This window comes from Mobula birostris, chromosome 8 (assembly GCF_030028105.1).
Source record: "Mobula birostris isolate sMobBir1 chromosome 8, sMobBir1.hap1, whole genome shotgun sequence".
NCBI classification, from domain to species: domain Eukaryota; kingdom Metazoa; phylum Chordata; class Chondrichthyes; order Myliobatiformes; family Myliobatidae; genus Mobula; species Mobula birostris.
Window position 1 is genome coordinate 121,857,701 of NC_092377.1, and position 144,179 is coordinate 122,001,879.

A 144,179-nucleotide genomic window follows, 5' to 3' on the forward strand; every position below is an offset into this window, starting at 1 on the left:
GAGATGAAAGTGGGGAAGCAGAAGAAAAGGGAAAGAGGAGGGGAAAACTTAGCAGAAGGATAAATTAATGTTCATACCATCAGGTTGGAGGCTACCAGGATATGTTATGAGGTGTTATCGCTCCAACTTGAGAGTGACCTCATTGTGGAAGTAGAGGAGGCCATGTATGGACATGTCAAAATGTAATGTGCCAAGAACGTTATCCTGGTAAGTGGGTGGTCTTGAAGTTTGGGATGTCTGTGTCATGTGCCCTTTTGTCATTATAGATATGTTTAATCTCACAAGGTGGAAATTCACATTATTTTATCCATGTGCCAAGAATTTAATCCTAACGAGTGTGAGGTCTTGCAACTTGGGCAGCTATATAGAGGTAGGACACATAAAGGGAATGGTGGGGCAGATGGAAACATTGATGAAGCGAGAGATCTCAGACACTAAGTCAGTAGTTCCCTGGAAGTGGCAATATAGGTAGATAAGGTGGTGAACAACAGTGGACACAGATCACAGAACACAGAATACAAAACACAAAACACAGAATGCAGAATAGCATGATACTTAAACCAGTCTCTTTGGAACACAAAGTTGTGCCAAATTAATTAAACCTATCAGTTGTGTAACTAAACAATCCACTTCTTCTGATGTAATATCCATACCCCATCATTCTCTGCACATCCATCCTGTTTAAGAATCTCTTAAATGCCTCTATTGAATCCGTCTCTGCCACCACCCCTGGCAGCACATTCCAAGCACCCATTATTCTCGATGTAAAAAAGTTATATCCTGCACATCTTCCTTTAACCTTACCCCTTCTCATCTTAAATGGATGTCCAGTGGTATCAGACATTTCCATCCTGAGGTAAAAAGATACTGACTGTCTCCTCTATCCATGACTCGCAAAATCTTATGAACATCCATCAGCATCCACCGCTCCAGCGAAAGCAACCCAATTATGCCACCCTCTCCTTATAGCCCTCGCCCTCTCATCCAGGTGAACCTCTTCTGCTTATCTCAGCTTAAGCTCATCATCTCTATTAGGACATTAGCCACTGATAGCATCTCTCCAGAGTCCTCTGTCCTGGGTCACTCTTTCATGTTGTTCCAGGTGTAGCACATCTTCTGCTTCCTCTCCAAGGGTTGAGATCTTTGGAGCTTCTGTTGGCATTTCTGTAGCTCTGGGTTGTTATGGGATGGGATTGCGAGCCACATGCTCATCCCTCTCCTTTCACAGCCAGACATGGCGGAGTTGAACACCTTCTGCACACTCTCCAAAATCCCTGTATGGTTCTGATAATTTGATATGATTTACTGCACCCTCTCCAAAATCACTTTATGCTTCTGCTAATGGGCAACCAGAATTTAATGCAGATGCAGTCTATGTAGGGATTTATAAAGTTGCAATGTAACTTCCTGACTCTTGAATGCATTGGACTAATACATTTAAGTGCACAATTTGCCTTCATTACTGTCTTATTGACCTGTGCAGCTAATTTCAGGGAGCGATGAACTTTGACCTCAATATCCCTCTGAATGTGGGCCATTTTATGGCTGCCAACAAGGAAGTGAGCAGAGTGTTAGCTCTGTGGTCTGTACTCTGCTGTAAGCTTATCAGCAGCCCCGTTATGGTTACAGGTACATTTCCCCTAACACTCGAGGAAACTCCCAATTCCTGGCACTAACCATTCCTTCCCCATCATCAATCCTTTTTGACAGATAGTCAAAACAATTACTGTTGCCTAGTGAGGTTACTGAGCAAGCTAGAGACTTAGGATCAGTGCAACTTAGGCATGTTACTTCCCACCCACACTCAATAATATCTCTTCTCATTGTTAACAATTGGGAGGTAATACAGGAGCCTCAAGACACAAATTCAATGATTCAGGAATAGCTTCTTCCCCTCTGCCATCAGATTTCTGAACTCACGAACACCAAATTGCTGGTAGATAACTTGTTCTTTTCACTCATCATTTTACATATTTGTTGTAGTAATTCCTTACATTTTGCCACAAAACAACAGATTTCATGACTTTTGTCAGTGATTCAGACTATTCCCATAAAGGAATTACCAGAACTACACACAATACTCCGTGCAGCCTAACCATCATTTTCTATGGCTGCGTCATGACTTCTTGACTCTTATACTCAATGACCTGACTGCTGAATGAAGCACATCATAGGCCTTCCTTATGACCTTGTCTACTTATGAAGCTCATTTTAGGGAGCTGTAGACTTGGACCCACAGATCTCTCTAATCAGTGCTGCCATTTACTGTGTCTTTACCCACTTGCATTCGACTTCCCAAAATGCAGCATCTCACATTAAACCCAATCTTCCATTTCTCCACCCTCCTCTGCAACTCATCTACATCCCACTGTATCCTTTGACAGCCCTCTATGCTGGCCAAAAATCCATGAACTGTGACTTCCTAACACACTCATCTACATTTGCATCCAAGTCATTGATATAGAGAGGGTCCAAAGGACGTTTATGAGAATGATCCCAAGAATGGAAGGATTAATGTATGAAGAGCGTTTGATGGCTCTGGGCCTGTACTCACTAGAGTTTATAAAATTGAGAGAAATTTTATTGAAACCCATTAAATACTGAAAGGCCTAGGTAGAGTGGATTTGGAGAGAATGCTTCCAATATTGGAGAAATCTAGAACCAGTGGGGTCAGACTCAGAATATGAGGATATCCCCTTTGAACAGAGATAAGGAGGGTTTCTTTTTAGCCAGAGGGTGCTGAATCTATGGAATTCATTTCCACAGATGGCTGTGGAGGCCAAGCCATTGGCTGTACTCTGGATATACTAAAAGTGAAGGAAGGTTCCTGATTTGTCAGGATGTTTAAAGGTTACATGGATAGGGCAGGAGAATGCTGTTTACAGAGAGAATAATTTAGACATGATTAAATGGTGGTGCAGACCTGAAGGGCTGAATAGACTAATTCTGTGCATATCTATGTGTATATTATATAAAATGTAATACATGACATTTATATTTGGTACATATAAAAATACACACACACACACACACACACACACACACACACTTATTTATTTATTTATTTATTTATTTATTTACAGACAATACTGATCCTTGAGAAAAGCGACAGGTCACAGACCTCCAGCCAAAAAAAAGTCCACTGTCATGACCCCCTCTCTCTTCTGTGGGCATGCTTGTTCTGAATCCAAACAGCCAAGCCAGAGTAGTCTCACACATGTTAACCTAATGGATCAGCCTGGCCTTTGAGACCTTGTTGAATGCCCTCACCATGACATTGTTGAGGGAATCGGACAATTAAGTGTGAATAAAGAGCGCCATTTTGAATGGGGGCCTTGCCGCAAGGGGTCGGTGTTGAGACAGCATCTTTTTCACATTATATGCCAATGACTTGGATAATGTCATTGCTGGCTTTGTGGCCAAGTTTTCAACAATATGAAGATAGGTAGAGGGGCAGGTAGTGTTGAGAAAGCAGGGAGGATGCAGAAGGGCTTAGATAGATTGTGAGAGTGAATAAAGATGCAGCAAATGGAATATAGTGCAGGGAAGTGTATGGTCACGCACTTCAGTAGAAGGAATGCAAGGCCGAATGACCTAATTCTCCTCCCGTGTCTTATGGGTATTATGGTATAATTAGTCTGAAGGCCTCCCAGCCAGCTGTAGTTTTGCTTGATGAATTGCTTTGTCTCTGAATGAGTTCCTGCTTCTTTTTTTCTACAGGGTGCCGAGTGAAGAGGAGAAGCTGTGGAGAAGTCATTGAAGCAGCACAGGAAACGGGGACTGGAAGCTGGGGAACAGTGTGTATTTATAATCCTAGCGGTTCTGCGCTTGGCTGCCCAGTATGCAACGTGGCCAGCTTGCTCTCCATCTCCTGCTCTCAAGTGATACCCTGACATTTGGGGCCCCAACATTTCATGACCATTAGATTTCTAAATGGACAATGAACCCATGTGCACTACCTCACTATTTTGCTTGCTTGTTTTGTTCTCTTTTTGCACTACTTATTACTGTTGTTTTTATATATAATTCTTCACAATAAAACATACTTCATGACATACGCCAGTGCTATTAAACCTGATTCTGATTCACAAGCTGCTGCGGAGGCTTGCAAACACAATTGGTTCATCACAGGCATAAGCCTCCCCCGATCGATGACATCTTCAAGAGCCTGAGCCTTGAGAAGGCAGCATCCATCATTAAAGTCCTTCACCACATGGGCATGCCTTCTTTGTATTACTACCATCAGGGAGGAGGTAGAAGAGCCTGAAGAATCACACTCAACATTTTAGGAACAGCCTCTTTCCTTCCACCATCAGAGTTCCGAATGGTCAGAGAATCAATGAACACTGCCACCTTCTTCCTTTTTCTCACTTCAGTTTATTTAATTTTTATAATTTACCTGAATTAAGTTTATGTCCTTGCACTGTTCTGCTGCAACAAAACACATTAATGATAGACTTGATTCTGACTCTGATGTTGTCTGCAGTAACGTATAGCCTGCAGGAGGATCTCAGTGGGCTGAGCAGTGTCTATGGGGGTGGGGGGCGGGGTAGATAGCTGCTCGATGCTTTGGGTCTAGAACTTGTACCAGCATTCATTTATTTCCCAATGTTAACAGTGTGCAGTGTGTGTGTGTCTGTGTGTTCAAAATAAGAATCAGAATCAGGTTTAATATCATAAGACCATATGATATAGGAGCAAAATGAGGCCATTTGGCCCATTGAGTCTGCTCTGCATTTTTGTTATGGATGATCCATCTCCTCTTCAGACCCAATCTCCTGTCATCTTCCTGTATCCCTTCATACCCCAACTAATCAAGACTCAATCAACCTCTGCCTTAAATATACCCAATGATCTGGCCTTCACAGTCACTTGTGGCAATGAATACCAAAGATTCACCACTTTATGGTTAAAAAAATTCTTCCTCATCTCCCTTCTAAAAGGATGCCCCTCTATTCTGAGGCTATGGTCTTAGACTCCCGAATCATAGGAAACCTCCTCTCCACATTGACTCTGTCAATGCTTTTCAACATTCGATAGTTTTCAAGCAGATCACCCTCATTCTTCTGAATTTCAGTGAGTACAGTGCCAGAGCCATCAAATGCTCTTCAAATGACTAGCGTTTCAATCCCAGAATCACTGGCATATGTCATGAGTTTTGTTGTTTTGTGGCAGCAGCACTTTGCAATTTATAATAATAAAGAAACTATAAATTACAAGAAGAAATGTATGCTAAGTAGCTAGTGCAAATAGACAACAAAAAAAAGTGAGGTCATATTCATGGGTTCAATGTCCATTCAGAAATCTGATGGCAGATGGGAAGAAGCTGTTCCGGAAATGTTGACTGTGTCTCTTCAGGCTCCTGTACCTCCTCCTTTAATGTAAGTTTATTATCGAAGTACATGCACATGTTTTACCATATTGCTCCTTGAGGTTTATATGCTTGAAGGCATTAAGATGAAAATAAAGAAATGCAATAGAATTTTACAAAAGAAACTACTCATAACCAGACAAAGGTTTAGAAAACACCAATGCGCAAGGGATTAACTGTGCAAATAGAATAAAATATTTCAGAGAGTTAGAGTTGAAAAGAGTCCTTGAAAATGAGTCTGTAGGTAATAGAATCATTTTAGAGTTGAAGTGAATTATATAATCAGATCTATGTGTGCAACTGTTCAATGAATCATCATTAATTGTAGTATAGTTGATTCTGTATTTTTCTGGAAGTTTCTCTGTAGCCTGCGTTATATCACTGAACCTGAATATTTCATAGGCTTACTCTTGGCACTGCAATTTCATTTATCTCACTAGTGAGATATTTTTTAGTGTAAGCTGACCACACATTCATTGTTCTTTATCTTTTATTTGTTCTCTTTCGCTTTTTTCACTCTCCTTCACAATAGAGGGAGTTGGTTACCAACACCTAATAAAAATACAATTACAGTAATCATGTATCTTCCTTGACTTCTGAAGGACCTCTGGATCAATATCATTTCGATCTAACATAACCTGCTTTAAGGTCTGGCAGAGATGCTGCTTCCCATCACGAAAGACCTGGGTTTGATCCCGACCTCTGGTGCTCTTTGTGTGGAGAGGGTGAGCCTCATTGATAATCAACTCTGGTGCCCCTCACTGCTCTGCTCTCTCTACATCCATGACAGTGTGGCTATGCATAGCTCAAGTGCCATTTGTAAATTTGCTAATGACACAACTATTGTTAGGCAGGATTTCAGATGATGGCGAGAGGTGTACAGCATCAATAGGTTGGCTGGTGTTGTAGCAACAACCTTGCCCCCAGCATCAGCAAGAATTTATTGTGAAGTTCAGAAAGAGTAAGATGAGGACACATACAGCAGTCTTCATCGAACAATCTATAATGGAAAGGGTGAGCATTTTCAAGTTTCTGCGTGCCAACATCTCTGAGGATCTCTGTTGGACCCAGCATATCAATGCAGTGACAAAGAAGACATGACAGCAGCTATATTTCATTGGGAGTTTGAGGAGATTTGGTACGTCACCAAAGACACTTCCGAATTTCTACTGATGTACTGTGGAGAGCATTCTAACTGGCTGCAACACCAACTGGTATGGGGGTCACCGCGCAGGATCGAAAGAAGCTGCAGAAAGTTGTAAACTCAGTCAGCTCTATCATTGGCTCTAGCCTCCCCAGCATCCAGGACATCTTTAAGGAGCAATGCCTCGGAAAGGCGCCATCCATCATTAAGGACCTCCATCACCCAGGGCATAACTTCCTCTCATTGATACGTCAGGGAAGTGGTATCAGAGCCTGAAGCCACACACTCAGTGATTCAGGAATAACTTCTACCCCTCTGCCATCAGATTTCTGAATGGACATTGAACCCATGAACACAACATTACTCCATTTTTTTCTCTTTTTGCACTATTTATTAAACTTTTTTTATTTTTTTATTATGCATTGCAATGTATTGTTGCATAACCACATATGCCAATGATATTAAACCTGATTCTAATTCTGATTCTGGGTTTCTATGTTGTAGGAAACTAACAGGGTTTTTTGATTAAATCCAGTGATACCATGCTCCCGTGCTGGCCGTCTCCTAGCGCTAGGCATGGGAGTGGGGGAAGGGGGCGTGTTAACTGGGGAGTCACTAGGAGATAAATTAGTCCAGATGTGAAAAGTGCAGAAATCAGCTGGAATAATGCTTGCTTGTGGATCTACTCTCTTCCCAGATTCATACAGTTCTGCATGCGAAGCCAGCCTCTCCGCCCATTGTGCCTCTGCTAACTATTACACTTATCCATACTAATCCAATTTCTCCGCATCCCCCCGTGCCCTCTGCATATGTTAAATGCCCCTGAACAGAATGGCACATAACGTTCTAAATTGATTTTACATTTTTTCAGAAAAGCAATTAAAGTTGTTGACTCAGCCATGAGCAGTTCCAATCTCAGCTGTGAAAAGAGTAGCATTGGACATGTGGCTAGCAGCCCCATCCGATAAAAAAAAGGGACACCAACAGAGGCTTCAAAGACCTCATCTTTGGGACAAGAATGATTCACTAAGAAGATGGTGTAAACTTGAAAGACTTGCCCAGGACAGAGGACTTTGGTGAGCTGTTGTCTGCAGCCTAGTACGATTGATGGGCTTAAGAAGAAGAAATAGTAGAGTTTTCGGGAAACGATTTATATTGTACCCTAATCTCTCCTCTAAAGTACATCCCACTATCTGGGTGAAGTGACTATGAAGACCATTTTTCCTCATGCCAAACACTCTCTATTCAATGAATCCAGTTTTAAAGCCATTACAGACATATTTCTTGGAGAAGATGTAGAGCACAGTCAAATTAAGATCAATCGGGGCAAAACGCGGTCAGAAAGAACATAGCATGGTGATTGTTGAAACATTAAAGCTCTTTAATAACTTGATTCAGTACAGATTGGTTAATTGGCTGATGTCTGTTGAAATATATATATATTACATTTATAGCAAACATTTTGGAACAGATTACACTTCACTTTGCCTTAAATTTATGTCAATCCTGGTTTATTACACTGCTTCAACAGTTAAATATCAGTTAATTAATACTCGTTTGAATCATCTGTTTCCACATCAGATTTAAATTTTTAATAAAACATTATCTATTTCTGGACACAAGCACAAGGAAATCTGCAGATGCTGGAAATTCAAGCCACACACACAAAATGCTGATGGAACGCAGCAGGCCCGAAACATCGAGTGTACTTATTCCAATAGATGCTGCCTGGCCTGCTGTGTTCCACCAGCATTTTGTGTGTGTTGCTTCTATTTCTGGAGCTGCTTTTTAAGGGTAACTTTGGTCAATTCAGAAACAGGATCTGCAGGGTCTACTTTTGAGAAAAAGATGTGGTTGTTCTAATTTTATAGACCTCATTGCTATTGTAAGTAGGTCTTTAATGGGCTTGCTTACACATAGCAACAAGTTGGAGTTTTGCAAGTATGTACAGTGGACACCGGGGTTCGATTTCATCCTCCAGAATTTTTTGAGTGAAATTCACACATTTCCACTCCCAAACATCCCAACACCCACTGCCCGATGCCCCACCATCCATCCCTGAGTGATCTAGTTTCCTTCCATGTGCTGGTTGGTTAACAATTGTACCTTACGATCCAGGAAGGACAATAAGCTACAAAAAGACCACAAAAGTGAGTTGGTGTCTGAAGAGACATATGCATCATGGATTACTGAAAGCAGAGCCGATCAAACTGATAGTGAGCTGAAGAGCCTCCTTAAGCATGACGGTAAGTGGAATTGCGAGGAGCTGAACAGCAACAAGGGGCATGTGAAATTTCACCAAACTTGTCCGGTTTGGAATCATTTGCAAAGCAACCCCATTTTTTGGGGGAAAGAATTATATTTTTTTCTCTCATAGTTGAAGTTTCGGGACTGTACAGCCCCTTGGACGGGGGAAAGAACCAAGTTCACTCACAGAGCAAGGGAAAGCCCAAGTGAGATTGCCTATCTAGAACATCTAGAGAGAATGGGAAGTGCCAATGAAATTCATACAAAGTGTCAACAGTTAGTGCACTCAGATAAATAAAAATAAACTTCTGAAGTTTCAATCATGCACCATTCATCACATTCCCTCCCCATCAATCCCCTCCCACTCCCTTCATACATGAATAAAAAAATATATGTCTTGAATTTCCACACGGAGTAGTGGTACCATATCAACAGGCAAAAGGCACTGACATGAGTTCGGAAGGACAGAGGCAAGTTAGAGGCACAGCAAGATCCCACAAACTGGAACAAGGTGAGTATGAGTAAGGTGGTGCAGATCACCTCATTGCTTCAAGGGGGTTTGGGCAGGTGTTCGCAAGGACAGTTGAGGCAACAGACCCTACTTCTTCCTCGGCACATTGGAAGCAGCTGGAGAAAGCAGACACTCACCGAGGGGCAATTGGAGGTGTGGGGAGACCAGACACAAGGGAGGTGAAGGGTGGAGGAATGGGGGGTGGTGGTGGAAGATCCAGCTGCTCTCTGATGTGTGTTCATTGGTAGTAATGTGTGAGAATGCACATTCCGCGGTGTGGCTACATTACCTAGGTGGGAGGTTTCATGATCCTGTCGGGCCAGGAATTGTGGAATGTTGAATTCCAAGGATCTGAGGCGAGCATTGCATGGTTGCTGAGGGACAAAGCTGCAATCACGTGCCTCCCTCACGTCATGACGATCCCTGCTGAACTGGACTGGTCGACCGTGCAGGCGTCAAGCCCCCCCCGCCTGCCCAACCCCTTTCCCAGTGGGCCTTGAAGAAAGAGAAACAAAACTCAAGGAGAAATCACATGCTTGTGGCATGGGAAGTAGATAACATAGGCAGTTCTCAGTGCATTTTGGGGAAAGTTTTCTCTGATTAGTGGAGGGAAATCATCGGTACTTCACTTCAGCATAGTCTGTCCTGTTGTCAATCACGGGTTCGTTGGTAGGCTTGGCACCTGCATTAATGATATTGGGCCTGGTGTAAATCACATATCCGTCTTTCGCCTGCAATACAAAGGAAAAGGAGGGTAAGGTGGGCACAGTGCACTGGCTTCTTCAGCTACGCCGCGAGCAACTTCACTGTAGATGATGCAGCCCATGTCAGCCAACTATAGAGACAATGAACTTGATTTCAATTGACTTGACTATCTGAACTTCCATAATGACTTGTAGTTGGGGGTAGATAATGTGGTGAATGTGGATTGCATAGACTAACCCCACCCAGGAAGGTGGGGAGTGGTCCATCACACTCCTGGCCTGTGGATTGGTGGAGAAGTGAAGTTGCCAATCTTGAAATGATCAGAAATAGAGTCACAGAGCAGTACAGCACAGACACATACCCTTCAGCCCATCAAGTCCATGATGACTGTGGTGTCCAACCAACTAGTTCCAATTTTCTGCGTTTTGTCCATATCCCTCTAAGACACACCCCTCCATGTCCCTGTCCAAGGGCTTATTAAATTATACTATTCTACCAGCATCAAACACACTCTCTGGCAATCCGTTCTGTATTCTTACCATCCTTTGCATGATAAAGTTGCCTCTCCCCTCCATTGGGGAAAAGACTGTGATCATCCAATTACCTAGGCCCCTTATAATTTTAAACACCTCTCTAAGGTTGCTCCTTGTTCTCCTACAATTCAAGGAATGAAGACAACCTGTCCAACCTCACCCTCGTCCTGGCAACATCTTGTAAATCTTTTCCAAATTCTTTCTACTTTAACCATGTCTTCTATAACAGCAAGATTAAAACTGTACACAGTACTCCTAATTTGTGGCCACACCTAAGACTTATATAACAGGAAAACAATGTGCCAAACTGAAGTACCCTGACTAATGGAAGACAACACACAATCAGACATGGGCTGTTTAGTGGACAATGCCTTCAGTGGGCAGTGACCATGTCCCACAGGAGGGAGTCTTTTCACCTCCCTTTGGCACTCAGTAACGTTGCCATCATTCTATTCCCCATTCTCAACATCCTATGGATCACTGCTGACTGGGTACTCAACTGGAACAGTCACAAAAATAGTTACAGGGGCAAGCCAGAGGCTAAGGATCCCATGGAGAGTGACTCACCCCCTGACATGCCAATGTCTTTCTCCTGTCCACAGGTCAGGTGTGTGACAGGACACACTCCTGTCTTCCCTAAAATGAAGTTAGTTCATGTCCACCGCAACATCACATCTCCCAAACTGGGTGACTTTTAATGCATAATCTCAATATTCGCTACATTACATATCCCCCATTTACATGTCAGCAGTTTGGTGGGACACTTACCCCTTGCCTAGGTGGATTAGTCCATGCACGCCACATCTACCATATTACCTTTCTCCTCTGAACAATATATGAGTGGGGAATTTGGTGGAATACTACCTCTTTGCCAGGGTGGAGTTCGTCCATGCACTTCACATCTGCCTTATTTTCCATACCTCCAAGGCTTGGGTTAGAAGTGTGACGGGACACTCTCCACTCCCATGTGTGAGGGCAGCTTCCAACAACTTGAGAAGCTTGCCTCTGCCCAGGACAATGCAGTCTGCTTGATTTGCATTACCCACTCTCCGTAAACATCCTCTCCTTCCAGGACCACCACGCAGTGTCCGCAGTGTTCTCTGTCTAAAGAATGTGCCAGGGTTACTCACCTTGGAAAGACAGCTGAGCTCTAACTCCTGCACACTTCCTAGTAAAACAGAAAAGACTTCTGGAAAGGAAGGTAACTCACCCCCACCTCTCCAATTAGGTTGAGGCAATAAACATTGGCCTGTGGTTCTGTGTTGCTGTAAGTCAGGCATCAGCCATCTGTGACTGAACAACGTGCAGCTGGTGCTTATAACAGGAAGTTCTGGTTGGATCAGGCAGAAGGAACCTCACGAGACAATGTTGCTTACACACATCATGCAGAACCACGGTTTCATGAAGTGTCTCTTGGGGGTTGGGGTGGGGGAGGAAAAAACTGCTGTATGAAATGAATATTACGAGAATGTAAAAGCGTATGTCCTGCCCTCACTGAAACAAAATTCTCAATATTTTGCAAACAGGAGAAAATCTGCAGATGCTGGAAGTCAAAAGCAACACAAACAAAATGCTGGAGGAACTCAGCTGGTCAGGTAGCTTCTATGGAAAAGATAAACAGTCAATGTTTCAGGCTGAGAACCTTCTTCAGGACGTGATATTTTGAATTATACAATTAAATATATAAACCACAAAAGCTAGATGAAAAACTATACCAACTTGCATGCAGATTCGTAATTCCTTGAAATTGGAATCACAGGATAATGCCTGAAATAGAGCTATTTGCACATTGGCATTTATAATCCAGGGCATAGAGTGCAGGAGTTGGGATATAACGGTGAAGTTGTATAAGACTTTGCTGAGGCTGAATTTGGAGTATGGTGTGAATTTCTATTCACATGCCACTGGAAAGATGTCAAAGAAGCCAATAAAAAGAGGGCAGAGAAAATTTACACATTACGTTGCCAGGACTTGAGGACCTGCATTATATGAAAAGGTTGAAGAGGTTTAGACTTTATTCCTGGAGTGTAGGAAAATGTCAGGAGATCTTATCAAGGTATACAGTACTAGACGAGTACAGATAGGCTGAATGTATGTAGGTTTTTTTCCCCCTCAGATTGGGTGAGACTAGGTTTAGGTTGAATGTTGAAATATCTTAAGGGGAACCTGAAGGGGAACTTGCAAATGTGGAATGAGCTGTCAGAGGAAGAGTTGGATGCAGGTTCAATTGCAGAACTTAAGAAAAGTTTGGATAGGTGCATAGATGAGAGGGGTATGGAGGAGTATGGTCTGGGTACAGGCAGATGGAACGAAGCAGAAAACTACATGGCATGTGTAAGGTAGGCCAAATAGCTTGTTTCTTTGAGATCCCAGGGTAGCCCACTGAGGGAAAATGGGGCTCACCATTTACTCTGGATGGTGGGTTATGCTGTCGAGAGAGGGCATTTGATTCTCACCATTCCAAACCAACTGGAGTCAATGTGGGGAAGCTGCTGATAGTGGGAGGGAATCCTTGAGGTCAGACCCAGCAATGGTGAAGGAACAGCTGATAGATTTCTGTATGGGGACTGCAGAGGATTACCCCAGGGGTGTACCCTGCCCTATGCTGCCCTTCCCCTCTGGCCATGAGAACTGGGGTATTGAGGTTCTGGGGATTGCTGTTGGAGTAAACTACAGCTGGTAATCACAGTCTGTTATACGGATAGTGTGCACTATAGCCACTGTTTAACAGTGGTGGAGCAAAGGGGGGATTTATAGATGGGCTGCTAATTCAGTGGGCTGTCTCAAGATGTTGCTGAGCTTCTTGACAGATGCTGGAGCTGCACTCACCCAGAGAATTGGGAAGTGTCCCATCATATCTCTAAACTTTCAATAGTAATAGTAATAGCATCCGTTAGTCTCGTGAGACCATGGATTTGTGCCTTGGAAGGTTTCCAGGGTGCAGGCCTGGGCAAGGTTGTATGGAAGACAGGCAGTTGCCCATGCTGCAAGTCTCCCCCCTCCACGCCACCGATGTTGTCCAAGGGAAGGGCACTAGGACCGATACAGCTTGGCACCAGTTTTGTCGCAGAGCAATGTGTGGTTAAGTGCCTTGCTCAAGGACGCAACACGTTGCCTCAGCCAAGGCTTGAACTAGCGACCTTCAGATCACTAGACCGATGCCTTATCCACTTAGCCACGCACCAACACACGCCAAACTTTCGATAGGGGACAAGTAATGTGGTGGGTATAGACTAACTCCACAGAGGAAAGTGGGGAATGTCTCATCACTCTGCTGACTAATCCCCTGTAAACAGGGGTAAGGACTGGTGGAGTCAGAATGTGAGTTTCTCTCCATGGGATCAACAGACCCTGACTTAATCCTGTAGCTATGGCCAGGGTCTGAAGAGTTTCTCATTAGAGTGATCAGCTCCCCCTACACTCCATTGTTGGACTCGGTAATGGGAACCCTACTGAGTGTCAGGGGGAGCTGGTTAGGCTGTCATCTGCTGAAAATGATCACCTCCTTCTACTTGTGTGGAGTGATCAGAATGGGGTCTGAGTCTCACCAAAACTAGTGTGCCAGGTTTTGGATGAGAGGATACAAAGGGGACCTGATAGGCAAATTTATCTCACAGAAGGTGATGGATGTATGGAACAGGCTATGAGATGAAGTGGTAGAAATGGCTATAATTACAATATTTAATATACATTTTTGGACAGGAGAATGGTCAGGAAAGGTTTAGAGGGATAAGGGCCAAATGTGAGCAAATGGGAACAGCTCAGGTGGACAACTTGGCTGGCACAGGCAAGTTGGGCTGCAGGACCTGTTCCTGTCCTGTGATTTCAGAGCCAGAAGAGAAGAGTTTCAGAACAATGGGCTGTCTGCTTGAGGTTCATTTGGGGTTGTTCGTTCCAGGACGGGAATGCATACCCTAAATACTCCCCTCTCCACTGATTGCTGTAGGGGCAGGCTCACTGAGCACATTCCAGGTGGACAAAGTAGGACCTATGTCCCTAGAAGGAGTGAACAGCTGCAATGAACAGCTCCATCTGGGAGGTGCAGATCCACAATGTTTTCTTCTGAATGCATGCCTGGGATTAGAGATGCTGGTTGTTTACAGAGCAGTTCTAAAGGAACAAAACATTTTCGTTGGGGGAGGGTGAGATTTAAAGGGGATCTGAGGGGCTGTGTTTTCACCCGCTTGGTCTGCCCTCTGCCATGGTGGGATTTACATGTTACAGAACCATAATACATTGAAGTATAATTAGGCCAATCAGCCCATTGATCTGCTCCGTTATTCAATCATGGCTGATTTATCTTCTCTTTCAACCCTATCCTCCTGCTTTCTCCCTAAAATGTCGACACACCAATGATCAAGTACCTATCATGTGTGGCAATGAACTTTGCAAATATGCCAACCTGAAGCTAAAGCAATTCCCTCTCATCTCTGTTCTAAATGGGCATCCTTGGTCAGCAACGCCCCCAGTATAGGGAACATCCTCTCCACATTCATTCTATCTAGGACTTTCAATATTCAAACGTTTCAATGATGACCCCTCTCATTCTTCTAAACTCAAGTGCATACGGGTCTTGAGCCATCAAATGTGCCTCATACATTAACCCTTTCATTCCCAGGATCATTTTTGTGAACATCCTCTGGATCCTCCAAAGCCAGTATATCCTTTCTTAGATATGGAGCCCAAAATAACTTACAAAACTCCAAATGGAGTATGACCAATACCTTAGCATTACATCCTTGCTTTTAGACCTCTCGAAATGAAAGCTAACTTATCCAGATCAACACCCACAAAACGCTGGAGAAACTCAGCAGGTCAGGCAGCATCTATGGAAAAGAATAACCTCTCAACGTTTCAGTTTGAGACCTTGAGTTGCTTTGTACTTCCAGCATCTGCAGACTTACTCGTGTTTGTAATTTAACCAGTTATCAATTTCCCTAAGGCTGAGTGGGTTTCCCCCCACATCTCAACGACCAATTCACCGCGCTAAAGCGCACCCCCTCCATATGTAAATGAGGGACAAACCAAGAGCAGCACGCCTGCCAGAGAGGACAGCGTGTTTGACAGAAATGTGAGAGAGGATGTGAGCCGGAGTATTTAACAACGTGCTGGAGGAACTCAGCATCAAGGCCGGGGTCAGCACAGCCGGGTTGGACCGACTTGCCTCGCTTGACATTTTAGTAATCAATTGAGCTGCGTTGGTGGCCATGTCAGGCTTACATAGAGAAGTGAGCAGCTGCTCAGGCAGCCGTTGTTTTCCTTTTGTTTAAACTGCAATTTATTTTTGTTGCTGGAGGTGATACAACTCAGGGGCAGGACTGGGATTTGAAACTACTCTCTGGAGAGTGGAGACTCTCAGCACCAACTCCCCCTCTCTCCCTTCAGTGCATCTGTTGGTCACAGCAGTTTCTACTCTATTTCCCATCAGATATCCATGTTGTCCAGCTTATTTAAGGCATCTGTTAGTCTTGCGAGACCATGGATCTGTGCCTGGAAAGTCTTCACTCTCCAGGGCGCAGGCCTGGGCAAGGTTGTATGGAAGAACAGCAGTTACCCATGCTGCAAGTCTCCCCTCTCCACGACACCAATGTTGTCCAAGGGAAGGGCATTAGGACCCATATAGCTTGGCACCAGTGTTGTCGCAGAGCAATGTGTGATTAAGTGCCTTGCTCAAGGACTCAACACGTTGCCTCGGCTGGGACTCGAACTCATGACCTTCAGGTCGCTAGTCCAATGCCATTACCACTTGGCCATGTGCCCACCAGCTTAGATATATATATATCCACACCCACACCCCCTACCCAGCTCCCCCCACATACACATGTGCACACACACACACATTGCACACACACACACGCACACCTGCAAACACACACAGAGCTGTGATTACTCATCTGTTGCCACTACGTATCATTTAAAAAAAATGTTCTCTGTCTGTGTGAGGAATCTGGTTTACAATCTTCCCACTCTGCGTGAGTCTTTCCACTCTCCTGCCCCAGAGCTTTTTAGTAGTCAGAAAGTATTACAACATGGACAAGGGAAAACCTGCAGATGCTGGAAATCCAAGAAACACACACAAAATGATGGAGGAACTCAGCAGGCCGGGCAGTATCTATGGAAAAAATACACTTGACTTCTCGGGCTGAAACCCTTCAGCAAGGCAACATGGAAACAAGTCCTTCAGCCCAACTCATTCATACCGATCTGATCTAGTTCATTTGCCTCAGTTTGGCCCATGTCCCTTCCTACCACAACCCTGTCCAACAGTAGTAACTGTACCAATTCCTGACACAGCTTGTTCCACAGACTCATCACCCTCTGTGTGAGAACAAAGTTATCTTTAAACTTCTTCCTCTCACTTCAATCATATGCTTTCTAATTTTAGATTTCGCCCCTGGAGAATACACTGTGACTATCCACACTACCTATCATGCTCATGGCTTTACACTTTTGAAATGTTTTAACATGATTGTCCATTTGGAGGGAGTTTCCAAGTAAATTGTTATTTAAAATAAGATCTGCACAGCTGCTGAAAATCTGACGTTCAAACAGAAATTTGAGGAAACAAGGCCCGTGCAAGAGAACCAGCTATTGTTCTTGGGTCATGTTCTTGGGTCTTGGGTTCTTTGGGGGTCCTGGACCCGAAATGCAGACTGTGTGTCTCTCCACAGCTGATGCCTGACACAGTGTGTTCCCAGTTATTCTTGTCTGTTCCCTGGAAGAAAAGACACTCGGAAACAAAGCAGTGACAACAGAGCAGAGATAAATGTGGTCTGCAGTGGCGCAGCTGCAGAAACCTGGGAATGATCCCGATCTCCTCCTTCTCTGTCTCTCTCCGGGCATTTGTGCAGCCAATCCATAAAGGGTTAATACGGCTACTGTAGATCTAATTGCTGTAGATTGTATAATCTCCTTCCTTTGTAGTAACAAAAATTGGAACTGAACAAACTAGTTTGGTTAACAAACACTTCCTGAATTCCAACGAACTCTTAATTCTAAGAACAAGAAGGGAAAAAACATCCCAGAATTTCAGCTTTTGACATACTTAGATACATATTGTCAGATTAGAAATCCTGCCCAAAGCCTTGTTTTATAGTCCAAACAACACCTGATGTCAAGGAAACTGCAGAAGAAATACTCGGCTCTTCTAACCTCCCCCACCATTCAATAGGATCTGCCCTAGGTTCTCCTGTCCCAGTTCCCCGTCATCCTTGATCCTTTGCCAAACCACTCCCCGACAATTCAAGCGTTAATCTCCCCCTGTTTAAGTTTTACGCCAGTGACCTGCCCTCCAGGGCAGAGAATTTCGAAATACTGAAACCTCTAACGAAAGTTCCGACCCGCACCAGGTTCAATCTTGCGATTTTGTCCCTTCTACAAATATTTACGATGATTGAAGAAAAACATCTCCACATCTGTACAGCCAAATCCCCCCGAGGATATTAAATGTTTCATTAAGGGTGTCAGGGTGGTAGGCCATAACAGAGATGGGGAGGGTGATTGGGACCAGAGAAGGTTACAGAGACAGAGAGACAGTGAAGGAATAGCAATTGAGGGATACAGAGACAGAGTGGATGTAAAGGCCAGAGGAGTTTACAGAGACAGTGAAGGTAAGACAAGAGGAGGTTACACATGAGGAGGGTGTAGAGATTGAAGGGGATTTACAGAGGGAAGGGAGTAGAGGCTTGTGTGATTGCAGAGAAAGAGAAGGGCATAGTGGCTAGAGGGTACTATAGAGACAGGGAGGCAAGTAGGGCTTGCAGACTGTTACAGAAACAGGGAAGGGTTAAGGACTGGATGAGGTTACAGATAGTGGGATGTAGTGGCAGGAGGGATTTATGGGGACAGGGAGGAGTGTAAGGGTAGGAGAGATTTACAGACAGGGATCAGTGCAGGGGCTCAAGGGAGGAGTTTACAGAGACATAGAGGGGTTTTGGGGGCAGGAGAGATCATACAGATGGAGGAGTGTGGGGACCAGAGCTTTGCAGAGAGGGTGTGAAGAGACTGGTTGGGGCTACAGAGAAGGAGGGGTTTTGAGGCTGAAATTTCAGACACAGGGTAAGTATTCATCATTTTGTATTTTTCCTCATTTTCCAACATTCTGGAGTTGTTTTATTTTCACACTAACTAACATGATTATATTAACGGTTACAGCTGTGAAGCACAGTTCAATCTTTGCAGAATTTGACTGTGAAATTTGGAGATGGTGTTTAGAGATTGTATGGAACTGAAATGGTAATTGGAAAAGCAGAGAGGTTGAATCTAAGAGTTGAGACGTTCTGTTGTATCTGTGTAAAACTTTGGTCAGGTCACACCTGATGAAGATTTATAGGAAGGGTGTTGAGGCATTGGAGAGGGTGTATAAGTGGTTCACCACACTGTTCCCTAGATTACAGGACCATGTGAGTTGAGGAGAGGTCAAACAAACTTGTCTTGTTTTCACTGGGGCTCTGGAAGTTGAGAGGAGTTCTGATAGAGCAGGGGTTCTTAACCTGGTGTTCCCTGACAACATGGTTAATGGTAGAGGTCCATGGCATAAAAAAACATTGGAAACCCCTACGGTAGAGGTTTATAATATTATGAGATATATAGATAGGATAGACAGAATCATTTTCCCAGAGTAGAAATGTCAAATAATAGAGGGCATAGTTTTAAGAGGAAAAGGGAGACATTTAAAGGAGATTTGTGACCTATTAGTATTCACATCTTCTGTGCTGAAGTGCGTTAAGAGGTTGCTCTTTCCTATGTAAGGATCTGGACCTCACTGCAATCTGCCTACCACCATAATAGTTCTACAATGGATGCAATTTCACTGGCTCTCCACTTGGCCTTGGATGAACTAGACAACAGCAATACCTCCATCGGCTGCTGCTTATCCATTACAGCGCAGAATTCAACACCATCATCCCATCAGTACTAAGCAACGTGCTTCAGAACGTGGACCTCTATACAACCCTTGGTACCTGGATCCTTGATTTGCCCAACAGCAGACCAGTCAGGCTGGATTAGAAATAGCATACACACCAGTCCTCAATGAAGAAGCAGCAATGGAAAAGTGAGCAGCTTCAAGTTCTTTAGTGTCAACATCTCCGAGGATCTATCATTGGATAAACATATTGATGCAATTACAAAGAATGCACGGCGGCGGCACTATTTCATTGGAGTTTGAGAAGGTATGTTACCAATGACTCAAGAAAATTTCTATAAATGTGCCATGGAGAGTATTCTAACTGTTTGCATCACCATATGGTGTGAAGGGTTGGAAACTCAGCCAGCTTCATCATCAAGGACATCTTCAAAAGGCAATGCTTCAAGGAGGCAGTATACATCATTAAGGACCATCACCATTGAGGGCATGTCCTCTTCACATTGTTATCTTTAGGGAAAAGTTACAGGAATGTGAAGACATATACTCTGTACCCTACAAACAACTTCTTCCACTCTACCATCTAAATTCTGAATGGTCCATGAACACATTAACACTTTCTCACTTCTTGCGATGTTTTTGCACTATTTATTCATTCTATGTTCCTTGTTGTAACATGTAGAAACTTCTATTTTATTGCCCTGTATTGCTGCCACAAAACAACAAATTTCATGACATATGACAGTGATGATAAACCTGATTCTGATTCTGAACTGGAGCCGGGCACTCAGTTCTGGTTGCCAATGTCTGGAAGGTTGAGGGAGGAGCAGAGAGGTTCAGTAATTTGGGGTAAGCAGCACGGACTCTGGTGATAAGGGAGCTTAGCTGCTTTTTATAGAAACATAGAAAATAGGTGCAGGAGTAGGCCATTTGGCCCTTCGAGCCTGCACCGCCATTCAGTATGATAATGGCTGATCATCCAACTCAGAACCCTGTACCAGCCTTCCCTCCATACCCCCGATCCCTTTTATAATATCAGTAGGTGTTGATAGATTACACGGAGAGCATATTTTCTCCTGTGGAACAATTCTCAGCTGGGAATAGTCACCAGGAAAACCATTTCTGAGGAATATTTTCATAAAAGAGTGGTGGGGATTGTTTCTTATTTTTAAGGGGATGGCGTTATCGGCAAGGCTGGTATTTATCACCCCTCCCTTAACCATCCCTCATTTAGAAGTTCATGGTGGGCGCCCTCCTCAAACAGCCACGCTGGGGAAGGTTCCAGGATTTGGATTGGCATAGTGACGGCATGGCAAATAGTTTTCCGAGTGAGGGAGAGAGAGGGTGGTGCTGTTCGTCCTTTCCCTTGCTGCCCTTCTCCTTCAGGGCAGGAGAGGTGAGGGTGGGGGTTCAGTAGGGGCTAGCAGAACTGCCCGGTTGTGTAAGCACGGGGCATTCCGTAGACGGTGCATGCTGCTGCAGTCACTGTGTGCTGGTAGAAGGAGGAAGGGGAGTTGAATGTTCCAACCGCTCTCAATTGCTCTGTAGTAGTGTCAAACACTATACATTTTGCAAACAATAGATAAGAGAAATGGGAAATTGTGGTAATAACTTTATCATATTTCTTCAGCCTTCAATCAAAAATCATATTGCAAAACCCAGTTTCTCACTCTCCCCCACAGACTTGCTCATGGTGGACAGAATGCAGGCAGTTTTACACATCAAATTTAATAATAGCAACAGACACAATTCTTGAGAACTCAGCAGACCAAACAGCGTCTATGGAAAAAAGTACAGTTGATGCTTCAGGCCAAGCCCCATCATCAGGACTATTTTCCATGGGACTACAGCATCTTTTTCCATCAGGGTGGAGACTGTTCCAAGTATAAAAATTACACCACAACCAAACTCTTTTCAACCCATCCTCAAGCATTGAATCATTTCCATAGGACTGTGATAAATATTACACCATAGGCCACACAGCCCATCATCCAGCAACATTCCTGTAACCTGTTCTTCTTCACATGCAGATTCATTCCTCTCTCCCTCTCCAAGGTGGCCAGTCCATCTAATGACTTGATTAAGTCTACCCGTCTGCATATCTCTGGGTGAGGGGGAAGGTGAAAGGAAATTAGAGCAACCATGGGAAAATACACATAGGTTTGGGGGAAAGCGTACAAACCCAGACACACACACACACACACACACACACACACACACACACACACACAACCTGATGTTGGGATTCAGGAGCTGCCACATTGGACGACTGTGAACATTATTACAGAAGCAACAAGCTCAAACATGTTATTGCTTCTGAAGGATTAAATGTTACTAGGGAACTTGGTGACAGTAATTGAGTGATGCGAATTCAAACGCCCCCCAGGATCATTGTAAAATGTCAATTCACTTCCTTAAATAATCTGAGATTTGTTTGTACAAATGCTCAGCGCTCAGCAGCAGTAACACACACAAAATAATTGAAGAACTCAGCAAGTCCAGCAGCATCTATGGAAGGTCAATATTCCAGGTTGAGATTCTTCACCAAGACTTGAAAGGAAAGGAACAAGAGCCAGAATAAGAACATAAGTGGAGGGAAGGAATTCAAACTGGAAGGCCAGTAATGGTGATTCCAGCATCAAACGGATTGTTGTTCAAACCTGAGAAAATCTGCAGATGCTGGAATTCCAAGGAAATGCATAAAATGTTGAAGGAACTCAGCAGGTCAGGCAACATCAATGGAAAGGAATAGACAGTCAACATTTTAGGCTGAAACCCTTCATCAGGACTGGAAAAAAGGCTGAAAAGTCAGAGGAAGAAGGTGGGTGGAGAGGAAGAAGAAACACAAAGTGAAATAGGGAGAGGGGGAAGGGTTGAAGTAAAGAGCTGGGAAATTGCAATGACAAGTTCCGGGGAAGGATACGTGGCTGTGGTAGCAAGTGTGGGTGAGCATATATTCAACCATGTGCTCACCCAGACCTGCTAGAACAGCCAGGTATCCTTCCTGATAACATGTCTTTGCAAGTTCCCAGTTCTTTCCTTCACCACCCTCCCCCTCTCCCAGTTTCATCTTTCACCTAACATACAGTTCTTCTTCCGCCCATCCCCCCACCTTCTGACTCTTTCTCATCTTTTATTTCAGTCCTGATGAAGGGTCTCAGCCCTAAACATTGTTTATTCGTGTCCATAGTTGCTGTCTGACCTGAAGTTCCTTCAGCATTCTGTGTGTGTTGCCTTATTGTTCAAACCCAGCTGGTGATCAGTACCCAAAGCTGGTCTGGCCTTTATGAAACTACATGGTGGCTAATGCTTGAATGATCCAACAGGCAAATGAGCATTACAATCATTGCAACGGTTCCAGAAAGCGGCTGGGGAAAGGGGCACAGAAAATCAAAATAGAAGACATTTACAAGAATAAACTGTGCAATGCCTCTTCACAATCTAATGAAAGGGAGACGGTGAAGACCTTGCCTGTCTCTCTGTGGAGTCCCACAATTTAACCTGGGGCCAAACAAAGTGTTTAGTTGCCTTGCTCCATACAGTTGGCAGAGGTTGTGGGGTCTGGGAGGAGATATTCTATATTTCGGTGATTAACTGCATTACTTGCTGGACGTTTCACACTTCAGTCACTTAGTGTTGCAGATACTAATCCTGCTCTCCCTCCCTCCCCCACTGCCAGTCTGGCACTGATTACCACTGCTTCCTGTTTCCTTCCAGTTTGTTTTACCCGACATGAGGTAGAACCAGAACTTGCTTTATAAGCCACAGCAATCAATGAACCTTATTACAACTAATGCGGGACAAAGTGGTTGGCAAAGCATAACAGGCAGGAATGCAAGAGGAAGATTGTAGGAGGAAGAGAAGGCCACTCAGCCCCTCTAACCCATTCCACTATTCATCATGATCAGGGCTGTTCTACTACTACTACTACGTCAACTCAGGCCTAAGGGGCCAGCATCAGGCATGATGATGGACTCTCCACTTCTCCCTCTCCCTCATCAGGGCTGTAGTGGGCCTCAACCCCGAACTTTATATATACACGAGTATATAATATATACTCATTACTGCAGTTTATAGTTTTTATTATGCATTGCAATGTACTACTACTGCAAAACAATAACATTTCATGACATATGCCAGTGATATTAAACCTGATTCTGACTCTGATTCTTTCTAAATTCCACCCCTTAGTGATCCATCCTTCTCTTCCCTCTGGAGCAGTGAATTCCAAAGATTTCCCTACCCCCTGCCAGAAGTTCCCACCCACATCAGTGTGAAGTGAGTACCCCTATCACCCATATACACTCCAGTAACACTGTCGCCTGGTTCAAGATTCTCTCACTGAAGGAAATATCTCCACATCCCCTGTCCTGTGCCCTCAGGGTCTGAGATGTGTGAATAAGGTCATTCCTTGTCCTTTTCACACCCCATGGGATACAATCCAACCTCTCCCAATAAGACAACACTCTCACCCCAGGAATTAACCAGTATCTCCTTTCTTCAATAATGGAAAAACATCTGTAAATGATACTGCAGTTGTGACTTCACCAGAACCCAGCGCAGTTGGAACCAGTCTTTGCTATTTTAAAATGTAATTTGCAGTCTTAGCCGCTTGTTAGACCTGCCTTTAGCTTTTTGTTAACATAACTACGTTAGAATGCCTAGATCCCACCTGTATTTCAATCGCTTGTGGTCTCTCTCCACTGAAATTATAATTTCTTTTTGGTTCCTCTTATGGCTTCACACTTTCCTACATTAAACTCCATTTGCCAGGTGCACCCTCACTTACTGAAACTACCTAGAGCCCTATTCATCAGACACAGCAGCACAGAACGAAGCACTCTGACCCACCTAGTCATAGCTGCACTACTACTCTGCCTCGTCCCATGGACCAAAGTTCTCCATATCCCTTCCATCCATGTAACTATCAAAAATGTTGATATCAAACCCACATCCACCATTTCCACTGGCAGCTTGCACTACACTCTCATCACTCTCTGTGTGAAGAGATTCCCCCTCAAGTTCCCTTAAACATTTTATGTTTCACCCTTAATCCATGACCTTTAGTTTTAGTTTCACTCCAGTTGAGTGTTAAAAGCCTGTTTACATTTACATTATTTAAATCCCCCATAATTTAGAATACTGTTATCAAATCTTCCTTCATTCTATACGCTCTAAGGAATGAAGTCATGACCTGTTTTAACCTTTTCTTTAATCTCAGGTGCTCAATTCCTGACATCATCCTTGTAAATCCTTGTAAATTTTCTCTGTACTTTCAATCTTATTGTTATCTTTCTTAGCTGGGTGACAAAAACAGCACATAAAACTCTGATTTAGGCCCCAGCAAAGTCTTATACAACTTCAGCATTGTTGTATCTTTAATATTTGAGTAATATTCTAAATATATTGTTTGATTGAGCATTCTGGTTTGTTTAAATAATTTGTTACAGTTTATATGAAAAAGTATGTGAATGGCATAGATCAGCACACCACCGCATTATATGTGTTCACCTTGCTTGAAGTAAAGACAAACTTAGACACATTCTCCTGGGCTCCTGCTTTTTGCTTTCAATTAGTTTTATGTTTTAGAGTTCCAAAACCTAACAGTGGTGACAAGGAAATTTTAAGTGAACCCATGTTGACTGCTATCTGTTGAAGCACTAGAAAGAAAAGGAACACAGCATGTCGTTTCAGGAAGGGACTGACGTAAGTGAGTTTAAAAAGAATGACAGATAAAGGTCAAATTCACAGGTTACTAAACAATGAGTACTTGGTAAAAATAACCATAAATTAAAGAAAATGTTTAGATTTCTACAAATTAGTCATTTTATTAACCCTTTAATACCAAACTTTCCTGAGATGCCCAAAAAAAACGTTGTGGACTTGTTTCTTTGTATAAATTCATTGGGTAAAGGTTCAATATCTACTATTCGTGATAAGTTAACGACCTTTGATAAAATTAGAACTAAGAATTAGAATTAAGAATTAGAATGGGACCATGATTTAAATATTTCTCTGTCCGACGAAGTTTAGCATTCAATTCTTAAGCCAGTTAACTCAACCTCTTTATGTGCTCAACACTGTCTTTTGCAGTTCTATGTTGTACATAGGGCTCATGTCTAAAACTAAATTATCGCAGTTCTATCTTGATATTAGTCCCTTTTGTGACAAGTGTAAAGGGGGCGAGGCTTCTCTTATCCATATGTATTGGGCTTGGCCTAGTTTGGAGAAATTTTGGAGAGAAGTCTTTTTAATTTTATGCCATATTCTCAATTGCTACTTAGAACCTAACCCTTTGATTGCTCTTTTTGTTACCTTGGGTGAAGTTGACATGCATTTGAGTCTGACTAAATGGAGAACATTATCCTTTGCCTCTCTTTTCGCTAGATGCTTAGTTCTTCTTAGGTGGAGAGATGTTGCCCCACCCGCTCATGCTCAATGGCTAAGAGGCATTATATCCTGCTTAGACCTTGAAAAGGTTCATTATTCACTTCTTAATTCGGACATAAAGTTCCAACAGATGTGGGAAACTTTTCTTGAGTATTTTCATAATTCCTCCTTAGATTTAAGGTTTATCCTCCTTTTTTTGTATTTTATTCCCTTACTTTCAGCTTTTTTTTCTCTGGTTAAGTTTTACGTTTTCTTTCATATGAAAGGTATTACGGTTTACGGTACTATGATATTACGGTAGGCAATATAGACATCTGTTAGTTTCATGAATCATGGATTTGCGCCTTGGAAGGTTTCCAGGGTGCAGGCCTGGGCAAGGTTGTATGGAAGATCAGCAGTTGCCCATGCTGCAAGTCTCCCCTCTCCATGCCACTGATGTTGTCCAAGGGAAGGGCATTAGGACCCATACAGCTTGGCACCGGTGTCGTCGCAGAGCAATGTGTTCTTAAGTGCCTTGCTCAAGGACACACACGCTACCTCAACCAAGGCTCGAACTAGCGACCTTCAGATCACTAGACGAACGTCTTAACCACTTGGCCACGCGCCAACAGAGTAGGCAATATACTTTTTTAATAATAACAGCTCTGTGGTGACAAAACTCTGTTTAACTTTTCTTTACATCAAAATGGTTGGCTTGGAGTTGCGTAATGGGAGGATGGGGAGGATACCAACTATAAATGATTTTATTTTGGGTGCTTTTTCTTTACTGTTATGAATTGTATATTAGACATGTTTGTTTTGCACTGTGTAAATCTCTTTTTTGCTGGTGTTTTTTTTTTCTGTTGCATTGTAGAAACGCATAAAAAATGAAAATGTAGAAGTGGCTGGCTATGTTTGAAAGATTGATGTGTTTGATTGCACAAGTGATAACTGGACATTGTATAATAATGCAAAATATTGCAATATTTTGAAGCAAATGAAAAGTGGGTGCCAATTTTGCTGAGTGCATTGAAGTTAAAGGCATAAAGTTTGTTTAGAAGTTTAACTGCTCCAACCAAACCATCTGAAATGAGCTTTGGGCAAGGTGTAGCTGATATTGTGAAAGTAGTGCAAGAAGCCAAGCCCTGTTGATTGTGGAATGCTTTAAGTTTCATAAGCAAAATCCATTTCAGCACTTGTGGCTGAAAAACTTCTCTGAGCATTGTCAGTTTAGTCATGGGCTTAATGATACACCGAGAGATTGTGGAATCTTATAAAAAAGCATTCAAAAACAGCTCCTAAATGAAGTACAACTTACAATTAAAAAAGTGGTTGAAATAACTGTATCAAAGGAAACAGCATACAAAGATTCAATTGAATCACATTTCAGAATGAAAGGTAGTGTGAACAAAATTTCACCATCGAAACAGAAAATGGTCTGGCATTCTGGCATGGACTCGCATATAGTATACCAGACCAATGCAGGCTTAAAGGCAAAACTTTCAGAAACATGCAACAAAGTAGGACACATAGAAAGAGCATGTTGGACAGACAAAAATAAATGGATTGCATAGGGAAGAGAAAATGATAAAAAGTCAGGTTGCAGTTTCAAAGGGAGCATTAGTCTTCATGATAAGTGGTGGGGTGGAGATACAGCTCTACATAAGGAGGCACTCCTTTCCTCCACTAGCTTGCAGGTCACCCTTGGGCAGGGTGTAACATGTGCTTACCTCCCTGATCAGGGTCACATGAAACAATGGGAACAGATGGTAAATGGTTGTATGAGTAACAGGAGCATATCACAAGTTCTGGTTATGTGACACTGACAGCAGGCAAACCATCTCTGATAACAGCTGGGGTCTCCCATCTTGTAAAGACATTTCCCAGAAGAAGGCAATGGCAAAATACTTCTGAAGAAAAAATTTGCCATGAACAATCATGGTTATTGAAAGACCACAATAGCCCACATCATACGACAAGGGACTTAATGAACAAATAAACCTTCATGCTGTTGATGAAAAGTCTGATAATAATGAGAATGACACTGGATCCTGTCGAGATTTACAAAGTAAAAAATAACCAGAGACAAGCAAAATGGCTTCCACCAGAAGTGACCGGCAAATTAATTAAAATGGAATTTGACGTTGGTTTGGCTGTTTCAGTCATTCCACAAAATGAGTCTGAACGGCATTTTAAAGACACTGAACTGAAGTGTGCGGATATCTAACTAAGATCTCATACTGCAGAAAAGATCACTACTGTGGGAATGACACTTGTGACAGAGAAATGCCACAGTGAACAAACCACATTGGGTTTGTATGTGTTAATAACAGGAGGCCCAGAATTGTCGGGCCCTGATTAGTGAAGACAAGTACAATTTGACTGGGGATTCATCCACCATTTGCATGCCACTAAATGTGAATTAAGAAAGATAATGGATGATGGCGCAGTGGTGTTCAAGGATGGCACTGGAAAATTCAAACATATCAAGGGTAAAATGGAGTTAAATGAAAATGCTACGCCCAAGTTTTACAAAGCCCATCTGTTTCCTTACAGCATCTGTGATAAAGAAGCCAGTGAGCTAGATCACATGGAGGCTATAGGAATTCACTCCAAGTTTGAGAGGAGCCCATGGCCATGCTAGTGGTCTCAGTAGCCAATAAGAATGGGTCTGTCAGGATCTGTTAAGATCACCATCAACTCAGTACTGAAAGTAGATAAATACCGTCTGACCAGGATAAAGGATATCACTGTAAGCTTTTCTAGAGAAAAATATTTCAGCAAAGTGGACGTAGCTTAGGCCAACCTACAAATGGAGTTGAAAGAACAGCCTGAAGTATTTCTCACTATAAACACTCATAAAAGGCTTCATGACTATAGAGTAGCATCTGCAGTTTCACTTTGGCAAAAATCTATGTACTAGGTGCTGTAAGACAGACCAGGCACTCAGTGTTACCTGAATGACATCACTGTTACTAGCAAGAATGAGAAGGAATATCTCCAAAATCTCAAGATGATGTTAAAAAGATTGTAAGATTATGGGATCAGAGCATGAGGCAGCAAGTATAAATGATTCAAACCAAGCATCACTTAGAGTGGTCACACCATTGATGCACAAGCTTACACAAGTGTATTGAGAAAACTCAAGCAGTGATGGATGCCGCAAGGTCAAAGCTGCAATCCTTTTCAGGATTTGTCAATTACTCGGCCAAGTCCCTGCCAAACCTCTCTACTATACTCAATCCCATGAAGCCATACTGTAGGTCAGGAAGAAATGGCAATGAACAAAGCAGTGTGAGGAAACTTCCAAAAAGGTAATGGTAATGGTTTTGTCAGACACTGTACTCATATATTATGATCCACAACATCCAGTGAAGCTTGCCTGTGACAACTTGCATTAATTTATTTTTACAGTCATATCAGGTGTTATGAGTCAAGGAATTAAATGCCCCATAGCCTTTGCATCATGGTCACTTACTGTTGCAGTCCCAGAGAGAATCCTTCCAACCACCACAAAGGAGGTCCCAGAATCTGTGTTTGTATCACTTGTCAAGTAGAGTGACCTGTCCTTGTCAGGAAAGATGTTATCCCACAAGAGTAAAAAGGCTTCACAGTGATTAAATCTTCAGGACTGAATGGGACAATTCTAAATTTACTATGCTGTGAATGTCTGTATAATAGTTGAATTATATAGTATGTTCTGTATATAGTTGAGTTGTATTCTATATTGAATTGGAGTTTATAGCTGAGCAAGCAGTGCTCTGTATTTAGTATTTCAGTAATATTTGAGCAATAGTGTAATATATTGCCTCACTAAGCATTCTTGTTCATTTAACTGATTTGTTATGGGATATATATAAATGTACATGAATTACATATGCCGTCACTCTTCCGTGCCTCACTAGAAGCTAAAATGAACTAAAACACATTCTTCTGGGCTCCCATCCTTCTGATTTCCATTAGTGTTATGTTTTGAAGTTACAAAACATAACAAACATAATATTCCAACTCGTGTACTTAATACTTTGATTTATGAAGGGAAACGTTAAAACTTGTCATTACCATAAGCAGCTGTGTCATGTTTCAAGGAATTATAGATCTGTATTCCCAGATCCCTCTGTCCTACCACACTCCTTTGTGACTTATTGTTTGTGGTATAAGCCCTACCCTGGTTTGTCATACGGGGAGTTCAAGACCACCACATTTTTCTGCATTAAATTCCATCCATCATTTTTCAGCCCATTTTTCCAGCTGGTCCAGATCCTGCCTCAAGCTTTGATAGTCTTCCTCGCTGTCCACTACATCCGCACTCTTGGTTCCATCCACAAATTTGCTGATCCTGTTTACTTCATTATCATCCAGCTCATTGGTAAAGACGACAAACAACTACGGACCCAGCACCAATCCCTGACGCACACCATTAGTCACAGGCATTAGTCAGATAGGCAGCCAATTAGTACCATTCTCTGGCATTTCCTGCAAAGTCAATGTTGAGTCCAATTTACTACCTTAACCAGAATGCAAAGTGACTAAACCTTCTTGACCAACCTTCCATATGGGATCTGGTCAAAGGCCTTGCTGAAGTCCATGTGGACAAAACCTACTGCCTTTCCTTTATCAACTTTCCTGGTAACTTCCTCAAAATAGTCTATAGATTAGTTAGACATGACCTACCAAGCACAAAGCCTTATTGACTACCTGTAAAAAAACAACACGCACAAAATGGTGGAGTGACTTCCCTTTGACTATCCATAATTAGTCCCTGTCAATCCAAATACATTTTTTTATCCATCCCTTATAATACTTTCCAAAAGCTTACCCAGGCTCATCAGCGTATAATTTCTCAGCCATGGATAAAAATATTTACATACTGCTACACACATCAAAGTTGCTGGTGAACGCAGCAGGCCAGGCAGCATCTCTAGGAAGAGGTACAGTTGACGTTTCAGGCCGAGACCCTTCGTCAGGACTAACTGAAGGAAGAGATAGTAAGAGATTTGAAAGTGGGAGGGGGAGGGGGAGATCCAAAGTGATAGGAGAAGACAGGAGGGGGAAGGATGGAACCAAGGGCTGGACAGGTGATTGGCAAAAGGGATGTGAGAGTATCATAGAACAGGAGGCCCAGGGAGAAGGAAAAGGGAGAGGGGGGAAAAACCCAGAGGATGGGCAAGGGGTATAGTCAGAGGGACAGAGGGAGAAAAAGGAGAGTGAGAGAAAGAATGTGTGTATATAAATAACGGATGGGGTACGAGAGGGAGGTCGGGCATTAGCAGAAGCTAGAGAAGTCAATGTTCATGCCATCAGGTTGGAGGGTACCCAGACGGAATATAAAGTGTTTTTCCTCTAACCTGAGTGTGGCTTCATCTTTACAGTAGAGGAGGCCGTGGATAGACATGTCAGAATGAGAATGGGATGTGGAATTAAAATGTGTGGCCACTGGGAGATCCTGCTTTCTCTGGCAGACAGAGCGTAGGTGTTCAGCGAAACGATCTCCCAGTCTGCGTCGGGTCTCGCCAATATATGGAAGGCCACACCGGGAGCACAGTATACAGTATATCAGCCCAGCCGACTCACAGGTGAAGTGTTGCCTCACCTGGAAGGACTGTCTGGGGCCCTGAATGGTGGTAAGGGAGGAAGTGTAAGGGCATGTGTAGCACTTGTTCCGCTTACACGGATAAGTGCCAGGAGGGAGATCAGTGGGGAGGGATGGGAGGGACGAATGGACAAGGGAGTTGCGTAGGGAGCGATCCCTGCGGAATGCAGAGAGGGGGGGGAGGGAAAGATGTGCTTAGTGGTGGGATCCCATTGGAGGTGGCGGAAGTTACGGAGAATAATATGTTGGACCCGGAGGCTGGTGGGGTGGTAGGTGAGGACCAGGGGAACCCTATTCCTAGTGGGGTGGCGGGAGGCTGGAGCGAGAGCTGATGTACGTGAAATGGGGGAGATGCGTTTAAGAGCAGAGTTGATAGTGGAGGAAGGGAAGCCCCTTTCTTTAAAAAAGGAAGACATCTCCCTCGTCCTAGAATGAAAAGCCTCATCCTGAGAGCAGATGCGGCGGAGACGGAGGAATTGCGAGAAGGGGATGGCGTTCATGCAAGAGACAGGGTGAGAAGAGGAATAGTCCAGATAGCTGTGAGAGTCAGTAGGCTTATAGTAGACATCAGTGGATAAGCTGTCTCCAGAGACAGAGACAGAAAGATCTAGAAAGGGGAGGGAGGTGTCGGAAATGGACCAGGTAAACTTGAGAGCAGGGTGAAAGTTGGAGGCAAAGTTAACAAAGTCAACGAGCTCTGCATGCGTGCAGGAGCAGCGTCAATGCAGTCGTCGATGTAGCGAAGGAAAAGTGGGGGACAAATACCAGAATAGGCACGGAACACAGATTGTTCCACAAAGCCAACAAAAAGGCGGGCATAGCTAGGACCCATACGGGTGCCCATAGCTACACCTTTAGTTTGGAGGAAGTGGGAGGAGCCAAAGGAGAAATTATTAAGAGTAAGGACTAATTCCGCTAGACGGAGCAGAGTGGTGGTACAGGGGAACTGATTAGGTCTGGAATCCTAAAAGAAGCGGAGAGCTTTGAGACCTTCCTGATGGGGGATGGAAGCATATAGGGACTGAACATCCATGGTGAAAATAAAGCGGTGGGGGCCAGGGAACTTAAAATCATCGAAAAGTTTAAGAGCGTGAGAAGTGTCACGAATATAGGTAGGAAGGGATTGAACAAGGGGGATAAAACCGTGTCGAGGTATGCAGAAGCGAGTTCGGTGGGGCAGGAGCAAGCTGAGACAATAGGTCTGTCAAGACAGGCAGATTTGTGGATCTTGGGTAGGAGGTAGAAACGGGAAGTGCGAGGTGTGGGAACTATAAGGTTGGTAGTAGTGGATGGGAGATCCCCTGAGCGGATAAGGTTGGTGATGGTGTGGGAGATAATGGCCTGGTGCTTCTTAGTGGGATCATGATCTAGGGGTAAATAAGAGGAGATATCCGTGAGTTGTCGCTGTGCCTCGGCAAAGTAGAGGTCAGTGCGCCAGACTACAACAGCACCCCCCTTATCTGCGGGTTTAATAGTAAGGTTGGGATTGTTGCAGAGGGAGTGGAGAGCCTCCTGTCCCATGATCCTCTCAAATCCCTTTTGCCAATCACCTGTCCAGCTCTTGGCTCCATCCCTCCCCTTCCTGTCTTCTCCTATCATTTTGGATCTCCCCCTCCCCCTCCCACTTTCAAATCTCTTACTAACTCTTCCTTCAGTTCATCCTGACGAAGGGTCTCAGCCTGAAACTTCGACTGTACCTCTTCCTACAGGTGCTGCCTGGCCTGCTGCATTCACCAGCAACTTTGATATGTGTAGCTTGAATTTCCAGCATCCGCCGAATTCCTCGTGTTTGCATTTACATACTGCTGTTCGGTTCACTGCAAATTCTGAATGTGCCTTTCATAAGGTCACCATGTCAAGCATTGGGGATTTTTCTGCTGTAATTTGCCTCAAGAAAGTAAACACTTCCTCCTTTGTACCTTTTATACAATAGACAATGGACAATAGGTGCGGAAGTAGACCATTCGGCCCCTCGAGCCTGCACCGCCATTCTGAGATCATGGCTGATCATCTACTATCAATACCCGGTTCTTGCCTTGTCCCCATAACCCTTGATTACCCTATCCATAAGATACCTATCTAGCTCCTTGAAAGCATCCAGAGAATTGGCCTCCGCTTCCTCCTGAGGCAGCATGTTCCACACCTCCACAACTCTCTGGGAGAAGAAGTTCCTCCTCAACTCTGTCCTGAATGACCTACTCCTCATTCTTAAACCATGCCCTCTGGTACAGGACTCTTCCAGCATCTGGAACATATTTCCTGCCTCTATCTTGTCCAATCCCTTAATAATCTTATATGTCTCAATCAGATCCCCCCTCAATCTCCTTAATTCCAGCATGTACAAGCCCAGTCTCTCCAACCTCTCTGCGTAAGACAGTCCGGACATCCCAGGAATTAACCTAGTGAACCTACGCTGCACCTCCTCCACAGCCAGCATGTCCTTCCTTAACCCTGGAGATCAAAACTGCACACAATACTCCAGGTGTGGTCTCACCAGGGCCCTGTACAAATGCAAAAGGATTTCCTTGCTCTTGTACTCAATTCTCTTTGTAATAAAGGTCAACAATCCATTATCCTTCTTCACTGCCTGCTGCACTTGCTCACTCACCTTCAGAGACCGATGAACAAGTACTCCTAGATCTCTTTGTATTTCTCCCTTACCTAACTCCACACTGTTCAGATAATAATCTGCCTTCCTGTTCTTGCTCCCAAAGTGAATAACCTCACACTTATTCACATTAAACGCCATCTGCCAAGTGTCTGCCCACTCACCCAGCCTATCCAAGTCACCTTGAATTCTCCTAACATCCTCATCACATGTCACACTGCCACCCAGCTTAGTATCATCAGCAAACTTGCTGATGTTATGCACAATGCCTTCCTCTAAATCATTGACGTAAATCGTAAACAGCTGTGGTCCCAATAGCGAGCCCTGTGGCACCCCACTAGTCACCACCTGCCATTTCGAGAAACACCCATTCACTGCTACCCTTTGCTTTCTATCTGCCAACCAGTTTTCTATCCATGTCAATATCCTCCCCCCAATGCCATGAGCTCTGATTTTACCCACCAATCTCCTATGTGGTACCTTATCAAATGCCTTCTGAAAGTCAAGGTACACCAAATCCATTGGATCTCCCGCGTCTATCTTCCTGGTTACATCCTCAAAAAACTCCAGTAGATTAGTCAAGCATGATTTGCCCTTGGTAAATCCATGCTGGCTCGGCCCAATCCTATCACTGCTATCAAGATATGCCGCTATTTCATCTTTAATAATGGACTCTAGCATCTTCCCCACTACCGATGTTAGGCTAACAAGGTGATAGTTCTCTGTTTTCTCCCTCCCTCCTTTCTTAAAAAGTGGGATAACATTAGCCATTCGCCAACCCTCAGGAACTGATCCTGAATCTAAGGAACATTGGAAAATGATCACCAATGTATCCACAATTATAGGGACTATGACCTTAATATTGTTTTTTTTTTCTCATTGCTATAAGCTATGTATCTTTCTCTTGCATAAAAACAGTACAAATGCAAAATTTATTTAAGATCTCCTCATTTCTTTTTACTCCATGCAGAGAAAACCACTCTGATATTCCTGAGGACACATTTTTTCCTTGCTATCTTTTTGCTACTAACATATCTGTAGAAGCCCTTGGAAATTTTCTTCATTTGTTGGTGAGAGCAATCTCATGCATTCTTTTCATTCTCCTGCATTTGGTGAACACCTCAAGCACTTCATTAGTTTATTGCTGTCTGTACCTGCTGTACACCTTCTTTTTGTTATTAATGACAGCCTCAAAATCTCTCAAAAAAACAAGATTCCCTAAACCTGTTATCCTTGTCTTTTATCCTGACAGGAAAATACAAACTCTGTACTCAAAAATTTCACTGCAAGGTGAAATATCAACATAGCAACTAATCCTTCCACCTACCACCAATGTCACAGGACAAACTTTATGTTCTTTCCATATTTCATCCTGTTGCAGTTTATTAATGTAAATAATGAACAACTGAGGCCCAGTAAATGGGTTACTAAACTTGTCTCATCCCAGTAGTCTGAACAAAACCAATCTCTCTGTTTTTCTATTGATACACATTTAAAAGGCATTACATTCCATTGTCCTACATTATGTCATCATGACCACAACCTTCCCAAACATTGAGAACATCTTCTAAAGGTAGTGCATCGATCATTAAGGATCCTCACCATGCCATCTTCTCATTGCTACCACCAAGGAGAAGGTACCAGAGACTGTTTATCTACATTCAATGATTCAAGAACAGCTTATTTGCCTTTGTCATGAGATTTCTGAATGATCTTTGATCCAATGAATACTACCCTGTTATTCTTGTTGTTTCACACTATGTAATGTTTAGTAATTTTATGCCTTGTGCAATGGTGGTGGATGGAAGGAATGTTTTTAGGGTGGAAGGGGTGGATGGGGTGCCTATTGAATGGTGGTGTTGAGCTTCTTGGGAGTTGTTGGCAATCACTCTCACCTGAGGAGGTGGGGAGTGTCATATCACACTTGTGATCTGTCTTGTAGTTGGGGGAAAGTCAATATGGGGAGTACGGTGGATGCTAATGATATGGATGAACTCCATTTGGGAAAGTGTTGAGTGTCTCTTAACAATCCTTTCCCGTACTTTGTAGATAGGGGAAGAGCCATAGGTTTTCAAGAGGTAAGCCAATCTCTAAAAAACAAATTCTGACCCACTGTGATGTTTCTGTGGCTCATCCAGTTGGGTTCCTGCTCATTGGAGACCCATTTACCACTGCTCCCCCAGATGTTGTGACTGTGTGTTGTGAGCATTACTGTTCGATACTCAACCTGTGTCTGAATGTTGTCTTGTTCTTGCTGTGTGCATTGATATAATATTTAGAACATGGAACAGTATAGTAAAGTATACACACCTCAGACAATGATGTTGTGCCAAACCATGAACTTCCTAAAGGTCAATCTGAGCCTTCCCTTCTGCATAGTCCTCAATTTTTCTTTCAATCCATGTGCCTTTCTAAAAGACTCTTAAATACCCTTAATGCGTCTGCCTCTACCACCACCCCGGCAGTGCATTTTATACACCCTCAACTCATTGCGTAATATAAACTACCACTGATATCTCCCCTATATTTTCCTCCAAACACTTTAAAATTATGCCCCCTTCTATTTGCCATTTCTGCCCTGGGGAAATATCTCTGGCTGTTCACTCTATCCATATCTCTTATGATCTTGATCACCTGTATCATGACACCTCTCATTCTCCTTTGCTATAAAGAAATGCCCTAGCTCGTTCAAACTATCCTCATAAGGCATGCTCTTTAATCCAGACAGCACCTTAGCAAATCTCCTCTGCACCCCCTGTAAAGTTTCCACATCCTTCCTATAAAGAAGGATTATAGGAATCCTACACTTAGGCAGTGAATAAGTCATTTCTTCTTTTAACTAGCACTTTGTTTGGCATTGGTGTGCACTGACCAGGACTGAAGATGAACCTGGAGTTCCATAAAAGTTGCTGCCAAGTAACATGGAGCACCTTCACTTGGAGTACAGTCTCCTCTCCACTTTCCCTATTGCAGCTGAGGTATTCCAGTGCTCACACACAATGACAATTGACATATTATTCTTTTACCTGTGCAGGTGCTGCATTCGTCCCATTGCTAGATGGCGTCGGTTCTGAAAAGACAAAGAAAAATATGAACATTGTTAGTTCAGACAGCAGCCAAGTATATTTGGGGTAGAAGAGTCTTCTGTTCAATACTGCTTCATCCACCCTGCCCCCCCCCTTCCCTCCACCCAACTAGGTTCCTGAATCACGTCATCCAGATCAAATGGAGAACAATTGTACTTTAAGTATGTGTGGTCAATGTTCTTTAGATATAATTATTTTTGAGAAGTACTTCCAAGGATCAACAGGTATCAGTTTGTCATTGGTTCCTTATCTGGAACATAATGGATTTACAATCAAGTTAGGGTCATCTGGTGTCTCTGGTGAGAGTTGGAGGTGATAACAAGAGGTCATGATGAGGATATCACTACCAATGGAGGGCAATGAATAATAAATATGTTAATCAATCTCTCTGCCAACAATGCTCTTGTGACTGAGATTGATTTTTGGGAAATCATACGCATACTCTGCATTCTGCTAAAGAAATATCCCTGCTCTTTTTGACAGGGTTTTTTGTTGTTTCTATCTCTTTAAGATAACCACTTCTTCATTAAATGTTTAAGCAATAAACAGTCACATTTCCTGACCCAACCTTTAGCTCGTTAGTTTGAGCAATATTATCAAAGTGGGTTTTCCATAAGTTAGATCAGAATAGACAGTTAAAAGAAAAAAATACTTAACACTCCTCCGACACCATCATCCTTCTTATAACATTGCTTTGATAATTTCTTAGTGTTTAATTAATTCCACCCATCTTGCTGAAGATTTGTTAGCTTTACAGCATTGTATAGCATTTAGAAGTAACTTTCCACAAGTTGTTTTTAAGTTGGAGGAGCAGATTCTGTGGAGAAAAATCTACAGCAAAAGTTCTAAAAACAATGTCAGACCATCATGCTCTCAATGGTTTACTTGTACCTCTTTCTGCAAGGAGAAATTAGACAGATGCATGGTTTGCTGCTGCGTTATTTCCCTCCAAGTGTGGAACATGTTATGTTGCACTGAATAGTCATGATGTTACCAAGAACACAAGTGATATCATACTTTTCAACCAGTTGGCTTAAGACTGGAGTTTTGTTGGGCTTGCTCTACCTCCGATGAAAGTGGAATTATGTTGGTAGTAAGGCACTCAGAGGTATAGGAGAGAAAGATGTAGCCAGACAGTGTGGAGCCAATTGAAAATCCTCCCATTCATCAATCTCCCATCCACTCTCTGATATTTTGTTACAATGTGATCTCGGTGTCAACTAGGAAAATGCTTCAGCTTAGACAAACTTCACACCCCAGCTTCCTTCGGTAGCACCAATAGAGGCCACAGTAGCACAGTGGGCAAAGCTGCTACCTCACAATTCCAGGGTCCTAGGCTTGATGCTGAACACTGGCACTGAGTGTGTGTGTGTGTGTGTGTGTGTGAGAATTTGACAGGTTCTCCTTTGGCCTCATGGGTTTCTCCCACACTCCAGAGCTATGCAGGTTACCAACAACACAATTTCCTGCCCAGAATGTGGGTGAATGGCTAAATATCCCAACCCAACCTCTAAATTTGTACATTCCCCCCATGACTATGTGGATTTTCTCTGGGTGTTCCGGTTTCCTCCCATGCATTCCATCAACTTCTTTCAAAAGACGTATGGCTAAAGGTTAGAGATTTGTGAGAATACTATGTTGGTGTTGGAAGCAAGACAACACTTGTAGGCTGCCTCCAGTGCATCCTCAAAACATGTTGGTTATTGATGAAATTTCACAATGTTTACATGTATTGTACATGTGACAAATAAAGTTAATCTTTAAATCTTTATCTTTATAGTATGTGTGTGTGAGTTGGTGGGAATGGAGAGAATGGAATGAGATTGAAGTGAATGGGTGCTTGATTCTCTGCATGGTGGGCCGAAGGGAAGCTTACATCATATGTTTCTGTGGGGGAAGTCTCGTGTTGTTTCTAAACTTTCCATATCAAATCCTTTACATCAACTTGGGCTAACCAAGTAAGAACTCTTTGAGAAGGCAGACAGGAATTATTCAGAAGAAATCAAAAGTTTGTACTGCGCACTCTATGGGTGGATGCAATTTGTTGTCCTACATTGCCCCTGAGAGCGTTACCTTGGACAAAAGTCCTTAAAAAAACAACCAAACATTATTTTTCGAAGAATGAAAGCAGAGTGATCCCTTGATGGTAGCATCAGCTGAAGGTTAAGCAACACTTCCTACACCCATGAGGTTAGGCAACTGTGTGAACACAAGTGTGAATTTCCATGTTTGGCCAACTTGGTTGTAGTCAAATAAATATGATAAACCATGGCAGTAGAATAACATCCTCAGGCCATGCACCGGCAGTCTTATTTTTTTTACATTGGATACTGTTTACCTGTTTAGTGGCTGAAAACACTCATGCTAATGTATTAATGTCTATGTCTGTTCCCATATTGGGAAATATTGGAATTCGAAAGGGGACAATTAACTTGCGTCAGATCACAAAAGTAAAAATAGTTAGTAATTCACATCACGGTCTGTGCCATTTCTGGTCATTGTCTAGAAAAATAGGATTAGATGTAACTAAATCAAACAATAGTCCACAAATGTTGAGTGACAAGAGTGAATTCAAATGTGATTTGCTTGAGAGAAATACAGGTTAATGAAAGTGATGCACTAGGTACTTCATTGTCAATTACAATTGTACTAAACGGTTTACTTTGCCCCCAACTTGGAGTCTTTATGCCAATTAACCCTTTAAGAGATGGAATGGTAGAGCAGGTTGGCTGGGTTGGACATCATGGTCAAATGGAGAGGTACTTCAGGAGAAACAAACACATTTCGAGGCGGGATACTTACTTGGTTGGCTAGGTATTTTCCTTTCAATTTCCGCATACTCTGTTTGTGGTGATTGGACTGTTTCAAGAGATACAACAGAGCTTTCAGCTAAAGATGTATTGTCCGTGGAATTTAGTCAAAGCAGCAACAAGCTTTAAGATGAGATAAGTGATTAGCTGATGTGCGAAGCGTTACGGAGGGTGACTACAATATCACGTGCTAATTTGTGGCAGGCGATAGGACAAGGATGGAAACTAAAAGCTACAATGATTTCATTTCATTGTTAATACATTTCAAGTCATGCTGTTGAACAGGAGGTGCTGGAGCATGTGAAGTGCATAGCAAACACTGGTCAGATTTACTCACTGTTTTCTGGTGAAGTCGTTTTGGGATCACTTTTGTCGATTCCAGCATTTAACCTAAATGAATATTACACAACAGTTCGGCTGCATGTTTCTGAGATCAGCGGGTGTTTTATATTTTTAATAATCTTCTTGTCTGCTAAAGATATTCACAACCAAGCAAGCCCAGTGTCCCCACAGTGCTCTCTCCTACCCTGGATACAGGCACCGCTGATTGCAGAGATTGGTTAGGAATTGGAGGGCATTCGGCCCTTCCTGACCATGGCAGTCATGGAAAGAACAACTAACTGAGTCTATTCCCCGTGACACAATGTCTCTTTGTAGCCCTGGATTCAGAGGGCATCTCATTACTCCCGAGTGTCTCTCGACCACCCCCACCCACTTAGGCAGTGGGTTGCTGACTGTTGCCATCCTCTGGATGAACAGCTTTCCTTGTGTCCTCTTTAAGACCCCACCCAGTTATTTTAAATCAACATCCCCCACTGCTAAAGGGAGTAACTTCTTCCTTCCTGGCGCATGTGTACTTTCATAAGCAGGGATACACAATTCCTTCAACCTCCCTTGTTCGAAGTGAAATTGATCTATGGTTGTTGATAAGTACAACCCTCCAGATTTCCCCGCGTCTGGTCTCATCCACTCCCCAGACCCTCTGTAATGCCCTACTCTCCTCCTTGCTTTTACTGCAGAACACAACAATCCACCCCTTGCATGTTTATCTCCCTGGCCCCTGAAGACATGACCAGGAAATCCAGCACACTGCATTTACAGACTGCCTCCAGTCTCTGCAGTGGCTCCAGGTTTTGGAAAACTGTTGAGCAAACTGAAACATTCCAGGGCTCTGTAAATAAAGGCAAATGCCTAATGAGGCCGATCTTCTCATTTTTGCAATCAGTACCAAAATTATAATGGCTGTGATATCCATTAAAAATCCCGTTTACCACTGAATTTCCCCAGCCTTGCTGCACTCAGCATACAATGACATTACTGTATTCCACAGTGGAATTTTATTGACTGTATTGGGTGCGGCCCAGGAGGACACTACTTCAGAATTCACAGTTTACTCTGGATCACCCCAGCAAAATACCTTGCTCCCATTTTATGGGCATCTCCCGCACATAATTCAGAATAACTGAGTTACATTTTATTTGAAGTTATTTATCACATGGAATGGAAGGGTGAGGTTTCTGATTAGTAAACGGGTATCACTCACATACCCGCACATATACGAATGCACAGAGAAGAAAATGTGTCCATTAGAAATACACGAATAACAAATGTCTCGCAACATACACAATGGATGAATCAGTCCAAATCAGAACATCACAGAGAGAACATGACGTTGCACACCCTGCACTGGTTTGTCAGACTTCGCTATTTTTATGTTGTTACTGGCTCATTTGTAGTATGGAAATGTGACACAAATACTAAAATATGCAAACACACCAGTGGTATGCTGAAGCTGATGTCATTTCGAAGAACTGAGTTCATTGAGTTGCCGCTCGACCCACAATGCCCATTATAACCCCAAGTTGCCTTGACAAAGAATCTCCCTTCCAGTTGCATGACCTGAGTAAGGCTGCATGGCAGCCCCTCCCTGTCCACACGGAACAGGACATTCGGCCCATGGCTTATGTGCTATCAATCTAAACTAATCCTCTCCACCTGCCTGTGACCCACATCTCTCTGTTCCTGCCTGTTCATGCTGTCTAAATGCCTCTTCAATGCTTCTATTGTATCTGCATCCATCACCACCCCAGGAGGCACATTCCAAGCACCCACTATCCTCTGTGTAAAAAAAAACTTGCCCCACACATATCCTTTAAATTTTTACCCTTTCACTATAAGCCTATATCCTTTAGTATTTGAACAAGGGACTGGCATGTATTGGATTACTTTAATGGATTCTTAAATTTTATTAAGTAGTCATATTTGAGAAATCTCCATTGTTTCTCATTTTATTAGATTTCTTAACTTAACACTTCTGAGGAATCTTCATATCCATCAAAGCATGTGGCAGTCAACTAAGCCAATTTTCCTCCAAGAGGACCACAATCTTGTCATTATGTTTTCAGTTTTGTGTGCCTCAAAGACCTGGAGAGCTCTGTTGGCTGGAGTCAGGGTCTTGTGCTTTGACTTTTGGTAGGGCCACCCATGCCAAACATGTCAAAGAGCAAAGGCCAGACTGACAGTGGTCCTCCAGTCCTCCAAGTTCTGAGGTTCAGGTCAGAGCTAACAACCCTGAATAGTCAAGAAAATAATTGTTACTGAAACAGTAATGAAGAATCCTTCTATATCTGTGTGTGGCTGAGGACCCTAAAACACACCTGGGGCACAATCAGGCAGATGGTCAGGACAGACAGAGATAGAAGACTTTCCTTGCTGCCCTAAATGTCAGCAGCATAATGGACAGTAAGTAAGCAAAGTTGAGTGGATTAGCTGGCTGTCCAATTCATTATAATCATTTGGCAGATTGGAGATTATTCTGTATAGAAGAGTCACAGGGTCATACGATGTGGAAACCATAGCATGGATGTCCTAACTCATGCACACTGACACACTTGCCTATCTAAGTTACTCCTATCAGGAGGACAGGGATTTGGCCCACATCCCTCTAAACATTTTCTGCCCAATGTATCTGTTCAAATGTCTTCTTAATGTTTTAATTCTACCCATCTCTACCAACTCATTTGGTATCTTGTTCCATGTATCCACCAGTCATGTGAAAAAAAAACTTGCTCCTTGGTCTTCACTTAAATCTCTTCCCTTTCATGTGAAGCCTGATTTTGGACTCCCTTACTCTGGGGAAATGACTGTGTCCACCCATCTGAGCTACTGTAAACTGGGGGATCAGAAATATGCTCGACATTGAGATGAGAGTGCAGAACTAACTTGGTTGATAAATAACAACAAAGAGGAATACATGTGTGAATCCCTATTTGCTTAACTTGGATGAACATAGCAGAGTAAATATTGATAATCAGCCTCCCATTTAGCAGGCAGGAAATAAAGTTCATAAATTCTGCCAGTGAGTTAGGGACACAGTCAGAGAGAATATGAGTCATGTACAAACTAAAATTTTATAGATGCTGAAATTCTGAAATAAATTCAAGAGAATATTGCAACCACTTAGTACTGTGGAAGAGGAAGCTGGTAAACCTTCAGAACACTGATGAAGTGTCCCTGACCTGTCCCATTAACTGTTTCTCCTTCCACATTCACTTCCTAATCGGCTGAGTGCTTTCAGCATCCTTATATTAAACAGTGGATAATATTTTGTTAAATTGGAAAAGATGGACTTTCATTTCTTGACCATCTGCCAGAACACACAGACCCAGAAGGAAACTCCTTTGAAATACATCTACTGATATGTCTTGGGAATTATTGTAGCCAATCTTTTACACAAGTTCCAACAAGTCATAGAAGATGATGACCAGGTAATCTGATTAATTATCTGCTTCCCAGTTGCCTATCGTTGAGCCACATACAATGCACAAACAGGCCCACTGAGTATAAGCCGAACATCATATCTCTCTATATTAATCCCACTTGACTACATTAAGTCCATGTCCCTCCGTCTCATTCAAGTGCCTGTCCAGATGCCACTTGTAAGTTGATACTGTTTTTGCCTCCAAGAGCTCTCCAGTAGCTCTTTCCCCATATCAATTGTAAATTTGTTATGCTAAAATTTCCCAAATATCCCTTTTAAACCAAACACTCCCTGAATCCCTAGCTATGGGAAAACTGACTGCCTATTTACCTTAACTATGCATCTCCTAATCTTAGATAGATCTATTTAATCTCTCAGCCTTATTTCAAAGATTGCAGACCTAGTCTGTCTAATCTTCCCTTCTATCTTGCCCTCAGATTGAGGCATCTTTCTGACTGCTTTCTGTACCCTCTCTAGCGTAACCAAGTCTTTCACACAGCGTGGAAAACACTACAGTACATTTTACTAATTAGGTATGGTCCAACTGGCAACTTATATAGATGTAATATAATAGAACACAGGACAATACAACAATAGAGGCCATTTGATTCATGATGTTGGCAACCTTATTACCCGTTCTATAGTCAAAATAACTCTTCCACTCTTCATAGCCCACCATTTTTTAAAATCATCCACGTACCTATCTAAGAGTACTTAAATGTCCCTAAAGTCGTCGTCGTCGTGGTTATTCCTCGAGTTCCAGGATAAAGGTCTTTGTTCTGAAGAAGAGGCCCACAGAGTGAAGACACCTGTGCGTGTATTTATTTAAAGTATACTTGATGTTGCACTCCAAAAAGCACATGATACTTCACAAGTCATCCAACTGATTCCAATGGCATGGAAACCACGGCGGTTGGAGCTGATGGATTTGTTGCAGCCTTCATCCACCTTCACAGCCGTTGAGTTCGAAGTAACTTTGTCCACCTGTTCCACCGCTGAGGTCTTGGTTGGATTGTTCTTTGTCAGGGACCTCACCCTCGACCTTACCGCCATGGGTGACCCTACCAGGAGCATAGCTCCAGACAGCATTGCTCTTGGGATCACAGGACCACAACAAGGTGACAATCCACGGAGAATCCCTAATGTATCTATGGTGTTATATGATGTCCCAACTCTTGTACTCTCTGCCCTGACAATAAAGATCAGTGTGCCAGGCACCTTCTTTGCAACTTTCCAGTCACTAACCACTTGTATCTAAGGTTTCACTGCTCAACCACATTCCTCAGAGCCCTGATTTCCACTGGGAAAGCAAACCAAACTAATTATGTGGGAACATTAGCAGTTGTCATAAGGAGGGGTACTTCAAGGAGGTAGAGAGGGGGCATAAGGAATCCTGCTGAGGTCAAACCAATAATCGCTTTCTGAAGGTCCTAGCACAGATCCAGTTCCACTCACATCCTTGCGCCATGAACTTGTTTGAAAGTAAGGAAACTCTTAGTCTCAGTGTGTTACTAAAATATAGATCCCAAATTATTTTGCAGAGAATCAGATTTAAGCACCAAAAATGCCACTTGTTCAGGAAAATGGGGATTAACCAGAGGGGGAGAGAAAAAACAACTGAAATGTCTAGGGAGTCAATGAGAATGAAAATCAGGTTATGGTCTATGGGATCTGGAAAACTGAATAAACAAGGAAGTGGGGGAAGGGTGGACAGAGCAAAATGTGTTCCGCATGACTCATTGGAATGAGTGCTTGTTAATGAAATCGGATCTCTCTTTAGGCAGTGAAGGCGGAGAGAAACAGATGGGGAATAATTGCTGAAAGTACAAGATACAGAACACCTGAAATAGAATGTAAAATAGCACAGGAAGAGGCCCTCAGTCCACCATGTCTGTGCCGAAAATGATGCCAATTTTAACTAAGTCCCTTCTGCCTGCACAATATCCATGTCCCTCAATTCCTTGCATACTCATCTAAAACCTCTTTAACAAAATCCCATTGTATCTGCCTCTAACATCATACCTGGCAACATATTCCAATTACCTACCTCTCTCTGTGGAAAAGCTTGGCCCATACATCTTTTGCAAACTTCAGCCCTCACTTTAAATGCATGTAATCTATCCAGACATGTATTAGATATCTCTGCACTTGGAAAATAGACTTTGTCTCCCCTATCACTGCCATTCTCAATTATATAAATTCCTTCAAATTTCCCCTCAGCTCATGACACCCCAGAGAAAGCAAACCAAAGTTTGCAGTCTCTTTTTATAGCTTGTACCCCGTAATTCTTGGCAGCCTAATAACAAGTAATAGCAGGTGTGACACAGATATCAAATACAGAATAGCAATGGCAAAAGAAGCTTTCCAAAAAATGAAGACCATATTATCAGACAGAAAGATGAGCACGTACACTGAAAACAGAATACTACAGTGCTACATTTATTCTATCCTAACTTATGGAAATGAATGCTGGACCATTTCTCCAGCAACAGAAAAGAGACTAGAAGCAGCTGAATTATGGTTCTACAGGAGAATGTTAAAAATATCCTGAAACCACCCACACATCAAATGAAGAAGTTCTCAGAAGAGCGCAAGCAGTTCGATCACTCATACCAACAATGAGAGAAATACAACTCAGGTTCCTAGGACACATCATGAGGAAAGATGAACTAGAAAAACTCATACTCTCTGGAAAGATTGAGGGGGGCAAACTTAGAGGAAGACTTTGGCTTATGTAGATCAAAAGCATAGCCATGTGGCTACACATCGAGGAAATGGAAGTCATCCAAAAAACGAAGGATAGATCCAAATGGAAAACCATGATCACCAAAGTCCGCATCGGATATGGTACGTGGACAGACAGACCCCCTATTTCAGACAGCGTTCTAGTAAACCTTTTCTACAGCCTTTGCGATGCTGCCACATCCTTCCTGAAACGGGCACCCAAAAGTGCACACAAGTATGTGTGCATGTTGCAAGTGGAGAGAGACAACAACATTGAGGATCCCTCACCTTCAGTCAGGGTCCCAAACCATACTTCCAGGTGAAGGATCACTTCACCTGCTAATCTTCTGGGGTTGTCTATTGTGTCTGGTGCTCCCGATGCGGCCTCCTCTACATTGGTGAGACCCATCATAAATAGAAGAACTGCTTAATTGAGTACCTCTACACCATCCACCACAAGTGGGATTTCCCGGTGGCCAAACATTTTAATTCTGATTCCGTTTCCCATTCCAATATGTCAGTCCATGGTTTCCTCCTGTGCCAAAATGAGTCCACCCTCAGGGTGGAGGAGCAACAGTTTATATTCTTTCTGGGTACCCTCCAACCTGATGGCATGAACATTGATTTCTCCTTCCAATAAGCAAATTACCCCCCCCCCCACATTCTATCCCCCACTCTTGACATTTTACTTCTCACCTGCCTATTACCTTCTCCGACTCCCCTCCTCCTTCCCTTTCTCCTAATGTCCACTCTCCTCTGCTATCAGACTCTTTCTTCTCCAGCTCTTTACCTTTCCCACCCACATGGTTTCACCTATCACCTTCCAGCTAACCTCCTTCCTGTCCCCCTACATTTAATTCAGATATGTTCCCCCTTCCCCCTCCATCTTGAAGGAGGGTCTGAATCCAAAACACCGAATGTTTACTCTTTCCAGCTCAACTTGCTGAGTCTCTCACACATTTTGTGTTTGTAGCTTTGAGTTAAGGATGCAGGTAGATGAACTTACACCAGGAATTATCCAAGAGATACCAGGGAGCATCTAGGACTATTGCTTCACAGTGCTGGAGACGCGGCTTCAATATCAAACTCCCGTGCTCTGTGTGTGACGTGCATGCATGTGGATGGGGTATTTAAGGCTAAAGATAAAGATGTCTGCAAGGATTTCTCTGGCATCCCAGGTATGGCCATGGAGCAGGTTAATTAGCAACTGCACATTTCACAAGTGTTGAATCAGGATCGGGGGCACCTGGTGGGAAGAAGAAAGCGGGTCCACTGTAAATGTTCTCTTAGCAGTTGGTGCAGACTTGTTGGACTGAAGGGATGGACTGTGTCCGTACTGTACTGTTTCTGAACTGCAACCTTCCAGGTGAGGCACTGAGCCTATGTGAGAGTGGCACGGGCCTGTGCTCAAGGAATTGAAACTGAGAGTCTGGTGGAGGCTGAAAGAGGGAAGGCACTAATAGTTCATGTGCGACTTTGCAGGTGCGCCTCTTCAACGTAGACCCACAATCTGCACATGTTTTTTCTAAGGTAGCAGAGACCACAACAAGAGCACAAGAAGTACGTGATTCACAGCTTCACCTCTAAGGGCTGGCCATTCTACACAAATCCCTTCTGCCTGAGCACAGTCCAGATTGGTCCATCCCCAAACTGTTCATTTGCCAGTATAAATGCCCCTTCAATACCACTATCATATCTGCTTTCACCATCTACTTGACAGCATGCTGACTTGTGAACTTTGCCCTCTCACCTTTTAACCAATACCCTCTGGCTGTTAGCATTTCCACCCTCAGAACAAAAGGCTGTCCATTCTCTCTATGTCTCATGTGACCTTGCACTGTATATTTCTTAAGGTCTCTCCACCAGACAATCCACAGCAAATAAAAGTTTGTCCAACTTCTGGGATGAACAGATAGGTATTGTGTCTCCCATGGTTCTATGGCAAGGAATTGTGGGATGGGAGTCAGCATTAATTGTGGTGCAAGTGCAGACCAATGATGCTGAGGCAATGACCCCTGCAAAAGGCTGAAAATGCATGAGAGTGGAAGAGTTGTCCAGTGGTGGAATCTCAGTAAAGGTGGAATAAATTATGGAAGTTCAATCAATCATGGCATCTGGTAGGGTCAAGGTGAGAACACAACTGCCTTCATCATTCAAGGTACTGAGTAAAAGAGTTAGGGTATCATGCTTCAACTGTACAAAACTCTGGCAACAGGGAGGGTGTTATAAGTTGGAGAGCATGCAGAAGGGATTCTCAAAGATTTTACATGGGCTCTCGGGTTGTGGTTTGGAGGCTTGCGGGCCTCAATGACCTGGAAAGCTGGAGTCAGGACTTTATAATTTGGCTTCTTGTAGGATCATTCACTCCAAGCAGGTCAAAGGGTAGAGGACAGACTAAGAGTGGTCCAGTCCAGATATAGGGGTTCAGCTCAGGGGAAAATTGTTATGGAAACTGCAATGAAGAATCCTTCTACATCTGAGTGTGATGGCATTCCTGAGTCTCCACCTGGGACTTGCATGATTGATAGAAGCAAAAATTGAGAGGAAGCTCCTGACACAATGAAGGAAGCCCTGAACACTACCAGAGATGGAGGACCTCCATTGCTGCCCTAAACACCAGGGACCTAACAGGAAGATAGTGCGAGGCTTACAGAGAGACAGGATAAGCTGGGAATGTTTTACATTGAGCATAAGAAGCAAGGGGGTGACCATATGGAGGTATACAAATTCACGAGGGGAATAGATAACATAAATGGGTAATCTTTCTCCCTGGTTATGGGAATCTACAACTAGAGCACATGGGGTTAAGATGTGAGGGGAAGGATTTAAACGGAACCTGAGGGACAAGCTTTTCACACAGAAGGTTGTATATGTGTAGAATGTGCTGCCAGAGGGAGGAGCATCTGTAACATTTAAAAGCAGCTTGGACAGGTACACGGATAGGAAAGGCTTAAAATACAGGCAAATGGGAACAGCTCAGAATGGGACATTTGCCACAATAATCAGGCCTGTTTCCTGGCTGTGTCATTCTCTGACTATGACTATATTGTCCAGATCTGAGCGATTGCATGGGAACAAAAATAATGAGATCTTTGATGATTCAAACAGAACTTATCTTGTTTAAGAAACACAATCTCAAAACAACTTAATTGAAGGGCAGGACATTTTGTTTCCTCATATCGATGCCAGGAATAGTCAGTAATGCTGATGGACAGGTAACCATTAGGCTAAAGGTTCTAATCCACCCTGGTAAAATTGTACTGTTACAGTTAGTTCATTAAAATAAAAGGAAGCTGTGAGCAGGAATGAGGGGGAGCATTTGGGATATGGCTCCCCTTCTCTTAAATAATGGGGTTGTTATGACTTCAGACCCAAAGCTACTGACTCTTCTGTGAGACGGTCAAAGTGATATCAGGGATGAACAATGAGTGACCTCCTTTACATTCTCTATTCACAGATCATGGCAAGATGAGTGTGCCTGCAGCCAGCAAAAATCACTTGACAATGTTGAACAATTGTTAGCAGCAGCCATGACCCCTGAACTCCCTGACCTGGACTCCCACTGTGGCGACACCAGCAGGCAATTGTCAAGCAATCTGTAACTCTCAACCGTGGGATTTGCATCACAGATTGCTGTGCTAACTGCTCTGCCCAGGACTGCAAGAAAGTACACAGCTCAGTACCTCACAGAAACCAGCCTCTCCTCCGTTGTCATGTCTACATTTCTTGATACCTCAGTGAACTAGCAACGTAATCAAAAAGCACACCCACACTGAACATTCTGTCTTCTCATCCTTCTCATCAGGAAGCAGGTCCAAAAGTCTGAAAGAATGTACAACCAGTACAAGGACAGCTTCTGTCCAGCTATTAAATCAGACAATTGAATATACCTCATTAGCTAAAGATGACCTCTCCCAATCTACAGTACTGTGCTAAAGTCTTAGGCACGTGTAAAAATATTGCTTAAAGTGAAGATGCTTTCAAAAATAATGACATGAAAAGATTCTAAATATCAAAAATATACAAAGAGCAGTAAACAGTAAAAAAAACTAAATCAACATAATATTTGCTGTGACCACCTTTCCCTTTAAAACTGTATCAATTCTCTGTGATGCAGTTTTATAAGTAAATTGGTTGATATGCTGTTCCAAGCATCTTGGAGAAGTTGACACAGTTCTCCAGACTTTAGCTGACTCACTTGCTTCTGTCCCTCCAGGTAATCTGAGACAGCCTGAATGATGTTGAGATCCTGGCTCTGTGGAGGCTATACTAGCTGTTGAAATGCTCCTTCTTCTTCTTTTTGCTGAAGGTAGTTCTATATGACTTTGGCCGTATTTCTGGGGACCATTTCCTCCCGAATGGGATTGTGAGATGGATGAGAATCTGCTTTTCTCACCATTGAGCATTCTATTAATTCTGACCATATCACCAACTCCAAACCTGCAGGGAACCGCTACTGTGCTTCACTCTTGGCTGCAGACACTCATCCATGTTTCTCTTTCCAGCTCATTTGTGGAAAAACTGTCTCCTGTTAGAGCCAAAAATATCAAATTTTGACTCCTCGGTCCAGAGTACTTGGTGCCATTGTTCAGCACCCCAGTACTTCTGTTTTTGTGCATAGGTGAGTCTCTTGGCTTTGTTTCCACTTTGGAGGATTGGCTCTTTGGCAACAATTCTTTCATGAACCCCACTTCAGACAAGACTTCTCCAGACTCTAGAGGGACTTGGGTTCCAGTGTTTTTTGTCAGTTCAGGGGTGATAGCAGTTTTGGACTCCTCCCAATTTAGAAGGGACATCAGTTTCGTGTATATTCCGTCTGCTGCATGATGTTTCCATGCCACACATGCATTACTGATCCTCAGACTTTTCCGTTTCTTTGTGTTTTTTCAGAAGAGCCTGGAGAGCACATTGAAGGGTCTCAGCTCAAAACAGCAACTGTGCTCTTCCATAGATGCTGGCTGGCCGCTGAGTTCCTCCAGCATTTTGTGCATGTTTCCTGAAACTCCTGTCTGCTGCAACATTTCTGCTTTGGAGATACTTTGCAGATGCAGGATGACCGCCTTGTGTCATGTTGCTATGATCACTTTTGCCATGATGTAGGAATTGATGATTTGAAAGTTAAGCTATCACATCTGCCACACCCTCATCTTTTAGCTTGAATATGATTCCTTCTACACCCATTTCTGTTTCAGTTAATCAATTTAGCTTATTCAAAGCATTAAGTCACTTAACATTAGCATCCCGTTTGTTATCTTTGCTTAATTATGCATTGAGCTACGTATATACCTACAATGTAATCAATTGTTTATTTGAAAAGTGGTCTATTACTCAATATGTTGCTTTCTTTAATGAAATGCAAAACATTCTGTCACCTGGTTATTGGAAAATGAATGTTCGGAAATCCAAAATTTGATGTTTTCTAATGACACACGAATATTGAAGATGAAAAATAAACATCTAAAACGTAGCTAATATAAAAATCTCAGGTGCCTAAGACTTTTGTACAGTCTTGCTTCATCCATGCTTTATTTCTCTACCTGCACTACAGTTTCACTGTAAGGGTAACATTATGATCTGTCTCTTAAAGCTATCATTACAATCTATCTGGATAGCAAGAAAAGAACAGTGTTCACAACTACTATATCTGGATACTTATAGGAATAATAAACCAATTTCAAATGCTTGTTTCAGAAAGACATAAATGTGGCCATTCAATTCATCTACTCCAGTGGATTTCCCAGAGCCACACCCTTTCATTTACTTCCCTGTAACCCACTCTCTGCCGCAGAAATGCTACTTCTCCCATTTGCACACTGGGGTATTTCCCCTTCAGCTAACATTACACTGGAGTACAACTGAGTAGTCTGGGTAGAGCACACACACACACACACACTGGTACACGCAGGCACTGAGAATCTCTCTCACATTTAATTATACGCTCACTCACACACACTTGCATTCTAACACTTATGTACAGACACTCATTCAGTCACATGCATACTTACTGAGACTGATACATACCCACTCACCTCCACATACACTTACCTGCAGACTCTCATACATTTTCTGTCACCTAAACACAGACACAAACGCACACACACACACACACACACGAACATTCTCTCCCACACATAAGGAAAGTGACTCATACTCACACACATTGATATTCACAAATACAGAAGAGTGCCTCCCAGGATTTAACGCGGCCTTTAATTTCATGCTTTCCCCAACACACCAGTAACACCTGCAGGATGTGGCAGTCTGATTGTCAAATCATCAGAGAACAACACAGTCTGACAGGGGAGCTCAGAAGATTGAGCTGCATTTATGGAGCAGGTGGGGGACGTTGAGGAACTTTCCCCCAACAGATGCTGCTTGGCTTGACCCATCTGATTCCCTGCTGCAGATTGTCTGTTTTCCAGACTTCTAGCTCTGCAGCCTCGGTACTCTTGACTGGGTTCACTTCTGACATCAACTGCTGCCTGTGCCTGTCTCTCAGTGTATCAACTTGAAAGATCATCTGGATGGATGGCTTGTCACATGTAGAGCATTTGCTGGTTCTGAGCCTGTTTTCACTAGAATTCAGAAGGACGAGGGGTGACCTATTTAAAAGCTATCGAACAGAGAAAGGTTTTGATTGAGTGAATGTGGAGAAAATGTTCCCTATGGTGGGAGAGTCTAGGACCAGAGGACATGGCCTCAGAATAGGGTAACGTTCTTTTAGAACGGAGATGAAGAGGAATCTCTTTAGCCAGAGAGTGGTGAACCTGTGGAATTTGTTGCCACAGGCAGCTGTGCAGGCCGAGTCTTTACCTATATTTAAGGCCGAGGTTCATAGGTTCTTCATTGGTCAGGGCATGAAGGGATTCAGGGAGAAGGCAGGAATTGGGGCTGAGATGAAAAATGGATCAGTCATAGTGAAATAGTGGAGCAGACCTGATTGGTCAAATGGCCTAATTCTGCTCCTGTATCCTGCTGGGTATTGAGCAATGAGGAAGGGTTAATTAGCAATCTTGTCGTGAGAGGCCCCTTGGGTAAGAGTGACCATAATATGGTGGAATTCTTCATTAAGGTGGAGAGTGACATAGTTAATTCAGAAACAAAGGTTCTGAACTTAAAGAAGGGTAACTTTGAAGGTATGAGACATGAATTAGCGAAGATAGACTGGCAAATGATACTTAAAGGGTTGACGGTGGATATGCAATGGCAAGCATTTAAAGATCACGTGGATGAACTACAACAATTGTTCATCCCAGTTTGGCAAAAGAACAAATCAGGGAAGGTAGTGCACCCGTGGCTGACAAGGGAAATTAGGGATAGTATCAATTCCAAAGAAGAAGCATACAAATCAGCCAGAAAAAGTGGCTCACCTGAGGACTGGGAGAAATTCAGAGTCCAGCAGAGGAGGACAAAGGGCTTAATTAGGAAAGGGAAAAATGATTATGAGAGAAAACTGGCAGGGAACATAAAAACTGACTATAAAAGCTTTTATAGATATATGAAAAGAAAAAGATTGGTTAAGACAAATGCAGGTCCCCTACAGACAGAAACAGGTGAATTGATTATGGGGAACAAGGACATGGCAGACCAATTGAATAACTACTTTGGTTCTGTCTTCACTAAGGAGTACATAAATAATCTTCCGGAAATATTAGGGGACAGAGGGTCTAGTGAGATGGAGGAACTGAGGGAAATACATGTTAGTAGGGAAGTGGTGTTAGGTAAATTGAAGGGATTAAAGGCAGATAAATCCCCAGGCCCAGATGGTCTGCATCCCAGCGTGCTTAAGGAAGTAGCCCAAGAAATAGTGAATGCATTAGTGATAATTTTTCAAAACTCTTTAGATTCTGGACTAGTTCCTGAGAATTGGAGGGTGGCTAATGTAACCCCGCTTTTTTAAAAACGAGGGAGAGAGAAACCAGGAAATTATAGACCCGTTAGCCTGACATCGGTGGTGGGGAAAATGCTAGAATCTGTTATCAAAGATGTGATAACAGCACATTTGGAAAGCGGTGAAATCATTGGACAAAGTCAGCATGGATTTGTGAAAGGAAAATCATGTCTGTCGAATCTCATAGAATTTTTTGAGGATGTAACTAGTAGAATGGATAAGGGAGAACCAGTGGATGTGGTCTATTTGGATTTTCAAAAGGCCTTTGACAAGGTCCCACACAGGAGATTAGTGTGCAAACTTAAAGCACACGGTATTGGGGGTAAGGTATTGATGTGGGTAGAGAATTGGTTGGCAGACAGGAAGCAAAGAGTGGGAATAAACGGGACCTTTTCAGAATGGCAGGCAGTGACTAGTGGGGTATCGCAAGGCTCAGTGCAGGGACCCCAGTTGTTTACAATATATATTAATGACTTAGATGAGGGAATTAAATGCAGCATCTCCAAGATTGAGGATGACACAAAGCTGGGCGGCAGTGTTAGCTGTGAGGAGGATGCTCAGAGGATGCAGGGTGACTTGGATAGGTTAGGTGAGTGCGCAAATTCATGGCAGATGCAGTTTAATGTGGATAAATGTGAGGTTATCCACTTTGGTGGCAAAAACAGGAAAACAGGTTATTATCTGAATGGTGGCCGATTAGGAAAAGGGGAGGTGCAACGAGACCTAGGTGTCATTTTACACCAGTCATTGAAAGTGGCATGCAGGTACAGCAGGCAGTGAAAAAGGCGAATGGTATGCTGGCATTTATAGCGAGAGAATTCGAGTACAGGAGCAGGGAGGTACTACTGCAGTTGTACAAGGCCTTGGTGAGACCACACCTGGAGCATTGTGTGCAGTTTTGGTCCCCTAATCTGAGGAAAGACATCCTTGCCATAGAGGGGATACAAAGAAGGTTCACCAGATTGATTCCTGGGATGGCAGGACTTTCATATGATGAAAGACTGGATCGACTAGGCTTATACTCTCTGGAATTTAGAAGATTGAGGGGGGATCTTATTGAAACGTATAAAATCCAAAAGGGATTGGACAGGCTAGATGGAGGAAGATTGTTCCCGATGTTGGGGAAGTCCAGAACGAAGGGTCACAGTTTGAGGATAAAGGGAAAGCCTTTTAGGACCAAGATGAGGAAAATCTTCTTCACACAGAGAGTGGTGAATCTGTGGAATTCTCTGCCACCGGAGACAGTTGAGGCCAGTTCATTGGCTATATTTAAGAGGGAGTTAGAGATGGCCCTTATGGCTAAAGAGATCAGGGGGTATGGAGGGAAGGCTGGTGCAGGGTTCTGAGTTGGATGATCAGCCATGATCATACTGAATGGCGGTGCAGGCTCGAAGGGCCGAATGGCCTACTCCTGCACCTATTTTCCATGTTTCTCTGTTTCTATATTATCTTTGTGCACTTGTTTCGATAACTTTGCGTTAAAAATTTCAGATGAGTGATGAATGGGGAAGTAGAATAATAAAGTCATGTCGGGAGATCTGATAGAGCTTTATAAGATTATGAGACGCATAGATAGAGAACCAGTATTGTTTTCCTTGCATCAAAATGTCTGGAACGAGAGGATGTGCACTTAAAGTGAGAGGGGATAAATTCAAAGGAGATGTGGTGATGTTTTTTGAACAAAAATTACAGATGATTACAAATTACAAGGATTACAAATACCTGGGGATACGAATTGACAATAAATTGGACTGGTCAAAGAACCCTGAGGCTGTCTACAAGAAGGGTCAGAGCCGTCTCTATTTCCTGAGGAGACTGAGGTCTTTTAACATCTGCCGGACGATGCTGAGGATGTTCTACGAGTCTGTAGTGGCCAGTGCGATCATGTTTGCTGTTGTGTACTGGGGCAGCAGGCTGAGGGTAGCAGACACCAACAGAATCAACAAACTCATTCGTAAGGCCAGTGATGTTGTGGGGATGGAACTGGACTCCCTGACGGTGGTGTCTGAAAAGAGGATGCTGTCTAAGTTGCATGCCATCTTGGACAATGTCCCCCATTCACTACATAATGTACTGGTTGGGCACAGGAGTACATTCAGCCAGAGACTTATTCCACCGAGATGCAACATAGAGCGTCATAGGAAGTCATTCCTGCCTGTGGCCATCAAACTTTACAACTCCTTCTTTGGAGGGTCAGACACCCTGAGCCAATAGGCTGGTCCTGGACTTATTTCCTGGCATACTTTACATATTACTATTTAATTATTTATGGTTTTATTACTATTTAATTGTTTATGGTGCAACTGTAATGAAAACCAATTTCCCCCGGGATCAATAAAGTATGACTATGAGTATGACAAAAAGTGATGGAGGCCTGGAATGTGCTGCCTGGGGTAGAGGTGGAGGGAAGTACGTTGGTGGTGCTCAAGAGGCTCTTAGAAAGGGATATATAGCAGGAAATTGAAAGATATGTATACTGTATAGGCAGAAAGATTTCATTTAGTTGGTTTTGATTACTAATATAATTAGTTTGGCACAGTACTGTGAGCCAGTGGGTCTCTTCCTGTGCTGCAATGTTCTATGATTGAAGTTGTGTGTAAGTTGTTTGGGCTGATAGAGGAATGAGAGTAACCTTACTGAAGCATGTCGGTCACTGAAGACACAGGGCAGGGTGGATGCGGTTATGTTTCTCCCCAGTGAGAGAGTCTTGATTGAGGGTTCAGTGTTACAGGATCTTTGTGAGAGGTGGGTGCTTTTGGCAGAGGGTGGAGGATCTCTGAATTTCTTAGTCCTGATGTGAATTGGAGGACAGATCATCGGTGGGGTGAAGTGCTTGGAAAATTAAGGGCAAAGCGGAATTGGGACAGAATGGGAGCTGAGGCCTGATGGTACTGAATTGTGGGACATGTTAGAGAGGTCGATTAACCAACTCTAATTCTTGGTATTCTCATTGATCCCCACATCCCCAATAACTCCACCTAATGGCTAACTAACAGTGATAAAACTAACCTGCATCTTGTTGGGATGTGGGAGTAATCTCACATGGTAAAACGGACAGCAAACTCAACACATGGTGAACACTTGAGGTCAGGTTCAAACCCACATCACTGGCACTGCAGCCCAGTGGCTCTACCCACCAGGCCACCTGGTGATTTATAGTCACTCAACGCTTTCTAAGGGGGAATTCACCACACAGACTGCAGTGGTACACAGACGTGATGCATCCCCATCAAGAGGAAATAAATGTTCACCTTGTCTTTAGACACATGACATCGATATTAAAACAAACTCATTGCTCTAAAATGTAAGAATTTGACACTGATTCTTTTGAAGAGATCTGATTAAAACTGCACACGAAAAACTAGGTCATTCGTAACATAATAGTGAAAGTCTCTACAAGCCCAGCTTGACCCCTTCACAGCATTAATCAGATCCCTGTCTAATTAACAGGAGCAGAGCTTGTAGACAATACCAGTGATGACAATGAACATTGACTGACTGACAGACAAAAGGTGAGTCAGGTTAAAGCTGGAATCATACACACAACAACACGTGAAATGTAATAATCTCTGGTTACATTAGGGCATCAGGCATTACAAAGTATTGTCAACATGCAGGGAAGGTTTGAATGAAATGTCTTTACCTGCTTGCCTTTTTCTTGATGATCCAGAGAATTAATGCCACTAGCGCCACTACAGCAATTACTGCAATCACAATCCCGACTATTGCTCCAGCTGACAAGCCGCTTGAACTGCCTGGAGTTGGTTCTGGGTGTTCTGGAAATAAAGATGAAGAGATAATGAGATATCATTGAAGCCTATGGAATAATTGAAAGGTCGAGGTAGAGTGGATGTTGAGAGGGTGCTTCTAATAGTAGGCGAGACTGGGATTAGAGGGCACAGCCTCAAATTAGAGTGGAGGAGGAATTTTAGCCACAGGATGGTGAATCTATGGAATTTATTGCCACGGATGGATGTGGGGGCCAATTCATTGAGTATATTTAAAGCAGAGGTTGACAGGTTGTTGATTAATCACAGCATTAAAGGTTATGCGGAGAAGGCAGATGGATGGGGTTGAGAGGGATAATAAATCAGCCATGATGGACTTGTGGAGCAGACACAATGGGCTGAATAGCTTAATTCTGCTACTGCGTTTTAAGGTCTATACACTTATGGTAATGCAGTGGAACATAACACAGTAAATGTCCATTCTACTTTGACTAACTAGGGATTGTGTTTTATTACAGTTTAAAATAGCAAACTCTAAATCTTAGTTGGACACAAAGGTATATAGTTATACAAAATGGAAACAGGCACTTATCCCGACTGGTCTCTACTGACTCAGATTCCTATTCACGGTAGCCCCAGTTGCCTGCGTTTGGCTCGTATCTCACTAAAACTTTCTGATCCACATACCTTTTAAATGTCCCTTCTCAGCCTCTTCCCCGGCAACTTCCATATACCAATCACCTTCTGGGTGATAATGTTGCCATTGAGATTCCCATTAGATCTCTTCTCCCTCACCTTAAACCTATGCCCTGTAATTACTTATGCCTCAACTCTGGTGAAAAAAGCTGTGTCTTCATTTTATCCATGTGGTGACATGATTTTACACAAAAATCTAGTTTATTTAATATTTACATCAATCAATAAAATTTATGGATTAGACATTAAGCTCACTGGATTGTCTTTTGCCTTTATTTTAAGAAGTTGTACATTCCAGAACACACGTGTGGAGTAGTGACCACTTTCTACAGTATGTTAGTGGGAAACTTGTCTAATAGAGGAGGAGGAGGAGAAGATGGCGACGCGACGCAGCATGCGGCCTCTCCGGTGAATGATATCTGTATTTGTTAAGTAGGGTACTGTGCACAATTCTGATTTGATGGAGACAGACGTGAGAGCATGGAGGAACATCTGGACTAACTTCTGAAATGCCCGCTTCACTGCCGCTGCTACTGTGTGGTCTGGAATCTCCGGAGCAGAAGCTCTCTGAATCCTTGGCTTTGCTTGTTTTGGCGGCCGGGACGAAGTCGAAGGCACTCGGCAGAGGATGGCGCTCGGGAGGCTGTATCGGAGGGGCTGGTCAGAGGCTCGAAGTTTTCAGACGGGCTCAAAACTGGCTGTGGTCGGGTGCTTCCAATGCATCGGCAGTTGTCGGTGCCTGGAAGTTTATGGCAGGGAGAGTTTCTCCCTTTTTGCCGCCTGCTATCAGGGACTATTGGAGTTGATCGGGACTTGAGACTTTTTTTACCGTGCCCATGGTCTGCTCTTCATCAAATTATGGTATTGCTTTGCACTGCTGTAACTATATGTTATAATTCTGTGGCTTTGTCAGTGTTGGTCTTTGGTTTGTCCTTTTTTTTTGTGATATCACACTGGAGGAACATTGTATCATTTCTTAATGCATGCATTTCTAAATGCAATAAACGAGGTCTGAGTGTGCTCATAATATAAAACAAAGTGGGGTGAATAGTTTTGGTAAGGTGGAAACGTGGCATAATGGAAAAGGCTTAAGAACATTTACAAATTTACATTTGTCAATGAAGTTGTGAGTCTTAACTGCTCTCTAACTGGGAATGGAACACAGAACATGCAGCAGTATGTCACACAAACAAGGCTTTTGGCCCTTGATATATTTGCCGACCATAGTGTCACTTTAAAACGCACCTCTGCCTGCACACCATCTATATCATCAATTCCTCATCTGTTCCTCTGTGTGTTTGAGTGCCTCCTAAATGTCACTACCCTGTCTCCCTCCATCACCTCCATGGGAGCTCTTTCCAGACATGCACCACTCTGTGCAAAAATAAAACTTGTCCTGCGCATCTTGTTTAATTTTCCTGCTCCCATTCTTAAAACTATGGCCTCCAGTTTTGAAATTTTTGCAATGGCAAAACAACCCTGATGTTCTACTCTATCGACTTTTGTCATAATTTTATAAAACCTCTATCAGGTCTCCTCTCAGCCACTAATGCTGCATAGAAAACAGTCCAGCTTTGTCCAATCTCTCCTCCAGGTAGCATGCAGGTGAACATTTTCAACATCCTCTCAAAAACTTACACTTCCTTCCTATAATGGGGTGACCAGAACTGCACATTGTACTCCTGATGTGACCTGACCAAAGTTCTATACACTACATCATTATTTCCCAACCTTTAAACTCAATCCCCTGACCGATGAAGGCAAGGATGTTGTGTTCCTTTTGTACCACCCTTTCTACTTGTGTTGCCAATTAATTATCCTGTCATTCACATGTGGGGACCTACTAAAGTGGATGTTTTCCAAACAATGACTGCCCCTCGCCCCAATTCAAAAGACTTGACCATAGAAATTTGCCTTCTTTTGCCAGAAGATGCTGCAGTTTCCAATGTATATTCTCAACCCTCAAGACTTTTGCCTCCAGTGTGATTTTCTGCACAGCAGAAACCCAAGCAACAGGAGTAAGGATACACCGTTTGAGCCTTCAGAGTGCTCCATCCTTCCATAGAATCTTGGGTAATTCCAAATTTGAGGAAAGAAGCTGCTCTGTTGTTTAATCAGTTGTTAAAGTATCACCTAAACATCTTGGACTGTGTACATTTTTGGTCACCCTCTTCTACGTAAGACGTAGTTAAACTGGAAGGAGTACAATAAAAATAAATATGAGGACGTTGGCAGGACCCGAGAGCCTGGGTTAGAGAGAGTGATGATGAAAGTTAAGAACGTCACAGAAAATGTGCATGATAAAAGTCTTTTATCCAGTGTCAGGTAGTCCTAAACCGTGATACGTGTGTTTAGGGTAAGAGGAGAATCATTTATAAGAACACGAGACATAGGGTAGTGAGTATGTGGGAAGAGCTGCCTGAAGAAGTAGTTGAGGAAGGTACAATGGTATAATTTAAGAAGCACCTGGATAGGGATGGGGTTTGCAGGTATATGGGCTGAACACATGAATTGGGAACTAGCTGGATTGCCACTGTGGTCGGCATGGACTGAAGGGATTCTACCTGTGCTGTGTTTGCTCTCTGACTCTGTGACTCAAATTTATTAATACCACCATCAATCAAGCACATACATCTGCATGCCTATTTCCACTTTGAATGACTACTATCCTGCCTCTGTTAAGTTGCTGCATGATTTGATCTTTAAATCTCTACTTGAGAAGTTGATATGGCTTGTGGATTGAGTCAGTTGATAAACAGTAGCCCTTCTCAGCTCTACCTGATTAGCAAAACGGTGTAGGGCTCATTTGCTTTGCAATGTCAAAAGACACTCATTTCAAGAAAGGTTATTTCAAAAAATATTTCCCTGAAATTTCAGATAATATTAGAGCATATATTTTGTGAGTGCTACAGTCTGATAGGCAAGGCAGGAGCTGACACCTGTCACATAATCTTGCTGCGAATTAGTGTCAGGAGACATAACGGAAGCATCTCGCTTGGCAATTGTGGAGGAGGGGCCATTGCATAGTTTCGGAGAAAGCTGTTGAAAGTTGAAAACTCAGCCAGCTCCATCATGGACACTAGCCTCCCAGCACTGAGGACACCATTGAAATACAATGCTTTGAGACAGCACTCATCACCCAGGCCAAGTTGTCTTCTCACCATGGAGGAGGGACAGAAGCCTGGAGACACTGTTCAGGACTAAGTTCTTCATCAGATTTCTGAATGGACAATGAATACCTACTCACTATTTTCATACTGCTTATTGATTTTTTAATGTACTTATTGTAATTATAGTTTTTTTTCTTATTATGAAGCAAAGTACTGCTTCAAAACAACAAATTTTATGATATATGCCAATGATAATAAACCTTTTTCTGATACTGATTCTGAATTATTCCAGTTTTCATGTAGAGAGGATGATTTAGTTATGGTACAATGCAATATTAAAATAACTTCCAATTCTTGTTTGTAGCAAAGTAATCCTAACAAGAAGAAAATAAAACACTCCTGGGCATAATCATTGGCAGGTCTTTCAAATTCCAAACCATGTCCTACCAACACAAGTGGGCTACTCAGCCCTCTGACTCTATGCTAGCTTCTGGTAGTGTGATTACCTCAATCCCACTCCCATACTCATTTCTGTATCTCTGTGTATTATTCTTGCTTCGGTCTAATTCCCACTTGAAAGCTCCGTTTCCAGCACATTCCCGGCCCCTCTCTGGAGACAATGAGTTTACCACTGCAATACTCTGCATAAACAACTGCTCTACACAGCCTGCATATACTTTGCTAAAAATGTATTTGTCCATACTAACGCTGGAACTGAAATCACTCCCCTTGGAACTATCAGGGGAAATCACTCCCTTGCTCTCTGTTGAACAGTAGTATCATTCTTAAATGGGGGTGACTTAAAATGGCTGCAATATCCATGTGTACCCTATGATTACTGCAGATTTTGAATGAGACCCTGTGATTGTTTTCTCGGTCCTTTGTGCTAGGCCAGCCAAGCTCTCATTGGGTCCTGCCCTGCAGTGTATTGGTATTGGTAAAGCGGTTGCTATTGTCACATGTACCAAGGTACATGTCTTGTCTTGCAGAGATGAAACCATAACATATTTCATTGAGCTAGAATAATGCAAGCCAATAACAATGAAGAATAAAGTGTAACAAGATACCAAAAAAGTGCAGCACAAGCAAAAATTAAAGTGCAAGATCATAAGGTAGATTGTAAAGGAAAGATTCCATCTTATTGGATAAAGGTTTGATAACAATGAGCTGGAATCTGTCGTGCCTGTTGGTATGTGCTTTCAGGCTTTTGTATTGTCTGGAGGGGTTGGAGAAGAGAGAAGAGAAAATGTTCTGTGTGGGTGGGGTCTTTGATTATGATGGCTGTTTTATTGCTAGGTGTGTTGAAGTACACATACATCATTGCTCCTCTGTCCATCAGGAAGGGTTAACTCAAGAGTTAGTTTCTTTCACCGATTAATTTGGGTTTAACAGAATTTTATGAAAAAGAATGCAAACACTGGAGATGCTGGTAATATGCAATTAAAAAAGCCGAAATCTCCAAAAGCACAAGTGGTCATGCAGCCTCCGTGGAGCAAGAAACGATTTACAATTCAAGTCGAAGATCCTCTGTCAGAATTGTTTGAGGAATCCCATCCCACTCCAGCAATGGTCCATTTCGCATTTGAGTGTTGTATTATTGTTCCACCACCTCTCTGCTCTGTATTGGGATGTCGATCTCAGCTTCTCATTTCACAGATGCTGCTTGACCTGCTGAGTGTTTCCAGCACCTTTTGTTTATACTTCTGAGCATTATGCTAATTGGAACCCTGTAAGTACCTCCAAGATTGGTTTGTTTGTTATATCCAGCAACTATATTTTATTCACTAATGGATTGTTTCCTTAACTTCGTGAAGTTAGGCTCATACTGCTCAGGGTTCAGTATTCTGAGAAGCCTTTCTACTTCCACTGTGAATGGCTTTGAGTGATCCTGCTTACAAGCATGGACACAATATGTCCCTCAGTTACTGTGACAGACAAACAGACATGGCTCTCCATTACTTTAACCAGCAAGTTCTTCCTGTTCTTCAGTTGCCAATGCTCTGGCAAACATGACACGGAACATTAGCTGTTGTAGACGTAAATTAACATTTTAAATTTACAGCAAATTGACTAATAATCAATCCCTCCACACCATCCTTTATTTCTGTTACTCTGTTCCACATTCACTATCCCTGACAACACGGAACAATTTTTCCCTCTGATAACCAAAGTAGACAGTAGAGCATAGTGTGAAAGTTGCAAATTGAAATTGTTTAGAAGTTTAAGAGGTCAATTGAAGTGGACTATAGGCAGAAACTTCTACTTACTCTGTACAATGACCTCTACAGAAAGGCTGATGCTTTCCTTGGTTACACTGTTATAAACCTGACAAGTATAACTTCCACTGTCAACCCCCCTTACTGACTTGAAGGTGTAGTTCTGTTCTGTCTGCAGAATAATTGTTCCATTAAGCCAATTATATTCAATGGGAACTGAATTGGCAGAACAATTCAATGTCAGACTTTCACCAATAGTTGCCACAAATGGACTCTGTGGCTTAATGCTGATGTTTTCTCGTCCATCTACAACAGAAATTGAGATTGTATGTTGTTTCTCTAATAACTAATATTGAATGCAAAATAATGCAATGAACTACCTGCTTACTTACAGAAAACATTGCACTGTCGTTGCTGACATCATCGCTTACGACACATGTATAAATTCCTGCATCATTTCTGTGAATACGGGTTATACTCAAAGTCATATTATTGGAGGACATGGATATTCTGCTATTATTTGGGCTGGTTTCGCTATTTTTTAACCATGTTGTTTTCTGAATTATGCCCTCTGCCTCACAAGTGAGTACAATTGTATTATTTTCCAAAGCAGTTATATCGTTGCTGGTTATGTTCACTTGAGCGGCGGTCCCCAAGTGCCGGGCCATGGACCGGTACTGGGCCGCAAAGTTTGTGCGACCGGGCCGCGAGGAAACGATATGATTTGTGATATGAGTCAGCTGCACCTTTCCTCATTCCCTGTCACGTGCATTGCTGAGCTTGAACACACGCGAGGTCATTACCTGCGCGTCATTCATGTCAGCATGGGAAGAAGATCAACTCCTCGAGCTTGCAAATGACGACGGGCTGAAAAATAAGTTTGACATAACATCTCTGCTGGTATTCTAGATCAAAGTCAAGGCTAAATATCCTGAGATAGCCATGAAAGCACTGAAAACGTTGCTTCCATTTCCAACATATCTCTGCAATGAATGCAACAAAAGCTAAATTGCGGAACAGACTGGACATAAGGAACCCCCTTCGAGTATCGCTGTCTCCCATCTACCCTCGATGGCACCGTCTTGTTGCAGGGACCTAGTGTTCAGCCCAGGGCTCCCACTGATTCAGCGATATTGCTGTGTTGCAATGACTTTATATGTTCATACGGGGCAAATATATGCTGTGTGTTTAATATCCAAACGTTACTTAAAATGTTATGATGCTATTGACTTATAAGTGACTTATATAACCATATAACAATTACAGCACGGAAACAGGCCATCTCTGTCCTTCTAGTCCGTGCCGAACGCTACTCTCACCTAGTTCCACTAACCTGCACTCAGCCCCTAATGCTCCATTCCTTTCCTATCCATATAGCTGTTCATTTTTTCTTTAAATGATAATATCGAACCTGCCTCTACCACTTCTACTGGAAGTTCGTTCAACACTTACTTCAAGCTCTCCTGTCCTCCCCTGATAATTGACTTATCACTATATTCATGCGAGGAAAATATGCGTTGTATGTTTAATATTAAATTTGTTAGGTAAACGTTTTCAGAAACAAAATTGTGTGTATTAGCCACTTATCACCTATATTCCAGTTATGATTAACACCCCATCCCACCCCACCCCACCCCGGAACAGAATCGCCAAAAACGATTTGTAGAAAAAACTTGGCACATACACGCATGTGCAAGGCACGCATGCTCACTGTGCCCGCACAAGGCTTCATGGTCACTATAGTCTTACTCGGAGTAAACACAACGTATTTGACTGCTACTCTTGTCCGTTGGCAACCTTACCTACCACCCATCCCACCCCACCGCCCCGGGTCGGTCAGTCCGCAAGAATATTGTCAATAATAAACCGGTCCACGTTGCGAGAAAGGTTGGGGACCCCTGCACTTGAGACAGGAGATATGTAAATAAAAGTAAAAGGGGAATGAAATTATTCCTTTTTACTGCAGTCCAATCAAATCACCTGAAGCTTTGTTCACTAAGTTACGATTGTGACTCACATATTGGCCTTAATGACAAACGAATAGTAGTTTATGGGCAGGAGGATGTGGCTACAGTTCTGCAGGATCATACAGAAGGCACATTTTCCTTTTCTGGTTTTCTTTTTCTGCTTTGCTTACTTAATTTAATCGATGTATTTTATATTGTAATTTATAGTTTTTTATTATTATGCTTTGCAACATATTGCTGCTGCAAAACAACAAATTTCATGATATGTGTCACCTGATTCTGATTCTGATTTAGAATACTGTTCAGACTTCAGAGCCTTACTTAAAAATATAGTGGCATTCGAGGCGGTGCAAGACAGCTTCACCAGGCAAAAGTCTGGCATGTCCCTTCAAAGCAGCCCCGATGCAGGGTCTTAACAGAAACCCTAATATAGGGCCCAAACATTAACCTTAATGCAGAGCTTGAACACTAACCCTAATGTAAGGCCTAAACACTAACACTAATGCAGGGCGCGATCACTAACCCCAGTGCAGGACCTGAACACAAATCCTAATGCCCAGCCTGAGCATTAACCCTAACGCGTGGCTCAAAAACTGACCCTAATGCTAAGCACAACCTAGACAGCTTAGATTTGTTTTCCTCAGAATTTAGAAGAATAGCCTTTATGATCTTTCTCAAACTGATCATATACTTGGATCCTTGACAGGGACAATGCTGTGTATTAAATAGGTGAAAGAGTAGAGTAAAGGAGATGTGCCAGCTAACTTTTTGTCACGGTGAATGTTAGGTATCTGGAGCAGGATTCTCTGGGGTGGTGATGGAAGCAGATGCTATATTGGTGTCTAAGAGGCAAGGACACACAGGAAGTGCAGGGAAATGTGTAGAATGTAATTTGGCAACATGGCCAACACAGACATGATGGGCCAAAGCGTCTGTTCCTGTACTGCACTGCTCTACGTGTGATTCTATATTGTTTCCACCAGTGGGCGAGTCATGAATAAAACAAAATAATCACTAAATAAATGCACGATCATTGAGAAGGTGGTTACGAGGTGATGTCTTTGCTCAGAGGTAGCAGAATCTTTGTAATTCTCAGCCTCCACTGGAACTGGAGGCTGGATCATTCCATGTACATAGGGTGGAAATTGACAAATATTCGAAAGATTGAGGGTGTAGAGAACTGGAAGAGAAGAGAGGAAGCCATTATAGATCAGCCATGATCATTTCAATGGTGGCACAGATCAGATGGACCAAATGGCCTAAAACTTTGATTTTCTGATGGTTTTGAGCTAGCTTCATAATTTCAAATTTCAGTTTGGTTTGACATCCAGACAGACAGCAGAGTAATCCAGCGACTGGTAGGATATTTCCCCATTTGGAGAAATTGTACAATTGCAGGGTGAGATAGAGTTTCAGAATTAAGTGGTCGTCAGCTTTCGATCATGAAACTTTTTGGACTTTGCATCCATATAGAGTTGTGGATGACGAGCCACACTCTGTTCAAGGCTGATGTAGACAGTGATGCATTCATTGGTCAACTGGGGACTGAGAACACGGAGAAGTAACCACATCGTTCAATGGCAGAACAGGCAGGCTTGATGGGATGAATGGCTGGCAATTTCACTGGTTAATCATGTTCTAGCAATTTACAGACAAAACAATATTTGACCATTGAGGAAGGGTAAAATTTATGATCAAGAAAGCTATTAGTGTACTGGTTAAACTTCAACTCATACAATATACTGGTCAATCATTTATTTGCGAGAATAGGGAAGAATACTATGGACATAAATTATGAAAGAAAGAAAATGTTCCATTTTTAATGGATGTCATTGGTTAAAAAACTATAGGTAATTGGTTCTGCTCTTACGTCAGCTCCATCAGTGTGAACTACTTCTCTTCTCCCTCTCTGTATATCTATCTACTGTACACTGTTTACACACGTTTTGATATCAGCCCCTTCACAATCTCCTAGGTATTGTGAACAATTCCATATTTTGCACGACATTGAAGTTTCTCACCTCTAAACTTGTTCTCTGAAATTTCTACCTCACACTCTCCAATGGCGAGAAATTTTATTGAAGGCAAGCAGACTGTGAAGATTTCTGGTCATAACCTTTGGTCTGAAACTCTGTGTCTGTGCTTTCCCCCCAGAAGTGCATACTTTCCCCATAAGTAGATAATAAAACCAATAAAACAAACAGGTTAAAGTCCTTTGTGATAATAACCGCAGGACAACATGAGATCAGCCATAGAGCTACAGAGTCACACAACCAAGGGGTTGGAATATTCTGCTCATATTGTCCATGCCGACCATCAGTTTCCAGTCTCATGTAATCCCAATTTGCAGGCTGAGTTCCACAACTCTCTTGGTCCTCATATTTAATATGCTCATCTAAATATTTGCTTTATATGGGAAAATTAGAGTGCACCAAATACACCTCCCCGTCAATCTGTACGTCCCTTCTGTATGCTCCTATCCATCCCTTAATTGTGTGGTATCTGGTTGAAGATTAACCCGAATATTTACTTCTGAGGTGAAAACATAAAACCAAACAATTTGCCCAGATTAGACATTCATCTTCTGGACACTCATTTGCAGGGATAACGTTTACTAAGGGAGATCTACACTTCCCTTGAACTTTCAAATACATCTGGTGAATATCAGAAAAACCTAAAGTTAATATTTAATTCTAAATACAGGTCAGACTGTAATGACAGCAAATCAATAAGCTAACATTGAGATTTCAGGTAGGAAAATATTGTTTTGTTGGAGATTTAACTTCCTTGAATACTTTAAAGGATGCTGCAGTTATTAGCTCATTATACAAGTATAATGGGGTAGCAGTCAACCATTTAGCCCTTTCAGCAAGTTCAAACTTTTAGGAAGATGGTCACTGATCTGTCTTGTGGCATCAGGTCAATTTTCCGGCCTGTTCATTGTGACAATTGAACAACTCACACCCCCACTAACCACAGTCCAAAGTTCTGTCTGCCTAAGCCATTTGCACATTCAATGACTCACTCTTCATAGTTCCTTGTATGAACTTCAGAAACCCTGGAACTTCTGAGAAGGAAGTCTAGCACATTTTCTTTTCTAAATATATTCCATGTTTCTCTACTTAGACTGTTGAGAATGGACAGATAATGAGCTTGGTGGCCTCTTTCTTTTTCTCATATATCTTCTTTCTTATTTATTTACTGGTATTGGACGTCATTGACGTTATTTTCCCATTCATCACTATCTTAAGAAGGTCGCATCCATAATGCCCATTTTGACCTAATGACAGAGAAGTCACAGCAAGGATATTCCAAGTCTACAAGTGGTGTTTTGCCACTGTACCTGCTGTCACTGCCATTTGTGGTGTGTGAAGACTGTCTTTGGGGAGCCACTGTCAGACTACTCTTGCTGGGTAACTACAATACAGTTTGCAGAAGGAATGAGCGTTTACGGGAACAGCTATTTCACCAAACCTAACCTGATAGTTACAGTACAACACCAAAACGTAAGAGTTCAAGAATGCAACTCACAACCACCTTTCTAAGATCAGTTTGGACTACATATCCTGGTGTCGCCAGTGACAGTCACATTCTCTATTTCTGGACTTTATTCTTTGGAATGTAGAAGTTTGAGAGGACATTTGATCGAGGTATACAGAATTATGAGGGGTATAGATAGGTTAAATGCAAGCAGGTTTTTTCATTGAGTTTCGGTGAGACTGTATAGAAAGTATATAAGAATACAAAGAAAGTACAAGTATATAAAGAGTAAAAGGCAGGTGAGAGTAGATATAGGACCGATAGAAAATAATGCTGGATAAATTGTAATGGGAGGTAAGGAGGTGGTAGAGAAACTGAATGAGTATTTTGCACCAGTCTTCACTGAGGAAGACATCAGCAGTATACCGGACACTCAAGGGTGGCAGGGAAGAGAAGTGTGCACAGTCACAATTATGACAGAGAAAGTACTCAGGAAGCTGAATAGTCTAAAGGTAAATAAATCTTCCGGACCAGATGGAATGCACCCTCGTGTTCTGAAGGAAGTAGCTGTGGAGACTGCGGAGGCAATAGCAATGATCTTTCAAAAGTCGATAGATTCTGGCATGGTTCCGGAGGACTGGAAGATTGCAAATGTCACTCCACTATTTAAGAAGGGAGCAAGGAAGCAAAAAGGAAATTATAGACCTGTTAGCTTTACATTGGTGGTTGGGAAGTTGTTGGAGTTGATTGTCAAGGATGAGGTTACAGGTACCTGGAGGCATATGACAAGATAGGCAGAACTCAGCATGGGTTCCTTAAAGGAAAATCCTGCCTGACAAACCTATTACAATTTTTTGAGGAAATTGCAAGTAGGCTAGACAAGGGAAATGCAGTGGATGTTGTATATTTGGATTTTCAGAAGGCCTTTGACAAGGTGCCACACATGAGGCTACTTAACAAGACAAGAGCACATGGAATTATGGGAAAGTTACATACGTGGATAGAGTGTTGGCTGATTGGCAGGAAACAGGGAGTGGGAATAAAGGGATCCTATTCTGGTTGGCTGCCGGATTCCAGCGGTGTTCCACAGGGGTCCGTGTTGGGGCCGCTTCTTTTTACATTGCACATCAACAATTTGGATTATGGAATACATGGCTTTGTGGCTAAGATTGCTGACGATACAAAGATAGGTGGAGGGGCCGGTAGTCCTGAGAAAATAGAGAGTCTGCAGAGAGACTTGGATAGATTGGAAGAACGGGCAAAGAAGTGGCAAATGAAATACAATGTTGGAAAGTGTATGGTTATGCACTTTGGCAGAAGAAATAAACGGGCAGACTATTATTTAAATGGGGAAAGAAGTCAAAGTTCTGAGATGCAACGGGACTTGGGAGTCCTCGTACAGGATACCCTTAAGGTTAACCTCCAGGTTGAGTTGGTGGTGAAGAAGGCGAATGCAATGTTGGCATTCGTTTCTAGAGGAATAGAGTATAGGAGCAGGGATGTGATGTTGAGGCTCTATAAGGCACTGGTGAGACCTCACTTGGAGTACTGTGGGCAGTTTTTGTCTCCTCACGATTACACGATTATTTGTTAGGGAAGCTGGTTCTTTCTGTTGGCCCTTGAGCTGGGGAATATGTGGACTGTCTCTCTGCCGGGGCCGTGTTCGAGGAAATTGGCAATGAAATAATTTGGCATTAGATGTCGGAATTCCAATCGTTAAACAACTGTTGTGAGTCTGTCACACTTATGTTGCAGTTCTGATATTCTGACCAATTCAATTCAGCCGGCTACAAAAAATGTATTTATGCAAAACAGAAAGTGGATCCGATGAGGTACTGTGATCTGATTGGGTTAAAATAGTGTGTGTGTTTGGTGGGGGTGGTGGGGTGTGGGTTGTGGTTGAGGGCCCAGTTAGTGGAGCTGTTGCAAATGGCTCCAACACTGAGATTGGGGCGCGAGTCCAACTCCGTGATATAAGGAAAATATTGGGGAATTTTTTTAAAACAGGTTGTATATGATGACGAATTAAATGAGAATAGTAAGATGTTCCATTTAGAAATTAACACCTAGGACTTTGAAATGAACTGAGTATCACTGGCAGGGAAAGTGCAAGGCTTGAGAATGAGAGGCATTGGTCCACAAGGTGCTAGCACATGACCAATGTGTTGAGTGGTTCATGACAGCAAGAACGTCTCCAGTGTCGCCCTCACCCTGATGGCCAGCTTCGTGTGTGGCTGCATCAGGTTGTGTGTAGAACCCAGGTATGTGGGCACCAAGTACCACTATGTGCCCAGGTTCTACCTGTCGCCCTGGCTACGAAGGATGGGTCTGGTCCCACTCCCGCGCAACTCACCAGTCAGCTGGTCGTTGCCGCCATACCTGTCCTTTGTAGAAAAGTTCTTCCAGGACAACGCCTTTGACCACAGGGCCATCAGGCTGTGGTCAGCACGTAATGTCCTGCAGGCACTGCAGGAGAAGGACGTGATGGACACAGTGGGATGGTTCCCCGAGCAGACCGTCCAGTTCATCTGGCAAAATGCCTCATTGCCCGACCTCACCAACAGGCACCAAGATCTCGCCTGGCTGGCGGTGAGAGGGGCCCTCCTAGTCAGATCCCTCCTGTACGCCCGGGACATCGTCTCCACACCCCACTGCCCACGGGAGGACTGCAGTGAGGAGGAGTCTGTGACCCACCTCTTTGCACACTGCCAGTTCGCAGAGAGGGTGCGGAGGAGGATGGACGGGCTGGTGTCACGTTTCATCCCCAGCAGCTGCGTAACAGAGGACTCTCTGATCTACGGGCTGTTCCCGGGGACGCGCATGGAGACCAACATGCGGTGCTGCTGGCAGATCATCAACTCAGTGAAAGATGCTCTTTGGTCGGCCCTAAACTTGGTGATCTACCAGCACGTGGAGATGTCCGTGGGAGAATGCTGCCGACTGGCACATTCTCGGCTGCAGGAGTATGTGCTGAGGGACGCACTGAAACTCGGTGCAGCCACCGCAAGGGCCCGGTGCGGAAGGACCACGGTATAGGCTTCTCCACCCGTGGGAGTGGGAGTGGGAGGGGTCGGGTGGCGGGGAGTATACCCCTCAACAATGATGTGGTAAGGTGAACAACTGGAGTGCCACGTGGGTGGCCATAAGTATGGATATGTACAGACCATAATGGAAACGTATATAAAGGATGGAAAGTTATTGAATGGTTTATTGTATATAATTTTATTTTTGAATAAAGTATATTTTGAAATTTTAAAAAAATGTGTTGAGTGGTTCCCCTGTGAGCCTTGGTTCTGATTCCAACATTAATTGGGAATATGACTGATGAGGTCAGGCCACCTCTTGCAAACAAATCACTATCCTGGTGACTTGGAGAGGCCATAAATCCCTGTGGAGAGACTGCAAAGACCACAGAACTATGACAAACTCATCTGAAGCAAAGAGGAAAGTCTACGTGTCACGGTCAAATGACCCAGACAGCAGACCTGGGTATTTTGCAGAGTCGTAAGTCATATAGGGATAACATGTTAAACTTCGGAGCAAGATGGGAGAGGGACCAAACTGCATAAAGAGGTAGAATTAAGCTCATTCACTGTATAATCAGCTGGAGGAAACTGGAACCTTGCACAATCCATTAGGACAGCTGCCTGTAGAGAGTGGGAAACGAGTGACCGGAGCAACACACAAAACGTCTGAAGGAACTCTTTGTGTCAGGCTGCGTGAACAGAAATGGACCATCGAAGTTTTGCATCTGGACCTTGTACATACAGTCCGAGTTACTGCTGAGTTGCATTGGTTGGTACAGCAGTTGCTTAACTATTACGAAAACCATCTTAAGGACTTCTCGAATGTTATTTGTAAAAAGTCTGTGCTCGATATGGTTATTATTGGAATTTACCGCTTGTCCCCTACTACCCATCTGTTGCACTGTTCCCATCCAGTGAAACTGGTGGCAGTGAAACGTTCACACGATTGTTCCGTCGGGAGTCACGTACATGCTCGTCCAGATTGGTAAAAAGACCGATATTCTTCCTTGAGTAAATATATGGACAAATATGAACTGTCAACTGTCAATAATAACTGTGTTGGTGCATGGCCAAGTGGTTAAGGCGTCGGTCTAGTGATCTGAAGGTCGCTAGTTTGAGCCTCGGCTGAGGCAGTGTGTTGTGTCCTCAAGCAAGGCACTTAACCACACATTGCTCTGCGACGACACCGGTGCCAAGCTGTATCGGCCCTAGTGCCCTTTCCTTGACAACATCGGTGACGTGGAGAGGGGAGACTTGCAGCATGGACAACTGCCGGACTTCCGTACAACCTTGCCCAGGACTGTGCCCTGGAAACCTTCCAAGGCGCAAATCCATGGTCTCACGAGACTAACAGATGCCTATTATTATTATTCACTGTCAACAGAACAACGTGCAATGTGCTAATCAATATTTTGAATCGGTATTCAGATCAAATTCAGCCACTTAGATCAATGACCGAGTGCTTATTATCATTGTTGTATTCTCTTCGACAGATAAAATAAGAATGTATTACATACCAAGCACATTTATTTCTTGAGTTGAGGCACTGAACCTTCTTGTAATATTGTTATAGGCTTGACAAGTATAATTCCCCGTCTCGTTCATGGAAATATTGGCAAGGATAAACTCCTGCCCAGTTTGAAGCAAGTCACCGCTGAAATGCCACGTCAGGTTAGCGTCAGGATGGGACACTGCAGAACATGTTAACGTGATGTTGCTTCCAGCAATGTAAGCATTGGAGGTGGACTTAGTAGTGATACTTGGACGATCCGGTCCGTCTAAAACAAACACACAAAACTAATTGTAGTAAATTACATGAACTGCAAAAAGCAGCCCACCACCAGAGAGATTGCACACCAACACATGCCCTACATGCCGGAGAATGCATTGGACTATAAATCAGAAGCAATAAATCATATTTTTCTACAAATTAAACTGTTGTGTTATATTCCCAAAACTATTTCTACCAGCCTCCCCCGGCCCTGAAAACATGGAACACAGGGCTCCACAGCGTACGCCCGGGCCAATCATCTCCCCTTGTAACTTCCCTGACTTGGCTGCCCATATGTAATCTGATGGGCATAATCGTGGAAAATTCCACAAAACAGGATGAGATAATCCATCAAAAAAGGACGACCCACGGAAGAGATGCAATAAGTGCTCAACAAGACCCAATGACATATGGGCATGCAATATACTTCCAAATTTAGTCTCACCTTGGTGCTTACTCCCATTGACAGTCCCAGTCCCAGTGTGAATATTGGAAAGTTAACTTCGACCACTCAGGACAAACCCACTGGGGATGGTGACTTTCATATCAATCCAGGGGCAGTAACTTTTTCCTTGCATACTGGATGCATCTCCAGCTGTTCCTAGCTTCTAATTTCTTCGGGCGTCTGTCGAGACGGTGACTTTAGCTCTGGGACTCTAGCTCCTGAAGCTGTCCTCTAACTTATGTTTATGTTCATGGCTGTCTTCTTATACAGATTAGGGTTCTGAGGTAAGTCATTAAAGTTCTAGCTCAGTGTAGAACCAATTAGGAACACCGAACAGTGACGTGACACAAATTGACCTGAATGTTATTACACGTCCTGCTCTGCACTTAAACAAGTGAAACCTTGTTGGTGCACGTCAGTGGTGCAAATTTCCACTGAGTTACCAAATGCCTGTCTCCATCGTTTAGAAATAGCACACAGGAAAACGTGACCTCTTCAGGTCACAGGAAATGGCCATTCCCGGCAGAGGCGGCATACAAAGTACATTCTCTTTGTACTCAGGGGCTGGAAGGGAATCATCCAGGTTGTTGAGCCTGGAGTTACATATATGAAAGACAGATTTACCCTGCGCATTTCATTCACCTGCCGTACACGAGTGACTCAGATTCGGTTCTCCCAAAGATTTGGTCATTTAATGGTCACTGTTACTGAGTCTGGTTTTTCAGTTTTGAAGTTTTAGATTTAAAGTTTGATTCTGCAGCTGCCGAAGGCATTTGGACATTCAAGTGTCCACTGAATCGGGTGTTGGTCTAACGAGATCATCACTGTGCTACTTTCGCAGGTATAATACAACCCCACTCCCGCCAAATCTCCGTGCCCAGCAGGAATGGTAAATACAGGCCTCTCTTGACACTTACAGTAAACAGTGAGATTAAACGGGTTGCTTGTCAAGCTGTTAATCGAGTTGGATGCGCGGCAGGTGAACAATCCATCTGTCCGTAACACTCCAGCAATCGTCAGTGTGCTTTTGTCGGCACTCAGTTTAAACCTGCCATCAGGAGTTACTGGACTATTTTCTTTAAGCCACACGTAAGAGACTGCTGTGCCATTTGCGAAGCAGGTTAGGCTCACGGTGTCATTGTACTCGATCAAGTGCGTGGCATTAGATGTAACATTGACATTGGAAACAGGCTCTGTTAAAACACAGGAGATTGGTTAGTGCAGAAGATTTGGATTCGTTAATCTGGAGGATAAAGGGCTCTGCTTTGATGAAAAATGCATTAAAACAGTGGTTTCACATGCTGCAAAATAAGAACGGATAAGGGATTGAGAATATTTGAGATAATTCATGTTGAGTCCTGTGCTGAGATTCAGGTACCATGCTGGAGAGAAGCAGCTTCGTTCTTCATTATGTATGTGGACGTCACTCATAATCCAGCATCCATTGCCCCAGTACCCAGGAACAGGCAGGAGTTAGAATGCATTAGGAGTTACCTATGAACCAGAGTGGATAAGAGCAGCAGGTTTCTTTCACGTTTCGACTTGTGAATCTGGTAATTTCATAGCAATCTTCAAGACGACTGCTGTTAATTTTCATATTTACTTGTTAAATCAATTCTAATTGAAGGTAGGACCAATTAGAGATAAAGGTGGGAAGATGTGACTGGAGGCTGTGGAAGTGAGCGAGGTCCTCAATGAATACTTCTCTTCGGTATTCACCAATGAGAGGGAACTTGATGATGGTGAGGACAATATGAGTGAGGTTGATGTTCTGGAGCATATTGGTATTAAGGAAGAGGAGATGTTGGAGTTGTTAAAATACATTAGGACGGATAAGTCCCCGGAGCCTGATGGAATATTCCCTAGGCTGATCCACGAGGCAAAAGAAGAGATTGCTGAGCCTCTGGCTAGGGTCTTCATGACCTCATTGTCCAAAGGAATGCTACCGGAGGATTGGAGGGAGGCGAATGTTGTCCCCATTTTCAAAAAAGGTAGTAGGGATAGTCCGGGTAATTATAGAACAGTGAGCCTTATGTCTGTGGTGGGAAAGATGTTGGAAAAGATTCTTAGAGATAGGATCTATGGGCATGTAGAGAATCATGGTCCGATCAGGGACAGTCAGCATGGCTTTGTGAAGGGCAAATTGTGTCTAACAAGCCTGATAGAGTTCTTTGAGGAGGTGACCAGGCATATAGATGAGGGTAGTGCAGTGGATGTGATCTACATGGATTTAGGTAAGGCATTTGATAAAGTTACACATGGTAGGTTTATTCAGAAAGTCAGAAGGCATGGGATCCAGGGATGTTTGGCCAGGTGGATTCAGAATTGGCTTGCCTGCAGAAAGCAGAGGGTTGTGGAGGAAGTACGTTCGGATTAGAGGGTTGTGACTAGTGGTGTCTGCGACCTCTGCTTTTTGTGATTTTTATTAATGACCTGGATGTGGGGGTAGAAGGGTGGGTTGGAAAGTTTGCAGACGACACAAAGGTTGGTGGTGTTCTTGATAGTGTAGAGGATTGTCGAAGGTTGCAGAGAGACACTGATAGGATGCAGAAGTGGGCTGAGAAGTGGCAGTTGGAGTTTAACCCTGAGAAGTGTGAGGTGGTACACTTTGGAAGGACAAACTCCAAGGCAGAGTACAAAGTAAATGGCAGGATACTTAGGAGTGTGGAGGAGCAGAGGGATCTGGGGGTGCATGTCCATAGATCCCTGAAAGTTGCCTCACAGGTAGATAGGGTAGTTAAGAAAGCTTATGGGGTGTTAGCTTTTGTAAGTCGAGGGATAGTGTTTAAGAGTCATGAGGTAATGATGCAGCTCGATAAAATTCTGATGAGGCCACATGTGGAGAACTGTGTCTATTTCTGGTCGCCTCACTATAGGAAGGATGCGGAAGCATTGGAATGGGTACAGAGGGGATTTACCAGGATGCTGCCTGGTTTAGAGAGTATGCATTATGATCAGAGATTAAGGGAGCTAGGGCTTTACTCTTTGAAGAGAAGGAGGTTGAGAGGAGACATGATAGAGGTATATAAGTTATTAAGGGGAATAGATAGAGTGGACAGCCATTGCCTCTTCTCCAGGGCACCACTGCTCAATACAAGAGGACATGACTTTAAGGTAAGTGGTGGGAAATTCAAGGGGGATATTAGAGGAAGGTTTTTTATTCAGAGAGTGGTTGGTGTGTGGAATGCACTGCCTGAGTCAGTGGTGGAGGCAGATACACTAGTGAAATTTAAGAGACTGCTAGACAGGTATATGGAGGAATTTAAGGTGGGGAGGGTTTATATGGGAGTTAGGGTTTACGGGTTGGCACAACATTGTGGGCCGAAGGGCCTGTACTGTGTTGTACTATTCTATGTTCTATGTTCTATGCAATCCTTCAACTGTCCTGTGGGGTTCAGACCCCGTCTCTGGGTCGATAGACAGGCTTCATTAATTAAGTAAAATAAATTCCAAAATACAGAACTTATCTGTCCTTCCTCTCGTCCTAGTGGACTTTACCTGTGTGGATTTGTGAGATAATTGTCTTTTTGGTAGTTGCAAAATAAACAAACAGGAAATCAAATACAAAATAAAGCACACAAACCAATAAATGGATGACAACAAATGAATGAAGAAATAATTAAATAAATAATAAGCAAATAATAAATTAATAACCAACAGGGTACAAATAAATTTAAAAAAGTGTAAATAAATAAATTATTGTTAGATCGTTAGATACATACATACAGTTGAATAAACATAAATAGACCAAACAAACAAACTACAAAGAGAACTGAGGGCGTGAAATCGATACTGACTTTCCGATACAGCGAACGCAGGCTTCTTGTGCATGTCAAGGTTTCTGTGGAGCAGAAGGATGCACTGTTCAGTGTGTTGTTTTCATTCTTGTACCTCAGGAGTGACGGGCTTACTTTGCAGTGAGTGCGGGGAAGGTTAGTGAGTGGAGTTAATGGGTGGAGTGGAGTTAATGGGTGCCCCATACGAAGACAGTCAGGAAGACCAGTAAGCAATCGGGAAAACCAGTAGACACTCGTGGCAAGTTCAGAATCCATGCTGTGATCTAATTGGATCACAGGGGGAATCTAGTAGGTGTTGGAGGGTAGCTGAGAATGGCGATAAAGGATTGACTAGTCAGATTGGGGTGTTGAGGATGCCCAGGAATGTTTGGAATTATTTCTCTGCAGGGCGTAATTAAGGTACATAGGATTTAGGAAGGAGGCAGCGGGATCGCACTGAACATTTGCACAGGTTCGTCTGGTTGAACAACAACAAGAGAAGCAATGGGCGTTGTTAATATAGGAAAGGGGTTGATTATCTTTCATCTGGTCGAAATGAGATCAAGGGCAGCTCGCGGTTTTGTTTCTCCAAACAGATTTGGGACGATCTTGGCTGCCGTGGAGTCCATAAGTCCTGCGTGTGTAATACTCCAGGAGGATTCAGCAGTGAGAAAGCAGCTGGAGGTTGCTGGAAGTTCAGTGAGTGACAATACACCCACCACTTGGCGGACCAGCCAGCCGCATATCCTCCCAGCTCTGTTCCATGGCATCAAACGCTGTGGTGAGATGGACAGAAACAAAATTAGGGGCTGAATGACACACATTGTCCCAAGGGAAAAGACCGCTGCATAGGCACGTTGGCAGAGAGGGGCCCGGGACACAGTTGTGGGGCTTTGCATCATATCACCCCACCTGCTGCACTCAGCAACTTTTTCCTGTGCAAACTAATAACTTTTCTGCTATGAGTACCTTAGATTGAACAGATGGATGCGAGAATGACAGCATGAATGGAGTCAAGGAGCAAGTTCCATATGGTACGTATGTTACAGGTAGGTAGTACATAAATTTATAGTGCATTTACAAAGCTACAGTAGTCTGTTTGGCCCCTCAGCCTATGCCAGTCCGAGAGGAATGTCCCAGTCAGTACTCTGCCCACTCTCTCCCCAAGGCGCTTCAATAGATTCTTTCTCCTGATTGTGCCTAATTTGTTATCAATGACCTGTAATGCGCAATTCTGCTCAGCCCTAACCCTAACCGCATTTCACTGTAGGTGGTGAAATATGTTGTTCAACACATAGCGATCAAATATGCTTAACACATTGCCTCCACTCCCTCTCCCTCCGTTCCATTTGCCTAAAATTTCCAAACTCTAGTACTGTTCCCTAATCCTTCTAACGTCAGGAAGAGTTTTCATTGATACTCAAAGTACTGTACCTGATTGCATTTCGCAGGCAGATCATTTAAATTCCATTGCCTATCATACAAAAACAAGGAAATTTCCACCTCCTGCAGATTCAAACAAACCCGGATGCAATATCAGTGAGTTGGAGTTCAGCATTCTCCATGGAGAAGGAACTACGGATAAATTAAAGTTATGGTAGGGCCACTTGGCAATGTCAGTAATGGTGAATAAACACAGGTCAGCACAGAGAATTGCCAATGGATATTTGACTTTCCAAAGTCAATAACATTGTAAGCAATGAAACAAAGTACAGTGTTAGTATAGATGTTATTAATTTAATTGAAGTTGTTATCTCACATACCAAAGAACAACCTATTGGGTATTATCTTATGAATGTGGATAACAAACTCATCATTTCCTACTAGTAACTTAAGACTACATTACTCATCTCCAGGGTTTGCCATACCAGGTGCTGATAAAGAAGCAACAAACAAGTTCCTCTATTTTTATGTACACAACTCCGACACCACAACCCTTTCTTCGTATAATACATACCTAAGACGACAAAGTTTCGTGTTGTTGAACTCGATCGTCTGGTTACGTCGTTAAACGCCTCGCAAGCATAAATGCCAGTGTCACTCAAGGATAAGTTTACAAGGATTAGGCGGTGTCCATTATGTTGAACAGATGAGCCATTAAAATACCAAAATATTTCAGGAGCGGGGTTCGAAACAGCCGAACAAGAAAAATTCGCATTTGACCCTGTCTCATACACAGGAAGTTCTGGATTGATGTATATGGTTAAATTTTCGGGTCCATCTAAAACAAATGCACAGTCCGTTTGCAGAATTTCATCCAGCAGTCAAAGCCAAATCTCCATCCCTTCACCAAGCAACTGCACACGAAAAGCCACATCAACACCAAATGCTACCCACTCCCATCTTATGAGTATGGAAAAAATCTCCTTTCTGCAGACAACAGCAATCTGCACAAACTGGTGCAATCTGCTCCTTGCACGATTACCTGGGATTGTTCAAGTTCTGGCGTCTACCCGAGGGCAAAGGATGCTGCAAATTTGATAGGAGGGGGAAAGCGTGATTATGGTGGAAAGTCGGCAGTTTGGGGAGACTCAGCTCGGGTGCAGCAAGAGACAATAATTTGTTTTGTTATAACATTTCCCGATACATCAGATGTCGATAGATCTGTGCATTATAATGGACTTTAGGCAGCCTGCTCCTGCGGTATCTCCTGAATTTCCACCAAGATGCCCAGTGATATGAAATAACAACATTGCATGTTCTACACAGAGTGTCTTGTGGAGGTCCATGTAGATACTGTTAGTATCTACAGTATCTAGCTATAGTATCAATACCTAGTTTCCATATCACTGGTAATTTCTGGTCAAAAGAAACTATTATTGTGGTCAGAAAACTGGCTCACCATTGATAGTTAGGAAACGACCATGCTGTGTGAAAATCACGGCTGGTTCTCTCGTATTCTCCAGGGTACAATGCACGCTCATCACCCGGTTTGGGCCTCAGTGTGACGACAGTTTAATAGCAACTTCGTCTGAGGCAAATCCTCAATACTTCTGATTTAGGGCGTTGTTTGAACTTTTGATCAAGCCGCTGCTTTTCCAACATGCTTCGAAGTGGAATGTACTAAAACTTCACTATATCACTCGTCCTTTCTGCATTAATAAGAACACTGTCCAATTCATTTTATTTTATTCTTACATATATCTGGGCTGTGTCGTGTTGGACCCTGCCCGGAGAACCTGACAGCTTGGCTTCACTGGATGCAAATAAGGTTCAATTGCCATTATTGATCCCTGAATATTTCCTATCCCAAATAAAATAGTCATCGACAGTTGGAAACTAGCTTGTCAAGGAAGTTGAGTTGAGAAGTCTCTGAGTAGTGAAGATCACTGGAGTTCTCTCGTTTCAGGAAGAAATTTGCTACATCCTTACAATAACTGGATTCTAAGGGAAAATCAAGACAACCTCTCCATCTGTTCAGTTTGACCATGATCTGTGGGCAGTTTATCACTAAATAATTTCTATTGGTATCAATATATGGTCACCAAATTTGATTGGTCAGTTTGACAATACACTTGGGGTTGTTTCATAATTTTTTGGTGGGGGTGTGGCAGATTCTATTGAGAAAATGTTGTCCTTTGGATGGTTTGAAGGCTGAAATAGGAAATTGTTTCCATACGAATTTAGGCTCCAAAAAGGTATTCAACAGATGTTAAATAATGTGAGAGAATCTTAGCTGAACTGGGATCCACGTGTTCTAGGGTTGGATTTGATGGATGGATATTTTACAATATGTCCAAAAAGGAACAGAGGAATCTCTTTCCACACCCCATCGACCAATGTGATTATTGGTTAAAATTGTTCAATCCAACCTCAAGCCAGTGAAATCCAGTACAACATTCTTAGAATTATGATCAATTGAATCAGAGAATGAAGTGTGAAAAGACAATTAGATCAAACAGGCTACCACAGTGGAACTTACATTGAATGTTCAGTCGATACGGATCGCTGGTGTTCATATTCACCATATTGTAAGCCGAGCAGGTGAATTCCTCATCTGATCTCAGCACTCCAGAGATAGTCAAGCTGCTGTTGTTGCTGCTCAGAGAAATCCTACCACCAGAGCTAACTGTCTTATTGTTCATAAACCACAGATACGAAACATCCGTCCCGTTTGCAGTGCATGTCAAGCTAACAGTGTCATTGTGTTCTACTGGTTCGGAGTTATTGGATGTGATAGCGGGCTTTGAAACAGGTTCTGTTGAAACATAGCAGACCTTGAATTACTTATTACACAATGTGCAGAAAATATGCTTCTCCTGCCCAATAATAACATGTCACACAGAAAGCAAAATACTGCTGATCCCGGAAAACAGAGAATGTATTGGATGTTCAACTGACCATTCAGTGATGGCGGACATGGAAACGTTGTTAAACATTCAGTTCAGTGTCACTCCAGCAGTTTGAGTGCTGTACCCCGGACTTTCCTATCATAGCCCTTCCCTTTTACTCCCATCTCCCATCCTCCTTCTCGCACTGTGTCTTGACATAATTTTCTCTATCTTCAACCTTTCCCATTTTTAATTAAATGGGTACACTTTGCTTGAAAGAAACCCTAGAACTTCCATTCTTGTCCGTGCAGAGGCAATCCTACACCCCACTCCCGAAACGCTGGTTTTATTTCAAATTCTACTCCCGTATCTCAAACTTCCCAAGCAGTGGGAAACACTTTAATCCCACAATCTGAAAAGACGATTCAAACTATCATTTCTCATCTTGGTCTGTGGAAACTCTCCTTGGTATTGAACCATTGATTTTCATGCTTTAACCAGATTAATCCAATAATTAGCACTTCCTTGAGGGCAAAGTCCCATCTCTGCAATTTAGGTCAAAAAATTTCTACAGGTGTTACCAGTCTACCTAGTTCTGTCCAACTAAAACTGATCAATTAAAAAGGAAAGATGAATGCATTGAAAATGGGTATTAATGATTACAAAACATTAAAGGGTAAGGGAAAATTCTGTGGTGATGGGGCTTGTTTTCTATTTTGCATTGGGGAGATGCAAGAGCTGGTGTGAGAGTGACTGTGAGAAAACTTTTTTAACTTTGTTCAATCCCAATTATCCCAAAGTGGTGCGTGTGAGAAATAATACGAGGAATTTCACTCGGTTGACATGCTGTGTAAGTTGGCTGGGAGAAGTTTTATGGAGAATGAGGGCATAGGAAATAGAAATTTCCCCAGCACTCCAAACACATCCACCAAAGCCATAAAGCTCTATTTAGCAAATGAGCTTACACTTCGGTCTTGGGTAGGTTGTCTCAAAGATATCTCTACACTAGATCCCAGTAAGAACCTTGACGCAGTTAGCATAACCACTGACTCCTTGCTGCAGTGACCCATGGTTGATCCTGACCACTGGTGTTTTCTGTGTGTGGGTATCTACACATACTGCCTGTGGTTGAGCTTCACACAAAAATGCACAGGTTTGGAGGAGAGTTGCCCATTGTAAAATCCCACTAGTATGGGAACAGCTGGGAATTAAGGAGAGTGGAGAGAGAAATAAAATGAGTGAGGGAAGCAGTAGGGTATTGAAGGGTTTGTGTTCATTCTGTATCGTACTATGACTGGATAAATCATTTTGCATCCTTTGTTCAATTTTGTGACCCCTGTCTCTAGACATGCCAGCCACAGCCAATCATCACCCACATTTCCACTCTATCAATGATCAGATAGATTTTCTCTGAGGCCATGTTAATGCCGCAATGTCTGCAGAAGTCACAGCTGATTGTGTGTACAGATTGTGTGAAGGCAGGGATATCGAAAACAAGAACTTATCAGAGCTTTCGGAGTTCTGCCGTTGTGAGAGCTCAGAGCTGGTGTCATTTAACAATGGATGTTCATTACAATCTTAACATGCCTTTATCTTGGATGATGTCAGCACAGTAGCCATGAACACATAACTCCTTTGTGCATGATAGCAACAGAGACTTCTTTGCGAGGTACTTCCCGTTGTTCCAGGCTGTGACTTCGGGACGTGTTGGGAGCAGCGGAAGTCTAGAACGCACTGATTAGGGGCGACCATATCTGACCTCTCCTTCAAAACTGTAAATCTCTGTCACAGCCGGCTGCAGTTTCAGCAGCTGTATCTCTGGATTGACTTGGCGCCTAGATCTGCATGTTCAACACAGGACTGAGATTTCCATCTCAAATAGAAACGTATTTTTCCAAATGTCAGGGATAAGTAATATTGTGCAGCTAATTGCTTTAAGATATAACTGCTATTATATCTTATGAGGAGAAGGTGGCGGCACAATGCAGCTCACAGCAGCCACTCCGGTGAATGATATCTGTTATCTGTCAAGTAGGGTGCCGTGCACAATCCTGATTTGACGGAAACAGACGTGGGAGCACGGAGGAACATCTGGTGAAACTTCTGAAATTCCCGTTTCACTGCCACTGCTACTGTGTGATCCAGAATCTCCAGAGGGGAAGGCCCCAAGTCCTCGGCTTTGCTTGTTGCACGGCAGCCGGGGCAGGGTCGAAGCACTCGGCAGAGATCGTGCTCGGTATTGGAGGGCTGATCGGAGGTTCGAAGTTTTTGGACGGACTCAGACTGTGGTCAGGTGCTTCCAATGCACCACCAAGCTTTCGGCGCTTCTGTCTGCATGAGATGATGGGGCTATCGGGACTTGAGACATTTTTTGCCGTGCCCATGGCCTGCTCTTTGTCGAATTGCGGTATTGCTTTGCATTGTTGTAACTATATGTTATAATTATGTGGTTTTGTAGTTTTAGTCTTGGTTTGTCCTGTGTTTCTGTGATATCTTTCTGGAGGAACATTGTATAATTTTTTAATGCATGCATTTATAAATGACAATAAACGAGGACTGAGTGTCCTCATAATCTAATAAATACATTTAATATATTAATTCCTAATCCCTGACATTGATTCAAAAATCTATTTTAATTTGGAATTGCCTCTATAGAGTCATGCACTAATAAGGCAAAGTACTTTGAGAGCAGTTATCTGGGATCTCAGACCCGAGAAACTCCTACGATCATATCCCGGAAAAGACTTTGATAATCAGTTGGAATTCTCTGAGAGTTTTAATTCAGTTTCCCGACTTCTTGAATCTTGTCTTTCGTAGCAGTTGTGATGCTGTGAGTCAGCTGCTTCACACTACCACACCCGCCTTCCATCAAGTTGGGAGAGTGCTGCGTGCGGGATTTGATACATGGCCTTTCAGAAGCTTCATTGGTAATGAGCGATGCACACTGTACAGGTTGTTGGATATTGTAAATTCCACTATTGTAAAGTAGCATGAAATATTTAATGGACACTGAAATCAAACAGGGTCTTCAAGGTAACTCACACTATGAATCAAGAGGGCAAGCGGGCTATGCAACATTCTTTTCTGAGCACATTTAAGGAAAGTCCTGAATTAATTTATACATATACCTATGAAAAATGTGGCTTGCCGATTAAAGGGTAGAACCACTGAAGCACAAAGGAAAGAATTCATGCCATGAGACAGGAAGCGGACGAGAACATTCCTTTACATTTCCCACCTATCATTTCCCAGCTTCTTATTTCATACTCTATCCACACCACACCACCCCCGACCCGCCAGGATTCACCTATCTCATTCTAGCTTGTACTCCTTTCCCTCACCTCATCCTTTTATTATGGTATTTCCTCCTTTCCAGACCTGATGAAGGGTCCCAGCTCAAAACACTGACTGATTTTTTTTCATCGTTTGTACAGATGCTGCCTGATTTTGTGTTCCAATAGCAATTTGTGTGTGCTGCTGTGGACTGCGGTAGGTTTCTTTCTAGCAAAGGCGTGTCTTGTAAGTTGTAAGCCTTCAATGGTGAAATTTTGAGATGGCATAGCTTGTATAATCCTGTTAGGTTAAAAGGCATGGCTAACACGTTTAATAAATGTTGGTATTTGAGAGATATTAAAGTTCTGGTCAGGAAGAAGAGGAGGTGGATGGCAGGTATTGGCATTAAGAACCAAATTAGGTCTTTGAGGACAGAAGGAAATGCAAGAGAATCCTAAAGAATGAAATCATGAGGGCTAAAAGAAGACATATGGTTGCTTTTGCAGACATGTGAACGGAAATCCCAATGGCTTCCACAGAGAAATTAAGTAAAAAATGTTAGTAATGAACAAAACTGGTCCTCTTGAAGATGAACCTTGGAAATCATGCATGGACTCGAAAGAGTAGGGGTTAATATTAAATTGAACACTTGCATCTATATTTACTCAGGAGATGAACATAGAATAAATAAAAACAATGCAGTAATTTTAGAGCAAAAGGAGTTGAGGTCTCAGGGTACTTGGAGGCACATAATGAAAGACATCATAGTCAGCACAGTTTCCTCAAAGGAAAATATTGCTTGACAAATCTGTTGGAATTCTTTAAAGAAATAACAAGCAGGATAGACAAACTGAAACCCAACAGCATGAATGGCAGCGATGCTTCACTAAGAGATGAACTGACTGCCTTCTTTGCCCGCTTTGAAAGGGAGATTACAACTACAGCTGTGAAGATCCCTGCTGCACCTGATGACCCTGTGATCCCTGTCTCAGAGGCCAATGTTAGACTGTCTTTAAAGAGAGTGAACCTTCGCAAGGTGGAAGGTCCCGATGGAGTACCTGGTAAGGCTCTGAAAACCTGTGCCAACCAACTGGCGAGAGTATTCAAGGACATTTTCAACCTCTCACTGCTACGGGCAGAAGTTCCCACTTGCTTCAAAGAGGCAACAATTATACCAGTGCCTAAGAAGGATAATGTGATCTGCCTTAATGACTATCACCCGGTAGCCCTCTCATCTACAGTGATGAAATGTTTTGAAGGTTCATCATGACTAGACTGAACTCTTGCCTTAGTAAGGACTGAGACCTATTGCAATTTGCCTATCACCACGATAGGTCAACGGCAGATGCAATCTCAATGGCTCTTCACGCAGCTTTAGAACACCTGGACAACACAAACACCTATGTCAGGATACTGTTCATCGACTACAGCTCCCTATTTAATACCACTATACCCAGAATCCCTATTGAGAAATTGCAAAACCTGGGTCTCTGTACCTCCCTTTGCAATTGGATCCTGACTTAATAACCTGAAGACCACAATGTGCGGATTCAGGATAACACCTCTTCCTTGCTGACAATCAACACTGCTGCACCTCATGGGTGTGTACTTAGCCCACTGCTCTACTACCCACGACTGTATGGCTAGGCATAGCTCAAATACCATCTATAAATTTGCTGACGATACAACCATTGTTGGTAGAATCTCAGGTGGGTGTATGGGAGTGAGATTTGCCAACTAGTGGAGTTGTGTTGCAGCAACATCCTGGCACTCAACGTCATTCAGGCAAAAGGACTGATTGTGGATTTCAGGAAGGGTAAGACGAAGGAAACATACCAATCCTCATAGAGGGATCTGAAGTGGAGAGAGTGAGCAGTTTCCAGTTCTTGGCTGTCAAAATCTCTGAGGATCTAACCTGGTTCCAAAATGTTGATGCAGTTATAAAGAAGGCAAGACTTCTTAGGAATTTGAAGAGATTTGGTATGTCAACAAATACACTTAAAAACTTCTGTAGATATACTATGGAGAGCATTCTGACAGGCAGCATCACTGTCTGGTAATGGGGCGGGGTGGGGTTGGTTATTGAACAGGACCGAAAGAAGCTGCAGAATGTTGTACATTTAGTTGGTTCCATCTTGGTTTCCAGCCTACAATGTACCCAGGACATCTTCAAGGAGTGCTGTCTCAGAGAGGCAGCGTCCATTATTAAGGACCTCCAGCACCCAGGGCATGGCCTTTTCTCACTGTTACCATCAGGTAGGAGGTACAGAAGCCTGAAGGCACACACTCAGTGATTCAGGAACAGCTTCTTCCCTTCTGCCATCCAATTCCTAAATGGATATTGAACCCTTGGACACTACCTCATCTTTAAAAATATAGAGTATTTCTATTTTTTGCACAACTTTTAATCTATTCAATATGTGCACACTGTAATTGATTGATTGATTTATTTACTTATTATTATTTTATTTTGTTTTTTTTTCTTTTATATTATATATTGCATTGAACTGCTGCTGCTAAGTTAACAAATTTCACATCATATGTCGGTGATAATAAATCTGACTCTGATTCTGATGGATTAGAATCGTTTGATGTTGTGTACTTGGATTTTCAGAAAGCTTTTGACAACATGCCAAACACAAGGCTGCTTAACAAACTGCAAACCTATAGCATTTCAGGAAAGATACTAGTACAGATAATGCAGTTGCTGACTGCTGGTGATTAATGGTGTTTCACGTGTGTCTGTGTGGGACCAATTCTTTTTACATTATATGCCAATGATTTGGATGATGGAATTGATGGCATTGTTGCAAATTTTGCAGACAATTTGAGGATAGGTGGAGGGGCCGGTAATTTTGAGGAAGTAGACAGCTATGGAAGGATAGGGAGATTAGGAGAATTGGAAAAGAAATGAAAGGTGGAATGCAGTGCTGGTAAATGTATGGTCACGCACTTTGGTAGAAGGAATGAGAGGGTTGTCTATTTTCTAAATGGACAACACACACACACACACACACACACACACATTGAAGCCCAGAGATAATTGAAAGTCTTTGTGCAGGATTCCCGAAAGGTTAATTTTCAGGTTGTGCCTGTGGTGAGGAAGGCAAATGCAATATTGTCATTCATTTCAGGAGGACTAGAACATAAATGCAAGAATTTAATGCAGAAACTTTATAAAGCACTGGCGAGACTTCACCTGGAGTATTGTTAGCATTTTGGGTCCATTATCTTAGGAAAGCTGAGCTGAATCTGTGGAGGGTTCAAAGAAAGTTCCCAAAAAATATTCCAGGATTTAATGTCTTGTCATATGAAGAGCATTTTATGACCCTGGGCCTGTATTCCTGGAATTCAGAAGAATGAGGGTTGACTTCATTGAAACTGATTGAATGCTGAAAAGCCTTGAATGAGTGGATGTGGAGAGGATATTTCCCATGGTGGGAGGGTCTAAGATCAGAGGACAGAGTCTCAGAATAGAGGGGCATCCTTTTTGAATGGAAATGAGGTGGAATGTCTTTAGCCAGAGAGTGGTGAATCTGCGTAATTCTTTGCCCCAGGGAGCTGTGCAGACCAAGTCTTTATGTATGTTTAAGGCAGAGGATGACAGATTCTTGACTGGTCAGGGCATGAAGGGATATGGGGAGCAGACGGAAGATTGGAGCTGAGAGGAAAATTCAATCGGCCATGATGCAATGGTTGAGCAGACTTGATGGGCTAAATTCCCTAATTCTGCTCTTAAATCTTATTGTCTCATTGTCTTGAAGGAAATCAGGTCAAATAAATCCCCAGGGCTTAATAGGTATTCCCTTGATCCTTGTGGGGCGTTCTGTGGAAATTTCACTTGTCCTAGCAGAAATCTTAGCTACAGGTGAGGTGTTACAGCTGTAAATGATGCCCAAAGTATTTTTTCTGTGTCTACGAAAGACTCTAAGAATAAAATAGGAAGCTATAGTCCAGTGAGCTTGACGTCAGTAGATGTTACGTTATTGGAAGGAATTCAAACTGACTGGATCTATAAGCCTTTGGAGAGAACTGGTCGGATTAATGCTGTCAACATGGCTTTGTATGTGGTAGGTTGTGTCTAACAAAGTTTATGAAGCGATTCGGCGAGGTTACCAGGAACGTTGATGATGGAAAGGCAGTGGGCGTTGTTTACATGAACTCTAGTGAGGCATATGTCGAAGTCCGGCATGGGAGATTGGACAAGAAGGTTCAGTCATTTGTATTCAGATTGAGGTAGTAAATTAGATTCGACACTGGCTTCGCGGGAGATGCCAGAGTGTGGTAGTAGAGGGTTGCCTCTCTGACTGCAGTTCTGTGAGTAGTGGGGGTGCCGCAGGAATCAGTGATGTCATCTATATCAACGATCTCAATGATAATGTGGTAAACCGGATCAGCAAAGCTACAGATGATACCAACACTGGGGGCTGCGAGGAAGACTATCAAATCTTGCAGCAGGATCTGGACGAGCTGGAAAAATGGCAGATGGAATTTAATGCAGGCAAGCGTGCGTTGTTGCATTATGGGAGGAAGAAGCAGCGTGGGAGGTACCTAGTGAACAACACGGCATTGAGGAGTAAAGAAGAAAAGAGGGATCTGGGAACTCGCATATATAATTCCTTGCAAGTCGCATCACAGGTAAAAAGGGTCATAAAGAGAAATTCTGGCACATTGATCCTTATAAAACAAAATATTGAATAGAGGAGTTGGGATGTTATGTTGAAGTTGTCTACTACGTTTTTGAGGCCAGATTTGGAGCAAATCAGTTCTGGTCACATACAGACTGTGAATAATGTTAATAACTTGGAGAGAGTACTGAGAAAGTTTACAGGCTGCTGCAGGGTCTTAAGGACCTGAATTATAAGGAAAGGCTTAAGAGGTTGAGACTATTCCGTGCAACGTGGATGATGAGGGGAAATTATGAGGTGTTTAGATCGGTAAATCAAGGTTCGTGAGACTAGATGTCAAGGTCATAAGTTTAGTGTGAAAGATGAGATTTTCAAGGAGAACATAAGAACATCACTCATAGGGTGATGGATGTATGGAACGAGCGGCTAACGGTGGTGCTGGTTCGATTTCAACATTTAAGGAAAGTTTGGGTAAGCACAATAATGGCAGGGCAGGAGAGAGTTATGGTCTAGGTACAGGCCGATGGGAGAAGGCTGAACAATAGTTGTGCCGAGGACCTTTTGCTGTGATGTAGTATCTTTGATTCTATGAAGCTACGTAGCAGTAGCTGAATTCCCGAGCATAATCATTGACCACAGCGCTTTTTCTTGCGTTTCTCTGATGTATTGTGAGATCTTTGTTCTACGTCAGAATGATAATTAGACCAAAGAATCACTGAATAAACTTCGCAAAACTTGCCCTAGCCCACCGTCTTTGGATTCACGCTGAAATTTAGTGCACAGGACTCCATATTGTGAGCGACCATACATGATTCAATATTTCTTTAAGGAGTGTTCTGTGAAAGGAGAACAACCTCAGTCTCACATTCTTGTTACGAAAAGGCCATGTCAGACCGTTAGCACTTTCTCCAACGCTGCCAGATTATTACTGTTGTGTGGCGGCCAGAACTGTACACACTGCTCCAGCCATTACCTTAACAGATATTGAGCCAATCCTGATACAACTAAACACCGTTTGTTCTGATCTAAAGCTTGGGGTTAAGATGCAATATGCCAACAAATGGTTTCCAAAATAAACCTCATACGTGACTTTTTAACTTCAAATGTGAAAACAAAGATTAGTCTTCTCCGAAGGAAAATCGTCCAATGTTGTAGCAAGAGTACATAAAAGAATGGAATAAAAGCACCTTGAGCTTATAACTTGACAAATAAAATCACCGGTAAATGCAAGAAGAGAAAGTTTTAGCAACAAAATTAACAGATGCGATGCCAAGCAACTCCCTGTACATCTACAGCTGTTCGTGCTGCTAACACAAAAAAATACACCACAAGAAAGATCGGAGCCCCAACCTCGCTCGATATATTACCTACCTAATACAACAATGAGCCTTGTTGCCACAGCGTATTCCTGTGTTATCAAGTTGGAAGCGTTGCAAGTGTAATTACCCGTGTGATTCAAAGACAAGTCTGCAATACTTAGCTGATACCCACTTATCCGAAGTGTTGAATAATCTCGAATCCATTGAAACTGAGCAGCAGGGTTTGAAACAGCAGAGCATAAAAAGGTTACATTTGAACCCACAGGATAGAATGTAAACTCTGAGCTGATGGATACGCGCAGAGATTCTGGTCCATCTAAAACAAATGCATTGAATGTTTCAAAAATTGTGCATGAACTTGTAAAGCTGACAAACTACGAACTTCTCACACCAGCATTCCCATGCGATCTACCAGTTATACAACGCTAAGAACTGAACTAAACCGAATTTGCAACAATTCTAAAGCCTGAAGATTTCATGGAAAACAAAGCTTTGCTTCAACATAAATCCAAGTTGTCAGTCTGATACTTTGCAATCATTGGATCGAAATAATTGCTTGTTAAATGTCCGTCACTGCACAAATTTGGTGCTATCTTTAACTCCTGAAGGGATGATATAAACTTCTAAAGCTTTGTTTAGCATAACTCAGAAAATGCCTTTATAAGGAGGTTCTAACGGGGCAAGAGCACTGACAGGGAATCAAATAATCATAAATTTTTTTTCATTGTCCTATCGACCAGCTTCCCACAGTATTACCGAACCTACTTTGCTTAGGCATGGACGGCTTAAATGGAACCACGGGGTCATATACAATATTTTGTAAATTTATTGTCCGTGATATACAAATCAGATAGAAAATGCCGAATGCGAACTATTTCCCTTCCAGTTCTACCCATAGGTTTGGTAATAATTAAGCTGTGTTTATGTATTTTATTTTTACACTTACAGGCAACATTCAGATCATATGGGTCACTTCGCTTCTCAATATTACCATCAGATACACAGCACACAAATTCTCCGTCAGTCCGCAACACTCCCGATATGACGAGTGTGCTATTATCTTGAATCAGCGCTGTCCTGTTACCAGAGTGGATAATTTCATTTCGATGAAACCACAGGAATGAGGTTGGTGAACCCGTGGTATTGCATGTTAAAGCAACTGTGTCACTGTGCTCTATGGGATAACTTTTATTGGCCGAGACCGCAGGTTTAGTAATGGCTTCTGTCAAAATACAGGAGAGTCACGTTCACTGGGGTTATATATTGCAAAGAAGCTTGACAAAATTAAAGCAACATACGAGGTGGAATGCGAGGTACTTGGATCTGATTGTATTGTTTTATGAATTCAAAACCTGAAATATGCTGCAGCATCGTAATAGTTTGCACGATGTGTCAGTTTGAGAAATTGAGAGATCTCTACCAAAAAAGGGAAACTCGAAAAATCACGTGAACAAAAAAGGTCCGGCTAATACTACCCTAATTTAGTTTGAGAACACAGAGAAAATACCATCCAGAGGTTGTGCGTATTAATTGTTTAAAAAAGGGGAAAAGAGGTGGAAATGTTCATTTGTGAAAACGCTGAATAGAGGCACAAACTACCAATTAGAGAAATTTGCTGCAATAGCCCATAAGATCATGAATGATTCAGTAATAGCATCAGCACTAATTTATTGTCTGTTGCTTGAGTATCTTGTATTTTCAATGTCTGTGAATAGTGGTTTGAAATAATCTCAGTGTTTCTGCTCTGGATGCTCTTTGCGTAGCCAATTCCAAGTGTTCCCCACTTCGAAAAGAAGAACTCTGTTCATCTACACATCAGGGAATGACAAATTAACCTTTTCTACCTCTACTGATAAGATTTAGCCCAGGAATTAGATTAGTGAATGTTGTCTGTACCTTATACCTCCCACGTTAAACTCTATTCTATTGGACTGGTTTTCACCCACTTACTCAATCACACCCAGCCACCCCCAATTGCAGAGTAACGATATTCTCATCAGAATATGCCTTCCACTAGCTTTGTCTCAAAGCTGACAATTTTCCTTGTTTTCTCGAAGGTTTCAGATCCACTTACCCTTCTATCCTTCAGATTATTGAGGCTCTGTCTGTTGCTGAATCAAATCAGGGCCATGGGGCAAACTATAACTCATACAAAGTAGGTGGTCATTTTTCTCTTATTCAGCAGGAAGAACCCAACCCACCCTCTACAAGACAATAATACTGTACAGTGTTTTGCATATTGGCCCTTCAGCCAACACCCTTGCAGCTTATATTCTGTCTGAAAACTGAGAGCGAAATGGAACAATGAATAAAAGAAGTAGAATATAAGAGTAGCAGAGGAGTACTGGAGCCACAAAGACTGCCCCACCATTTAGTATATTATTACTCAACTGCTTCAGACCTCATCTACTCTTTCCTAACAGTTCTATATCACCTGGAGATGGTCACTATGTTTTGTGACCATCTGAGAAAAGAAGTTCAACTCCTCCGCTTTGCCCCTATCTTAAATAGGCAAGAACATTTGAAGGTAGACTTGGTAGACTTTCACATGTGGGAAGGCCAATAATTCCCTCTGGAATCATACTTGTGTCTTTTCTCTACACTGTCTACACTGAGAGAGAGGGTGAGAGATAGAGATGGAGATAGAGATAGAGGGAAAGAGAGAGAAAGAACATTTACAGCTGTAACCTCCCTACTTACTCTCTTTGCAATAAAGTCAACATCTTTTTTTGATTTCTATGTTAACCTCCAAGTGCCTCATTAGCAGGGCATCAATATAACTCCTATTGTATCATTCTGTTGTCTCCGTCCATTTAAAGAACATCTTGTCCCTCCATTCTCCCTATTCTGTTAATTGGCAGCTGTAACATGTCCCTGGTGTTCAGGTGAGTGCTGAAATTTTAGGGTGGGCTGTTGGGTTTGTTGTTGGGAATCTGAAATTATGAAATGGGATTAATGTAAAGATTGGGATGGACTGGGTGAGCCTAAGGACCTATTTCTGTGATGTTTGATGCCATGACAAGATTATATTTAATATGAGATAACAGATGCAAATTTTTAAATTATGGACCCACACATCTGATTTTGGCCATTGGAAAGCCTATCGTGGTCTGCCTGGCTGTTGCACCTCAGTGTGTTTGCTGCCTGAGGGGATTTAACTAGAGATAAATTTGTGACATCTCTCTTTTGAATAATTCTGTTGTTTAACTGTAATGACTTGAGGTTTCACTGTTCAATTTTCAGTCGAAAACTAGCTATCATATTCCATCCAGAAGTTCATCCATTCAGAAGATAAAAACTGATGGAGCCGGATATCTCTCAGGAATCCCTCCCCACCTTCCATTACCTCACCAGTTTAGCCTGGAGATTGCTATGAGTCATTGATCTGAAAGTTTTAGATCTGAATTTAAAGTTACATTGGCCAACAAATGGCTAGATTGTTTCAAGCAACACACATCAAAGTTGCTGGTGAACGCAGCAGGCCAGGCAGCATCTCTAGGAAGAGGTACAGTCGACGTTTGAGGCCGAGACCCTTCGTCAGGACTAACTGAAGGAAGAGTGAGTAAGAGATTTGAAAGTTGCAGGGGGAGGGGGAGATCCAAAATGATAGGAGAAGACTGTTTCCATCCCTTTCATATTCCCGAAGTTACAACTCTGTTCATGTGATGATCTGTAAGTGATCAAGTCCTCCATTTGCAACCACATCTTCACAAATTTAAATCTTCCTCTTTGGGCTGAGTTTCTGGTGCTTTGTCATATTTTCTCTCATGATATAATTCCCATGGACATTAGACATTGAGCCGCGACAGGAGAAACTATCTAAACACAACCAACTGTTTGCATTATACATTATATTAATCCAACAGCTGTATGCTCCTGGAGATTTATGCTGTTTCTGCTGAGTTGCTTTATTCATGTGTCCTTTGTTGGATGAACGAACATGTAAGGTGGAGAAATCTGATCTAGAGAAGGCAGTTAGTTCATGAACCTGGCCTGCCACACAGTACAACAATGGCTGATCCTTTGTCTCAATTCAATATTGGCATGTTCCTTTCACACCCTGCAAGCAGGCACAACATCACAGTCCCTTGTTTGCCAATATGATCAAAATTTGTCTAATAATCAGGGGTTTCATTACATTTGTTTCATTTGAGTTATCGTCACCACACTGGATCAACAGTTGTTGAGACATTGGGATATAGGAACAGAGTTAGGCCATTTTGCCCACCTGGCTCTGCTCCACTATGGCTGATGCACTTTCCCTCACGGTGTTGGCCTGTCATTTATTGCATCTCTTTTCCTTTAAAATTTGCAATAGTTCTCATTATAATCACTGAACTGTTGACCCACTTCAGTGACTCTCTCTCTGCACTTGGAATAGCGTTTTGAAACTTTGGATTTTAAAAATTCTCATTTCAATTCCATGGAATTTAACCATCATAAACACAGTTACAACATCCCACAGGTATCCAACTAAATGGCAGGTATTTCCATATTTTAAAAGTGGATGGAACCACGCATGCTGTTGGCAAGTGAACTTGGTCTTGGGTTTGCAAGTGATCACTGGAATCTAGGGGCAGTTGATGAAAGTGTGCAGAGAACTAAGTGGTTCAGTGTAGGATTGGCATAATTTGGTACTTGATGGCAAGCAAGGAACCTGTGAGTCAAGGTGAGATGCTCCTACTACATTAGTCGGGATATCAGGATACCTAATTACAAAGACATGAGAGAGGGGCTGGTGAAAGTTGGTTGGAAGAGGACACTCTCAGGGATGGCAGCAGAGCTGCAGTCACTGGTGTTTTTGTGTAAAATTTGGAAAGCACAGGATGAATACATCTTAAAGAAGAAGAAGATGAATTCTAAAGGGAGGACGAGGCAACCATTGCTGACAAGGTGAGAGTGGATGACGGACTGCAAGAAAAGAACACAGGAGAGGTAGTAATGGCGGCAAAAATGTGTCAGATGAACATAATAATTCTTTTACAACAGTGTTCACTGTGTAAGACAACAACAGTATGCCAGAAATTCAAGAGTGTCAGGGAGCAGAAGTGAACATAGTTGCTATTACCTAGGAGAAGGTGTTTAGGAAGTTGAAAGGAGCAGAGATAAATAAGTCATTAGACCAGGTGGACCACACCTCAGTATTATGAAAGACATAGCTGAAGAGATAGTGGAGGCATTAGAAAAATAGAGACATAGAAAACCTTGCAGCGCAATACAGGCCCTTTGGCCCACAAAGCTGTGCTGAACATCTCCTTACCTTAGAAATACCTAGGCTTACCCATAGTCCTCTATTTTCCGAAGCTCCATGTACCCATCCAGGAGTCTCTTAAAAGACCCTATCATTTCCGCCTCCACCACCACTGCCAGCAACCCATTCTGCACACTACCCATTCTCTGCGTAAAAAACTCGCCCCTGACATCTCCTCTGTACCTACTTCCAAGCACCTTAAAACTAGACCCTCTCATGCAAGCCAATTCAGCCCTGGGAAAAAGCCTCTCACTGTCCACACAATCAATGCCTCTCATTATCTTCTACACCTCTACCAGGTAACCTCTCATCCTCCATCACTCCAAGGAGAAAAGACCCAGTTTACTCAACCTATTCTCATAAGGCATGCTCCCCAATCCAGGCAACATCCTTGTAGATATCCTCTGCACCCTTTCTATGGTTTCCCTGTCCTTCCTGTAGTGACGCAGCGAAAATTGAGCACAGTACTCTAAGTGGGGTCTGACCAGGGTCCTATATAGCTGCAACATTACCTGTCAACTCTTTAACTCAATCCCCGATTGATGAAGGCCAATGCACCGTATGGCTTCTTAACCAGAGTCAACCAGCGTAGCTGCTTTGAGAGTCCTGTGGACTCAGATCCCAAGATCCCTCTGATCCTCCACACTGCCAAGAATCTTAATGCTATATTCTGTCATCATATTTGACCAACCAATATGAACTACTTCACACTTATCTCGGTTGAACTTCATCTGCCATTTCTTAGCCCAGATTTGCATCTTTTCAATGTCCCGCTGTTAACTCTGACAGCCTTCCACATTATCGACAACACCCCCAACCTTTGTGTCATCAGCAAATTTACTAACCCATCCCTCTACTGCCTCATTTATTAAAATCACAAAGAGTAGGAGTCCCAGAACAGATCCCTGAGGGACACCACTATTCACTGGCCTCCATGCAGAATATGACCCGTCTACAACCACTCTTTGCCTTCTGTGGGCAAGCCAGTTCTGGATCCTCAAAACAATGTCTCCTTGGATCCCATGCTTCCTTACTTTTACAATAAGCCTTGCATGGGGTACCTTATCAAATGCCTTGCTAAAATCCATTTACGCTGCATCTACAGCTCTACCTTCATCAATGTGTTTAGTCACATCCTCAAAAAATTCAATCAGGCTCGTCGAAGGCACGACCTACCTTTCACAAAGCCATGCTGACTATTCCTAATCATATTATGTCTCTCCAAATGTTCATAAATCCTGCCTCTCAGGATCTTCTCCATCAAATTACCAACCACTGAAGTAAGACTCACTGGTCTACAATTTCCTGAGCTATCCCTACTCCCTTTCTTGAATAAGGGAACAACATCCCCAACCCACTAATCCTCCGGAACCTCTCCCGTCCACATTGATGATGCAAGGATCATCACCAGAGGCTCAGCATTCTCCTCCGTAACATCCTACTGTAGCCTTGAGTACATCCAGTTCAGTCCCGGTGACTTAACCAACTTGATGCTTTCCAAAAGCTGCAGCACATACTCTTCTTTAATATCTACAAGATCAAGCTTTTCAGTCCACTGTACATCATCCCTACAATTGCCAAGATCCTTTTCCATAGTGAATATTGAATCAAAGTATTCATTAACTATCTCTGCTATTTCCTCCAGTTCCATACACGTTTTTCCACTGTCACACTTAATTGGTCCTATTCTCTTACATCTTATCCTCTTGCACTTCCGTACTTGTAGAATGCCTTGGGGTTTTCCTTAATCCTGTCTGCCATGGCCTTCTCAAGGCCCCTTCTGGTTCTCCTAATTTCATTCTCAAGCTCCTTCCTGCTAGCCTTATAATCTTCTAGATTCATATCATTACCTTTTTTTTAACCTTTTGTAAGCTCTTTTCTTCTAGACTAGATTTGGAACCACCTTTGTACAGCACGATTCCTCTACCCTACCATCCTTTCCACGTCTGAATGTAATGTACCTACACAGAACCCAACGCAAATATCCCCTGAGCATTTGTCATATTTCTTCTGTACGTTTCCCTCAGGACTTCTGCTTCCAATTTATGTTTCCAAGTTCCTGCCTGATAGCCTCATATTTCCCAGTTAAATGTTTCCCTAACTTGTCTGTTCCTATCCCTTTCCAATGCTATGGTAAACAAGATAGAATTGTGATCCCTATATCTAAAATACACTCCCACTGAGAGACCTGACACCTGACCAGATTTATTTCCCAATATCAGATCAAGTACAGCCTCTCCTCTTGTAGGCTACATATTGTGCTTAGAAACCTTCCTGAACACACCTAACAAACTCCAGCCCATATAAAACACTCACTCTTGGGAGATGTCAATCAATATTTGGGAAATTAAAATCTCCCACCACAACAAACCTGTTATTATTACTCCTTTCCAGAATCTGTCTCCCTATCTGCTCCTCGAAGTCCCTGTTACTATTGGGTGGTCTATAAATAACACCCAGTAGAGTTATTGACCCCTTCCTATTCCTAACTTGCACCCACAGAGACTCCGTAGACAACCCCTGCATTACTTCCTCCTTTTCTGCAGCTGTGACACTATCTCTGATCAACAGTGCCACGCCCCCACCTCTTTTGCCTCCCTCCCCGTCCTTAGTGAAACATCTAAATCCTGGCACTTGAAGTAGCCATTCCTCCCCCTGCACCATCCAAGTCTCTGTAATGGCCACAACATGATAGCTCCAAGTGCTGATCCACACTCTAAGCTCATCCGTTTTATTCACAATGCTCCTCACATTAAAATAGACCCATCTCAAACCATCGGTCTGAGTGCGTCCCTTCTCTATTACCTGTCTATCCTCCCTTTCACACTGTCTCCAAGCTTTCTCTATTTGTGAGCCAACCTCTCTTTCCTCCATCACTTCAGTTCAGTTCCCACCCTCCAGTAATTCTATTTTAAACTCTCCCCAATAGCCTTAACAGGCCTCCCTGCCAGGATTTTGGTCCCCCTGGGATTCAAGTGCAACCCAACCTTTTTGTGCAGGTCACATTTTCAAGAATTATTAGTTTCTGGAATAACTGTGGACTGTTGGAAAATTGCAAATGTCATTTTACTGTCTAAAACAGAGGGAGGCAGAAGGCTTGAAATTGTAGACCTACTATCCTGACTTAGCTGGATGGGAAGATGTTGGAGACAATGATTAAGGATGAGGTATTGGGGTGCTTGATGGACATGATAAAGTAGGCCAAAGCTAGCATAGTTTCTTCAAGGAGGTATTTTGCCTGACAAATCTGGAATTCTTTGAGAAAACAACAGGTAGGGTAAACAAAGGAGAGCTGGTGGATGTTGTTTATATAGATTTTTGAAGGCTTTTAACAAGTTGCCACACACGAGATTGCTATACATGATAAGCTCCCAAGGTATTATTGGAAAATATATTAACATGGATAGACGCTTGGATGACTACCAGGCTGTAAGGAGTGTGAATTAATGCAACCTATTCTGGTAGGCTGCCATTGATGTTCCACAGGGATCAGTGTTGTATCTGGTTCTTTTTGTATTATTCTTAAATTATTGAGAAGACAGAACTAATTGCTTTGCAGATTATACAAAGAAAAGTACTGTTGAGGAAGCAGGGAGTCTGCAGATGTACTGAGATAGATTGGAAGATTGGTGAAAGAAGTGGCAGATGGAATATAATATAAGGAAGTATCTGGTCATGCAGTTTGGTAGAGAGAATAAAGGTGTAAACTATTTTCCAAATTGAGAGAAAATTCAAAAATCAGTGATACAACCATACTTGTGAGTTCTTGTGCAGGATTCCCGAAAGATCATAAGTCCATTAAACCATAAGAGATAGGAGCAACATGAGACCACTTGGCCAATTAATTCTGCTCCACCATTTCGTCATGTCTGATCCGTTTCCCTTTCAACCATAATCACCTGCCTTAGCCCCATATCCCTTTATGCCTTCACTAATCAAAAATCTCTCAACCCCCATCATACCTAATGACTTGGCCTCCACCACTGCTGTGGCAATGAATTCCACAGATTCACCACTATTTGCTTAATGAAACTCCTCCTCATCTCTGTTCTAAGTAGACTCGCCTGTATTCAGAGGCAGTGTCCTCTGGTTTTAGACACACATCCCCCCACCATAGGAAACATCCATTGCATATCTACTCTGTCATGACCTTTCAACATTCAATAGGTTTCAATGAAATTCCTTCCTCATTCTTCAGAATTCCTGTGAGTACAGATCCAGAGCCATCAAATTCTCCTCATATGATACACCCTTTAATCCTGCAATCATTTTTGAGAGCCTCCTTTGAACCATCTCTAATATCAGCACATCCTTTCATAGATAAGGTGCCCAGAACCACTCAGAATACTCCAAATGAGGCATATATTAAAGACTTAATGCTACATTATTGCTTTTATATTCTAATCCTTTTGAAATGAAGGGCAGCATCCTATTTGCCTTCCTTACCACTGGCTCAACCTGCAAATTAACCTTTAGGACATCTTGCACAGGGACTCCCAAGTCCCTTTGCTCCTCATAAATTTGAATTTTCTCTCAATTTACAAAATTATCTCTGCCTTTATTTCTTCTACTTTATATGCATGACAATACACTTCCTGACACTATTCCAACAGCCAATTCTTTGCACATTCTCCTAACCTGTTTAAGTCCTTCTGTAGCCTCTCCGCTTCATGAAGACTACCTGTCTCTCCACCTACCGTTGTATCTTCTGCACACTTGGACACAAAGCCATCAAAGTCATTGACAGAAATGAAAAAAAGAAGCTGTCCCCACACGGACCCCAATGAACACAATTAGTCACCAGCAGCCAGCTGGAAAAAGCTCCAACATGAGGAATTCTGCAGATGCTGGAAATTCAAGCAACACACAGCAAGGTTGCTGGTGAACGGAGCAGGCCAGGCAGCATCTCTAGGAAGAGCTACAGTCGACGTTTCGGGCTGAGACCCTTCGTCAGGACTAACTGAAGGAAGAGCTAGTAAGAGATTTGAAAGTGGGAGGGGGAGGGGGAGATCTGCAATGATAGGAGAAGACAGGAGGGGGAGGGATGGAGCCAAGAGCTGGACAGGTGATTGGCAAAAGGAATATGAGAGGATCATGGGACAGGAGGCCCAGGGAGGAGGGAAAGTGGGAGGGGGGGAAAAGACCAGAGGATGGGCAAGGGGTATAGTCAGAGGGACAGAGGGAGAAAAAGGAGAGTGAGAGAAAGAATGTGTGTATATAAATAAATAACAGATGGGGTACGATGGGGAGGTGGGGCATTAGAGGAAGTTAGAGAAGTCAGTGTTCATGCCATCAGGTTGGAGGCTACCCAGACGGAATATAAGGTGTTCCCCTGACCTGAGTGTGGCTTCATCTTTACAGTAGAGGAGGCCGTGGATAGACATGTCAGAATGGGAATGGGATGTGGAATTAAAATGTGTGGCCACTGGGAGATCCTGCTTTCTCTGGTGGACAGAGCATAGGTCTTCAGCAAAATGATCTCCCAGTCTGCGTCGGGTCTCGCCAATATATAGAAGGCCACATCGGGAGCACCTGATGCAGTATATCACCCCAGCCGACTTACAGGTCGTGTCGCCTCACCTGGAAGGACTGTTTGGGACCCTGAATGGTGGTAAGGGAGGAAGTCTATGGCATGTGTAGCACTTGTTCTGCTTACAAGGATAAGTGCCAGGAGGGAGATAAGTGGGGAGGGATGGGGGGCATGAATGGACAAGGGAGTTGCATAGGGAGTGATCCCTGCAGAAAGCAGAGCCGGGGGGTGGGGGGGGGGAGGAAAGATGTGCTTAGTGGTGGAAGTTACAGAGAATAATATGTAGGTCCCGGAGGCTGGTGGGGTGGTAGGTGAGGACCAGGGGAACCCTATTCCTAGTGGGGTGGCGGGAAGATGGAGTGAGAGCAGATGTGCGTGAAATGGGGGAGATGGATTTGAGAGCAGAGTTGATGGTGGAGGAAGGGAAGCCCTTTTCTTTAAAAAAGGAGGACATCTCCCTCGTCCTGGAATGAAAAGCCTCATCCTGAGAGCAGATGCGGCGGAGACGGAGGAATTGCGAGAAGGGGATGGCATTTTTGCAAGAGACAGATTGAGAAGAGGAATAGTCCAGATAGCTGTGAGAGTCAGTAGGCTTATAGTAGACATCAGTAGATAAGCTGTCTCCAGAGATAGATTCAGAAAGATCTAGAAAGGGGAGGGAGGTGTCGGAAATGGACCAGGTAAACTTGAGAGCAGGGTGAAAATAGGAGGCAAAGTTAATAATGTCAACGAGCTTAGCATGCATGCAGGAAGCAGCGCCAATGCAGTCATCGATGTAGCGAAGGAAAAGTGGGGGACAGATACCAGAATAGATTTGAAACATAGATTGTTCCACAAAGCCAACAAAAAGGCAGGCATAGCTAGGACCCATGCGGGTGCCCATAGCTACACCTTTAGTAGGAAAAAGCTCCCTTTATTTCAACATTTATCTCCTGCCAATCAGCCAACACCCTATCCTTTCCTTTACTACCATAGCCTCTTAACACGTTAAGCAGCCTCATGTGTGGCACCTTGTTAAAGCCCCTCTGAAAATCCAAGTGCACAGCGTCCTGCTTGTTACTTCTTCAAAGGATTCCAATGGATTTACCAGGCAGTATGGAATCCATGCTGACGTTGGCTTATTTTATCATATGCCTCCAAGAAACCCAAAACCACATCCTCAACAATAGACTCCAACATCTTTCCAAACTCTGAGGTCAGTCTAACTGGACTTTAATACCCTGTCTTCTGCGACTATCCCTTCCTGAAGAATGGACTGATATTTGTGATTCTCTACTCCCCAGGAACCATGCTAGAATCCATTGATCCATGAAAAATCAGCACTAATGCCTCCACAAGCTCTTCATCTACTTCCTTCAGAACCTTTGGGTGTAGCCCATCTGATTCAGGTGACTTTTCTACATTCAGAACTTTCAGTTTCTGAAGTACCTTCTTGCTCGCAATGGCAACTTCCGTTCCCTGACAGTCTCGAACTTCTGGCAGACTGCAGTGTCTTCCACAGTGAAGGCTGATGCAAAGTACATATTCAGTTTGTCTGCTATTTCCATGTCCTCATTACTACCTCTCCAGCATCATTTTCCAAAGGTCTGATACTTGCTCTCACATTTCCTTAACACATCACACATCTAAAGAACATTTGCTCTTCTCTCTAAAGTTATTAGGAAGCTTAACTTTCTGTTCCATCTTTTCCTTCTTTATGACTTCTTAAATTACCTTCTGTTCATTTTTAAAAGCTTTCCTATCCTCTAATGTCCCACTAAAGTTTGCTCTCTTACATGCTCTCTGTTTGGCTTTTACATTGGTTTTGACTTCTCTTGTCAGCCACATTGTGTTATCCTGATGTTCAAATGCATCTTCTTCTTTGAGTTGCACTTTCCAAATTGCTACTAGAAACTTCAGCCATTGCTGCACAACAATCATCCCGGCTCATATTTACTTCTAAACAATTTTGGTCAGCTCCTCTCTCTGTAATTCCCTTTATTCCCTTTGGCTAGCTCATCCCTCTGTAATTCTCTTTACTCCACTGTAATACTCTTATATCTGACTGTTTCTCCTTTGCAAATTGCAGAGTGAATTTTTTTTTTATATTACGATCACAGCTTCATAAGGGTTCCCTACATTAAGATCTCTAATCAAAACTGATTTGTTGCACAACAGCCATTTCAGAATAGCCGATCCCATAGTGGGCTCTACCATAAGCTGCTCTAAATAGTCTTCATGTAAGCATTCTAAAAATTCCCCCTCTTAGACTCTAGGACCAACCTGATTTTCCCCATCTGCATTCATATTGAAATCTTCCATGACTAATGCAACATTGCCCTTTGACATACATTTTCTATTTCCCTTTGTAATGTGTAAACCTCTTCTTTGTTACAGTTTGGAGCAATGTATGTAACCCCCATCAGTAGCTTTTTACCCTTGCAGTTTCTCAGCTTCTCCCACAATGACCTACACCATCTGGTCCTCTGTCACCTCTTTCTAATTATTTGATTTCATGCTTTACCAACAGACCCTCTGCCTACTTGCCTTTCCTTTCGATATAATGAGTATTCTTGAACATTAAGGTTCCAGCTACAATCTTCTTTTAGCCATGATTCAGAGAGGTCCACAAGGTCATACATTGTAATCTGTAACTGTGCAACGAGTTCATCTACCTTATTTCGCATACTGCATGCATCCCAATGTAACACCTTCAAATCCTGCATTCATCACCCTTTTGATTTTGTCCTCCTTTTACATTGCAACTCAGCCCATTGTCTGCAATTTTGCCCTATCATCTGGCAGTCTACACACTGTGTCAGTAAACTGATTGCCCATCCTCAGCCCTATCACACCGATTCCCAAACCCCTACAAAGTTAGTTTAAACTCTCCCGAACAACTATAGCAAACCTGACAAAGGTATATTCTTCCCCCTCGGATTCAGTTGTAGCCCATCCCTTTTGTTGAGGTTGTACACTTCCCAGAAGAAATTCCAGTGATCAAGAAATGTGACCTCATCTCACCCTGCACCAGCTCATCAGACATGCAGTCACCTGCCAAATTATCCAATCCTTACCCTCACCAGCGCATAGCATAGACAGCAATCGAGAGGTTACTACCCTGGAGGTCCTTCTTTTCCACTTTATACCAAGCTCCCTAAAATCTTTCTTCGGTCCCTCTTTACCTTTCCTACCTAAGTCATTGATGGCAATATGTACCAGGAGTTCAGGCAGCTCACATGCCCCTTGTAGTGTAACATGGACCTGATAAAGACATCTCTGACCTTGGCAGCTAGGAGGCAACATAACATCCAGGTGTCTCTTTCGCACCCTTGGAAATTTGTTTCTATTCCTCTGACTATGGAAACTCCTATCACCACACAAATCCTATTCACCTCTCTTCTCTTTGAAAGCCCAGTACCTAATCCAGTGCCAGAGACCTGGTCACTACAGCTCCCCACTGGCATATTTCCCACCTCAATGTTTCCAAAGTATTGAGGGGAGTGGCCACAAAGTTACTTTGCAGTGGCTGCCCATTTCCCTTCCTTTTTCTGACAGTCACACAGTTAGCTGCCTCCTGCAACCTATGAGTGACTACCTTGATGTAGCTACTATCTTTTGCTTCTTCAGTCTCCCACATGATTGAGGGTGATCGAGATGTAGTGCCATTTCCTTAACGTTCTCTGAGGAGCTGTAGCTCATCACATTTGGTGCAGGTATGGTCATCTTGCGGGTTGAGTCCATGGTAAGGAAAACAAATATAATGTTGGCAAACATTCTAGAGGATTAGAATATAATATATTTCAAGAGGATTAGAGCTTTGATTAGTAGCTGATCTCGACACCAGACATTTGTAGAGGAGGGGACTCAATCAGGTCCACTACCTATGGAAAAAAGACAGGAGTGGGTCGTGACACCATAATAAATCTTTTACCTTTGACCAATCAGAGTTTGGGATTTATTAGAAAGGGCAAATTATAGGAAGGCAGGGACATGCACAGCGGTCATCATCACAGCGGCTGTTGCCTGAGTGGACATAGTCAGTGTGGTGATCTAAAGGCTTTAGCTCTTTGAGGCTTCCTCGAAGAGAGGCTTCTCTCAGAGAAAGCAAAAGAAAGAGAAACTCATTTTTTTTTCCTCTTCTTCTTTATAACTATTCAGTTAGGACAGTAGAGGTGCCAGGCAGAGAGTGAAATGCTCCTCTTGTGGGATATGAGAAGGCAGAGAGACCTCCAGTGGCCCTGATGATTGCAACTGTGAGAAGTGTGTCCAGCTTCAGCTTCTAACAAGCCACATTAAGGAGTTCAAGCTGGAACTGGATGAACTCCGGAACTTTTGGGAGGCTGAATACTTTGGATACTGTTGGGGGTTTGACCTAACAAAGGAAAGTTTAGTCTCTGGTACTGTCTGCCTCGGTGACTCAGAATGGAATGGGGCAGTGGGGGTGGGCAGAAGAGGCATACTGTGGTGATAGGCATTCCTTAGTTAGGAGAACGGACTGGAGGTTCTGTGGGCGAGAATGAGATTCCCGAACTGTATGTTGCGTCCTAGGTGCAAGGGTCAGGGATATCTAGGATTGACTCTTCAGCATTCTGAAGTAGGTGAGTGAACACCTAGAAGTCAAGCTCCATGTAGGAATGCATAGGGTGTGATATTGTTCTGTTGGTTAGAAATGATAACAAATCATTAGAAAGAGGTGACACAGGGTCCATAAGACCATAAGACATAGTAGCAGAGTTAGGCCATTGAGCCCATCTAGTCTGCTTTGCCATTCCATCATGGCTGATCCCGGATCCCACTCAAACCCATACACCTGCCTTTTTGCCGCAACCTTTGATGCCCTGACTGATCAGGAAATGATCAACTTCTGTCTTAAGCATACTCACGAACTGTATTTGACTACTACACAGTCTGTGGCAGAGCATTCCACAGATTTACTACCATTTGGCTAAACAATTCCTTCCTGCCTCTGTTTCAGAGTGTCGTCCCCCACAGTAGGAAACTTCCTCTCTACATTCACCCTAACTGGTCTTTCAGCAGTCAGTAAGTGTCAATGAGATTCCCCCCTGCATTCTTGTAAATTGCAGTGAATACAGGCCCAGAACTGCCAAATGCTCCTCATATGTTAACCCCTTCGTTCCCAGAATCATTCTCCTTGTGAACCTCCTCTGGACTCTCTCCAAAGACAATGCATGGAGTGACAATATTCTAAGTGTGACCTGACTAGTGTCTTACAAAAGCTCAGCATTATCTCCTTGCTTTTATATTTTATTCCTCTTGACACAAATGCCAACATTGCATTTGCCTAGTTTACCACAGACTGAACCGTGAACTAACTTTCTTGGAGTCTTGCACAAGGACTCTTACATCTCTGCACCATTGAGGTTTGAACCTTCTTCCCATATAGATATTAGTCTGCACTATTGTTCATTTTACCAAAATGTGTTACCATACATTTCTCAACATTGTATTCCATCTGCCACTTTTTTGCCCATTCTTCCAGCTTGTCTAAGTCCTGCTGCAATCGCATTCCTCAGCACTACCTTCCTCTCCACCTATCTTCGTACCATTCACCAATTTTGCCACAAAGCCATCAATTCCATTATCTAAATGATCCAGAATGTGAAAAGTAGTGGGCCCAATACTGACCCCTGAGGAACAACACTAATTACTGGCAGCAAACCAGAAAAGGACCCTTTTATTCCCACTCACTGCCTCCTGCCTATCAGCTGATCTGCTATCCATGCCAGCATCTTTGCTGTAATGCAATAGGACTTTATCTTGTTAAGCAGCTTTATCTGTGGCACCTTATCAAACACCTTCTGAAAATCCAATTAAATGACATCTACTGGCTCTTTTGTCTACCCTATTACTTTCTTGAAGAACTCTAACAGGTTGGTCAGACAAGATTTCCCTTTACAGAAACAATGCTAACTTTGACTTATTTTATCATTAGTCTCCAAGTACCTCGAAACGTCATCCTTAATAATAGAATCCAACACTTTCCCAACCACTAAGCTCAGGCTATCTGGCCGATAATTCCCTTTCTTTTGACTTCCTCCCTTCTTAAGGAGTGGCGTGACACTTACAATCTTTCAATCCTCCAGGACCATGCCAGAATCAAGTGATTCTTGAAAGATCATGACCAATGCATCCGTTACCTCTTCAGCAACCTCTCTCAGGAGTCTGGGATGTAGTCTGTCTGGCTCAGGTGACTTATTCACCTTAAGACCTTTGAGTTTGCCTCAGTCTTTTTCCTTTGCAATAGCAATGGTACTCAATCCTGCTCCCCGACACTCATGGACATCTGGCTCACTGCTACTGTTTTCCATAGTGAAAACAGATGCAAAGTACACATTAAGTTCATCTGCCATTTCTTCATCCCTCATTAATACTTCACCAGCATCATTTTCTAGTGGTCCAATATCAACTCTGACTTCCCTTTGACTCTTTATATAATTGAGTAAACAAATTGCTATCCTGTTTTATTTTATTGGCTAGTCTGCCAAAATCCTTCTGAGATTACTGCCTTTGAGGTCCTGCTTCTGAGCTTCTTTCCTAACTCCCTGTACACTTTTTTCATGACCTCCTCCATTTTTCTTCCTATGTCATTGGTACCAATATGTACCACAACTTCTGGCTGCTCACCGTCCTTTTTCAGGATGTTGATGTACCCAGAAAAATCTCAGACACTGGCACCTGCGAGGCAAACTACCATTTATATTTCCTTTTCACGTCTACAGAATTGCCTTTCTATCCCCCTTACTTCTGCCATCCTTATTGGTTCCGTACACTTCTAAGCCACAGGGCCAAACTCAGTGTCAGAGCCACGACTGCAGCTGCTTCCCCGGTAAGATCACCTTCCCCCCAAAAGGTACTCAAAATGGAGTAATCATTGTTGAGGGGAATGCCACACAGGTGATAACAGGGTTTGAAAGGTATTGGATCATTGTGGATAGAGCTCAGGGTGAAAAAAAAACCCTCACGTGAGTCATATACAGCCCTCAAACAATAGTAAGGATGTGACTGACAAATTCGAATGGGAGACAGAATATACATGCCAAAAGACCAATGTTACAATAGTCATGGGAGCTTCAGCATGCAGGTATATTGGGAGAATCTGATTGGTGCTGGATTCTAGGGGCTGAAATTTCTAGTGCCTACAAGATAGAAGTTTAAAGCAGTTTATTCGTGAGCCGACTTTAGCGCTAGCTATGCTGGACTGGATGTTGTTTTGAACCTGAATTGATTAAAGAGCTTCAGGTAAAAGAACCCTTAAGGGCAAGCGATCGCAATAAGATCGAACTCACCCTGAAATTTGAGAAGGAGAAGCGAAATGTAGATGTATCAGTATTACAGTGGAGTAAAGGGTATCACAGAGGCACAAAAGAGGAGTTGGTGAGAATTGACTGGAAAAGAGCACTGGCTGCGATAATGGCACAACAGCAATGGCTGGAAATTATTGCAGGAATTCAGAAGCTCAGGATACATACATCCAAAGAGAAAGAAGTATTGAAAAGGAAAGATGACATGACTGTGGCTAACAAGAGAAGACAAAGCCAACATAAAATCCAAAGAGATAGCACCTAAGAGAGCAAAATATATTCTGAAGTTAGAGGATTGGGGATTTTTTAAAAACCAAAAGAAGTCAACTAAAAAGTCATTAAGAAGGAAAGAATGAAATACAAAAGTAAGCTAGCCAATAATATCAAAAAAGAATACCAAATATTTCTTCCAGTAAATAAAGTGTAAAAGAGAGGCAAGAGTGGATATCAGACAGCTGGAAAATGATTATGGAGAAGTAGTAATGGGGTGCAATTAAATAGCAGACAAACTGAATAGTATTTTGCATCTGTCCTCACTGCTGAGGATACCAGCAGTACAGTGGAAGCTTTAGGTGTCACGAACCATGCAAAGTCTGAAGATATCATAACAAGGGCGATGGTTCTTAGGAAACCAAAATGTCTGAGGGTGGGTAAGTCATCTGGATCAGATACCATACACCCCATTGTTTTGAAAGTGGTTGCTGAAGAGACTGCGGTGGCATTAGCAATGATTTTTCAAGAATCACTAGATTCTGGAATAGGTCTGGAAGACTGGAAATTTGTAAATGTCCCTCCACTCTTCAAGAAGAGAGTGAGGCTGAAGAAAGGAAATTATCGGTATTACATGGAATTACAGGAAAGATTCAAGGATGGATGAAGCTGTGGCTGATTGTTAGGAGGCAAAGAGTGAGAATGAAGGAAATCTTTTCTGGCTGGCTGTCAGACACTAGTGGTATTTCAGGGGGGTCATTTTACATTATATGCCAATGATTTGGATGGTAGAATTGATGGCTTTGATGTGAAGATTGCTGGCAATATGAAGAAAGGTGGAGGAGCAGGTAGTTTGGAGGACACAGAGAGGCTACAGAAGGACTTAGGTAGATTAGGAGAATTGGAAAAGGACCGGTAGATGGAATACAATGTCTGGAACTGTATGATTATGTACTTTGGTAGAAGAAATGTAAGGGTAGACTATTTGCTAAGTTGAAAGAAAATAGAAAGAACTGAGGTGCAAAGGGACCTGGGAGTTATTATGGAGTATTCCTGAAAAGTTAATTTGCAGCTTGAGTCTATTGAGAGAAAGGCAAATGCAATGTTAGCATTCACTTCAAGAGAATTACAGTATTATATAAAAGCTAGGATGTGGTATTTAGACTTTATAAAGCATTGGTGAGGCCTCACGTAGAGCATTGTGAGTAGTTTTTGATGCCTCATCTTAGAAAGGATGTGCTGACACTAGAGAGGGCTCAAAGAAGGTTCACAAAAATGATTGAATGGCTTGTCATATGAAGAGCTCTTGATGACTCTGCGGCTGTACTCACTGGAATTCAGAAGTGTGAGGGGTTACCTAATTGAAACATGCCAAATGGTGAAAGGTGTTGATAGATTGGATGTGGAGGAGGATGTTCTCTATAGTGGGAGAGTCTAAGATCAGACGATACAGCCTCACAATAGAAGGCTTCCTTCAGAAAAGAGATAAAGGGGGGATTTATTAGGCCAGAGAGTTGCAAATCTGTGAAATTCTTTGCCACAGGCAGCTGTGGATGTAAAGTCTTTATGTATATTTAAGGCAGAAGTTGATAGAAGCTTGATTGGCCAGGGCATAAAAGCATATGGGGAAGGCAGGCGAATGGGCCAGAGAGGAAAATTAGGTCAACCATAATGAAATGGCGGAGCAGACTCAATGGGCCAAATAGCTTAATTCTGCTCCTATATCTTATAGTCTTATGGTGTTGTCATACCCAAGATGTAATACAGAGGCTCCCAAATTCCTTTGTAAGGTATTGGTCAGACAGTACCTGGCGTACCGTGAGCAGTTTTGGGCCCCTCTTCTGAGAAATTGTGTGCTGATGTTTGAGAGGGTCCAATGGAGGTTCACAAATACTGGTTCCGTGGAGCTGTGCAGATGCGTATCTGGGCAATAGCAGAAATATTCCTACACACATAGCCTTTGTTGCCATGCAACTTGATTTTTTTTCTTTTTTATTGTGTAGTGGTAATTTAAAGTCCTGTACATTTTCTAGTCTATATGACAATTTCCTGCTTGGAGGAATTGTTGGGCAGTGCAGCTGAAAGAAAAAAGAAGAAAATTCTTCACATGAATTCTTCATGAAGAGGGTGAGGAATATTTGATGCCTCTGGGCCTGTAGGCAAAGGAGTTTAGAAAATTGAGGGGAGAACTCATTGAAACCTGCTGAATATTAAAGCTCGTAAAGTCCTAAATGGGATGGATATGGTTTATTGCCAGTTTCCGTGCTGTATGACTTTATGAATCTATAGTAAACTTCTCTGCTGATGGAAAGAGAAAACCACGTAAATGTTTGACTTTGTTATAACAAGCATAACTCCTAATGTTGAACTATGCAAAGTTCCTGACTCAATTACCAAATTGTAGCTCCAAAGTAACAATGAAACGTGAGTACAGCTTTTGAACACGAGTGTATATTGGTAACCAGTACTGGTATAGCTGTTTTCACATGTGAGGTAGTAAAACTAGAGACCCTGAAGGGGGATTCAAAGCATGTAACTATTTACTTTAACAATGCGGAAATTGTTCTCTAGATCTGTCAAAGAAGGTGTCATCTGTATTCAATTCTGAGCATATATTGGAAAGATGTAACATAAAGGAAGGTAAGCAGGTATAATCAACACACATTACAAATTGATCCTAATAGTCAACAACGACATTGCCATGTAATTCGGAACAAATGAAATCTCCATTCCATTCTGCTACCACAAAGAAAAATAAATAAATAGCGAATAGTTCTTCGTGATTTAGAACAACTTGAATCAAAAACGATTGCCTTCTGTTTACATCTCGTCTGCAGAAAAGTCATTGAAGTTAAAATGTCTGATTTAACAGCTTAAGTTGGAACTCCTGACCCTGTCCAGTGTCGGCGGGCATCACTTCTTTAGTAATAAATAATAGTTTCTATGCTCAGTCAGGAGACTTTAGAACAAATCTACCTTGTCAGGTGATGATGATCAAATTGCGACTGGGTATACGTTTTCCCCTTCGGGAGGAGCTGGGACCACAAATCCAAGGCAGGACGGGAGCCAATGGACTGCTGAGAACATCCTGATCTCTCAAAACAGCATCCGAAGAAATGTCACCCATATGAACCCCTGTTCTATTAAATTCCTCTCGTCAGAGCTTCTGCCTGGTGTGCTGATGTTTTGGAAAGTTTGACTTTTTAACTGAGATTTATGCCATCTGGATTATTTTGTCTTTTCATCGCTCGAGAAAAATGTGGTAATTTTCTATGTGGTTATGGGAGATAGCTGTGCAGAACCTGAAGACGTTGTACCTCAAATTATATGTCACTAGCTGCATCATGAGATTTTTTTTCAGGAGCATTAACGTGGCTGAATAGGTATTCTGGAAACTCTACTGCATTGAAAGCCAATGGGCATCCTTCACCTGAACTCTGTCCATCCCAACAGCAACGGGAACAATTTTAATAGTTAAACATGCGAATCATTACACATCATATCTGATCAGGTTGACTTTTCCATCAGGAGCCAAAGCACATTCTCCTTACCCTCTATGAACACCTTCTTCACAACCTCTATGTTCCTATTAATTATTCTATATTTCTTCGCGGGATTGCCTTTTAATCCTGAACATCTACATATATGTCGATAATCAAACGATCGTTCAGGGTTCCAGAGAGATGTAGTGCACTGAGTTTCCAGCACTGTCAATATTAGTAGTCTGTTCCTGGAAGTTACAAGACGCTTTAGCGAATTACTGGGTTTAAACTGCCCACAACTAAAGAATTCAAACTTGGAATGAATTAAATCGGTTTGTGACTAGGAATGCCGTAACGCCCGAACATTATTGACATCACATCGACGTTTACTTGAAGGAATACTAAATGGAAACAAGGGAACATTTTGAATTAATTCCTGTATCACAGTGTATTCCTGTTTTTTTTTCCTTTAGTATACTGGCGTAATCCTGCGAGAGGTGAAAGTTGGGCCCAGACGAGGTCACTCTTCCTTCAGTTAGTCCTGACGAAAGGTCTCGGCCTGAAACGTCGACTGCACCTCTTCCTAGAGATGCTGCTTGGCCTGCTGCGTTCACCAGCAACGTTTATGTGTGTTGCTTGAATTTCCAGCATCTGCAGAATTTCTGTTGTTTGCGAGGTCACACGGCCTCGTGTTCCACACCCACAAGCACCCTTGATCTTAGTTTGTCCAGCCAGCCGACGCCTATCCGGCAAGATCTCCAGTGAACGTAGGGCAGAGATATCCTATGAATTGTCTAACATTTCCCAAACAACTAAAGATAAACCTTCAAGACGTTAGTGACTTTAAGTGTAACAAAGTAAGTTGAATAGTAAAGATAAAAACTTTATTAATTCATCACAGGAATAAAGAAGAAAAAATAAAAGCCTTACAATAAATACGCGAACAAGATCAACGTCTCACTTACCAAAGACTTTCAGAGTGATGGTCGCTGAGCTTTGTAAACCGCTGGCTGGAACCATGTTCACACGGTATTCCCCACTGTCCATCATTTTCACCGACTTCAGCAGTAACGACCCGCTGGAGGTCATTAGCACAGCCCGCGATGTATACTCATTACCAAAAGATACGGTTTGATAGATCCACCGGACGACTAATGTTCCATTAACAGTCCAGCCTCCACTGCTGACGTTGCTCGACGGCTGCACTGAAAAGTGTGCATCTGATCCGATAGACGCATTGATTTGCCTGTTCTCTACCGTTATCGTAAACTGCTGAGACTCACCTGAGGAAGGAAAAATCGTAAAGAGTGGATAAAGCGATAAAGCCGGATAGACTGGAGAAGTGTACTTAGCTCAATAAGCACAGATACTTAATATCTGTACTCAAATCAATGAGAACGCCACTTGAAAACAAATCTTCCTTCCTACAACCACCCACCGCTCTGTTGATTCTCTGACCATTAATGGTCCGAGAGACCCTCACCAGCAAGTATGAAGAAACAAAGAACAAGCGCTGCGAAAGGCAAAACCGCCATATCGACAGAACAGCTCCTATCATCTGTTACGCTTGGGAGACAGAACGGCACTTCCTGGTCTCTGGGCAGGGTAACTTGATACAGTCGTCAGAAGTAGCAGTTCATTGGACTGAGCCCCGCCCAGTTGACAAATTTCCAGCGAATCAAATTTGCTTACACCTCTCTCTCTCTCTCTCTCTCTCTCTCTCTCTCTCTCTCTCACACACACACACACACACACACACACACACACACACGAACGCGTACCCTTACGCACCGCTGTCATTTAAGACTCTGATTTTTTTTCCCCGTTGGTGTTTTTGCCTGAGTCTGCTAACAATTCGTTCTACCCTATTATTATACCACCCACTGCACCAGTGGTGTTAAAACACATTCCCATCCCTGCTACTTACAAACGTATTTGGCATTGCTTAGGATTTATTCGTTTTATGTAAGATCCTGAGTAGGTATGACTTGGTGGGGGAGAATATCCAGAACCGGGTAAAAAGGTTCTGAGTGAGTGAGATGCAATTAAAATGCAGACATGGAGGTGTCTGTACTCAAAGAGGGCAGTGAAAATTTTGCATTCTCTGTCTCAGCGAACTTTGAACGTCGCGGTGGTTGGGGCCAGGAAGTGAGGACTACTAGGGGCCGTCATTCTGCATTTCCAGCTGAGACTGAAGAGAGTTTGGATTTATTGGAGTTAATGCTGAGCGTTGTACGGATCGGAGTATAATGTGAGACTAGCGTCAGATTAGCCGGGATCTTCTCGCCGGGTGCAGCGGAACGGAGGAGCCACATGTTCTGTTCCACGGTCGCACGTTTACAGATCTTATTAACGACCGTTTCGCACAAGTCCGGGTTTTACACTTAGAAAAAAAGAAGTGGAAATCAGAATTTTCATTATCTACCTTGTCAATCTCTCTCAGCGTTCTTGTCTATCCTTTGACGCGAGATCTCAACACGCCTGTCCTAATCTTGATATAATGTAGACTGGATTTCATGTGTAATTTCGTTCAAGCCCTGTGCAGGTTAAACAATATTTCGGAAGTTGGTTTTCCAAAATCGTTGTTACACGACCATCATGATATTTGTCTTCAGAGCACGCAATAGTTTCATGTCAAAATAATTCCGTTCCCATATTTAGGCACCTAAATCCTACTATCAGCATTTACAAAGACAAACACCACCGACATTGTTTCTGCAAAGTATATTTTGCTTCTTGCATTCATGGAAACCACGTGTTACTGCACAATACCTTCTTGAAGAGAAGTATGAATAAACAACAACAACTATATTTTTAATCCTGTGGAGCATATAATTATTTATTTATTAGTAATCTCGCTGTTGAGACCGTGGCACAGTTTGGTCCAAAATAAATATTTGCTTGCTCTCTGCGTGTCTCGGTTCTGAAAATGAAGGCAAAAGTATTGTGGAAATTCTCATATTTCTGATGTTATTATCTTCCTTTGTAATCGGTTTGTTTCTATCCACCAAATGTTCCCAACCCGAGAATGCTAGTTCTTTCCGCCAGTTCTCCATGCAGACGATGTTTCATGTATTCCCTAACCGCAAAGAGAAAGAATGCTACTGGGTTTCAGAATAAATTACAAAATAATGTTAAACGCTAATGCGGAGTGGTTCCATCTATGAGCAGGGCGTTTAGGACTTCTTAAATGAGCCATGCCTCAAGAAAGCGTCGTCTATCATTAAAGAACGCCACCACCGAGGTCATGCTCTCTTCTCATTGATACCATAAGGAAGTAGACAAAGAAACCAGACATCACACACTCCAACGGTTCCGGAACGGTATCTATCCCTCTACCATCCGATTTTTGAATGAATATTCAACCATGATCAGTATCTCAGTACCTTTTCAGGACAAAATCTGGTGATATTGCACCTAATTCTCATTCTGACTAAAGGAGAATCATAACTGTACACTATGATATCACCATAGCATTGGAGAAGGATAGGAATAGACAAGTTAGGGAAACGTTTCATTGGAGTAAGGGGAAATATGAGGCTATCAGGCAGGAACTTGGAAGCATAAATTGGAAACAGATGTTCTCAGGGGAAAGTACGGAAGAAATGTGCCAAATGTTTAGGGGATATTTGCGTGGGGTTCTGAGTAAGTACGTTCCAATAACACATGGAAATGATGGTAGGGTACAAGATCAGTGGTGTACAAAGGCTGTTGTAAATCTAGTCAAGAAAAAAAAAAGAAGAGCTTATGAAAGGTTCACAAACAAGGTAATGATAAGAATCTGGAATTTTATAAGGCTAGCAGGAAGGAGCTTAAGAATGAAATTAGGAGAGCCAGAAGGGGCCATGAGAAGGACTTGGCGGACAGGATTAAGGAAAACCCCAAGGCATTCTTCAAGTATATGAAGAGCAAGGGGATAAGACATGAGAGAATAGGACCAATCAAGTGTGACAGTGGAAAAGTGTGTATGGAACTGGAGGAAATAGCGGGGGTACTTAATGAATACTTTGCTTCAGTATTCACTACGGAAAAGGATCTTGGCGATTGTCAGGATGACTTGCAGCAGACTGAAAAGCTTGAGCATGTAGATATTAAGGAAGAGGATGTGCTGGAGCTTTTGGAAATCATCAAGTTGGATAAATCACTGGAACCGGACGGGATGTAGCCCAGGCTATTGTAGGAAGCAAGGAAGGAGATTGCTGAGCCTCTGGCAATGATCTTAGCATCATCAGTGAGGACGGGAGAGGTTCCGGAGGATTGGAGAGTTGTGAATATTGTTCCCTTATTCAAGAAAGGGAGTAGGGATAGTCCTGGAAATTATAGAGCATTTGGAGAGGCATAATATGTTTAGAAATAGTCAGCATGGCTTTGTCAAAGGCAGGTCGTGCCTTACGAGCCTGATTGAAATTTTTGAGGATGTGACCAAACACATTGATGAAGGTAGAGTCGTAGATATAGTGTATATGGATTTTAGCAAGGTATTTGATAAGGTTCCCCATGCAAAGCTTATTGAGAAAGTAAGGAGGCATGGGATCCAAGGGGACATTACTTCGTTGATCCAGAAATGGCTTGACCACAGAAGGCAAAGAGTGGTTGTAGACGGGTCAAATACTGCATGGAGGCTGGTGACCAGTCGTGTGCCTCAGGGATCTGTTCTGGGACCCCTACTCTATGTAATTTTAATAAATGACCTGCATGAGGAAGTGGAGGGATGGGTTAGTAAATTTGCTAATGACAATATATTTGGGGGTGTTGCGGTTAGTGTAGAGGGCTGTCAGAGGTTACAACAGGACATTGATATGATGCAAATCTGGGCTATGAAGTGGCAGGTGGAGTTCAACCCAGATAAGTGTGAGGTGGTTCATTTTGGTAGGTCAAATATGATTGCAGAATATGGCATTAATGGCAAGACTCTTGGCCATGTGGATCATCAGAGGGATCTTGGGGTCTGAGTCCATCAGACCCTCAAAGCTGCTATGCAGGTAGACTCTGTTGTTTCGAAGGCATACGGTGCATTGCCTTCATCAATTATGGGACTGAGTTTTAAAGCCGAGAGGTAATATTGCAGCTATATAGGCCCCTCGTCAGACCCCACTTGGAGTACTATGCTCAGTTCTGGTCGCCTCACTACAGGAAGGATGTGGAAACCATAGAAAGGGTGTAGAGGAGATTTACAAGGACATTGCCTGGATTAGTGAGCATGCCTTATGAGAATAGATTGAGTGAACTCGGCCTTTTCTCGTTGGAGCGACGGAGGATGAGCAGTGACCTGATAGAGGTGTACAAGATAATGAGAGGCATTGATCGTGTGGATGGTCAGAGACTTTTCCCCAGGGCTGAAATAATTATCACGAGAGGGCATCATTTTAAGGTGCTTGGTAGTAAGTACAGTTGAGATGTCGGGTAAGTTTTTTACACGGAGAGTGGTGACTGCGTGTAATGGGCTGCCGGTGGCGGAAACGATAGTGTCTTTTAAGAGAATCCTGGATGGTTGCATGGAACTTAGAAAAATAGAGGGCTATGAGTAAAGCCTAGGCAGTTCTGAGGTAGCGATATGTTTGGCACAGCTTTGTGGGCCGAAGAGCCTGTATTGTGCTGTAGGTTTTCTATGTTCTATGTTTCTATGTGATAAATGACGTCAGTGCCAATACAGTAACCTCTAGTGACGTATTGAAAGAGTAAGAGCGCAGAAAGCAGGCGAGAGGGTGGCACTGCAGGAGGACAGTGTGGAATCCGCGGACCGGGGTTTATTATGGAGCAATGGTCACTTGCGTCCCCAAGCCGTCTCTTCCTTGCAGATATGTCCGCTGTGATTTCGCACCTCGGCTCCTCTACCTCCATAATGTTAACTGTCGCCTTAACATCGCTAGACGGAAACGACGGGTAACACGACCATTGTTCCATAGCATTCTCCTGGCCAATGTACATTCACTAAAGAGCACGTTATAGGGCCAAGGGGTAAGATTGCTGTACTGGAGGGAAATAGGTAATAGCCGTGTTTTCTGTTTCACTGAGACAATGCTCACCTCTAACACTCTGTCTCAGTCCACCAGATGGACCGGTCGGCAGCATCAGGTAAGAACAGAGGCGGTAGCGTCTACTTCATGAGTCGGGCGGAGAGTTCTTGTTTCATTCTTGTTCTCCAGACCCGGCGGATCTAGCGATTAAGTGCCGACCATCCTACTTACTGCAGGAATTCCCCGCCGTGATCATCACCGCAGATTATATAATGTTAAAAACAGATATCAAGGAAGAACTGGGTGCATTTAATATCATTATAAAGAATCAAGAAACTGTTAAATACCTCGTGGGTATCTTGTGACTTTCTTATGACCATGATGTAATTGAGTATCTTGTGAGCATGATGTAATGGTCTTGTGATGGTGGGTTGATTTCCCGCAAGTGAGAGGTCAAGTGATGACATGTTCTGAACAGGTATACAACGGTAAACCCCTGTTGCTGCGTATTCGTCTCATGACGCAGTTTCGCTTGAAAGTGGAGTTTTACTTTCTATTCAAAGTCTAGTATTGGAGAGTGAAAACCTTATTAAAGTACGGGAAGCTTGAGGATTGAGAAAAGTTGGTGTCGTTCGGAGGTTTAATATATGATCGACCTTATTAAATCTTCGTTCAGAAATAGTAACCTGCATTTGAGATAACCCCTGTAATATCAAGAAATTTTGTGCAGTGTTCATTCGCCAGAAAAAGGTCAGTTCCTCTAAGCCATTTTATTTCCTTCGTCGTGAATCCTTTGGACGGAATCAACAGTAACATCACTTCTTCGAAGAAATCCGTTTCCAGAGAAGGCTGCTCTTATTGACTGTGTAAATCATTTGGACTTTCGAATTTACCATTTTAAGACTGTGTTCAAATTTACCACTTTAAGAAATGTTCCAGAGTTGCCGTACAGCAGTTGACTTCTGGTTAAGTTAGTCGTTTGAATACTTTTCAGTATTGTTGAGCGGAGTTTAATAAATGTTTATGTTTGTTTTAAAAAAAAACCTGACTCAATTATATATATTCATTGTAGCTGGACTCGTGACAAAACCAAGAAAATAAGATCTAAGACTACTGGCACAACCGATCAACAGATGGTGCAATAGCCACAGCTCTACACACTGTCCTTACACATCTGGAGAAGAGGGATGCTTAATGCTGTTCTTGGACCACAGTTCAGCATTCAACACCATAATTCTCTCCATGCTCGACAAGAAGTAGCGACCTCGGCCTTCACCCTACCTTGTGTAGCTGGATCCTAGACTTCCTGCCAGATCGCTGGCAGGTGGCAAATAGGGGCTCCTTCATCTCTGCCTCTCTGGCCCTCAACACAAATGACCCTCAGGGCTGTGTACTAAGCCCCCTCGTTTAATCTCTGTATACTCATGACTGTGTCGCTACACACTGCTCCAATCTGCTAATTAAATTTGCTGACGACACTACAGTGTCTGGCCTAATCTCAGATAATAACGAGGCAGCCTACAGAGAAGAAGTCACCACCCTGACACAGTGGTGTCAAGAAATCAACCTGTCCCTCAATGCACAAAAAACAAGGAGCTCATTGTGGACTACAGGAAGAGTGGAAACAGACTATCCCATATTGACATCAATCGATCTGGGGTTGAGAGGGTGAAAGGCTTTAAGTTCCTCGGCATAAACATCACAGAGGATCTCACGTGGTCTGTACATACCGGCCGTGTGGTGGAAAAGGCTCAAAAGCGCCTCTTTCACCTCAGACGGTTGAAGAAATTTGGTGTGGGCCCTCAAATCCTAAGAACGTTCTGAAGGGGCACTATTGAGAGCTGCATCACTGTCTGGTATGGAAACTGTACCTTCCTCAATTGCAGGACTCTGCAGTGAATGGTGTGGACAGCCCAATGCATCTGAAGATACGAACTTCCCAGTGTTCAGGATATTTATTTAGACAGGTGTGTAAAATGGGCCCGAAGGATCATTGGGGACCCGAGTCACCCCAATCATAAACTGTTCCATCTACTACAATCTGGGAAACGGTACCACAACATAAACAAACTTAATGCAATTCTTTGAGGAAATTACAAGCAGGGTAGACAAAGGAAATGCAGTAGACGTGGTGTACTTGATTTTTCAGAAGGTCTTTGACAAGGTGCCACACATGAGGCTGCTTAGCAAAATAAGTTCCGATGGAATTACAGGGAAGTTACTCGCATGGGTGGAGCATTGGCTGGTAGGCGGAAAACAGAGAGTGGGAATAAAGGAATCCTATTCTGGCTGGCTGCCTGTTACCGGTGGAGTTCCACAAGGGTCGGTGTTGGGACCGCGGCTTTTAACGACGTATGCCAATGATTTGGACTACGGTATTAATGGATTGGTGGGTAAATTTGATGGTGATACAAAGATAAGGTGGAGGATGGGGTAGTGTTGAGGAAACAGACAGCCTGCAGAGAGACTTAAATAGTTCAGGGGAATGGGCAAAGAAGTGGCAAATGAAATACAATGTACAAAAGGGCATGGTCATGCACTTTGGTGGAAGAAATAAACGGGCAGACTATTATTTAATTAGGAAGATAATTCAAAATGCAGAGATGTAAAGCGACTTGGGAGTCCTTGTGCAATATATCATAAAGGTTAACCTCCAGGTTGAGTCAGTTGAGAAGAAGGCGAATGCATTGTTGGCATTCAGTTCTAGAGGTATAGCATATAAGAGCAGGTCTGTGATGTTGAGGCTCTATAAAGCACTAATGAGACCACACTTGAAGTATTGTGTGCAGTTTTGGGCTCTTTATTTTAGAAAGCATATACTGACATTGGAGAAGGTTCAGAGAAGATTCACAAGAATGATTCCAGGAATGAAAGGTTTGCCGTATGAGGAACGTCTGGCAGCTTTTGGGCTGTATTCCCTGGAGTTCAGTAGTATGAGGCCTGAACAGATTCGTTATTTCTCATGGTAGGGGATTCTAGGACAAGAGGGCACGACTTCAGGATTGAAAGGCGACCATTTAGAACAGCGATGCGGAGAAATTACTTTAGTCAGAGGGTGGTAAATCTATGAAATTTATTGCCACGAGCGGTTTTAGAGGCCAAGTTATTGGGTGTGTTTAAAGCAGATGTAGATAGGTTCTTGATTAGCCAGGACATGAAAAAGTATGGGGTGAAGGCAGCGGGTGGAGATGACTGAAAGAATTAGATCAGCCCATGATTGAATGGCAGAGCCGACAATATGGGCAGAATGGACTACTTCTGCTCCTATATCTTTTGGTCTTAGGGTCTTATAAGTAGTAGAATCAAATCAACTAAAGTCACTTCAATTCAATGGCATACCCCGACAGGTTTCATATCTTTGCCGAACACCTTTAATTAGGCTAGATTGAATAAATCTCTGCCCAAGTACATCAGCACATCACCTGCAGAACCAGAGGATCCAGCACACACGACGATTGCTGCACTACTATCAAGAATGCCTATCGTTTCTTCCCTGGACCACATTACCCGAAATCTAACCATCTGACCGTTTTCTTTCTGCTTCCGCACAGGCAGAGACTAAGGAGCCAGGCACCAGAGTCAGTGTGAATTCGTTGTGATGGGTCGCTATTCGACTGATTGAAGTGTCTGAGAACTTGATAGTTAAATTCGGCAGTCTGATGTACCAAATTCCTTTAGGCAAGCTGCAGCTGTACCGGTGCCCAGAAGATCGCTGTTATCTGCTCAAACTCTAACATCCACTGTCAAGTTAAACTAGAGTTTCTAGCAAGTATTGGGACCTAGGGGCAAAAGAAAATAAAATTTAAAAGTAATAGCAAGAATCCACTGATAGACAGGGTGAAACTCACTGCCTGAGTGCTGCTTCTGCCGGAACACTAGGAGCACCCGGCAGCATCACAGCGGCAGTCCGGGAGCAGCGTTGGAATCTGCGGCAAGATGCTGAACGTAAAATAAGTTGAGAGACTGTTTCATGGAGAAGCGCACTGCTGGCACTACGTTTTGGGTCAGCGCGAGCTTCGCGTCACGGGGACCCTCGCGCGTAGGCGCTTCTGGGAAATGGCGCGAGGTTTAAGAAGAGCTCGGGAACCTTCGGGAAGAGTCGCCCGGTTTGAAACATAACGGTCTATCAGGGAGCGGAGAGGTGCAGTTCAAATCCGTTTACAATGTCCGGAGAGGAAGCCTGTTTTCTTCACCTAATCAGTAGTGTCTAATTTCTAATTTCTAATGTCTAATATCTAATGACTAATGACTAATGTCTAATGGTTGATGGAATTAATGGAACTATCAAACTGCCGCAGCTGCGAAAAATAAAAGGAGGAAAAAGGAAAAGTTGTTTGGTCATTGAGTGGAATCCAGTTAATAAACCTTCGGGTAGACGCATTCAATCTCTTTCAAGTGGGGAAGATGCACATTTTCAAAGAAGGAAAAAGAAATCCGACTTGACAGAGAAAGCCTGGCTGACCAGGAAACTGGAGGACCAGGAAACAGAAATCTGGGAGCTTTGAGCTGGAATAGCAGGAGCAACAACCTGGAAACCTGAAAAAGGAAGGAAGTCAAGTTAAGATAAAAGAACATCAAAGCATCATTAAAAAGTTGTACTTATCTTCTCACCTGTGAATAGCCTGCAGAGGAAATCAGACGTGGCTGATCAAGCTATTGGGAAATCAGTTGTGCAACTGAAGGTAGAGGGAATGACAGCAAAAAAAAAAAAAAAAAAAAATATTTTTTTCTCGTCTGGTCAACAGTATTATCAGGACCTATGAAGACATGTCTGAAGAGGAACTCAGAGTCAGTTTCAATAAACTCACAGTAGAAGCCGAGAGAGTCATGGAAGCCAATGATGACGTGGAGGACGGATTCATTGCAGAACTGCAGGCGGAGCTGAACACAGAGGAAGTTGCTGTGTTAACTGAACAGCAAAAAGCCGACCTGGCAAAGACGGCAAATGAATGTGAGTTGAAACTAAAGGAAGTCAGATGCCTAATCCAGGAGACTCTTTGGACCAACTTTGGAAACGTTGAATTGCTCACAGCACTACAAGCAGCAGAGGATAGCTGTAAAAACGTCGCTGCTGTACAATCCGATGCCACCAGGAGGCGTATGACTTCATGTTTAACTACCTGCAAGGACTGGTAAAGATAGCACGGAGGTGCATGGTTAGTGGAAACGATAGATCCCACCAGGGGATCAGAAAGACCTTCAGAGCACCTAAAGGGGCTCAAACTCCACATCCCCAAGTTGGTTTCCAAGAAGGCCCACTTCATACGGGCAAGGAGAAAGGAGGATGCTGAAAGACTAACACTGATGGCGTTGGGCTTTTCCTCCAATTGTCCCACGTCAGCCATCAGATTGAAACCGAGGCCCTTCCCAAGTTTACTGGCAGCAAACGTGATTTTCACAGGTGGAGAAAGGACTGGGAAGCACTTCAGAGGCAGGGAGAGCCAACTGGTTCAAGAGAGGTGAAAAAGGTTCAACTACTGGACAGTCTTGACGACAAAATCAGAAGAGACCTTCGCCTCACTACTTATAACACTGCAGATGACATCTTCCGAAGTCTAGAAAACCGATATGGAAATCAAACGTGCATTGCTATTGAAATAGTGGAAGAGTTACAGAAAATGCCAGCTGGCAGAAGTCATCAGTCACGGAAAATAGTGGAATTAATACAAGCTGTGGAGAAGGCACTTCAAGACTTGAGTGACCTTGGAGATACGGGTGCGATTAAAAATCCGCTGGTGACAAAATCAATTCAACGTAAACTTCCAGAAACTCTCAAAAAGGAATGGCTGGTCTATGCCGTTGACAAATAAATCGCTGTGGCACCAGATAATCGGTTTGACAGTCTCTTGGAATTCCTCCAATGGTAAGACGGCATATATGAGCAGCTCGAACAACATAGGATGAAGAGCCAATTAGAAGAGAAACCAGGGCTGAGCCAAGACATGCCAGAACCAAGTCTACCAATTCAGGCGACGACCATGCAGGGTGTGTAGTCTACGGTGAGGGAAAGTACAAAAGGAAGCTCTGCTTTTGCAGTTTCGAGCGCTAAAGCTACCAGAGGAAAAGGCTGCAGTAAGAAAGTTGGGGGTAAGCAAGATGTGTCTCGAGGTTCATGATGACAGTTCATACTGCAAACCCGCCTACCTGTGTAAAAACCAAGACTGCAAGGATGAGCACACTCCTGAGCATCATTACTATCTGTGTCCCAATGCTGAAATAAAGAAAAGCAGCGCAGGTCAGAAAAAGAGCAGATTTGTTACAGAGGAAGATAAAGGCAGGAAGAATATATATAGAGGATCATGAGGAGTTCTTCAGCAAACTTTCACCAGAATTGGCCAAACAATCTCACAATGTATTTTCAAACACTGCATCCAGAGCCTCCACACTGTGGAAGATAAACCGGGCCTTCTGGTGGAAAGTGGATTGCAAGAGCTGCCAGTGATTATGATGTTTTCGAGGTCACAGCTAATGCTGGCCAGAAAATCGGGACGTTAATTGACTTGGCTTCAGACACCAATTATATAACCCGCAAGGCTGCAAGCAGACTGAACCTCAGAAGTGAGGAAACCACTCTCGTCGTCCATGGAGTTGGGGGGATGAAGGTTCAGGTGGAGACAAAGCGGTACCTTCTAAAAATCAGAGTACACACTCCCAAGGGCACTCTCAAATCACATCAATTGGTTTGCTATGGACTGGACAGCATTGCAAATGTCCACAAATATGTGACAACGAAGCAACTGCAGAAGTTCTTCCCAGACATACTGCTTGATGAACTTGTGAGACCCAGAGAAATAAATTTACTCACAAGCCATAGAGAAGGTCAGCTAGCGCCTCAGAGAACCAGAGCTTCTGGAGACCCCGTGCTGTTGGACAGACCACTGGGGAAGACGGTCAGAGGAACACATCCTGATCTTTTTGAGGAGCTGTCTGTGTCGGCCCACATATCCAAGACACATTTTGCAAGGTCAATGAGAGCGGCTGCTGTAAAGTACGAGGAGCTCACCAGCAGAGTCCCAGAGCAACTTCCACCAAACAAACAGGATGGCATCAAGCTCCAGGAGTCAGGTACTTCAGGCACCAACCAGGACTTCCTAGAGTGGTGGAAGTGGGATAGGATTGGCGCAGCATGCGAGCCAAAATGCGGGGTTTGCCGCTGCGGAAAATGCCAGGCAGGCGGCAAAGGAATGACTCTTGCTGAGGAGAGGGAACTTGAAGTTGTAAGAAGAGGCCTCACCTCTGTCACAGGTGACCGACACAGCAAGGAACCACATTGGCACGCCAGGTATCCTTGGTTAGGAGGTCCAGCTTCCTTGCCAAACAATAAAAGAACAGCCGAGGCTACATTTCTCAGGATGGAAAAGCAACAAACCAAAGAACCCGAGTAGAAAGCTGCTGACACTGCTCAAGTGCATGACAAGGTCGATCGAAGGGCTGCAATGAAATTCTCCAAAGACATGGTCATCAGCTGGAACGGGCCATTCTGGTACATGAGTCACCTTATTGTTCCGAATCCGCACTCTGCCACGAACCCAATGAGACTCGTGTGGAACAGCAGCCAAAAGTTCAGAGGTGTGAGCTTGAACGACCTGCTAATGAAAGGTCCTGATGTCCTCAACCAGATTCGCACTGTCCTACTGAGATTCAGTGGTGGAGTATACGCTGCTCTGGGTGATATAAAAATATGTAAAATTCGGTTTGTTTGGAAGACCGAGAAGTGCACCTGCATAGGTTCCTCTGGCGAGACTCCGAGGACGAGGAGCTGTGGGAATATGCAATCACAAGAGTGAACATCAGAGATAAACCAGCAGGGTGCATTGCGCAGCTAGCAATGCGCAAAACTGCTAACCTCCCTCCTTTCACCCACCTCAAAGTGGAGCGGCAGGTGCTCCAACACGACAGCTACGTTGATGACATTCTCACATCCCACAACAACCTTGACCAGCCGAAATCCATCACAGCAAATGTGGAGCAGATCCTGAAGGCCGGAAGTTTCGAGCTCAAGCCTTGGGTCTTTTCTGGGCAAAGTGGGAGGAAAGAGTGCAATGACAAGCTGGAGAAGTCCAAGGCAGAAACCACGGTCTTGCCAAACCAAATGCACGATGATGACAACAAGGCACTTGTTCGCGGGCTACATAGTAGAAGAGGACAAGCTCCATTCCATGTCATGATTGCAATCAATTTCTCGAAGAAAAAGAAAAAAAAAATGAGACTTTGCCAAGACCTTCTACAAGATCACATCAGAGACCAGACGCCAAACCCCCTGACAAGAAGAGAAATGCTCAGCCAAGTATCAGGGCTGTATGACCCACTTGGCCTGGTAAATCCTACTAAGAAGAAGGGAGCTATTCTAGAACGAAGGGCGTTCCAAGAGGCAAAGGGCAAAAGGTGTCCGATCAAAGACACATGGGGCATAGCACTCTCAAATGGCCTCAGGGAGGATGCAATTAAGCTTTCGAAGAGTACGTTCAATTTGGCAAGGTAAAGTTCACCAGGGCACTGACTCCCCATGCTTCATTGAGGAACGCTGAGCAATCACGTTCTCTGATGGAAGCGAGCACGTCTATGGAGCAGTGATGTACCTAAGGTGGAACTTGGACCAGGGCTCATTCGTCAGGCTGGTGGAATCTAAAGCCAAATTTACTCCCTTGGACCACAAAGGTGATGCTGTCAATGCAGAGATGTGTGGAGCAGTGTTTGCCTCACGCCTCAGAAAGTACTTTGAGCTGCACAGCCGAATCCAAGTTGGGAGGTGGTACCATTTCGTTGATAACCAAACAGTCCTTGCTGCTGTACACAGAGAAAGCTATAGCTATCAAACGTTCTTTACAAATAGGATCGGAGAAATTCAAAACAGCACAGGGATCCAGGACTGGTTGTGGATTCTTGGTCCGCAAAATATTGCTGATGTAATCACCAGAGGAGCCAGCCCTCAAGACCTGAATGAAGACTCAGAGTGGCAAAATGGGCCAAAGTTTTTGAGTTTGCCAGTGAATGAGCGGCCGATGAAGTCAGCCAAAGAACTAGCAGCCACTGTGAGGGAAAGCATCAACAAGTTGCAAAAGAAGGCATTTGTTGCTGCTTTGACACGGACCAAGGCAAAGAAACAAGAACCAGCACAAAAACAGAACCAGATCAAAACAGAACAATGGCGACCGCCTGCAGCGTCAGCCATCCGAAGCCTTGTGAACATCCAGTGGTTCAGTGTTCTAATTCGAATAGTCAAAACAGTTGCATGGATCTGGAGAGCAGCAAAAAAGTATATTGGACAAAATCAGGCCGTGGACAGTCCAAAGTGGGAGGCAGTTTCTTTGGCAGGAGTCATCTCAGTAAGAGAATGAGAAGATGCTCTAAGAAACATTTTTCTAGCAGCAAAAGAAGGCGCAGCCTTCCCAAGAACCACTACAGACAGGCTGGTAGTCTACAAAAACTAAGACTCTGGGCTGTTTGTTTGCGGCGGCCGAGTGCAAATCTTCAAAGAAGATCAAGTTGGTGTCCTCATCTTGCCCTATAATGCCTGGTTGTCCAACTCTAACTGCTAACTCGGGATACCCACAATGAGAGTCATGACGGAGGGGCCGGAACCTTGCTCAAGATGAGAGGAAAGTCATGGGTCATAAGCGGAAGGAAAATTGCCCAAAACGTTGTCGATGGCTGCATGCTCTGCAGGAAGGCAAAAGCAAGGAAGTGTCAACAAATAATGCGTGACTTGCCAGAAAAAACTGAACCTGCTGCACCGTTCCCGTTCACAACGGTGGACCTCTTCGATCCCTACCAAGTAAAAGATGACGTCAAGAAAAGAGTAACACTGAAAGTCTGGGCAGTGGTCTTTTGTTGCATGGCCAGCAGAGCCATCCACACAGAGTTGGTAAACACCCTATCAACCAAAGGATTTCTGATGGCCTATCAAAGGTTTACAGCAATCAGGAGACATCCAAGAAAGTTCCAGTTCCAGGCACCAATTTCATTGGAGCAAATCCAGTCTTGGAGGAGCTGTACAGTTTCCTGGACGGCCTGAGCGATGCAGCCCCGCAGGAGACCGTGGCAAAAAATGGAACGGAGTGGATGTGGAAAATCCATCCGCCTGATTCTCCACACAGGAATGGTGCTGCAGAAGACGCTATACGCATCGTAAAGAGAACACTCCAGAGTCTGGAGAAGGAGTATGGGCTCAGTTACAGCGAGTTCCAGACAACTCTTCATAGCAGCCAACCTTGCCAATGAAAGCCCAATTGACGCCAGGGTACAGAGTCGGAAAGACTGTATTCAGTATGTCACACCCAACGCTCTACTATTCGGCCGAGCATCTCAAAGCGGCGATTTCAAAACTTTTGTCTTTTCCAGCTACCCATACGAAAGACTCCGAGCAATGCAGTCAGAGGTGACCAAGTTCTGGAGGTGCTGGAGCCAAATCGCTGGCCCTAATTTGCTTGTCAGGAGCAATTGGCATAGTGCAGGAAGAAACGTCACTGTTGGGGATATCGTCTGGTTAAGCGACCAAAATGCACTGAGAGGACATTTCAAGCTCGGCAGAGTCGTCAGTACTAATCCAGACAGCAAAGGTATCGTGAAGGACATCAACGTCAGGATGCTGCCAAGCTACAGTGGTCCTGTGACAAAAACTTTGGAAGTAACAACAAGGCCTCCAATCTCTGATGGGAAAAAGGACAGAATCCAGGCCACGATCCTTCACAGGGACGTCAGGCGGCTGGTTGTCTTACTACCTGCTGAGGAACAGATGGAAAGTCAAGTCAACAATACATCGCAAGAACACCGAACTGGGACCACCAAGTTTACCTTTGAAGCTGGCGATCTCCCCAGTGTTTCCATGGGAGATCTAGTGGGCGTTGTCAAGTCAAACTAGAGTTTCTAGAAAGTATTGGGACCTAGAGGACAAAGAAAACATAATTTAAAAGTAATAGCAAAAATCCACTGATAGACCGGATGGAACTCACTGCCTGAGTGCTGTTTCTGCCCGGAACACCCGGAGGACCCGGTAGCGTCACAGAGACAGTCCGGGAGCAGCGTTGGAACCTGCGGTAAGATGCTGAACTTTAAATAACTTGAGAGACTGTTTCATGGAGAAACACACTGCTGTCACTGCGTTTTGGGTTACCGCTAGCTTCACGTCACGTGGAAATGGCGCGAGGTTTAGAAGAGCTCGGGAACCTTCGGGAAGGGTCGCCCGGTTTGAAAACACAACGGTCTATTAGTAAGTGGAGAGGTGCAGTTCGAATCCGTTTACAAAGTCCGGAGAGGTAGCCAGTTTTTTCACCTAAGAACTCATGTCTAATGTCTAATCTATAATGTCTAATGACTAATGTCTAATGACTAATGACTAATGGCTAATGACTAATGTCTGATGACTAATGACTAATGGCTAATGACTAATGTCTGATGGTTGATGGAAGTAATGGAACTATCAAACTGCCGCACTTGCGAAAAATAAAAGGAGGAAAAAGGAAAAGTTGTTTGGTCATTGAGTGGAATCCAGTCAAAATACCTTCGGGCAGACGCATTAAATCTCTTTCAAGTGGGGAAGCTGCAAATTTTCAAAGAAGAAACATAAATCCGAATTGACATCCACTTTGTTAAAGTGCTTCGGGAGCTTGCTCATGAAATACACCAGCTCCTGCACGAGGCATGAAGTAATTCTTCTGCACATTGCCTAGCGTCAAAGCAGGTCAAGAGCAGATGTAATTTGATTGGCTCCTCACTCAGTACTGGAACATCTGGACAATAAATATGCATAAATCAGAATGGTTTACTCGAGTCCAACTCAGTTTCCCCTCAGAACTAACCATTGCTCCAAAAATCTGGCCCTGATACCTCCCTGTTCAACTGGATACTCGATTTTCTCTGATGCAGAGACCAGTAAATACAGATTAAATACAAAAAAAAACGTCGGCCCGATTCGAGATATCCATGATCTTGCCATCAGGGAAATAACATATCATCCAGGTGTCTCTTTTACGTCCACATAATCTGCTCTTAGCTCCTCTAATTAAGCAATCTCCTATCACTATTGTACTCCTGTTACTCCAATTTTCTTCTGAATCACAGAGCCAGATATGATAGCAGAAACTTCTATCTGGTAAGTCGTCGCCCCACAGCATCCAAAGCGGTATACTTATTATTGAGGATTGAGGCCACAGCGTAATTCTGCACTGGTTGCCTATTCCTTTTCCCTCTCCTGACAGTTACCCAGGGACTTGCCTCCTTCAGCTTAGGACTGACTTATCCATCACCTCCGCATTCTCCTGTGTAAGCCAAAGTTCATCGATCTGCAGCTACAGGTGTTTAACACGGTCTTTAAGGAACCACAACTCGATTAACTTCGTGTAGATGTGGTTGCAGGACATTCATTGCTGCCTCAAACGCTCGAAGACCGAAGCAAGTAGAAAATAAGTGATATGCATAAATAAGTGCATTAAATACTTAAGTAAGTAAACAAATGAATGAAGAAATAAATAAAGAAGCGAATGAACGATGAAAGATACAAGGACACGAATAAATAATATAGCGAATATAAATAAATACACAAACAAGAAAGTAAGTAAACAAACAAACAAACAAGGAAACAAGCAAATAAAAGAGGAATTGTGAGGTGTTTTTCATGGGTTTATGGAGCGTTCAGAAATCGGATTGCTGAAGTTATATATAAATCGTTGATTTCCAGATAGTAGTAATGAGAATAGAGCATATCGCGGATGGCAATGGTCGTTAATTATGGACAACACCGCATTTTGAAGATGTCCTCGATAGAGGCTGCAGATTGCAGCAGTAGTAATTAAGAACTGGTACAGAATGTTCAGGAGTTTTGTAAGCAGCCCACAACATGTCGCGATGGTTTACCAGCGTATGCAGAATAAAATGTTATAGTTACAGATATTGCAGTGCAGCCAGATAATAAGGTGCAAGGCCGTAACAAGGTAAATTGTGAGGTCAACAGCCCATCTGATCATATATGAAGTCCGTTAGCTGTCTTTTCCCAAGCAGAAGACTGATCAACAATTCCACACACTATCTCATCCTTCCACACCGTCACCACCACTACTATATCATTTCCTGTCAGTCACCTTATGTACAGGCACACCTGCACCTGGTTTCAATTTATGAACATACAACCAATCCATGTATAAAATCAATCGCATGCCTTTAAATTTATTCTTTTCTTTATTATCGTGATATTCATTTTATTGTAAACAACAGGAATTCTGCAGATGCAGTTGCTTCATTTTATTGTGTTTTGTTGTGCTGTATTGAATCTGAAGTAACAATTATTTTATTCTACTTTACAACTGGAAATGACATTAAACAATCCTGCATCTTGAATCGTCTACCAGCTGGATAGAAGCTGTCCTTGAGTCTTGAGCGTACTCTCAGGCTTTTGCATCTTATACTCGATTACCCTGTGCCTGAAATGGCTGGCTAAATATGATTTTCGTTCCACATTTTCTTCAGTGCAAATATTGTTCGAGGACATACTTCTATCGCCGAATAGACATTGGATTGTGCAGAGTGCGAGAGGATTTAAAAGAAGGGGATTAATTTTCCATGCTCTACTTGGTTTACACTTATGATTGTCTGGCTAACCACAGCTACAATGGCATGTTTAAGTTTGCTGATGACAACACAGTCATAGGCCACATCAAAAGGGCTGACGAATCAGAAGGTTGTCATGGTCCAGTCCGTGAATTCCGCATTCTGGTTCACGGTCCGGTCCGTGGAATCAGGACTCCGGGTCATCCAGCTGTCCCTCGTTTGGTTGAGATAATCGTAGGCACCTGATTGCCATCTTTGGGCTTGGAATATAAGTAGCCTTGGGGTTGAGTGTGGGCTGCTGGTTTGTCTTGTCAGTCCCCCTTGGAGCAACCTGCTGATGGAAGGCTAGTGAAACCATTCGTGATCTCTAGGCCTGGTTGGAGGACCACCGCTTCATGGGGCTTTGTTGCCACTCATCAGCGCAGTCATCGTTGTATGGATTCGGCCGTTTCTGTAGCCAGCCAAGGTTGCTGGCAGCCCCTAGTCTCAGAGCCACCCTGGATTGAGCTCCTTTCCTGTCCTTGCCTCCGTTGGGTAAGCCGGGCCGTATATGCCGTTACCCTGCGGTTGGTTCTGTCCCTTCCTGTTCCTTGCCTTCGTCAGCTAAGCAGGCCGTTTGCTATTACCCTGCGGTTGGGTCTATCCCTCCCTGTCCTTGCCTCCGTGGGGTGAAGTTCCGTGTCCTGCCCAGGAGTTCCGTGACCTGCTCAGGAATCCTACCCAGGGGATCTGAGTCCTGCCCAGGAGAAGCTCCAAGAATCCAAGCCTCGAGGATCCCAAGCCAAGCTCCAAGAACACTAGCCTCGAAGATCCCAAGCCAAGCTCCAAGAACACAAGCCTCGAGGATCCCAACCCAAGCTCCAAGAACCCAAGCCTCGAGGATCCCAACCCAATCTCCAAGAACCCTAGCCTCGAAGATCCCAAGCCAAGCTCCAAGAACACAAGCCTGAAGTCCCAAGCCTGCAGCCAAGCTCAAGACCCAAGGAAACAGCCTGCAGTTAAAATCAAGACCCAAAGCCCCAGCCTGCAGCCAAGCTCAAGTCCCAAGACGCCAGCCTCAAGCCTCAAGAGCAAAGACTCCAGCCTGTCTCCAAGCTCAGGCCTCTAGACCCCAGACACGTACTGGCCTGAAGCCATGTCATGTCCTTGCCCGGTTCTGGGGTCCGAGCCTGAGGCAAGACCCAGGTTGTAGGTGCTTGTCCGGTCTCGGGCTCGGAGTCGAAGCCTAGTCTCTTAGTCCTGGTCCCCCTTTCCCTAGCCCACGTCTGCGTTCTTGTCCCTGCTCCTGGTCTGAATCCTGACACATCCCTACTCTAATCAAGTCCTGTTCCTTGTACTGCATTGTCTGTGTCTCGCATTTGGATCCGTTCTCCCGAGGTACTGTGACAAAGGGGATAACTTCACTTCACTTTACTTGTGTAAGACTTGCTTTGCCTAGTGGCATGATCTCGGCGTCGGCGTCCCCTACCCGTCCAAAATTTAGCACTCTACTCGGGTGGATACTACGTGTAGTGTCTCCTGTGTAACATCAATATCCTGAAATAACATTCAGTCCACAATGTGTGGCTGAACGATTAAGATTTTATATTTAAGTATGGGGTTAGTAGAGAAACAAAAGAAAAGGAAAACAAATAAAAGGCGCCAATAATCTCATAAACATGTCCAGTGCACAAACGGTGGAATTCATGGATTCCCTTTCGCTGATCCTCCTCCGCTCGTCGTCAACCCCTGGGCTCCTGCCCCGAGCCCAGGCCCAGCGGGTCCGTCAACAGTCTCCTCAAGCCATTTCTTCTCTCTTCATCCTCCTCGCGCCTTCTGCCCCAAGCCAGCGCAAACTAACAGCTTTCACACAGACAGAAAGAATAACATCTATCCCAATTGATTAGCAAATGAATACTTTATACATTATACTTATACTTTATACTTCATTGTCGCCGAACGATTGATACTAGAACGTACAATTATCACAGCGCTATTTGATTCTGTGCTTCCCGCTCCCTGGATTATAAATATCAAAATATTTAAAATAATAAAAATAGTAAAAGTTAGTAAATATTAAATTTTAAAATCATAAATCATAAATAGAAAATAGAAAAATGGAAAGTAAGGTAGTGCAAAAAAAAAAAAAAAACGAGAGGCAGGTCTGGATATTTGGAGGGTACGGCCCAGATCCAGGTCAGGATCCGTTCAGCAGTCTTATCACAGTTGAAAGAATCTGTTCCCAAATCTGGGTGTACGAGTCTAAAAACTCCTGGGCATTCTCCCGGATGTAAGAAGGACAAACCGCGTGTTGGCCAGTTGGGTTATGTCCTTGATTATCCTGGCAGCTCTGCTCCCGCAGCGTGCGGTGTAAAGTGAGTCCAAGGACAGAAGATTGGTTTGTGTGATGTGCTCCGCCGTGTTCACGATCCTCTGCAGCTTCTATCGGTCTTGGACAGGACAGCTTCTATATCAGGTTGTGATGCACCCTAGAATAATACTTTCTACGAGGCATCTATAAAAATAGTGAGGATTTTAGGGGACAGGCCAAATTTCTTTAGTTTTCTCAGGAAATAAAGGCGCTGGTGGGCCTTCTTGGCAGTGAACTCTGCTTGGTTGGACCAAGTCAGATCATTTATGATATTGACCCCGAGGAACTTAAAGCTTTTGACCTGTTCCACTTGTGCACCACTGATGTAAATTGGGTCGTGCGGTCCGCTACTCTTTCTGAAGTCAACAACCAATTCCTTCTTCTTGCTGACGTTGAGGGTTATTTTCTTCGCACCACGCCACCAGGTTCTTAATTTCCTCACTGTATTCAAACTCATCATTACCCGAGATACGGCCTACAATTGTTGTGTCATCAGCAAACTTATATATTGAGTGCGATGGAAACTTCGCTACACAATCATGGGTGTACAGTGAGTACAGCAGGGGGCTGAGTACACAGCCTTGTGGGGCACCAGTGCTCAGAGTGATTGTAGAGGAGAGCTTGTCCCCTATTTTTACAGCCTGGGTCCTGTCTGTGAGGAAGTTGAAGATCCAGCTGCAGATGTGAGTGCTAAGGCCCAGGTTCTGGAGCTTAGGAATCAGTTTATTTGGAATGATGGTATTAAAGGCAGAGCTGTAGTCAATGAAAAGGAGCCTTATGTATGCATCTTTATTCTCCAGGTGTTCTAAAGAAGAATGTAGGGCTAGAGAGATGGCATCTGCCATAGACCTATTGCTCCGGTAGGCGAACTGCAAAGCGTCCAGGTTGACCGGTAGGCTGTGGTTGATGTGTGCCATAACCAATCGCTCGAAGCATTTCATAGCAATTGATGTCAGAGCCACAGGTCGATAGTCATTCAGGCATGCCACCTTGCTGTTCTTCAGCAGTGGGATTATCGTTGCCTTCTTAAAACACGAGGGGATCTTAGACTGAAGCAAGGAGCAGTTGAAGATGTCAGCAAACACTCCAGCTAGCTCTCTTGCACAGGCCCGGAGAACCTGTCCTGGAACGCCATCTGGGCCCGTCGCCTTCCTTGGATTTATCTTCAGGAAGGCCCTTCTAACGTCCTCCTCGGTGACGATGAATCTCGATGCCACCAGGTCCGGTTCACCCGGAGGTAGCGGGACGCTCCTCTTCTGTTCGAATCTTCAGTAGAATACGTTATGTTCATCAGGAAGAGAAGTGCCACAGTTATTGATATTCCCACCGTTTTCTTTCCGCCCAGTGATCTCATTTAGATCCTGCCATAGTCTACGGGCATCCCTCTCGTTAGCCTAGGCTTCCAACTTGGCTCGATATTGCCTCTTGGCGCCCTTAATGGCTTTCCGGAGTTCACGTCTGGATTCCGTGTAGCGACTGCTATCCCCGGACCTAAAAGCCGCAGCTCTAGCCTTTAAAAGGGACCTGGCCTCATAATTCATCCAAGGTTTCCGGTTAGGGAATACCCGGATCGTCTTGCAAGACACACAGTCCTCCGTGCATTTCCAAATAAAGTCCGTGACAGCTGAGGCATACTCACCAAGGTTAGCTGCTGAGTTCTTGAATACTAACCAGTCCACTGATTCAAAGCAGTCACGGAGGACCTCATTCGTTGCCTCCGTCCAACGCGACACTACTTTTGACACAGTGACCTCCCGCTTCAGTTTCTGTTTGTAAGCCGGGAGGTGGAGTACGGCCTGATGGTCTGATTTTCCGAAGTGAAGTCGTGGGACGGAACGGCAGGCATCCTTGACTGCTGTATAGCAGTAGTCAAGTATATTCGGGACCCTAGTGGGGCAGGAGACATGTTGGTATAACTTTGGCAGTGCCTTTCCGAGGTTGGCCTGGTTAAAGTCCCCGGCTGTAATGAGCAAAGCCTCCAGGTACCTGGTCTCAAGTTCATTGATGTTGGCATACAGTATGTTCAGAGCACACTCCACGTCCGCCTGGGGGGGGGGGGGGGGGGGATGTAGACCACTGTCAGTATGACCGATGTGGATTCCCGTGGCAGGTAGTAGGGACGACACTTCACCGACAGGTGTTCCAGGTCCGGGTTTCAGGAGCTAGTCAGTGCCACCGTGTCCAAGCACCACGCAGTGCTGATCAGTAGGCAGACACCACCTCCCCTCGTCTTGCCCGAAGGCGCCATGCAGTCCATTCGATGGATTGAAAATCCCTCCAGTCGGATGGCACAGTCGGGGGTGGCAGGGGAGAGCCAGGTCTCGGTGAAACAGAATACATAGCAGTTCTGCATCTCCCTGCAGTAGGTGAGTCTCCCTTTCAATCATCCACCTTGTTCTCTATGGCTTGCACATTAGCTAGTAGGATTGTGGGCAGAGGGACCCTGAAGGCCCTTAGCTTCAATCTGACCAGCAGCCCAGCTCTTTTCCCACGCTTCCTCGGTAAGTAGTGCATCTTTCCAGGTTTCCATCAATGCAATGTGTTGTTGTCAGCTCTTTGATGTTGTTGGACGCATCCCGCGGGGATCGATCGGCGGGTCGAGTCGTCGGACGCTCCGGGTCGGGCCGAGTAACGAGAGAGGCTCCGCTGCCACTTCCAGCTTCCGGGGGCCCGGGCTGTCGATTGGGTCGGGCCGAGAAGCCGACACTTAATCCCGGACGGCCGGGCTTCTGGCTGAAACAAGTTCGTAAGCCGAGTCACGATTGCCCAGACCTCCGCTCCAGCCAAGCCTCGGGCTCGATTTCCAAGGTCGGCGGCGGAGGCTTCACTTCCGGCAGCTGTGGATGACCACCAACGGGGCTTTATGGTGGTCGCTCCGGGGAAGCGTCTGGGGAACCTTGAGGTCTCCGCCGCACTTCTGTGTGGTTGTGTGCTCCGGAGAGGTGCTGGTTGGAATGGTCCCTGTCTCCAAGCGCTCCGGCACGGTAGCAGACCGCGGGTCTCTGGGAACGTGGTGGGCCTCGCTGGTCGGGTCCAGGTGCGGTCCGGAGTTTAAGAAGCAATTCTGGCGCTGTGGTCTCCAGCTGGGTCAGTAGCTTCGCCAGGGTGTTGTTGATCTTGATCTTGCTAGATTGGAGATTTAGAAGGGTTTCTCGGGTATAGGATAGCGGAGAGGGCAGTTTGCTCGGGAGAGCCCGTGCGGAGTCGCTAGTTACCGGCGCCATCTTTCTTTCTACAGGTCCCGTTATCATTAATTATAACCCAAACATGCTGCTTTAGAGAACATTACCTCATCAGTTAACATTACAGAGAAGTCATTTCATTATACACTACAGAGAAGCCATTTTATTATTAGCCTTGACAAGTAACATGAAAAAAGAACCCCTTACACTCTCCCCTCCCCCAGCAAATTTAGTCATGTCCTCATGACATCTAAATAGCTCGCCAACCCTTCCTGCAGACACAAAAACCCAATCCAGGTACAAAACAGTGACATCACTCCCAAAACAGTAGGCCTCACGCCCGGTTCCCCAGGCGCTACATAGACCACCCTATCCGGGAGTTTCCTAATCCCCTGAGATCTCCGTACCCCCTCATCTAACCCTTCAGGGTCGAACACTACTGGGGATACCTTGGGTCTGCTTGCCGAATCCTCTCTCAATCTCTCACTCATGCACCTTCACCCCTCACCCCCGTCTCTCCTTCAGGGTCCCGCAGAACCCAGGCTGCCCACATCTAGATGCCCCTTACCTGACTCAGTGGGAGAAGGGCCAGGAGTCTCTTCATCCAACAAGTGGAAGTTAGCAAAGGCGGCATGTACCACACCTCCATCTTATCATCCGTCGAATCCATATTCTTCTCCTTTTCCTCGATTTCTAGCTGCTGGTTAGTTCTCTCCCCGATGGAGCACTTGGCCTGGACTGCTTCTGCAGCCTCTTCAGCTTCCTGTAACCGAGACGACAGCTTCTTTTTGGACTCCTCCAACTCTCGCCACAGTCTCAACAGTTTTGACTCACGCTTCTTAGCCATCTCAATCTGGGACGCAGTTACTCCACCAACTTCTTCCACCCCGACCTGAAGAGCAGCAGTTAAAGACTAACCAGTCTCCAGTTTAGTGTTCACTGGACTTACCTACAGCTTTTTCTTCCGAATGACTTCTTCCAGGTCAACTTTCAATTTTTGCACTTCATTTAAGCTGTCGATGGCCATCTTCAGGTTCCCCTCAAGCTTCCGCTTCCCTCTTCCAAGATCTGTCTGCAATTGCTTCACCTCCTCGGAAGTGCAGTCAAACTTCCCTCTCTGGGCTCTCGGTTTTCTGTTGGCCCTAGTCAGACAGCTTTCTTTGTCTTCCCCAACTTGCAAGACTTCCAACTGGTTCTGGATCACTTTCTCCAGTCTCTGCTGGGAATTTTGTCTCTCCTTCTTCACTTCAAACTTGATCCCGTAGAGACAGTCACTCACGAGCTGCGACCTTTGCCAGTTCTGGCACATGTTCAGAGAAAGCTTTAACTCTTTAGTGCTCAACCGCTCCTGCAATAGCTTCGGTTTCTATTCTTCCGAGCCAGATCCAAATACTAGGAGATCATCCAAATACACCCAAACTCCAAACAATTCCACATCCCCTCACTGGGGCATCTTTTCGGACTGGATGAATCCCAGGGGACTTACAACAGCCGTCTCCTCCTTGTCGGCCTCACTCATCGGGATCTGGCACCATCCACTCCTTAGATCCAGCACATTAAACCACTTGGCACCACTCAAACAGTCCAGCGCGTCTTCGACCCTCGGGCCCGCATACTGGTCAGGGACGGTGCGCCTGTTCAGAGCCATCGAATGCACACACACGCTGCCTACATCTTCCACGTCTGCAGAGGCCAGTCGCCGCAACCTCTCTCTAACCGAGGTGTCCTCAGCAGTCAACTCCCCCCTCCTTCGTGGTATTTTGGAGCGTCCACTAAGAGGGCCTCACCCTCAGATACTCCCCCAGGCCGTACCACCATTAGCTCTCGTTTAACTTCGGTACCTGGCCCAAAGCTGCCATACACGTCCTCACCAGCAGCTCGAAACGCCGGGTGCACAGCTAATGTCCCCAAACAGCTCTCACCCGCCTCCCTCTGGCAGACCCCATGCGCTTTCTCACAAGCGGGGTGTTGGCCCCCTCCCGAGTGGAAATACTGCCCGTCTCAACAGTGTCCGGACACATGAGCACTAACGACTCACGAACCTCAGACACGCATAACTTGGCCTCCGAGAACTCCAGTTTCACTGAGCAGTAATCGTTGTCTGGATAACCCCTCGCTCTGATTCTCCAAATCTCCAATGCCCTGAATGGCGTCAAGAGTAAACGCTTCAAATACTGGTTGTAAAACGAACTGTACAGCAACTTGACCTGCGCCCCGGTGTCGAGGATGGGTTTAGCATAGCTTCCATCTATCCGTAACGACACAGGGGGGCGTGGTCCCTCTAAGCCTTCAGGAATAGGGTTTTTTTCCTTTCCGGGGTTCCTTGGTAAATCGCTGGGAACGTGTTCCCCCAGAGACCCCAAGCCGTTCCGCCACTGGCTCTCCACTAATTTTCCCGACACCTCTCTGATCAGCTCAACAACTGAGGGAGGGGCTGATCCCCTTAAGTGATCCCCATAACACAGCAAGCAATATAGCTGCGCCCCCCCCCCCCACTTAGCCAGAGGAGATACACAGAAAGCTTTCCCCGAATCTCCTGACACAGGTATGGAAAGCCCCCCAGGTGCTGTATGTTATTTCCAGTCAAATCAAATGCATTTTCCCACGCTTTCAGATTACTGGCAGCTGTCACTGCGGGATAATCGAACATTTCAGTTCTAACACCATCAGCAGGCCGTCTACTCTAACTTTCAACCAATCCCTGTCGCTTTCCCTCAACGGAGCACTGCCATTCATCTAACAACTGAGAAATCCGTTCCGCCCACGTCTCGTACGACTCCGCTCCTTCAGGGCTGGGCATTATTCCAAAGGAAAAGCCGAGCCTATCATAGAGGGAACATCTATTCCCCAGAGAAACAAAAGCGGACATTACCCAGAATTCTCACTCTCCACTGGAGGACGAGGACTGATTAAACATTCCAAGTCTGTCCACTCTTCCTCCTCCCTCATGACAGTATGGACAGCCCCCGGCCCCGCCTCACCCGGGACACCAATAGACACTGGTAATCCCACCTCCGTGACATCAGCGCCAGTGTGCGCTAAAGCAAGGTCTGAGCCCACCATTTTATCAACTTTTCGCGCTACGATTTCAAACTCGCCATCAGCTTTAACCATACTCAAAATCGAATTACCAATTCATCCAAGGTACGAATATCCACCCCACTCAGCCTGTTACCAACCCCAATCCCACAGAGACACATACGTGTAACCGCATTCCCACAGAGACACACCAGCACTAATTTAAACAAGGCGAACACGCAGCACCCTACAAAAACGCATATCCCGGACGAGCAACCTCAGATTGTAAGATTCGCTTTGCCTAGCGGCATGATCTCGGGGGTTGCGCTGCCAACCCGGCAAAACTTTAGCACTCTTGTCTGGGTGGATACTGCGTATTGTGTCCCCTGTGTAACATCAGTACCCCGAAATAACATTCAGTCCGCAATACGCGGTTAAACGATTAAGATTTTATATAAGTACGGGGTTAGTAGAGAAACGAAAGAAAAGGAAACCAAATAAAAGGCGCCAATAATCTCATAAACATGACCAGTGCACAAATCTTGAAGCTCACGGATTCCCTTTCGCTGATCCTTCTTCGCTCGTCGTCGACCCCTGGGCTCCCGCCCCGAGCCCAGGCCCAGCGGGTCGGGCAACAGTCTCCTCAGCGCGTCGTTTCTCTTCATCCTCCTCGCGCCTTCTCCCCCGAACCCGTGCAAACTAAAAGCTTTCACACAGGCAGAAAGAATAACATCTATCCCAATTGGTTAGCAAATTAATACAAGTCCTGTGTTCACTAATTATAACCCAAACATGCTGCTATAGAGAACATTACATCATCAGTTAACATTACAGAGAAGCCATTTCATTATACACTACGGATAAGCCAATTTACTATTAGCCTTAGCAAGTAACATGAAAGAAGAAACCTTACACTTGCTCCATTACATTGAAGGTCTCTTTAAGTTTCAAAGTAAATATATTATTACTGCATATTATATAACTGTATACAACCCTGAGGTTCATTTTCTTGTGACATAATAAATCTATAGAATAATACTCATAATAGAACAAGCGAACGACCGTACCAAGAGTGCAGATAACAAACTGCGCGAATATATAATAATAATAATAACAACAATAATAATAATAATAATCATAACAATCATAATGATGATATTGATAATAAATAAATAACGCATAAACACATGGATGGGGGGCGGATACGGAAGGCCCGCTATGTTCCAGGTGTTAGAGGATGGAACTAGGCAGTTTAATGGTTTGCATGGACTAGATGAGTCAAAGGACATTTTTCTGTGCGGTAATGTGCTATGACTCTACTATGGTGAGACATGTGCCGGTGATGGATGTGATTGTGTCTACAACCCTCTGCGATCTCTGTCGATCCTGTGCTTTGGAGCCTGCATACCGGCAGGTGGTGAAACCAGTCAGAATGCTGTCCACATTGCATTTGTAGACATTTTCTCGTCTTCTGTGACATTCCGAATCTCTTTAAACTCCTAACAAATTACTGCTGACGTGTCATTCTTTGTGAATATATTAATATGTGAGTCCAAGCAGAGATCCTCTAAGAAGTAGGAGCGAAGGAGCTTAAAGCTGCTCATCACTTCCACCACTTCAACGAGGACTGGAGTGTGTTTTCTTGACTTCTCCTTCAAGAAGTTTCCTTGGTCTTGCTGTCTTTGAGTGCAAGACTGCTGTGGCAGCACAATTCAACCAGTCTATCTATCTCGCAGGAAAGTCGTTTTGAGGAAAATGTCACGTGAGCTGGTAGAGCACGATAGAAGAGGTGAGAGAGGTTAACAGCTTTCTATTTCTTCCGCGTTTTGGGTTCATTCATTGCCCGCCTTCATGCTCGCTGATCCTTTCAGTTCTGGCTTTTCAGATGACGGATACTAGGGGTCTGGCACGGAGATCAGAAATGCATTGCAGTCTCCGACTGTGACAGAGACAGGCGCCGCTCTCTCGGTATGGCAGGGATGCCGTTCGCAGCACTCGTTCTTTGTCTCTTCATGTCAGCTGGTGAGAAATACTCTCTTTGATATAATAATCTGATTCAACACATTGGCAGATAGTTCCAAACAGTTCACAAGATTTGATATAATTATTGAACAGTGTATATCCTCTGATTGGGGCCGTTTAAATTGACACTGCTGCTGTTGACATCATCATCCAATTATCTGACCCTAAAACCATGATCTACGGCTCAGTCTCCAACTGCAACAGAGATAGGTGTTGCCGTCTCGGGATGGAGGGACTGCCCTTCTCAGCGCTTGTTCTTTGTCTCTACATACCTGCGGGTGAGTGTCACTCTTTCGGACCGTTAGTTATCAGGGAATTAACAGAGCTGCGGGTGGTTGAAGGTAAGAAGAGTAGGTTACAAAATACGATCTTATTGAGCCAAGTACAGTTCTTAAGATTCTGTAGTT

General features: G+C 43.5%; 1 protein-coding gene across 6 annotated transcripts; it reads right to left on the minus strand.

Moving 5' to 3' along the window:
• Positions 1 to 7,872: 7,872 nt before the first annotated feature.
• LOC140201648 (cell adhesion molecule CEACAM5-like) lies at positions 7,873 to 115,291 on the minus strand. 6 transcript variants are annotated; one of them, XM_072266092.1, is made up of 12 exons: positions 115,185 to 115,291; positions 114,667 to 114,984; positions 91,977 to 92,240; positions 82,356 to 82,631; positions 80,391 to 80,654; positions 75,575 to 75,850; positions 73,959 to 74,219; positions 57,862 to 57,994; positions 40,181 to 40,233; positions 39,836 to 39,892; positions 36,974 to 37,017; positions 7,873 to 10,004 (listed from the first exon to the last, which is right to left on the minus strand). In XM_072266092.1, exons 1-12 carry the CDS (start codon positions 115,234 to 115,236, stop codon positions 9,888 to 9,890), a joined length of 2,115 nt encoding a protein of 704 aa, XP_072122193.1. In that variant the 5' UTR covers positions 115,237 to 115,291; the 3' UTR covers positions 7,873 to 9,887. The 6 variants fall into 6 exon arrangements, with proteins under 6 accessions (XP_072122193.1, XP_072122196.1, XP_072122194.1 ...); XM_072266095.1 differs by lacking the exon at positions 91,977 to 92,240; XM_072266093.1 differs by lacking the exon at positions 39,836 to 39,892.
• Positions 115,292 to 144,179: the final 28,888 nt, after the last annotated feature.

Bases quoted from the DNA above. Each gene is read 5' to 3' on its own strand.
- LOC140201648 (XM_072266092.1), bottom strand. From the start codon at position 115,236: ATGGCGGTTTTGCCTTTCGCAGCGCTTGTTCTTTGTTTCTTCATACTT. The intron at 74,220-75,574 runs GTAAGTGTCAAG...TGTTTGTTTTAG, and splicing joins GTTTAATCTCACTGTTTACT to ACGGACCGGATCGTCCAAGT. The intron at 37,018-39,835 runs GTAAGTATCCCG...TTGTCTTTTCAG, and splicing joins GAAAATACCTAGCCAACCAA to AACCGACGCCATCTAGCAAT.